This window comes from Pogona vitticeps, chromosome 1 (assembly GCF_051106095.1).
Source record: "Pogona vitticeps strain Pit_001003342236 chromosome 1, PviZW2.1, whole genome shotgun sequence".
Taxonomy (NCBI): Eukaryota; Metazoa; Chordata; class Lepidosauria; order Squamata; family Agamidae; genus Pogona; species Pogona vitticeps.
In genome coordinates this window covers 178485894-178630072 of record NC_135783.1, presented here as the reverse complement: position 1 = coordinate 178630072, position 144179 = coordinate 178485894, and the positions used below count along the sequence as shown (strand labels likewise).

Genomic DNA, 144179 nt, shown 5'->3' with positions numbered 1-144179 from the left:
GAGAGCTGGACGGGACCCTCTTGATCATTGAGTCCAGCCCCTGTCAAGGAGGCCCAGTGGGGAATTGAACTCCCAGCCTCTGGTTCCGCAGCTGGTGGACCTAAACCACTGAGCTATCCAGCAGTTATGTGTTAGTCTTAAAGGTGCCACAGACTTTTTTTTTTTCTGCAACAGACTTAACATGTCTATCCCATCCCTGGAAATTACAGGAATCTTGTGCACTGTGGACAAGCACTGAACTGATGCATCCTCCTTGTTTATTGGCAAAGCAAAGCTCTATGGTTTCTTTATTGCCTCACGCAAAGCCGGGTGCAGCTGATGCTCTGATTTGTTCCCTCCGAAAAGGAGTTCGAGTAGGATCCTCATTTTGCTGTAGGTTTGTTTGTGGATTCTTTCTCTGGTTTGTCCGGAGAGGAGCAGACCAGAGCAGCACCCAGGTTTGCAGAACGTGGTCACATGGTGAGGGAACAAAGTTCTTGGAATGGTTCAGGGCCTCCGAAGAGAAGTGGGAGCAAGTTGGCAGCATGCAGTGGTGCATAACCAATAAGCCAGGGCCTCTTTGATTCCCTGGGTTGTTGCATCTTGTGAACTTGGCTGTCCTTTCTTTCTTACTTAATTGTCCTGAGAGCATGTTTCTCAGTCACAAGGAGGCAAAGCTCAGAGCAGCAACATGTGCAGAAACACAGTGTGCACTCTTTCCTGGGGTCAGAAAAGTCTGCAACATTAGGAATATTTGAACACAGAGGTGGCACAATAAGCGTTTCAAGTAATCCATTCAGGAATTACCTCATTTCTAGTCACGTAGGGTTTTAAACTAATGTCATGATAAACTAGTCCAACTTTCAGGCCTGTTAATTAAATAATTAAGAGCAGTAAGTTTTTGCCTCATAACAAAAATGTCATCCTACATGATCTGAAGCTTAGTGTGTTTGACAGGATTCAGGACTTGCACCCAATACCCCACCTTAAAATCATGGTGCTTTACTTTTACATCCCCCACCCCCCGGCCTGAACATCATGCACCAATTGGCTACACCACTGGAACACCACCTACAGACATGCTTCCTGTCTTTGCAGTAAATGTGTCAAAACTAGCCCATTTGAATCATTCCGGCTTGAAAAAAGTAGAAGCCCCCTCACACACACACAGCAGCAGAAACAAAAAACTGCTTTGAGAGCAAAAAAGGCTGGGGTGATCTGAACTGGCCTTTGTGTCATGCTGTCAGTAAAAAAAATACTAACACTCACCTGCTTTATAAGCAGACAACAGAATTTAATCATGTAGTCCCACTCTGACTTTTTATTTATCCTGCCTCAGATACTGGATGAGTAAAAATTATATTTATCTGAATTTCCATAGGAGCCCATTTTACAGGAGAATAACTGAGCCGTGACTTGCTCAGGGCCACCTATCAAAAGCACGCTTAGAGACGCACAGGTCTTGTGGAATGTGGCTGAGTTCCTTCACTATATATGGAGCTATCTGGATTCTCCAACAGACTCTAATTGTGCAATGCAGCCTCACCGAAAAATGTGCCTTGTTTCTCAGTTTGTACAGATTTTTAAAATGTCCCTCCAAAAACTCCACTACATGGCACACCTTGATGCAAAGCCAACCTTACAAAAGCTGTCCTGATTCTGTACCAACAATGGTGTTACTTTAAAAAAAAAAGGGGGGGGAAATGCCACTCCTAATTCACCTCCAGTGTGTAAACAGCTTGAGAAAGGCTTAATGCTACATCAATCTGCTTTTTATAAACATGCTGTCTATTATGCTTGGAGGCTGGCTTAAAGCAGCCTGAATAAGAGAGAAGGAACACATCAGGTTAGTGAAGTGGAAAGGTTAAAGTACTGTATAACCTATTAACCTTTCAACATGTGCCTTTGTCCTTCGCAGTCTGTTCTAAGAATGTTAACTCTTTCCCTGTTTCCCACCTCGCTGTTGAAATGTCACTTGTCTTAGATGTAAATTATTTGTTTTTGGCTGGCTTGCACATGTGCAGCTGTTCTCGTCTACAATGGAACCAGAACATCTCCAATGGGAGACAGCATTTATGTCTTTATTGTTCATTTAGTCGTTTATCCTCTGCAAAGTTCTACCCATCCATTTGACAATGGCAGGATGGTAATCCTGGGCGCTTGATGGATATACAGAGTGCAAGATCTGGCATGATCCTGCCAAGCTTGAAAGGCTTTCAGAACAGTATAATCTCAGCTGCAGACTGCCTGCCTGCTGTCTGAAGAGCAGCCTAGCTAAGTAAAGCGAGGCTCCTTGCCAGAAGGTCAGCCACCAGGTGAGCAAGTGGCCACACCAGCTATCGCCACAGCAGCACAGATTAACTGCCGTCTCCATTGGTGGGGGTGGTGGGATTACTCACTCTGCTAAAATCATGGATCTTTAAGGTAGTTATTTCTATTTAACAGCCGGCAGGATGCCTACAGTTTACGACACACGACATTTTATTTCACTCCAATTAACTTCAGACAAACAAAAAACTTGCAGGACAGGTTATCACGGCCTCTTTTTCTTCCCCCTAGTGAATTCTGCTTGTCGCATCATTGCCAAACTCGCAAAAGTCCAGCCAGAACAATGTTGTGGTTATTCTCATTTTGTTGGAGAGCGAATGCTGGAGAACCTGAAAACGGCTGTCCTAAAACCTTGGACAAGTTGGAGGAAAGTAGGAAAGAGCAACCCTAAAACACTTAAGTCAAGATGCATAGTACCTAAAACCAGCTAAGTAATTTTGGTGTGTGGGGCAGAAAGCTTTACAAGCACTTTTTTCTAGGAATGTCAATAGAATTAATTTGTTATCCTTTTATAATGCCTAACATTGGGTACTTCTGCCTCACTTTCCCCAGTGGGATTCCTATGCCTGGGTCCTTGGTTCAGCGCTAAATGTGTGCTAAGTGCCATCAAGCCGGAACCAACACTAATACAGCTTTCAAGTTAAGCCAGATCTTTAAGGAGTGGTTTTACCAGGGCTGACCTTCCAGGGAGTTTCTATGACCGAGCAGAGACTCAAACACAGGTCTCCAGAGTCCTAGTCTGTCATTCGATCCACGTTTCCACAAAACTGAAAATTGTGTGTTTACATGAGATCACAGGAAGAGCTCAGAAGATGAGAAGTCCATCTAGTGCAACACAGTGGCCAGCCAGTTAGGTGCATCTGGAAAGTCCAGCAAGGGTAGATGGTAGCCACAACCTCCGTCTGTTATTTTCATGACAAGAATGTTTAAAATGTTTCTATTTTTGAAAAAAAAACATAAAAGCAAAAACATACAAACCTAAAATATTGAATGACACAAAACAACAAAAACCACTAAGCTATACAGCAGTTCATACAAATCGTCCCCCCTGCCCCCTGGTCCATTTGGAGGTATAAACAATTTTCCCTCCCTTTATGGAGTCCCATTCCCCTTCCAAAATTGCAGACTCTTGCAAAGGCGAACATTCCTTTCCATTCATTAATGCAATATCAACACATTCTCCTGAAATATCTATAAAAATAAAATTTCTTATCAACTCCTTCTTTACTTGAATACACTGCCCCGCTTCCCACTCAACAGCTAAGTGGGGAGACTCATAAATCTCCCCCCCACACACACACTTCGGTGTCGCCAGTGGAGCAGGGAGGCATGGCAGCGCCAGCCAGGTTACTGCCACAATACCATTTCCAAACTAATTTATAACATTTAACATTTATTCTGACAGACATAGATTTCAGTATTCTTATATCTCATATATATTTTCAAACCTCAATAGTTAATTCTTCCTCAAAATCATATTCCCATAACATTTTAAGCAAATCCTGTTGGTCCTCTGCTTCCAATAAAATTTTATAATTTTTACTTATTATTCTTTTAATTACTCTATTCCACATCTGAATTTTCATTTTGTAATCTCATCTCTTAAAATCTCCTGAAATCCTTACATTTACCATTTATTTTTACCCAATCTTATGTTCACTACTCTAACTGGATAAGATTAAACCAGAAAAATCTTTCCATTCTTAATATTTGCTCTTTATTCCCCACTTTTTCTAACAAATCTTTTGTCTGAATAACTTATTTCTTAATAGATTCTCAGTATTTTATTTCAAATTTCCTGGGAATTTCTTCAACTCTATTACTGCATGTAATGGAGGAATTGATGGGAAATATATTTTTCTATACTTGTTCTAAATTAAAACTGTGTTTTTAAGAAAGGGATTTTCAATATTTTTTACAAGACTCTTATCATGTTGTATAAAAATATTCTCAGAGTTTCAGTGCAATTCTTGTGATTCCATATTCAACCATATTAATTTATTGGACTGAGATATGACATCAAGCGTATATTTTAATTGATTGGCTATTTAGTGTAACCTTAAATTAGAATGTCCCAAACCCTCCTATTTTTTAACATTATATCATCTCTTCTTATTAATTATTTCCATTACAAAGTTTATTAATCATATTTTGCCAGTCCTTTAACTTTTAGTTATCTTTATCAGTAACATCATAAATAAAAATATTATCTTACATACATTCTTAATGTTTCATACTGCTATTCTATCAAACCATGAAAGTCCAACTTTCCTAAAGTTACCTAATTTATTTATTTCTAGCTTCAACTTTTAAAAAAAATCCTCCTTCAATTTTTCAAATTTCATTGGAATATTTATACCTTAAACACTTAATAGACTTTTTAAAATTACCATTATATGTTTTTCTAATTATCTCTTTTTTGTCATTATAAACATAATCATCTCTGTTTATTCCAATTTTCTGTAATCTTCTTATCTCTCCAAATTCTTTCAAATGTGATTTTACTCTATCCATAGCCGTGAATGAGTTTTCTATTGTTAATAAAGTATCATCAGCTAATAAACTAATATCAACTCTGTCTTTAGTAATATGCCACAGATTAATTTATCATCTCTAATGGCATTTGCCAATAGTTTTATAACTAAAGCAAACAATATCAGAGAAAGGGAACATCTTTGTCTTAATGCCATGGCTTAGGGATATTTGTTCTGTTATGCCATCATTTACTAGAAATTATGAAGATAGAAATAATAGGTTTTTGTGAAGTATTTAACTTTTCTTTCTTTTTGCTTAAATTCACCTTTTAGATATAATATAGTTTGTCAACAAAGTTGCAATGGTTAAACCGCTGTACTGCAGCCAAAACTGTGCTCACGACCTGGGGTTCAATCCCAGGTAGCCGGCTCAAGGTTGACTCAGCCTTCTATCCTTCCGAGGTCGGTAAAATGAGTACCCATCTCGCTGGGGGGGGGGGGAAATGTGTAGCCTGCATAATTAACTTGTAAACGGCCCAGAGAGTGCTTGAAGCACTATGGGGCGGTATATAAGCAGCACGCTTTGCTTTTGCTTTTTTGTAAGGAATAGTTTTAAGGTACATATAGTATGAATGGTGATTGGCCTTATAAGATGTGATAGATAAGTATGAGCGGTTGTTAACCTGAGGAACTGATTGGGAGTAAAGACGCATATATTAGTAAATCCAAAGGAGAAAGATAGTAAAAGGGAAATAGATGCAGAAGAGATGTGAACTGGTAAGTGAAAGTTCTTTTAAGTTATAGAGTCAACACATAAAGGAAAAAATGTGAAATGTAAGGGAACATTGTTGGTTTTTTCCCCCTCCCCCTTTGGATAAAGCTTCTTAATTAATGGAGAGGAGAAGAAGGTACATGGGAGTTAGAATTAATTATGATTTTAGTAGATTACCCTAACTGGACTATTACAGTTTTTATTAAGCAAAGTTTTTTTTTATCAATGAAGAGAATAAGAATGCACATGACACTAATATGGAGGGATCATTTAAATAGACTGGAGCAGAAGGCGATAGAATGAGGAATGTTAGTTAGGGGAGACCTATTATTTGAATATGAGGGGATAAAAGTTAAGTTGTTAAATCCATCTGGATGCTGAAGTAGGGCTTATAAGAAATAAAGATGGTAGATCTGTGGGCTGGCTGTGGGTTAGCTGCTGGCTCATGGATGATGGGTAGTTACTTTCCGTTCCCCTCCCAGGGTTTGGGAGTAAAGTATGGTCAGGGTATCAAAACCCTGTTGGGTTACTTGGGGAAAATATTGATGTGTTGGGGTGCTGAGGTGGGGGGGAACTGTTTAATTTGGTGAGGGATGGGGTGATGTTTGTGATTTTGTTAATATTTGGGGGGATTTTCAAATTGTGGGACCAGAAGGGAGAAATTGTGATAGATAAATATGGTTAAAAGTTTAAGAATTTCAGCATTGAGTGTAAAAGGCCTGAGGAGTGTTCTAAAAAAGAAAATAATAGATGCATCGTTAAAATATAAAGCAGATGTAAGGATAAAGCAGATATATTTTTACTAGACACTCATCAATCAAAAGAAGGTGTAAATGAACTTAAATAGGTCCAGTATTTATGAAAAAGTTTGTGGAAATTCAAGTCAAGAGGAGATGTAACTATGATCTCTAAGAAATGTGAAATTAAAGTGAACAAAACAAAAAAGTTAATAAAGGTGGGTATGTAAAGCTACAAGGTACAACAGGAGGAGAAGGATATACTTTAATTAATGCTTACTTTCCAAATGAAAAGTTGTTTTCTTCTTCCTCAAGGAAGTGTTTAAAGAATTGGAAGACGCACAGAAGGGGCCTCTGACTTGTCTTCCTGCCTGGACAGCCAGAGAAACATAATACAGTACTGTAGTAGCTTCAGACTTCAAGCCAGTTCCTTGAGAACTGGAAGGCTTACTCGTGAACAATTGTAGTCTGCTCTCTTCAGATTTTAATTTAATTCCAACTGCTGGGGGTTGAATTTGGGTTTCTTTTTTGCTTCTGACATATACAGGGGGGTTCAGCTGAGCTCTGAGGTTCACCAAACATTCACTCCGTCCTGCCGTCCTTGTGAATCTTTCCTGGCATGGTCCCTCTACCCTACTCAGGGAACTAGCCTATATCTTTAGAGATCAAGTTCCCCCTTCTTTTGCTCATTTCTTTGCCTTGTACAGTACATATATTCAAAGACAAACATCTTACTCTCTCAGTGAAAGACCTGTTGTTTTTTATGTGGCTGATATACTTTATTGTTCTTCTCTTTTGTTACAAAGACTATGATTTAATTTATTTGTTTAAAATATTTTACCTTGCCTTTCTCCCCAAAAGGACCCAAATTACAACTTAAGCTCAAATGGTTGTGTGAACTACCCATGCATCAGCTTACAGTGTGCACACCAGCCCCCTGATAGAGCATTTAGTCTCATCTGTGTTGTCACATGTACGTTTATTTATTTTATACAAGCATTCATAAACTATTTCCGCTTCAAAATATATAAGTGTAAAAGGCAAAAGATTTATATATATTCTGAAGGAAAACCAGTTGTGGTGTTTGGGAACCGTCATCAGGCAGGCTGCCACTGTATCCTACTTCCAAAAAAAGGAGCTGAGGTTGTGGGGGGAAGGGAGAAGCAAGAATTGGCATCTGGGATGTCTCAGTCCTTCCAGCTTCTCAAAGCTGCCCACCCCCAACAAGCATCTGCACCCAGACTGCCTGACCCCATGCATCATCCCTCTCCATCCTGCCCCTCCCCTGAATTTGTGGTGGCAGACCTGGCACAACTTTTTTCCCAATGGAAAGTGAATTCAAGGCACACGTTCTGAGAAAATACAAACCTTTGGGTGTAGAACAATGATAAAACATATATATACAAGTGGGTAATACAATACGGACAATAAATACACACATTGTATCAGTTTCATTTGCTACTTTGCATGCTGTCTATATTGTGAATTACTAGGAAGGACTTTATTTATTTATTTATTTTGTTTATTTATTTATATCCCACCTATCTGGTCGGGTCAGGACCACTCTAGGAGGACCACTCTGGGCTGGGCCGATTACCCAGTCTTTGAATTCAAAGAGAGCCTTGTCTCTTTGTTGAGTGTTCTTTCCCTCTATTTAGTCTAAATAGAGGCAAAATCCGGAGCCAGAGTCCCGGAGGCATTTTCTTTCATTCTGCCAACTCCTGCGACGTTGCTGGAACCAGTTGTATTGGCTCTTGCCTTTCCACTGGACCATTTCAGCGACGTGGAGAGGGGGAATTTGCTGCTTGGGTAACAGCCTATCCTCCATATTATTTTACCCAGGCTTCGTGCTCTGGAGAGGACACTCCAGCTTCGCATACAGCGACGAAACAACACGGGAAGTAGCAGTTAAAGGTTATAAGTCTCTGCTCAATTGGCGTAGAGCAGGACGCCAGGGGCTACTTCTGACGGTGGGAGAGGTCATTGCACCTCACTAGGTAGATACCGCCCGCCTTAAGCTGGGCAGCCCCCAGCCAGTAAGGTGCTACCTCGCCACGGTCTGTTAACCTCATGGGGTGCGTGGGGTTTAGGGTGAAACCCGACAAGCAGATCGACAACCGTGCACCATGCAACAATCATAAGAAAACTTCTGCCCTAAAGCTGGGCACCTGGAATGTACGGACAATGACCCCTGGCTTTCCTGACTACGGCTTTCCTAACGACCTGCAAGAAATAGACGATGTGCGCAAGACAGCTGTCATTGACATGGAACTGAGTAGACTGCAGATGGACATTGTTGCCCTGCAAGAGACAAGACTGCCAGACTCGGGATCTGTCAAAGAAAAAAACTTCTCATTCTTCTGGCAGGGAAAACCATCGAATGAGACCAGGGAATATGGTGTTGGCTTTGCAGTCAGAAACACCCTTCTGAGATGCATTGTTCCACCCACTGTGGGGAGTGAAAGAATCCTGTCTCTGCAGATCCACTCATCAGCAGGACCAGTAACCCTCATTAGTGCATATGCACCAACACCGTCATCCACTACAGAAGTGAAAGACAAATTCTACGACGATCTGGCAGCTACTATCAAAAAAGTCCCTGAAAGAGAGTCACTGTTCATTCTTGGAGACTTTAATGCTAGAGTTGGTGCTGATCACAATTCTTGGCCCACTTGTCTAGGCCGTTTTGGCATTGGAAAGATGAACGAAAATGGCCAATGCTTACTGGAGTTTTGCTGTTATTATGGTCTCTGTGTCAGCAACACATTCTTTAATACGAAGCTGCAACACCACTGGGAAACCACTGGGCCACTCAGGTATAATCTAAACCAAATCCCTTATGAATACACAGTGGAAGTAAAGAACAGATTTAAGGAACTAGATTTGGTGGACAGAGTGCCTGAAGAACTTTGGATAGAGGCTCGTAACATTGTCCAGGAGGCAGCAACGAAAACCATCCCAAAGAAAAGGAAATGCAAGAAAGCAAAGTGGCTGTCCAACGAGGCCTTAGAAATAGCAGAGAGGAGAAGGGAAGCAAAATGCAAGGGAGATAGGGAAAGTTACAGAAACTTGAATTCAGACTTCCAAAGAATAGCAAGGAGAGACAAGAGAGCCTTCTTAAATGAACAATGCAAAGAAATAGAGGAAGATAACAGAAAAGGAAAGACCAGAGATCTGTTCAGGAAAATTGGACATACTAGAGGAACATTTTGCGCAAAGATGAACATGATAAAAGACAAAAATGGGAGGGACCTAACAGAAGCAGAAGACGTCAAGAAGAGGTGGCAAGAATACACAGAGGAATTATATCAGAAAGATGTGGATATCCCGGACAACCCAGACAATGTAGTTGCTGACCTTGAGCCAGACATCCTGGAGAGCGAAGTCAAGTGGGCCTTAGAAAGCCTGGCTAACAACAAGGCCAGTGGAGGTGATGGCATTCCAGTTGAACTATTTAAAATCTTGAAAGATGATGCTGTTAAGGTGCTACATTCAATATGCCAGCAAGTTTGGAAAACTCAACAGTGGCCAGAGGATTGGAAAAGATCAGTCTACATCCCAATCCCAAAGAAAGGCAGTGCCAAAGAATGCTCCAACTACCGTACAATTGCACTCATTTCGCACGCTAGCAAGGTTATGCTCAAAATCCTACAAGGTAGGTTTCAGCAGTATGTGGACCGAGAACTCCCAGAAGTACAAGCTGGATTCCGAAGAGGCAGAGGAACTCGAGACCAAATTGCTAACTTGCGCTGGATTATGGAGAAAGCCAGAGAGTTCCAGAAAAATATCTACTTCTGCTTCATTGACTATGCGAAAGCCTTTGACTGTGTGGACCACAGCAAACTATGGCAAGTTCTTAAAGAAATGGGAGTGCCTGACCACTTTATCTATCTCCTGAGAAACCTATATGTGGGACAGGAAGCAACAGTTAGAACTGGTCATGGAACAACTGAGTGGTTCAAAATTGGGAAAGGAGTACGGCAAGGCTGTATATTGTCCCCCAGCTTATTTAACTTATATGCAGAATACATCATGCGGAAGGCTGGACTGGAAGAAACCCAAGCCGGAACTAAGATTGCCGGAAGAAATATCAACAGCCTCCGATATGCAGATGATACCACTCTGATGGCAGAAAGTGAGGAGGAATTAAAGAACCTTGTAACGAGAGTGAAAGAGGAGAGTGCAAAAAACGGTCTGAAACTCAACATCAAAAAAACTAAGATCATGGCCACTGGTCCCATCACCTCCTGGGAAATAGAAGGGGAAGATATGGAGGCAGTGTCAAATTTTATCTTCCTGGGCTCCATGATCACTGCAGATGGAGACAGCAGCCCTGAAATTAAAAGGCGCCTTCTTCTTGGGAGAAAAGCGATGACAAATCTGGACAGCATCTTGAAAAGCAGAGACATCACCTTGCCAACAAAAGTCCGAATAGTCAAAGCTATGGTTTTTCCTGTTGTGATGTATGGAAGTGAGAGCTGGACCATAAAGAAAGCAGACCGCCGAAGAATTGATGCCTTTGAATTGTGGTGCTGGAGGAGGCTCTTGAGAATCCCCTGGACTGCAAGGAGAACAAACCTATCAGTTCTAAAGGAAATCAACCCTGAGTGCTCACTGGAAGGACAGATCCTGAAGCTGAGGCTCCAGTACTTTGGCCATCTAATGAGAAGAAAAGACTCCCTGGAAAAGACCCTGATGTTGGGAAAGTGTGATGGCAAGAGGAGAAGGGGACGACCGAGGATGAGATGGCTGGACAGTGTCTGCGAAGCAACCAACATGAACCTGACACAACTCCGGGAGGCAGTAGAAGACAGGAGGGCCTGGCGTGCTCTGGTCCATGGGGTCACGAAGAGTCGGACACGACTAAACGACTAAACACACGCAACACAGAGTTTCCTGGAGACATCCAAGATCCAAGCATTGGCATCAGCCTCACTAGACGTTCTAGCCTTCCTAGTGTTACGATCACACGCAGCTACCAGAGTGCTGATTGCGATACTGATCACTCCCTGGTGTGTAGTAGAGTAAAACTGCGAACAAAGAAATTGTATCACACAAAAAAGGAAGGAAGACCACATATTGACATCAACAAGACTCGTGATCAAAGAAAAGTGAAGGAATTTGCCCAAGCACTCGAGGAAACCCTTCCAGGTCCAGCTAATGTAAATGCACCTGAACGATGGGAACACTTCAAGAACACTGTCTACAACACCGCCTTGTCCACCTTTGGCAAGAAGACCAGAAAGATGGCTGACTGGTTCGAAGCCCATTCGGAGGAGTTAATGCCAGTCATTGAGGATAAGAGAAGAGCTCTAACAGCATACAAAACCTGTCCTAGCGAGTACAACCTGCAGGCTCTTCGAGCCGCTCGTAGCCAAGTCCAACAGGCTGCCAGGAGATGCTCCAATGACTATTGGCTTCAGCTCTGCTCTCAGATACAGATAGCAGCGGACACAGGTAACATCAAAGGAATGTATGATGGTATCAAGCAGGCCTTAGGTCCATTACAGAAGAAATCTGCTCCCTTGAAGTCTGCTACAGGTGTGATCATCCAGGACCGAGCACAGCAGATGGAACGCTGGGTGCAGCACTACTCCGAGCTATATTCCAGAAAGAATGTAGTAACCGAAGAAGCATTAAATAACATTGAGTGCTTGCCTGTCTTGGAAGAGCTGGACAGCGAACCAACCCTAGCAGAAATAAATGCAGCCTTGGATTCCCTCACCTCCGGCAAGGCACCTGGAAGGGACAACATCCCTGCTGAAGTGCTGAAATGTGGTGAGATCATCATCACCGAACTGTATGAAATCTTTTGTCTCTGCTGGAGGGAAGGTGGAGTACCACAGGACATGAAGGATGCAAACATTGTCACATTGTACAAGAACAAAGGTGACAGGGGTGACTGCAATAACGACCGTGGTATCTCTCTTCTTAGCGTTGTAGGGAAGCTGCTTGCCCGTGTTGTGCTGAAGAGGCTCCAGGTGCTTGCAGACAGAGTCTATCCAGAATCACAGTGTGGATTTCGAGCTAATAGATCCACCACTGACATGGTATTCTCCCTCCGACAGTTGCAGGAGAAATGCAGGGAACAACAACAACCACTCTTAGTGGCCTTCATAGACCTTACAAAAGCATTTGACTTGGTTAGCAGGGATGGCCTTTTCAAAATACTTCCCAAGATTGGATGTCCACCTCATCTCCTTAACATCATCAGGTCCTTCCACGATGGAATGAAAGGCACTGTAGTTTTTGACGGCTCAACATCAGATCCCTTTGACATCCGAAGTGGAGTGAAAGAGGGCTCTGTCCTCACACCAACACTTTTTGGGATCTTTTTTGCTGTCGTGCTGAAGCATGCCTTTGGAACTGCAACAGAAGGTGTCTATCTCCGGACTAGATCAGATGGAAAGCTCTTTAATCTCTCTAGATTGAGAGCGAAGACCAAAGTTCAACTGAAATGCATGCGGGACTTCCTCTTTGCAGACGATGCAGCCATTGTTGCCCACTCTGCTGAAGACCTCCAACAACTCATGAATCGTTTCAGCAAGGCCTGCCAAGACTTTGGGCTAACAATCAGCCTGAAGAAAACACAAGTCATGGGCCAGGGTGTGGACTCACCTCCCTCTATTACCATCTCCACACAAGAATTGGAGGTTGTTCATGACTTTGTGTACCTTGGCTCAACCATCTCTGACACCCTCTCTCTAGATGTCGAGCTGGATAAACGCATTGGGAAAGCAGCTACCATGTTCTCTAGACTCACAAAGAGAGAATGGCTCAATAAGAAACTGACAGCACATACCAAGATCCAGGTCTATAGAGCCTGTGTCCTGAGCACACTCCTGTACTGCAGTGAGTCCTGGACACTTTGTGCCCGGCAGGAGAGGAAGCTGAACACCTTCCATATGCGTTGCCTCCGACAGATTTTTGGTATCACCTGGCAGGACAGAGTTCCAAATAGAGTAGTCCTAGAACGAGCTGGAATTTTCAGCATGCATACATTACCGAAACAGCGACCTCTACGCTGGCTTGGGCACGTTGTGAGAATGGCTGATGGTTGGATTCCAAAGGATCTCCTATATGGAGAATTAGTGCAGGGAAATCGCCCCAGAGGGAGACCACAGTTGCGATACAAGGATATCTGCAAGCGGGATCTGAAGGCCTTAGGAATAGACCTCAACAGATGGGAAACTCTGACATCTGATCGTTCAGCCTGGAGGCAGGCGGTACATCACGGCCTCTCCCAATTTGAAGAGACCCTTGTCCAGCAGGCTGAGGCAAAGAGGAAGTCACAAAGGAAGCAAAACCAGGGAGCTGGACAGGGGACAGATTGGATTTGTCTTCAGTGTGGAAGAGATTGTAACTCTCGAATTGGCCTCCTCAGCCACACTAGACGCTGTTCCAAGTCCTCCATACAGAGCACGCTACCATAGTCTTTCGAGACTGAAGGATGCCTACAGTCTAATTGTTTGTGTGCTGTTTTTCTGTACAGTTAGTTGATAAGTATGTGTGCAGTAAAGAAAACAGCATGTACGAGTCTGTAATTATAAGCAACTGTAAGTAAATAAATGTTTTTATTCTTTCTTCTACAAATGTCTCAGAGTGAATTATTAAGATTATATGTGCCATTTAATGAGGAGTGGATTCTGGGGAATTATTTAGCTATTCTCCTCTATGAGTCTCTATATGTCTGCTGCACAGCAAAAGGAATTTTATCAGATATACAAAACTCTGGAACACACATTAAAGGTGTGTTGCCTATATACTGCCTCATAGCTCTTAAAGCACTCGCTGAGGGTTTGCAATGTAATTATGCAGACTACATATTATCACCCCAGTGACCTCTGAAGGATGGAAGGCTGAGTCAACTTTGACCCATCTACTTTAACTCACTGCAATCAAACTCAGGTTGTGAGCAGAGTCTTGGTTCATGAACATAGGTGGGAAACAGGTGGTGCTTTGTCCAAAGTGATAAAGCTTCTATAAATTCTTAGAACAACATAGAACTTCAAAGGTTCCCCCTCCCATTTTGTTGGATTTCTTGTACACTTTCAGACTATCAGATTTGACTTACTGTATTTAAAAATGAATCCATGGATTTGTTTGATTAAGCAGAGGTTTTTTTCCTAAGGAGTAAAGTGAAATTTCGTTGGGGAAACAGTTGTGATAAATTATCCTGGGTCAGGCAGTCATCTAATATTTGTTGGCCAATATGTATTTATTATAAGTAACTTTTCTCTACCCACCTACTTATACAACAAAATCTAAACAAGTCCTTCAAGTCAATCAAGGCCTGTTGTGTTAGATATTAATTTGCATTTTTAATATGCTTTATGGAACATGAATTATTTAACAAAAATAAGCAGATATTGAAAAGGTTCTGTGCTAGAATATTTGCCATTCAGAACTGCAGTTAGACTGTAGGCTCTTCGAGAAGGAGTACTTCTTCTCCATGTTACACCTGGATCATCGCTGATATTATAAATAGATGTCAAGCCTTTCTTGGTTCCAACAGTAACAAAATCTGAGACTTTCTGGGCTTTCTCGCCCTTCTCTGAGGAAGGAGGATAAGTGGTCCTCATCTGTTTTAACCCGTCCCTCCCTGGAACTACTGCTTGAGAGGTTATCATATATCCAGTAGTTTCCAGAGCTGGTTGACCACACGAGGTTTGCTTTTGGACAAATGAACATGGCCTTAAAGACTTGCAGAGTGCTTATCTGCTTTTATCAGCTCAACCTATATTGTTAGAAATAGACTAGTACTACAGAAACATCTCTGAATATTCTCAGTACATGACCCAACCTTTCCTAAGTCTGCTCTCATGTGGGAAGAGAATATGAAACAACTGCAAAATATATTGAAATACAGGATATAGGGGTTCTCTTCCCTGTGCAGCGCAGCAAGAAGTATCTTGTTACAGTCAACAGAGGGTGATTTCATAAATGTTTCCCCTACTCTGCCAGGCTCCCACTTGCATGCCCAGAGCCTTCCATGTTACACAGTCACTCCTTGGTATTTTATCAAGGCAGGATGCCTCTTTGAAATTCATGTTCCTATTTTGAAGCAGTTGTATCTTTTGTGACGGGTCCCTCTGGAATGGAGAAACAGAAGCTCAAGGGCTTCTCCATTATTAGGGCTGCCATATTCCAGTTCTCCCAGTCCAAGCACCCCAATTTACCTTGCAGTCTCAATTATATATTGTCTGAATTAATGGGAAATTTTCTTCTTTTTTTTTTGCAAATGAAGCATATTAATTGTTACATAGTTTTTCTACCAGTACAGTATGTATCAGCATTGGCATCATTTTATAGTAACCATGTCTTTGAGAGAACTAGCATAGTGCAGTTTTTAGAGCAGTGGTTCTTAACCTCTGTTACTCAGGTGTTTTTGAACTGCAACTCCCAGAAACCTCAGCCAGCACAGCTGATGGTGAAGGCTTCTGGGAGTTGCAGTACAAAAACATCTGAGTAACAAAGGTTAAGAACCAATGGTTTAGATTAGTTGTTCCCACCAACCTTGGATCCCCAGATGTTCTTGGGCTACAACTCCCAGAAACCCTGGCCAGCAGAGCTAGTGAAGGCTTCTGGGAGATGTAGTCCAAGAATATCTGGGGATACAAAGTTAGGAACCACTAGCTTAAAGTGTAAGACCTGGAAAAGAGAGGCTCAAGTTCACATTCCTACTTAAACATAAAACCTACTTGCAAACTGTGGAGCAGTTAGTATTCCCCCATGAAACATACATCTTAAGGTCAACAGAGGCCGCTTGTATTTTACCACAAGTTGTTACTGATGGCAAAAACAGCTACAGAACCATAAGAATACCACAGAATTCTCCCCACATAAGACAGAGTCATAATTGCAGGGGGGGAAATGCTGAGGGGAAACTGATGGCCAAAGGTAGACATGAAGACGTCATTCCCTTCAGAGATCCAGATTGAATATACTGTATTATCATGTATTATTATAACTAAAAAATATTCTTTGTGTAACTTTATTTGCCATGCTTGACCTTTCATACACACAAAGGCACATATAGACATACACTACTCAGCAGCGTCTTTCCTTCTTAATACCCCCACCCTCAGTTGCTGTTCTGTTTCACTAATATGGGCTACACTGTAGTAGGGAATGCCATTCATAGCAGAGGATGAACTTTTCCTTTTTGGACAACACCATCTGCAATCCCTGAGCCAGAAAAATCACTGCCTGGTTACTTGGAAGATTCTGGGAGTTGTAGTCCAGAAATGTAAGATTCATAGCAACCACACGCTTAACAAAAATGGAAATAATAAGAATCTTCTCGTCATTTACATGCTTCCTCCTCTTCCTCTCTTGTTTATACAAACACTTCCTTTTCTCCGGGCAGCACCTAGCTAACCTCCTAGAAGCCTGTAGAAGATAAAATGGACGTTGCTGTTTCTAAAAACCCAGTAGAATCATAGACTGATAAAGTCACAGTAGAGTTGGAAGGGACCCTAAGAGCTATCAAGTTGATACTGTCAATGCAGGAATAGAGATGAGCAGTGACAACTATAAAATAAACTGAGTTAGCCAAATGATTTTGTGTTTTGCATAACAGAAAAGTTAACTCAGTTTAATTTTTTTTTTAATTATACATTAACTGGTAGAAACAAGTTGGAGCTAAAACTGATTTATTTTACCCCAACTTGAGAAGCAGCATGGATGGCTGCACAGTTCCTCCTCCTGCAGTCTTCTCTGACAACTCACTTTACCTCATGCTTCTGCTGAAAGCAGCAGAGTGTGAGAAACAAAGGTTGCAGGCAGATTTACTCTCCTCCCGCTCCTCAGCAGTTTGCGAGGAGAGGGCAAAGAAATCAGATGCGCTCCAGCTCTGGCCTTGGCAAGGGTGGGAAGCGTTTGAATCAGACAACTCAGAATTTATCAGTAGGCCAGAGAACTGCCTAATAGGGGTATCCGGATGGTAGAGTAAGCTGTCACTGCCCTTTCACCGGGGCCTGTTGCTCCAAGAGACCGTTTCCTTCTTTCCACCTCAGTTCTTTCCTCTCCTGCAAGCTTTTAGTTTCTCTCTTAAGGGTGGGCCATGCCCCCCTTCTTCTCCCAACAAGGTCCTCCCATCCTGGCACCAGGTTGGCTATCTAGTTTATGACAGGTTTCCCTATCAAAGGTATTTTCTAAATAAATCTTAAATTCTGCTTTACTTTAAACTTGGCCTCTGCCTGATTTACTGCATTGGGGAATAGGCAGAATAAGGCGGGCTTAAATGCCTACCGGAAACATGCTGCTGCCTCAATCTGCTAAACAAAGGGCTCTCCTTGACACAGCAGCCCCTCATATAATTTTGAATCTGAAAACAGTAATCCTGAGTCAGTTCAATGCTTTGTTCAGGGATACAAACCATGCTGGGAAAATTAGATAATGGACCTGAGTTTTCTACTTTTTAAAAAATGTAATCACTTGAGCCTCGTTGCGGGTGTGGTGCTTAAGTTTAAGCTTAAGTGGCAATTTAGCATCAACCCTGAAATTCAAACTTAAATTGGATTAAATTTGGGGGCTCATTAGCAGTTAATGAAATTGTTAATTCTTTTCAATTAACTTTTCCATTTCTGAGCAGGAAACACAGTGAAGTGCAATATCAGTTTGTTTGTTTTTTAAACTAGAGCTCCCATAACCCACCCCCCAGCCAGCACTAACTACTCTGGCTTCATTGTTCTTTATATATTGCATGCAAGCCACTCTGCAAATGTATTTTGGCTGTCTGCAAACCACCTTGTGACTTACAAAGCATTCCCACACCTGTGACGTTTATTCCTTTAGTGTGCCACCCTGTCAAATTGTGTATGGCTTCACCCATTGGCTGATCACAAAGATTGCTTCTCAGACTTGGCCAGAGCAATGACTTTGTATGCTGCCTCATTTGTCCAGTTCTATAAGGGTGAGAGACTTAAAAGAAAAGAAAAAGCTCAGAATCCAGTCCAGCTAAAAGGGCACCTGGTGGTATATTCTAAAATCTAGGCAAAATCTGGCTTACTGTGCAATATGTTACATACAGCACTGATGGTACCTGTCTGTCATGGGTTTGGAGGGAAAGTTCCATCCTATGGGGAGTGGAAGGCGGGACATCAGGGGGAGGAGCTGTACTGTATATATATTTGGAGCTTGTGTGGAGAAGTTTAGAAGAAGCTGGAGTGGGAGTCTGTGTGTCAGACTGAGTACAACTGTGTGTCAGTTGGTACATACCTGATAGGTTCAGGTTTCTTTATAGGTAGCCAGAACTGATAGGTTCAGGGTCTGTGCTTTACTTTAAAGGGTTCTGTGTGAACCAAACTGTTATATGTGTGTGATTGGGGTTATGCCACGTTACAGTATCTTATTTACTTGATCTTTTTATTTACCCTGTTTGTCATTTAAATAAACCTTGTTCTTTTATTTGTTAAAATCCATTCCTGGTCTGTGTGACTCCTTATAGGGAATGGTTGGTGGCAGCATAATTAGAGTGTGGTATACTCCAGTAGGTCTGGGGTTGTCACATATGGCAACCCTATTTATTAGTGGGTGCGAACACATGCGCGGGGGTGTGTGTCTTTGGAATGGCTTCACTCGTGTGGAGGGTTCACAGTGTTCGTTGGGGGTGGTGCTGGAGTCATGAGTGGCCTTCAGCTCGGCGCTCCTGGTCCTCGTGCATTCAACAGGTGAAGCCAGGCTCTGCCTGTCGAATGGCTGCACGAGCAGCTGGGGAAAACGGCTCACCCACTTCAGCGCCAGAGATGGAGCCAGTCTGGGTATAGAGGAGGGGGGGTAGCCACTAGTAGTGGTGAGTGGTTTTACCCTGCCATGGAGAAGCAAATGCGGGTAAGGGGGCTTGGCATGCTGGATAAAGGAGTTGCTTGCGAGGAAGAGGAGTGAGCTGTCTATGGCTTAGCCTCTGGACCTCTATGTGTGGCTCATGGTGTCAGGAGCAATCTGCCTGCTAAGCAGCACACTGGTGGCATTAGTCAAAACCTAAATGATATGGGGGGGCTGTTGTTTTTAAAAGCTTGGCCTGGTGCTGGAAAAAAACACCAGGTAACCTTTTCTGAGAGGGAGCAGGGGGGAGCCATTCTCACCGAAAGACTCTTTTCACCTCCTACCTACCCATCTCTCCTCTTCTGACAGGAGGGCACTTGGAGAAAGGAGGTGGCTTCGATGGTGGCTGCCGCATCTTGGTTGGTTAATGCCAGCATTGACAGCTCAGATTACATTTATGTTATGAGTCTTGTAAATAGTATCACTCGTAATATGGGAAGTTGTTGCATTTAGATATACGGTAGCATATTTATTTCACAAAGAGTTTCTGCAGGGATACAAAACATCTTGTAAATATAGACAGGTGCCATGAAGTATTTGACCATGCAGTGCTGTCCTAGAGACCGTCTGTTTCTAGTATAAAAAGATGGTGGATCAGGTTGTGGCTTCTCAGTTCCTTGGATTCCTGGATGAGATGAATTATCGAGATCCATTTCAGTCTGGCTTCAAACCTGATTATGTGACAGGGACTGCTTTGGTCTTCTTGGGGAATGACCTGCTCTGGGAAGTGGTCAGGGGAGCGGATCCCTGTTGGTTCTTCTGGACATCTTTGCAGGTTTCAATACCATTAACCAGGACAACGTTCTGGACTTGTCTCTCTGGGATGGGATTTAGAGGCACTGTTTTACAGTGGCTCTAGTCCTTCTTGGAGGGGACAGTCCAGGCCCATTATGAGCCTGCCTAGGTGCTAAGATCACCAAGGAAGGCTTTACTCTCAGTCCCATGACCCTCACAAGTGAAGGTCATGGTGAGGACACAGGAGAGGGGCTTCTCTGTCACTGCCCCCCGACTGGAAGCCTCTCCCAAAGGAGGCCAAGCTGGCTCCATATTTGCTGTCTTTCTGCAAGCAGACAAAAGACCTTGTTTTTCAGGCAGACTTTCCATTAATAATCGGTCTGAGAGGAGCTATTAAATGGGTTGTAGTGCCTTATTGCTTTTAAATGTGTTTTTAGTATTTATTATCTTTAATTTAATACTTGTTTAACTCTTTTTAAAATTTTGTGTACCTACTGTTTTTAGCTTTTAAATATTGTAATTTTTGTGGCTATATCCACTGATGGAAAAGGCTTCAGGAGTTAACCTCGAGGCAAAAATTCGGAGCTGGAGTCCCGGAGGCAGTTCGTGTCGTTTTGCCAACTCCTGCGACGTTGCTGGAACCAGTTGTATTGGCTCTTGCCTTTCCATTGGACCATTTCAGCAACTTGGAGAGGGGGGATCTGATGCTTGGGTAACAGCCTATCCTCCATATTACTTTACCCAGGCTTCATGCTCTGGAGAGGACACTCCTTGATTCAGAGCATGTTACCATAGTCTCTCTAGACTGAAGGATGCCTATAATGATTTATTATTAAGCCCTCCAGATGAAACTGGATTGATAAGGGATACCAATGCTGGAGTTGATGATGACACCATCTGGGCAAAGAGCAAAGTTGACCAGCGTATTTCTTAATCACACTATTCTAGAAAATGCCTATGCCTTCTGCTGCTTTTTAAACCCCAAGTCATAACTAAAAACAAACAAGGAACACAGTCCCCTCAAAGGTAAGCATTGATGAAAGCCACTGATTTCAATGGGAGAGGGCTGGGAATGCGCTGGTTTACTATCCCTCCAGAGCAAGAAAAACTGAAAAGTTATCCCAGATTGTGCAGTGTGAGAGTTACCTTGGACAAACACGGTGTTTGGACTGCTGCTGCAAAAAGGGGCAAAGGGCCTTTTCCTTTTAAAAATTCCTGATGAAACAAGAAAAATTTCAACTTCCCAAAACTGGACCCACATGTCACAATCTGGCTGGGCACTCCATTCACATAATTGGCCACAAGCTTTAGGAGAGAAAAGGGATGTGGTGGCGCTGCAGGTTAAACCGCAGAAGCCTCTGTGCTGCAAGGTCAGAAGACCAGCTGTCATAAGATCGAATCCACGTGATGGAGTGAGTTCCCGGCACTTGTCCCAGCTCCTTGCCAACCTAGCAGTTCGAAAGCATGTAAAAAATGCAAGTAAATAGGTACCATCTCAGTGGGAAGGTAACGGCGTTCTGTGTCTAGTCGTGCTGGCCACGTGACCACGGAAACGGACTACGGACAAACGCTGGCTCTGTGGCTTGCAGATGGGCATGATCACTGTGCCCTAGAGTCGGACACGACTGGACTAAATGTCAAGGGGAACCTTTACATTTGGGAGAGAACAAAATCCAATTTACCTGCCCATCCACCCCCACACACAGGAGACAGGCTGAATAGCTCATTGCAAAATAGAGCAGGGAAGGGAGTCCGACAGCTTTCCAGACCCTGTTTCATTTCTTTTCCCTCTTCACCCTCCAGCGCCCGCGTCCTCCCTGCATGCCACTCCCCCCCTCCTTTTTTCTACCAGAGCAAGGAGGGGGAAGAAAAGTTGGAACAATCTGCTAAAGGGGCACAATGTTCTTTGCACAGTTAGCCCACTAATTACTATTAAGCTCTAGTTCCCTTTTGTGTTCCAATGGGGAGCCTTCAATGAGAGCCTGCCTCTTGGGGCCTTTCATGAGGTCGGCCTAACCCTTCAATAGCAGACTTCTCCCCCAATTCTTTTCCCATATTACTTGTTCACCCCCCCTTCTTCCCCCACCCTCCTTCCCTGCCTACCACCATCCCCCCCCCCATTTTCTTCAGATGCTTCATTGCCCCCCCTTCTTTCTTTACTTTTCTGGTAGCATTTTTTTCTTGGTCCATGTTGTGCAAGGCCCTAAATGAATCTTGACTGCCCCCACAGCCGACTGGAGAAGCACAAAAGCCGCCCATTCCCCCAGCTACAGCTCCATTGTGCCCCCTAACAATGCACTAATTGGCGGTGACAATCCTGCTGATGGGGAGGAAAGGCTGGGCTGGGGTGGGGGGCTTGGATCTTTTCTTAATCAGCAAGCCCACTAAAGAAGAAGAAAAAAATGTTAGAGAGAGCTAGAGTGAGTGCAAGGGAGGGCAAGGTTGGGACTGGAGGCAGAGCCACAGAGAAAGGAACACTCCGCAAGCCCTGGAGTCATGGCCGGAGGTGCGTGTGTGAACCTCAGGCAGTTTCCAGAATATTCATAACAAAAATAAAATGTAGGGTAGCATTACATATTGCAGTATGGCGGGCGGGGGGGGGGGGAGGAAGACACACAGAGCTGCCCTCAAGGTCTCCACAGATGAGGAGTGCATGTGAGGATGTGCGTGGGGAAAGGATTCATATACATATAAGGGGTCATCTTTGCCCTAGCACCCCATTGCTTTAACAGCACTGAATGCAAAAGCCTTCCAAACCCACTCTTTTCCACACAGGAGCGTCAATCTCTTGAGAGACTTAAGCAGCCAGGACTGGAGGAAAACTCTGGCATAGGCAGGTGTTGAGAGCCACCATACTCTTTGGCTGCTTCTCGCATGAATCTCCGCCACAGGTTTATTCATTTGCCAGACTACGTGAGGGAAACCATAACATGCGCAGCCATGTATCTGAATCTCATACTCTAATACTTGCAAGAGTGCATAGAAGCAGTCCTCAAGCAATTCATGGGGATTCTCAGCTTTGAAGACAGTGGAGGCCTGTGCAATCAGCACCCACAACGGTCCCCAACCCTCATGCATGTACTGTTGTGGCAGATAGTTTGCAAACCACAATGCAAAGCAAAAGGTACACATGGAAAGCTTGAGTGTGTGCTTAGTTCTGCATTAGCAGCAGTGTGCAAACCTGCGTAACTTTGCCTGAAATGTGTGCAAACATTTGGTCTATTGGCTGAACTTCATTTTTGCAGGTATCATGTAAAATAATTTCCTGGCTGCTAATTAAAAGTTAACAGGTAAGTGGCTCTTAATATTATGCAATTTGCTGGGCACGTGATGTATAATGTTCATTTTATTACTTCTTTCCCATTTTCTCCTACACAGAGTGAAATTCAGGATAAGGTTTACCGTATCACCTTTTTTTCCTTCAATATTTAGGGTACCTTTTTAATAACTGCTCTGTTAATTTATCAGTGTGTTGCTTGACCTAGCATTGCATGTGTGTGAAGTGCTGCTGCTGAAGCAACTTCTTGTTGCCTCTCAATAAAGCCAAAATAGTTCCCCAAAACTATTTTCAGATGGACATAACTTCCAGGGAGGTAGATTGTTGTTTTGACTTACACAGTGCCCCATAGTGCTGGCTCACTCTCTGAGCAGTTTCCAACATAATTATGCAAGGAACATTTTGTCCCCCCCCCAAAAAAAAACTCGAAAGGATGGAAGGCTGAGTCAGCGTTGAGCTGGCTACCTGAACTAACGGGAATCAAACTTGAGCAGAGGCTTGACTGCAGTACTGCAGTTTAGCCATTGTGCCACAGAGCTCAGAGAGATATGTTCCAGTTGGCTTGGGGCAAATAAATTTGTTTTACTCCTATAGATCAATGCAGTCTCAGATCTTTTGGGGATGAAGTGTTTGTTTTGAATTCTGACCCATTTTCCAGACCATCAATTACTCCACTAGGCTGCAGGTTCCAATATGATGAAAACTGAAAGAAAGACACTTTCCTGTTCCCTGCCCTCCTCCATCGTGAGCTGTAACATTTACAGCACGGGCCCTCCTGTCTGCCCTCAGTATGATGGGAGATTACTGTGCTTCCAAATCAAGAGCAGCCCCAAAGACTCTTGTTCCCAATTTCAGGCAGCCGGAGTAAGGTTTCTGCTTATGCTTCCTGATTGCTTGACATTTATATCATAACAAAATGGTCACGGTTGATCTCACAAAAAACAACAGATAGCTTAATAGGTAGATTCTTGAGGAAGACCATTCTTTTCCTTCAATCTCTTCATTTCAATTTTTATATATATAAAACAGGTGAAGGAGATAATTTAGGGGAGCAGACTCCCCTCCAGCTGCTAAAGCATGAAAATATCTTTGATATAAGAATCTTTTTGAATAATTGATCATACTTTCCCTTAGCCATGGAAATTCCTGCATAAGCTCAGCTAGCTGCTCTGCTATTATTACTAGAAATGTGTTATTATTTACACAAGCAGATTTACAGATTCCTGCTCTTAATTTTCTGACAATCTGTGAAATTTCTGAAGACCATTATCATGGCACTTCCTGCACTAATGATTTTTGCTATTCTGAAGCTGTCTTATAAAAATGAACCAGTTTTACAACTTTTAATCTGCCACAAATCTTTTCCTCCTGGCAAATTCTAGGCATTGTCGTTTAGTGAAATGTTAAGAATTCTGTTCTAAGGTTCTCACCCCTCCTGCCATCAGAAAAAACAACAACAACCCACCAGCCCATCCTTGGAGAAAAATAACTATTAAACTAGTTCAAATCTGTAGAGTAAATATGCTGAGAGTAACATACCTTTGGCTTGTTTGTACATGAAGGTATTTGTTCTGATAACTCCTGCTTTCTCAGCCACAACAAAATCTCCAGGGACTGGACAAACTCATCCTAGAATATGTCTCCAGTTCAATGCACAACACAGATGATATTTTGGAAGTGCTGTTAAATCTTCTGCAGCTGCACAGAATCCAGGGCTGCTCAAAATCCCATCATATTGGCTTCTTGTTTAATAGAAGCTGTTCTGAACTGGCCCTGCTACAGCATTGTGGACAGCCTAAAACATTATAGCCAGCATTTCTTCCTTGTCCCATCTAAGAGCAGGTGCATTGAATCAGCTGCTGAATAGTCAGTTAACACTTACCTAAATCCTGTTGAGTCAATAGGGCAATTCAGGCTGGAATAGCCATAAGATACTGGCCAATATTTTAAAGGAGCAGAATCATGCATTAGGCGTTCTGTTCTGAAGCCAACACCAAGTTCTTGGGGCTGGACAAGGAGTAATTCAAATTCAGCATCCTGCTTAGCCATAATGCAGTTCCATAATGCAGACAGGGGAACTTCTGTGTAAATTTCTGAGGATTCAGCTGTGAGGTGATGTTGCACCTTACAGCTGAATCCTCATAAATTTAAACAGAAGTTATCCTGTCTGCATTATGACTTATCCCAAGTACATTTGTGTAGACTTTGGATCTCATTTCTAACCTATTTAAAAAAGCCATGTCTATAAGGGTAAAAGAAAATTGTTATAAGGTAGCATGGAGATAGTACTTTGCCCATTAAGACTGAATATAATACTGTAAATAAAAATGTACAATTTCAGTGCTGGAGATGTAAAAAGGGGAAAGGGACCTATATACATATGTGGTGGACTTGTGAAATAAGAAAGAATGGCCACTGTTTTTTAAAGAAATTAGAGAAATTATTGAATATAATATTCAAATATCACTAATTATTGCCCTCCTAAATATAATTAAGAATGACTATCTTGAAAAATTACAGAAAGAGCTAATTGTTATAATGGTCACAGTAGCAAGATTAATGCTTGCAAAGAACTGGAAAAGTGACAAATTGATCTTGAAGACTGGTACAAAGAAATGTGGATTTTAATTTCAAAATTTCAAATTTCAAATAAATTTTATTATCATTGTAAGTTTATACATAGTATAAACATACAATGCAATTTTAGCAATCAATTATAAGTTAACATGGGAAATGAAAATAAGAAGGGGAATGACAATGTTTAATGATTTTAGAGATGCATGGAATTTATATTTGGAATACTGTAGAAGTTTTTGAAAGGGAAAGGTCAAAAGCCTGCAGAAGTATCAGTGCATTTTTGGAGTGGAATGGTGAAAAGTTTTAAAAGGATACCTTTGGTTATTTAGTCCCAAGGATGAAAGTGGCACAGGTGGGGAAAGCTAACTTGTGTTGTGTAAGATCATGTACTTTATGTTAGCTTTGTTACTGTTATTTTCTTTAATTTTAAATAATAATTTTAAAAAGCCACGAGAATAAAGAAGGCAAAGTTTCTCAGGCAAGATTTAAATGGCAAGATGATGGATCAGTCTATATAACCATTATCCTAAGGTACTAACTAGCCTTTCCTCAACGTAGTCAAAGAGTACATCTTAAAATGTGTTGAACTGCCTCCAATGTATTGCTGTATTTGTCTTAGGATATGTGTCTAAAGAATGCAGTAATCCAGTTGAGTCTTGCACCATGTTAACTGTACTATTCCAGCTTGGGTTGGCTAGTGCTGTTAACGTGATGTGTTGGATACAGCACTTCTTTTTATGTATTTTGGGAATGCCTCTTTCTAACTTCTGCCCCCTCTTGCTCATCTTTGGAAGAGAGCATTCTATTGATACATTAAAGTGGAGCCAGGAATGGAAGGGGTGGGAGGAAATGAAGGCTTTTGTGCCATATTCAAGACCTCTTTGTTGGCTGAAATGCAGTAGTAAGTCACAACTAGAGTAGGCCCACTGGATCAGTGGAATTTAGATTGAAACTGATTCACCAAGCCCCCAATGATTCAACAGGCCAACTCTAGTCGTGACTTGCTACTGGATTCTAGCTATTATGTCACAACCTTTCATAGACTGCAGCTCACATTGGCATCTGTACATGCAGCTAATTTGGTTATAGATGTGCACTGGACGGGGATTCAGGTGTCTAAAGTCAATTTGCTTCATGCAAAGCCATCACTGCCATAACTTGACATGTAACTAGAGGATCTGGGGTCCATTTCTAATTATTGTGAAGAACTGGACCTGAATCATGGCCTTTACTGATGTGAATCAAGTAATGTTGGTCTTGACTGACTGAGGTGCCCCTGTGACCAGGACTGAGCCTGGAATATCATATGTGTTCCAGCCTTAGCCTATTGTAACTATAGAAACCATCTGTGATTTTACTAAATGCAGTTCCTGCACTCTGTGCAGTGGGAAGCTACGAGCTGTCAATGTTTCCAGTCCTACAGACCTCTATATTTTGTGTTCAACTCAATGTAGTTAGAGTTCCTTAGCAGCCGTTCTCCAGAAACAGGGGTTGGGATAAGGATGGAGATGCAGGAGCAAATAATGTGTCTCCGACTCCTTCTACTTGAGATAGAAGTTGGGCACCAAAACGGGGCCTGTGTTCACAGAGCACTAAGTCTGTCCCCAAAGAATTTACATCAAAACCGACAGAAATGTTGTAACTGATTTCTTAACACATTACACTGGTGAAAAACGTCTGTTAACATTATTAAGGAAAGAAATATCTCTGAAAACACATACATGTACACACGAAGAGATGCCTCTGCCCAATAATTTGTAAAAGGAACACAAAGGCACAGTGATGTATAAAAACGTGCACAAAATATCATTACCATGCCAGAGAGGCAGTAATGGAAATCACTTCAGTCCAGTCTAGGATCGCCAGATTCTTAAGGAAGTGCCACACCTCTCTGGCTTTCCAGGTAGGGAGATAAGTTGTCAAGTAAGCCGTGATGGGGAAAGAGATATTGACTTTCGTGTCAGAAAATGCTTGACATCCTGGAGGCTGAGCCCCTGCCCACGCCACGTGATTCACTTTGAGCCAATGAAATACTGAAACAATTCAATTAAATACCACTCCTTGAGAACTTATTCCGGGGTTGGGAAACACTGCTAACGTTACATGCTCCTGCATGAAATGCCTAATTTGGCGGTGAGATTCTGTGATACCACGTGAAACACCTGTTTCAGTACGATGGTTCACACACATTTGATTTGTTTTAGTCAAAACACATTGGGGGATTTCTTTTAACATCACTTTTTGGAAAGCAAGCAGTTCATGCAATTTATCTCCAGTACAGAGATGCTCATCTTGTGTCAGACACACCACTTTGCCTCTCAGCCAACTCCATGATGTAGGGCTGCCGACCTTAACCTTTGTAAGTCACTGGTTGTGATCAGTTTCCAGGAACTGCTTTCTGCGAAGCGGACTATTTATCTGAACAACAGCAGCAACAGGAGAGGTAGCATGTCTATTTGAAGAGGAGACATGAAGCTGGACATTTCATCTGGAAGTCATTTTGATTCATTCTAGAGCCATAATTCTCTTCCCAACAACAGTCTCAAAAGCAAGACTCAGAGGCAGCAGTGCTTTGGGCTGCACTGGAAAACAATGACAGGGTGTCTCCAAACACTGAAGTCCACTTCTCATAACTAACATGACTGATAAACTTCTCTTCCACAATTGTGTTTAATCTTAACTTTTTAGTGGCCACCTTAAGCTATTATGGCATTTTGTAGTCGTATAATGGATTCTGTTGATAATCATACATTTTATGAGGACACTTTAACTGGTGTCAACTAATTCTGCTCTGGGTTTTAACTCCAAATCAAATTATTGTGATTGAGTAATGGAAGAAGGAAGGGGAATTGTTGCAACATAAAAGGTTGTCTGAGTAAAGCAAATAAGCAGTTAAGAACGCATGGATATCACTCATGACTCATTCTGCTCTAGTTAAACATTAACACACTTCTTTCTTATCAAGTCCCATTTCCTCACTGAAATGTAATTCCCTCAGTGCTAGCTTTAGTACGGAGGGTGAAAGACAGTGGTAGACTGAAAATTCTATGTTGAAAAAAAAAGTGTTTTCCATTATAATACAGTTGCAACGACTTTTGCCAGGTAAGATTATCATACAGTAAAACATTTAAGCACTGCATTTGCAACATTCCTGGAACGTATGTTGAAAAGTGCTAACATTAAAAAATAGCACTGCAACTTTTTAAAAAGAACTATGCAAAATATAAATTTAGCGGGTGCCTTTGAGAAGCTGGATTTTTAATAATGTTGTTGATTCCAGTAGTAGGAGAAAGGTAGGATATTTATTTTATTTATTTAGGATATAGGGAAAGGAAAGCTCTGTTCTTACCCTTGCAAATATTAAACAATGAAGTGGCAACACTTTAATCCTACTTTCCTAAAAAGGTTAGGTCAGGTTAGATTCTGTACCTTTAACTTCCTGTAACCCTAAACCATCTGCCCACATCTGAGTAGAGGAGTTTCCCAAGAAATAAAAAACAGCCAGTAGACGTCTTTAGGACGTGTCTAATATCTCACGCTCCAGGTATCTTTTTCTCCATTGCTGTTTTATGGAAAGCTAAATGGCAAGTTTTCGTATTTTCCTTTTCTTAAGCTATGTACATAGATGGAATGCATAATTTTAGTTGGCCACATTCTTTGTATGAGAACGTTTCTGCTTTAATCTTACCCACTGACAGTTTGCCAGGCAATCCAGAGCTGAAACAAATTTGCACGAAGGGTTTAGCCACAATTATGAGTTGGCATATTGCTAGGAAAGGCAATAGATAGCCACAATGTGTAGCCTTGCCTGGCCTGGCAAGTGAAGGTTTTGTTGAAGTTTTCTGGATCAGAGGCTAGCTGATTTCATGCTCCTGTTTTGCTCCCATAATTTGACTTCAAAGACTCTATAAGCTGCAGATCCACCAACTGCAAGGAAAAACCTTTGGCAGAGAGAGAGATGATGATCATGATGATGATGATGTTGCAGTCAGAATGGCAAAAGCTTCCAAAAGTTGGTGGAACTGTGCCTGTGTAGGAAGAGGTGCATATTTTTCCTATCAGTGCAAAATCCTGCAGTTGGCAAATCCTTTAAGCCTTCGAAAAACCTCAGCTGCTGCAAACAATGGGTTCATTTAATGCCAATTGTAATGGGATTTTTATTAGGAACCAGAACAAAACCAGGACTTCCTTTCACAGTAGGATCAATCAACACTCATCAGGTGGTAGGAATTTTAGACTGTACCAAGTACCAACTAAGATCGCATTGGGAAGAATTCCAGAAACAACTATTTCAAGGCCCACTGGCCCCTCTATCCTTCCATTCATCCCATCTTTTCTTAGTAATCCTTAAAATGAAGCACGAATGTTAAGAAGCCCATAAAAATCTGTCTTTTCCTCAGTTTGAAATGGTAGATCATCTAGACACTAAAAAAAGAGTTCACCATCAAAAATGTTAAAGCACCAAATTTACTTTAATGGTGTTTAGTGTAAAATATAAGAAATATCATGCCTTCAGACTCACACTGTAATTTACATGATACAGAAAGAAACATAAATGGTCAGGAAAGGGAAAGCAAGCACCCACTTTTCCCTTTCCTGCACCTATGACTTCCTGGGAGGCAGGGCAGGCAGTTTGCTGGCGGCCCCTCATTCCTCTCTCTGATGGCAGGGATGCTCCCTTTTAGCTCTGCAGTCCCAGGGTAATCATCGGGAGGACAAGCAAGCTCTAAAGTCTGGTCCTTTTTCAATTGATGGGTGGCATTCCACATTTCTATTGCATGTTAAATTTCAGAATTTTCAACTATGTCTCATTCATTAATTCTAATTGGGAGCCAGTCAAAGAGGAAGAAATAAACATGGATCCCGCCGCTGATGATAACTAGCTGAGAGAGGAACCCGAGATGTTTTGAACAATGTGATGAAGTTTACGTGACACCTCGCCACTATGGCAAACATAAATGAAATAAATTATGAAGAATTTGCTACCTTTAAGTAACACCCGGATAAGGCTCATGAGTTATCTAGTCAGCTTCATATCTGAGTGTTGATTTGCCCCTGTGTGTTTTTGGTCAGATTCCAAAATCTATGGAATCATATTTTGGAATCAGACTAACAACACACAGGTACGAATCTACACTGAACCTTGTTCAGGCATTACAGTACTTGCATGCTTAGAAATGCCACATTGAGAAGACAGGATCTAGTGCCCCTTCTCACCATAAATATTTTCTATATTATGTAGAAAGTGGTATGTCTGCAGAGAAGAGGTTCCTGCTCACAGGCAGGCTCTCTTCATGAAAAACCCTAATTTTTTACCTGCATGTACAGCCTATGTCCAAGCAGACGCCTCTCCTCTGCTGATGTGTCAGTTTTTACACATGGAACGCAATGGAAGAGAAGGGAGAGGCTAGGCAGTCCCTTCTTAGTAGTAGTAAACCCAACTGTGAAAATAATATCTGAACAGGGCTCATGTGCTCCCCTGTAAGTGTTGTGATCTTGTCCACAACGCTTATGAACAGCTTGAATGATTACACAGGGCTGTAATGTTTAGAAAATAATTTGAAGGCTTGAAGTTTTCTGGTCTCTATGGAAGAAGAATACTGTAGAATTAAAAGTGCAAAAGAGAAACAAGTTTATCCCCAAACCTATTGACTAATGTAGGGCCATCTCATCCAGCCTAATGGCCAGGTTGGCCTCGCATGGGCATATCAGAGTAAACAGCACATTATTTACTCAGCCTTGTACTTTTCAGATTAACTTCTCAGAATATATTTCAACCAAGCTAGAATCAAAGCCATGGGTTAAACAATCTGTATAGGTTCAATACTTTTAAAAGGATTTCAGAGACATGAAGGAATCAGCATTAGAGTTTGAGGGCGTGAAATGTAGTTAATATGGAAAATTGTCTATGTTATAATCCCTCACTCCCAAATTACAATACATCCTAGCATGAAAATCTATCTCCACTCTTCCATGCCAGTCACATGAAAATGTTGAGAGAGTAATCTAGGGGCACAAATGCCATTCGTTTCAGAACTGCTGCATATATACTGTACCTCCGTTCTTCAAAATGGGGGGGGGGATTCTATGTGGGGTAATATCCCAGTTCCCACTCTGTGAAATTTTCCTTCTCAGTCTGTGTATGCCTCACCTGCCACAGAACCCATGAACTCCCAGTATTAAGATAATCATTCTTCATTGAGACTAAAAAGGCCAAGAACATTACACTGTTAAAATCCGGTGCTTGGGTCCTCTATCATGCCATATTCTGGTATCCTCCATTGTTGCAGCGCATGGGAGCCATGCTGTTATCATTCAGCAACATAAAAGCAATGGGTGTTTCCTTTGCTTCTGCCTGCTTCCACCTCAACTATCCTCATTAAAACTTTTGGTCAGCATGAGTGCCTCATGCTCCCCCTTGTTGGTGTGATTCTACCTGAGTCAGTGAGCCAATGGTAGGCCATGAAAATGTTTCCTCTTATGCCACGAGTGGACCCAAACTGTTATTTTGCTCTCCCACCCCAACTCTATCTTCAAAATCTCTGCCCTGTATACTGAACTGTATTTCAGTGGCCTGTATTGTGCTGTGTTGTACGGTACTATGAAAATGTTCCTGTTTGTACTGCTCCTGTTGTTTTCTATAATGTGAAAAGCTGGTAGACGGTTCCCACCATGGCATTTTAGTGCCTGTTCTTTCTGGTGACTCAAACTGGTGTAGTTGGATCTTTTCTTCATGGAAAAATAACTTTATGGAAAAATAACTGGCATGAATCAAACAAGCTAATAGGATGTGAGGTAAATGAATTTGAAAGGTGGCATGAAAACAATTCAGCAAAGAAGGTTCCACTGCATCCAAGTCACTGTTTACTGGACGAATGAAGCCAGTTTGAAAAATTACACTGGAACTAAATTATTGTCCCTCAGAGAGCTTCTACCAGCAGGCTAAACTGTGTTCAGGAAAGGTAAACACAAGGCTTGAACCAATTACTTGGGTCACGATTCGTGGAAAATTAAGCTCTTTGAAATCCCATTGATTAAGAAAGGAAAACAGTTACTAAGATCTCTCAATTAAAATCATTGGGACTTCAAAATCCTTAACTAGGATCATAGCCTTTTTTACACAACACTCTCTTATGATAGTGTTTCAATCAATAGTATTCCAGAGGTGACATGTTTGTATTATGCTATTTATTGAATTACATTTTATACAGTAGGGACCAGTGGTTCTTAGCTACATGTCCTGGATAACTTAGGCTTCTATCTGATACTGAATATAGGTAAGATACTTATTTACCTAAGAGTAAGCCCTTTGAACTGAATGGGACTTACTTCTGAACAGACACATACAGCGTTGTACAGTAAGGGAATCAGATTCAGATAAACTGTCAATGTATCCTAACTTATTTGAGTGCCACTATTAATACAGAATGTATTACTAATATTAACAAACTTAGAACATTGATTGGGTAGCAAACAATTTAAACATACAGTTTAAAACAACAAAATGTGTAATAATAAATTAAAGATACTGGCTCAACATATGCATGACAAAGTAAAACAAGCAAAATTGAAACTGCTTCCCCAAATACATAAATACATTTATCATCAGATTCAGTTCAGCTCCTAAGAAGAATGCTTGATGATGAATCTTTTCTATGTACAAACATGGAATGAAAGCTTGGGTAAAGATATTAGGCAGGAGCTGACTTATGCAAAGCAAAAAAGGCACATGCTCACACTTCTACATAATATACGCGTGAGACAACTTCAAGTTTGAATTGCTTCATTTTAAATGAACACTTCTAATTTATCTTTAAATACAGTAACACCCCCCCCCCAAAATATTCAAGATGGCTCCTTCATATGCCCAGCTTTGCAAACAGGGCTAAATTATTTTGATAATTTGTTGATCCTCTGATTTTGATGGTTGTTAGTTCTATTCTTTGGATTGGATTGGCTAACAAATATAACTACTGACTAATTCCTAAATACACTCATCAAGATCAACAACCATAAAATACATTACCATCATCTAACAATATAATCACTACTTAATCTCCAATAGTCATCCCCACATCTTGCAGTAGCAAATCCCAGGAATGAATGGTGCATGGTGTAAAAACTCCTAGTATTAAGGTGATCCTGCTTTCCAGTGAGTTTAGTTGTCAACTTCTATTATTGCAAGAGATGTGAAGGGACAGCTATATACTCAACACTATGACAATGTTCCTTCCACTAAAAACAAACAGGTGAGATCACAAGGATTTTGTGATTTAGAGATTTACACCAATGCATCCTGGATCACACCACTACTCTTACCTTCAAAAAACAATAAATGTATAAGCTGGCTCTACAGTACAATTGCCATTCTTTTTTTTCTTTCTTTTTTTTAAGAAAAGGCCTTTGCTCTTGGCAAAGAAGGGGTAAACAAACAAAAATGAGGTGATTAATGGACTCTGGCAGGTGATTGAGATTACACCAGGCAGTGTTCATTATCTCTCAAGCAAGAGCATATTTTTTGCATTTTCTAGCTGGTAAGTCTTGCTGGGGCTAGTCCAGGAAATCAGCCAAAGAATGCATCCTTCACATCTCCCATCACAGGATACTAAAAAAAAAAAAAAATCTTTATATAATCATGGTGGCTGGAAATGAAACCATTCACATTTCTTGAAAAGAGTATTGAAAGAAGATCTATTTTGTTGGTCCTCCAAACAAAGCTACCACCTAATTACAGTAGGTTGATCCATTCAGCTTGCTAGTGTCTCCAAAATTTCAAACATTTCCCATTCTTCTTTACCCAAGTCTTCACCTGGAAGACCGAAATGGAGACGTTAATATTAAAACACTGGTGTCTTCCACACTGAACAACGATGCACGAAAAAAATTACAGTTCAGTGATAGGCATATACATTAAATGCAAAAAATCCTGGGTTCAATTGCTGTCATTTACTACACTGGCAAAAGACTCCGGACTGAGACTCTGGAGGGCCACAGCTCATTAGGGTAGCAACTATTCCATGACAAGGTCTGACTTGATATAAGAAAGCTTATCAGCTTGATTATACTCCTAAGAGAGTGTGCACTGAATAAGAATCAGATCTTGTTGACATGCAGTCCATTGTATCTTGAGTAGTGGCAAAGGATCTGTTTGTCAGGTGAAGGTATCAAATGGTACCAGAGAGACCTAAGGGAAGCTTGATGGCTTACAAGCTAAATGCTAAACTCATCAAATCAGTAAATCCCATTAAGATTCACCCACCACAAATGTTTCTTGCATTCACATCATATAGTTCAGCGGTGCTTAATTAATAATATACTGCCTATTCAAATCTAAATTATGCCAATCATTTCCAGAGATGCCTAGGCGTAGAGTCCTTAGGAGTGTTTAGCATTCCCTTCTTCTGGAGGTGCTCTGGGCCATGTAGCATGAGGAACAGCTACAAAGCACAATATAGAACTGAATTTCTGACCCCTGGCTTCACAGCCATGTACTCCAACCCACAGAGCTACCCAGCCAGCCATATCTGTGGTTTCAAGTCAGCCTAGTTTATTCCCAGGTAATTTCCCTGGGGTCAAAAGACCTCACGGCAAATTAGTAAAAAGACAGAGTAAAAATGCAATTAGTCTTCACTGTAAAAAAAGAGTGAAAAATCTACAGGAGAAAACCAGAAGACAACTTAGAAAGGCTTTAATAGAACTTACAGGTTCTGTGTGTATCATCAGATTTGAAAAAGCAAGTTACTGAAGAAGTAACTGTTACTTATTTTTCTCCAAGTGCACCATTTCAAGCCATATGTTTAAACTGACTCCCACCTTCAATTACACGGGAACATATCATGTTGGGGAAATGGCTACCCAAATCTTTCTCCCCCAAACTATTTTTCCACGTTAAGGGCAAGGTAGTTTTTGTTCTCAGACTGAAGAATACATAAACATTAAATACTGGAACAGAAGTGGTAACAGCACAGGAGACATTTACCACTTGATTCTCCTGAAGAGTGCTACTGGACAACAGTGTGGTCAGGATTCAGGACTGAAAGTTCATCCAGATTTTTTTCTTGTGGTACTGTTTACCCATAGCTAATGTTGAAAATCCTTTATTGCTCCACAGGCTGATTACAAGTAGAGGCTGCTACACATCCATGCTTTAGGAATTTGCTCTGGGAAAACTCTGTGGACAGACTGGGGTTTCTAAATGCAGAAAAACGTTCCTAAATAGGAGGCTTCTAGCTGTTATACAAGCAACAAAATAAATAATAACCATACCAATTAAATATGGTAGAAAGGATAAGAAAGATATAAGCTTTTCACAGGTTAACGAGAGATGTTAGTAACTGTTGCTCAATACTGCTCAGTCAGCATTTACTGATTAACTGCAAGCTACAAGTGTTCTCTCAGAAAAGGCTAATACAGTGGTGCCTCACACAACGATGTTAATTGGTTCCAAAAAAATCAACGTTGTGTGAAACATCGTTCTGTGAAACACCATTTCCCATAGGAATGCATTGAAAACCAGTTAATCCATTCCAATTGGAACGGATTGCCATCGCTGAGTGAAAATCCCCATAGGAAACATCGCTGTGTGAAACAATGTTTCCTTCATTGCAATGTATTGAAGCCGACTCAATATATTTCAATGGCTTTGCGAAGTCCTTGTTCGCTCCTGTAAAAGTGTCTTACAATGTTTGGAAGCTGTTTTAAATGATTGCAATGGTTAGTCCACCTCCTGAAACTTATGCAAACTGATTTTGGTGTTGTTCTGACACTTCGTTAATTTATGATGATTTTTTGTTTTTTCCATTGGAAACCATTAGACAGACCATCCAATGGTTTCCAATGGAGAAAATTCAAAAAATCTTCATAAATTAACGAAGTGTCAGAACAACACCAAAATCAGTTTGCATAGGTTTCAGGAGGTGGACTAACCATTGCAATCATTTAAAACAGCTTCCAAACATTGTAAGACACTTTTACAGGAGCGAAAAGGGAGATCGTTGTGTGAAAATCCCCCATAGGAAACATCGCTGTGTGAGGCAGGAAATTTAACAGAAAAAGGCGTCGTTGTGTGAATTCATCGTTGTGTGAGGCACTCGTTGTGCGAGGCACCACTGTAATTCTGTTTACCACAGGACAAAGTAAACAAAAAGAAGAAAACACCTTTGCAATATTTCTGTTTTTGTATAATAATATATGCAAATATATTCAGTGATTGTTACATCAGTTTCATTTGCCTTCAATTTGCTATTGCTACAGCAATGATTAACATTCATGGAACTGAGTCAGACTGAAACCTTCCCTCAGAAATGCTGTCTCCCACATTATTCTGAGGTGATTCTAACTTTGAATTCTTGTTGCAAGGATTTGTGTAGCAGACAGGATATGGCATCACAGCCATTAAATGGTAGAAAGACACAGAGAGGACTTTGGTGCCAAACAACACTGTCAAAACAAACTTGTTAGGAAATCCTTATTTCTCATACTTGATGACAGCTCTGGTTCTCCCCCCCCCCGCCGCTTCTTCTTCCTCTTTTAATTCAAAGAAGCAAAAAATGCTAAAGCCTAGCAACAAAATGATACCGCTGGAGTTGGAACACAGTTGATTAAAGTAGACGACACCATTGTCCGGGGGGGGGGGTCGTATTGTACATCACCTTTCAAGTAGCTGATCAGGATTATGCAACGTTGTGGTTATAATTTCCCACTGGTTTTCTCATGTGAGAAAACAGCAGATTCCTTTTCCTTAGAATCTGATGGGAGTAGAGAGAAGTAACGTCAGGTACACAGAATGGACATGGCAAACACTGGGCTGTATTGACTGGAAAAGAGGGAAACTTCTTCTGACCAGAAAGTAATTTTGTGGGCTTCTCCACTCTACAGTCACGTAGCATTTCCAAAGAGTCACGTGGTCTTCCAGTTTTCTTTACTATGCAAGGTCCTATACTGTATGTTGTATCATGCAAACCGGTCCCTAGGAGCTATATATAGTACAAGACACGTTGCTTCCCAAGGCTGATGGTAGCCCTTTGAATCCTAGGTAAGGAAGCTGACTTGATGGGCAATTGACTGGATGGACAATAGGCTAGTTTAGGGAGCTCAGGACAAGTCATTCAAGACACACACTTCTATATCCTTCCACAGAAGCAAACATTTAAGACAACTTGGGAGAAATAGTCCAAGGACTGCCACCACTGGCGCCTAGCATCTGCTACCTGAGATCATTGCTTTGCTCTGTTTAATGACAGTGGCAGTTCCGCCAAAGCCACAGTGAAATAAGCACCCCTGCAAAAGATACATCACTTGGGGCCCTGCACCTCTGCAAGTGAATAGCCCATACGCTGTACAGTAAGAACAGTCAGGTCAGCTTCTCAACCTCACCGGCAGCAAAGGAGCGCCTGTTTGTGGGACAGAGGTGGGATTACTAAACAACTCCTAATTGTGCAGGCAATGTGTACTAGTGAAATGCATAAAATGGGATACAGCAAAGAGGGCAGACCTGAATACTCCTCTTCCCCATTTGCCAGGTATAAAATTCAGCTAGCTTCAGCAATGCAAAAAACAACTTCTTATCAGAGAACCTGCAAAGATCAAAAGACAAAAGCAGTGATGGCAATAAACCAATCAGAGAATAAATGTAAAATATCCAAAGTGTTGCCAAATATGCAGGTTGTCTCTTCAGTCTACAGGGGATGTTTGCTTCACAAACATTTTCCTCATTGCAAGGAGATGTCAAACTTCCACGATACATGCTCACTTGGGGCAGATTTTTGAGATGTGTGGAGATAGTTGTTGTTTTTAAGCTGTTTTCTTAACATACAACAGAAGGTCATTCCTGTGACAGGAATTTGTGTGAATTTTCAAATGACTGATACCAGTTTGGAAGGGTTACTTTTTTCAATTGCAAGTCCTCAGCTCCTCAAGACAATGGTAGTCACAAGCTGTGCTGGCTGAGGAGAATTCTGGAAACTGTAACCCAACCAAGTAATTTTTTTCAAGCTCTGACTGCTGCTGTATAACTGTTTTTCACATGCACGTCAATGGGAGCTAAACCCTGTTAATTGAATAAACCCAACAAGGTGTGGTGTTCTCTCTTCTCATGCAGAGATTCAAACTAAGCCAGAACCGTCCTGAAGCAAATAAAGATTGTTCCAGAATCAGAGAGAGATATTTTTCCTGTTGGAAAGAAAGATGTCCCCACCAGTAATGCAGAAATTAAAAAGTACAGGCTTGCACTTTTTAAAAATTATGCAATGTTCCCTTTGCAGTACATGTGATGGCTGCTGCTATCTATTCTTAGTTTCAAAGGATAAGGATATGTCACATACTGTGGAAAAAATATTAGGGAACAAACAAAATTCTGCTCTCTGGCATGTAGAAAGAAAGCACCCAGGAATAAATTCCACAAAAAGCAGATCAAAATCTAAGTCAACAAGTTGCTATTTCCTGCTTCCATGATGAAAGAGAAGAAGGAAATAGCAACAGTGTGTAAATAAAAATAGCAAATTCCACCTCAGTTGTGGTTTTCAGGTGTCTCAGCCTGGCCCTGCCCCCCCCCCCACTGCCCCAAGCCAATGGCATATGTTATATTACCTTCTCCAACTAGATGTTTCAGATGTGACAATTTTCAAGTATCATACACCTCTACCTGAATCCATGTATGGAGTTCCTGAATCACTGAGTAAAACACACAATGTAATCCGTTACAAGGTTGTGAATGGTGACCATTTAAATATAACTTCACAATCTGATGGTCTGTCATGAAACAAGTTTCCTAGATTACACATTCATACATATATATTCATACAGTACGTGTATATGCAGACACAAGAGTGACTGATGGAAATACAACACGATCAAGAACACCCCTATCCTGCCATTCTTTTCTTGAAAGAAATAGAGAAATATTTCAGCATGTGCAATTTCAAATATCGTCTTTATCCTTTGTATGTGTTATATATTTGCCTTCCCCCATCTCTAGTCTGCAACATTTGAGTTTTAGATTTTAAAAAATTACCTTCATGTTTAACAGGCACATTGAGGTTTGTTTTAGTCAGGATCTTCCATTTTAAATATATTTGTTGTGTTAAACGCAATTACAATCTAACACATTGGCATCAGACCGCCATGCAGAGAGGGAAGGGTGGCAGCAGAGCAAACCTACATGGGTTAACAGACAGGTATACATGCAGATACTCATTATTTTTACATCACTACATAGTGGCTTCCTGTAAATGGGTAACCAAGTATTCATCAATTTACACGCTCTTGAGAAACAATAGAAATTATAAAGATATTGAATGAAAAAATCCCAGAGACTTGCTGCATTTGGATATAGCAATATTATAGGGACAATGTCACCATCCTTCCTCATCCCCTTCACCTCCATTAGTAGCTACTTCCTTTTTGGATTAACTACACCAGTGCTCTGGGACTGCAGCTCCCAGAAACCCTGGCCAGCACAACTAGTGATGAAGGCTTCTGGGAGTTGCAGTCCAAGAACTGGGGTTAGGGTTTGGTGTTTACCAGTTTGGGGAAGTACTGAGCTACACCATTTAGCATTATGCCCTAACTCTAAATGTGGTAAATGTTAACTATGGTCTATTGACCCAAACCAGCTTCAAAAACAAAGCTGGCTTGTTTCAGTATGCCATAGTTAAGACAAATGTGTGTTTGAGTTTGGTTGCTAAACTGTGATAGATCAAAAAAGAAAGTGAAAACTCTTAGCCTCCCCCTCCTCACCATGTGGGAATGGAGGGTGTGTGTGACTAAGGCTTGTGTAGGCTCATTCCCACAATTTAGCCTTATGGCCAAGTGTAACCTATGAATAATTTTTAAAAAATAGGTGCACAAAACTCCACAGGGAACGTCTATAATTTTCATTAAATCTACTGTATATTTGTGCTTAGGCAGTGCCCCTGACCCTCCAACTACTTAAAAACATGAAAGGCCCTCTTTCTTCTGTAACTTTTCTGTTTTAGTAGAGAGAGTCTAATAAAGGCGAAGACTGGAACTTTCCACTGATCTGATGGGGAAAGCCTGTATAAGAGCACAACATTGCTTTGGATCAGGACAAATAATTATAACAAATGTCTCTGCTCTTAGGTATCCAAAAGAGACTACTGAATGGGGCATGGGACTGGGCTGAAGATAGGGGCATCAAAATGAAACATATTTCTATGGTAAATGCCACTGAGGAACACATTGTCAGGGAAACATTCATGTCCAATCTGCAGTCATCAGAGCGCTGAGCTTCTTTTCCTAATCCAGAATGGGGAAATGCACAAGAAATCCCAGTTCCTGCAACATGTTCAGAATACGTCTCTCCTTCAGGCTGCACTGAAGCAGCATTTGTGCTCTGCAGCAACTCAGGCTGCTGTTCTGTGTATCCCTATATATTGTACCTGTTAGTGAGAAACTCAAGGAAAAGAGCAACAGAGATCCACAAACTTCAGCTTTGTGGAAAGCTCAACAGGAAGTAATTCACCCTTTTATCATTGTGGATGAAGATGACAGAAAGAGAAAGGGATGCCTCAACTTATCACCAAGAAAGCAAAAAGCAGTGTACGCTTTTGTTAACAGCAATAGAACTCAGTCTTGAGTCCTTCACCGTATTACATGTGAGAAATCACAGGAATGTGAATTATTGTCTCATTATGAAATTGAAATGTTGTGCAGATGCAAAGCTGCAAACATAGATCACAGAGCCATTTATCCAGAAGTTAGGAACAGTAATGTAAGATTTAACTAACATCTGCTCTATGATTGCTATATATTTATACACTTACTGTATCTAGATGTAGTTCTATAGAGAAGTCAATATTTTGTAAAGCAGGGAATTGTTTCTAAATGCTGTCCAAGCTGTGAAATGCCCTACAAACACCAGGTCATAGGCACCTTGTCCAAAGCAGTCAATGGGTTTTAAATAGCAGTGCCATGTTTGCTAGCTTTACCACTTCTTTCCACTCAAAACCCTAATAATAAACAATACACGCAATCAGACATTTCTCACAATAACTGCAAAGAGAATAGGAAATGTTTCAAGTAAACTACATTTGGCTTAACACCGGCTGGTTCACACAGACTTCTTAGTACCTTTGGCCCCAGGTAATCAAGCCCTGAAAGATGAATACCAGCCCATCTCTGGCAGTGCAGACAGTCCCATGCTGACTTGCAAACATTCACTCCCTATTCAGGGAAGAAACCTCAGCAGGTTTGCTCACTTGCTCCTCCAATTCATGTGTTTTGATAAGACAGTTCAAACATGTTGCAAGCCTCTTCCAGACTCTCATCCATGTTGAGCCTTCTCCAGAAAGACTTCTGCTTCATCTGAAGCTCCCTCCGCACACACCTGGGGCAGGGCACAGCCTTCACCTTGCATTCCGAATGGAAGACAGCACCACAACTCTCACACCTAGAAATACAAAAGCAGATATGTATTGATCTTTTTAAAATTCTTAGCTTCTTGCCTCTCCATCAGGCAACTTAGGTGTTAACTCGAATACATTCCCAGAGTTGGGTTTCCCTATGGCAGCTTTGTCTTGACTCTGGAAAACCAGCCACAGAAAGAGAGGTTTATGCAGAGATAGATGAGCAGGCCCTGTTAAATTCTCATGAGAAGGGGCTGTCAGAAAAAAAGAGAGAGAAAAAAACCAAGCTCTTGTAGTTTATGTCTCCTATAGTAATTCTATCAAAGAACTAGGATCCCACCATGACAGAAACAAAAAGCTCAGATGGACTCTGCTTTGCAGAGGTTCCGTTATTTAGGGCGTTGTTGGGAGGAAACACAAATTAACAAATTAAATGTGATAATTCCATTAGTAATTACAGGCAGGAAGAATTAGGTGAAACACTGAGTGTCCCAAATTATCAACTAGCAATGATTGAAAGATTACAACATGCTGGGGGGGGGGCACAATAATAGAGCACTTTAAAGACAAATGGTTTATTTCAGTGCCAGGTTTCATCAGCCAAAATCCACTTCCCCAGAATCTGAAAAACTGGCATTCTGATCCACAAAAGCTTAGACTTAAATAAAACTGTCAATCTTTAAAGTGCTATTTTGTCTGTTCTTTTTCTTTCCCCCACATGTCAAGACAGAACATAGCTACTTCTTTGGGACTTGCTACAAATGATCACATGTGGATAATCCATGGCAGATGATATGTCACACTTGCAGAAAGAGACAGAAACTGAATGAGACCAAATTCTTAGTCATTGTTACGGAAACCATGCATTCCCACCTAGTCAACGTCTGTGTGTCACTGGTAGATGCCTGTATTGCTGGCTGAGAAGCACTGGGTCCATCTCATAGAGTTCAGCAGGACAGCATTCAAGCTGCAGTCTGGCATGTGATTATTGAAGTGGATGGGATTTAAACAGTCTAACAGTATGCAGGATTGCAGCTGTTACCACTTGCTTAATCTGAAAATCTCTCACAGATTTTACACGCTTAGCTTAAACACGTTATCCATTCTTTACTAGTTTGGGACACATGTGGGCAACTCCAGAGAGAGCTGAGATGACAGCCAAAGAAAACAGTGGTGCTTAAAATTTTTAAATCATCCACATCTGACACTAATGCTAACTTTATCAAGCTAATTCCCCTTTCGTTAGTGATTTACAATTCCTTGGGAATTGCTGGGACTAATGATTGATGAGAATGTCATTTTGCATTCATTCATGGCCTCTCCCTTTCCCCTCTTTTGATCACTCCTCTCAGTCAACTGGAGAATGTAAAAGCTTATCAGGAATTTCTGTTGAAATGGAAGCCTGCAGGATTATGGAAAAGTGAAACACACCTGCCACTGCTAACCAGATGCTTTAAATCAGGGGGCTGTATGGGGTGGGATAAGAGTAATGATTTTAAAATTAAGAATAAATACACCAAACAATTTGCAAAAGAATAACCATCGAAAAAGCCCCTCCGCTGTATCATCAGTAATCAATTCATTTCTTGATAAAAGGAGGAGAAAAAAGGATGATTACGACTATGTGATTGTTATTGTTGAGGCTGTTTCTAAGTGTTGTATATTGTTTTAATTATACTTTATATTTTATCACTTAATGTTTTTTTAACCATGTGGACTACTTTGGATATAACAATGGGAATCCATTAAATGGGGCTTAGAAATACCTTCCGTTCTGGACAATTTTAAAAGAGAACTTATAAGGGGGAAGACTCTCAACAGCCACTAGCCCTCATGCCTGCGTATTCCCGCCAATAGCAGCAGCAACGCATGAGTTGTGCCAAAATTGGTTAAGTGTGCTAAGCCAACAGTAAAGCAGTTGGTGGCGAACATGAGCAGGAAGGTGCTACAGTCATCATGTCCTGAAGTGGCACCTAGATGGCTGGCGCAGGAAAAGAAGGGTGGATTAGACACACCTTAGGTTTTATTCAGCAAAGCTTTATGGTCTTGCCATCTCAAAGCAATCTTCATTTTCCTCATCCCTGACCCTAAAAGTTACAACTGCTAAAGAGGCTCGGAAACAGGAATTTCAGCACTTTGTTAACGGCATGTTGTAGACTTCATTTATAGCCCAAAGGTAATAAAGAGGAGAATGAAAGATGAACTTGAGTGACACTCTCCAAACTTGAAGCTTCTTACTGCAGCCAAGAAGTCCTACTCAGTCTTCCCCAGAAGCTCTATTCAGGCGTTACTAAGTGGGCGGTGGGAACAAGGGGAAGCAGATATGCATTGCCCCTTATGTCTCCACCCCACCCAGAAGTTGGGAAGACCTTTGCATGCTTAATGTTTAATGCAAAAGAGGAACCTATAAGTGTCAAATGCCCTTACAGGATTCTTTGCAGACCTTCCTGTTAAACCTAGGAAGATCTCAGATATTTCGTGTGTTTGTGTGCAGATAGAAGGATGGGGCTTATGTTTACAGCCCCATTTCACCATCCATTTAGCTCTACAAAGATTCAGGTATAACAACTAAATAGGACTGGAGTGTCACACAAAGCTGTGTGGTCTTACTTTGGCTACAACAATCACTCAGCCTTTCAACCAAAGGATCAAACACCCTCTTCTTGTCTGCCCACTCTGTCTTGCGCTAGCCAACTCTCTAACATGTGATGGCGAAGAGAAACACCTGCGTTGGAAAAATGGGTGTCCCTCAGGCCCATCTGTTATGATACTTATTTACAAAGGAGGTTCATTATTAATGTACCTTTATCCTCCTCTTCTCAGATCCTTTTGTGTACAAATACAATGGCATTGTGAAGACAACACTGGTTGCTTTGAAGATGACAGAGGACAAGACTTTCAGAGAAGCAGCTATGGTCTCATACACATACTCAGTTTTGTCTACAGCTGGTCATGTTTGGCTTCCCAGGATTGCAGCTGCAGTTGCAAGAAGGTGGAGACTAGTGCTCAACTTATTCATATGATGCTAGTCCATGGAGCAATTCAACTGGCAAGGTAGGGGGAAAAGTGCTCCCCAATATTTTGTCCTCTGTCCTTGCCTTGAAACAGCTTCCCCCACTTCCAGTATTTCTATGAAGAAGCTAGCCCACATTTCCAGAGAGACAGTTCCTTGTCTCCCTTCCTGGTTGGAACACCTTGACAGAGTTCTGCCTTGTACAGCCAGCTAGAACTTCATCTCCTGGTGAAATAGTATGGCTTTCCAGCTAGCCTCCATTTGTGCCAAAGCTTGTTACTTTTTAATTAACTACATGCCATCAGACAGATACCAACTGATGGCAACCCTGCCCAGAGGATTTTAGGTATAAAGTATTTTTGAGTACTGGTGGCTTGCTCAAGGCTGCCAGGTTGGCTCTTCTCCCAGGGGGCACACTGGGGATTCAAACTCCTGGCTCTGTAGCCAGGTGCTCCAACTCACTAAGGCAGTGGTTCCCAACCTTGGGTCCCCAGAAGTTCTTGGACTACAGCTTCCAGAAATCCTGGCCAGCACGGGTAGTGATGAACCCTTCTGGGTGTTTTAGTACAAGAAAATCGGGGACCTAAGATTGGGAACCACTGCACTAAACAATAAGCTAAGAGCAAAAATGCCCCCCCCGGTGGGAAGATGTGATTTGCAGGATGCAGTGTCATATGAGTTTTTTATTCTGGCCCAGTTACTTATATATTTGCTGGACATATTTGCCGCACACAGATTTCCCAGGGTTTTTGAGTGAAGACTTGCCATTTCCTGGACAATCTCCCTGCTCCTTAAACTCTGAAAGCATATTTCTGTCTTGTCTCTGTTGTTGTTGTTGTTTAGTCGTTAACTCGTGTCTGACTCTACGTGACCCCATGGACCAGAGCACGCCAGGCCCTCCTGTCTTTCACTGCCTCCCGGAGTTTGGTCAAATTCAAATTTTAGGAAGTTGGCATAGTAACCAAACAATTTGCTTCTTCTATAAAATATATTGTGGTTAAAAAAAAACTTGTTTGGTTCACTATGGGCCATTGTTCTGGAGCTAATTACTTCCATTTGTTCACATACATTTTGTGGTGAACTTAGACCAGTTGCTGTGTCTATGCCGCGTTTCTTTAAAAAGTCCTTCCAGTTCTGGGTTCATCAAATGCACAAGTGAGCTTGGATATATGTGAATAAAGATTATTGGCTGAAATTTACTCAGGATGGTACTCAATGAACCACATCAACAGATTATTTCATTTTCCATGTGGTCTGAATTCATGAATGTGCAATAGAGTTGTTTTTAAAATATATTAACCATGAAACACACATTTCTCTGTGACATCCCACACACATGAGATTATGATTTTAATGTTTGTGTGGAAAGTGTCTGTTACACAAGGAGCAAAATGCCATTAAGTTGGAGGCTGGTGCAAGGAGCATCTCTTTCTTTCTCTCACTTGTAACTAATACAGTTGTTTTTCATTCTGCACTGGAGTTTGGGTCCTCTTCTTTCTCATATTTCTAAAGTGGCAGCCAATAAGAAGATGGATGGCCCATTGCAGTCCAAATAGACAAAGATCCAGAGACAAAGCAGGTGAAGGGCAGGAGCTCCATCTGGCAGGTTCTTTTCGAAATAGCTGAAGAAACAGCAGCCTCCAAAAAAAGAAAGAGCAGTTGCTGGCGCCAAACTTTATAGGACCAGGGGCACTAGAGGTGCAACGTCATCAGCTGGTGGAGTTTCCAAAACTACTTAGCTGGTGCCTCTGAATAAGACAGAAAGACTGCCTAGAGAAGATGAATCAGGTAAGGGGCTGGATCTTGTTGGCCAGTTCAAAATCCACACCATCTTCTTGCCTTGCAGATGTCCTACTAGCAAATGGAAGAAAGCAAATCCTCAAGAATCTGGCAACAGAAGGTCTCCCAAGGTTGACTAGTAGCACAGATGGGCATTTCCTCTTCCTAAACACTTCTCTACATCTACACTACCAAGGAAAAGCTGTTCTCTGAGAAAACCTTCACTTCAAAAGGTGAAGATTTCATTGACAAGTCTTGGTCCTGAAACTTGTGCAAAACTACAATGTCATCCATTTCAGGATGTGCAGAGTGCTGTTCCTCCACATTATTAGCACGTGATCCATAATTTCAGGAATTTGGGGTGGGTGGGTGGCACAGCAGAAGGCATTGGCAAGACAGATGCCACTATTATCACCCTGCATGTATCTTTTCTTCTTCACTAGCCTGAGAAAAGGTACTGCCCTAATATAAATTTCAGAAATCAACCCATTTACTATGTGCACGTTACTCTTTCTTACATTGTTAGACTTTGTACCAAATTACTCAAAGACCCAGTCCCAGGAAATTGAAAGAAGAATACCTCAACAACAAGAAAAACATGAAATCAAACAAACAGAAAAGGCAAGAATTTGCAAGCATTCTATACCAGTGTTAAGACAGCAAACTTGGGGGTCAGGGTATTGTTGGACAGGATGTAAGGAGCCTGCCAGGCACAGCCCACAAACCCTGGCTAATTAAGTGAAATGATTGTGTTTGTTTTGGAACCATTTGGCCAACAAAGGAATGTGTCACGCTGATTAGCAAGAAAAGGGTATGTAATATATGTGTATTCAGAGCTAGATGAGTGCATTATCCAGGTATTTGCTCTGTTTGCTCAAGGACTGACAAAAAAATGAATGCTAAGCAAACAGGCGAGTGCAAATGGAAACTCCAGCTCTTTAAGGAGGGCTCCAGTCCCCCAGCTCCCGGAAGATTTATCTGTCTCAGAGTGGCAGACAGACAGGTCTTGAGAAATTGCATCTGGACGCAGACCCAGAGAAAACCCTTTTTCTCCTAGCAGAAATTGTCCACTTTGCTAGCCTCTGTGAGGGATTTCATGATATCAGAGGAAGTTAAAAAAGTTTTTTTTTTTAAAAAAAAAGTAAAAATATATTAAAAATCCAATCCAGGCATGCCTTACCAAGGATCACCTGACTCACTGCTTTGCACGTTCTTCTAAAAAAGCAAGGGGAGTGCCTCTTTGGTAAGCAGAAAGTTCAGGGCAGTGGCCCACAAGTGACAGAACACACAAACCAAGGAGGCAGCTCTGCTCAGATTTCTAGTAATCCAAGAATTCCGTGAATGGGTTGGGGATGAGGAGATCTTTAGCATCGTATAAACAAGGCCTCATCAGTGCATTTTATTGTTGGGAAGCTTTGCTTTTTAAAATACCTTTTCATATGGTTAAATTCTATCAGGAATTTAAACTTGTGCTGATTTAACCACAAATAAAGCACCATTTATTTATTTTTCATGTTTAGCATCGCGGAATGCATTCATGTGGATGGGCGGTAACAAATCCAGTATGGTACCAGCAAAGTATACAATACAGTGAGGTGAGGTAATATTTATTCCCATCTTAATTCAGGGGTAAAGTCTTAGAAAATTAATATTTTCATGGGCTATTCACTAGAGTCAGAAGAGTTACAGAGTTGGAAGAGACCACTGAGGCCATTCAGTCCAACCCCCTGCCATGCGTCCCCCATCAAAGTACTCCCGACATATGGCCATCCCGCCTCTGAATAAAAATCTCCAAAGAAGGAGACTCCACCACCCTTTGTGGCAGCCTATTCCACTGCCAGACAGTTCTGACCGTCAGGAAGTTCTTCCTAATGTTCAGATGGAATCTCTTTTCCTATACATTCTCTTTTCCACTACATTCACAAAACTGTATATATGTGTGTACACCCTCCCCTCAAGATCACACATACATATAAATTAAACCAGCTGGGAATTTCAGACTTAAGAAGCCTATCCTTCTCTCCTACAAGGAATATATTAAAAATGAAATAGTAATGAAAGCTGTTTAGTGATAACAAAATCTCATTCTCCAAAACCATGTCTGGTTGAAGGAGTTTGGAAGCAAAACGCCAACAGAAACTCGGTTTGCTAGTCTTCAAAGTGGCACACAAGACAATTTACAGACTTTCCTATTACAGCTGACTAATGGAACTACTTCTCTGGAAGCCTGACATCCATTTATCCATCCATCAAATTTATACTCCACCCGTCTGCTCAACAGGGTCCTGGGCAGCTGATCTACCCTTGTGTTTGCAAAAACTGCCCTTTTTAGGCAGCTGCAAAATAACTGGGAAGGAAGCCATTATGAGGTGTTCCTATCCTACCTGCTCAGAGGCAGACATGCAAAAACAGGCACCAATGCCACAATCTGGCTAAAAATTCCGGGTATAATATTGAGCTAGATAAACTGGAATAGAAACTGTAAAATAACAATGGCGACATTATATAAAGAGAATCCATATAAAGTGTTCTACAGATGGCATTTATCACCTGCTAGATTAGCAAAAATGTTTCCTAATATGTCTAGTAAATGTTGGAAATGTGATCAAAAACTGGGCACCTATGGTGGACTTGTGAAAAAGCTAAAATATTTTGGACCAAAATATACATATGGCTGGTTAAAATGCTTAGAAAACATACAGCCTTTAAACCAGAATTGTTCTTATTAGGTATTTTGCCAGAGAACTTTGATAGACAAAAATGTATATCTAACACTGCACATTTTGACAGCAGCTAGGATTATATTTGCACAATACTGGAAAAATGAAGAAGTACCAAGAGAAGAAAATATAACCAAGAATATTTTAGAGTGCGCAGAAGTGGACAGACTCACACTGAAGATGAAAAAGAAAGAAGATTCAGAATAGTTGTTGTGGGCTTTTCAGGCTCTTTGGCTGTGTTTATAGAACAAATTCCACGTTTTAAAGATTCAGAATACTTTAAACGTGGAATTTGTTCTATAATTGGCTAGAAGCACGGAGAAGAGATTAAGGCACAGGACAGAATAACAGATAATTATAAGCAAAACCCACGTAACCGAATGTTTATTAAGCATGAATCAAATGTAGTAGTATATAAAAGAAAGAAAAAAATCTTGTCCAATTGGCAATCTTAACTTTGGAGCCCATTTTAAAAAGAAGGGTTAAAATCAGTTCAGGGACAATCTGTTGCTGCTCCTTCCCCATTCCACTTAGCAAAGGAAGAAAATGTTATACATGCGTTTTAATAATAAATCTTATGAGTTGCCCAGGGTGTCAGAAGAAGGATAAGATAGTAATCAAATAAAATCATAAAGACACAAAATGTTCCTGGATGCCACCATGAACACCAAAAAATGCAATTATTTTCAGGCATAAGTTGAAGCACTACAATTTTTCTGAAGATAGTTAAGATTTTAGGAAAAATCTTATGTCCCTTTTAGAAGTTTTACTATTGGTTGTATTATTGGTAGGTTCTGCAAATTGCAATGTTTTATTATTGCACAGAAAACAATGTGTGTTGAAATTATATCTTCTGCACAAACTATTGTAAATAATTTTTTAAAAGATTCTAGGATTCTCCACTGCTTAGCATATGAATTTCAATACAGTGGTGCCTCGCTAGACAGTGATAATCCGTTCCACTGAAATTGCTGTTTAGCAAAATCATTGTCTAGTGAAAAGCATTTGCCCATTGGAATGCATTGAAACCTGTTTAATGTGTTCCAATGGGGAAGAATCATCGTTGTCTAGCGAAGATCGGCCATAGGAAAGCTGCTTTGCGAACCGCTGATCAGCTGTTTAAATTGCTGTCTTGCGAAGCTTAGGTCCCGAAAACACCTATTTTGCGAGCGCGGAGGGAGCTGTCAAAATCGTCGTCTAGCAAAAATCGGTTTGCGAAGCAGGGACCAAACATTGTCCAGCAAAATTCACCCATAGGAATCACTGTTTTGCGAATCACTATAGCGATCGCAAAAAGTCAATGTCTAGCGAAAAACTGTCGTGCAGGGTAACTGTCTAGCGAGGCACCACTGTACACAGTAAACACCAGAGTAACTATTTAAATATTCTGCAGACAAGCTACACAAACACATTACTAGGAAGAAGTAAGGAGTAGTGCTGCTAAGCAATTTAACAGTTTGCTCTCTGCTCTTTTGATGGAAATGTATATTATGCAGATATGCTAAGCCACTGTACTTGTATGGAGGATGAGGGTGAGTGGGCTTACACGCACTCTGTCCTAAGATACAGCCCAGGTAGTCCAACTGCTGTCTACCACCAATAATTTTGCTCTTTTTGTTATCCTTAGCCACTCTTGTGGATCTTTTTGTTCCATGTAGCCTTAATCATAGTTTTGGTCTCTTTTCATTCAGCTTCCCATGAAAGAAGTTGCTGTTTCTGCAAATTATTGGGCTGCTTTCTTATGTAGCATTAATGCACATGTGCTGGATGAATCTCATTTAATCTAATTGCTGGGCTTTGGTTTCAGCTTAAAACAAAACAAACCCAGGGGGAGGATACAGAAAACAACAGCACAAAAAACGTATCTCCCAGAAATTTTGGGCTTGGCCACACCGACATAGCTATCCTCTCCTGGCTGTGTAGAAAACAGTTCTCAACCAAGTAAACTAACAAAATAATCCTGGCCATCTCCCAGCCAGTGTGTGTGTGGAAACAACAATAACAATGTTGTATAACAACTACTATTTCTGGTAGGATGGGATTTTTCCTCAGTTCAAAGATGGTCACATCAGATCTAGGCCCTCAGAAGAGGATGCAGTAGGGAAGGAAGTAGTGCTGGTTATATTTGCATCCCTTCTGTTAGTTTCCTGACAGAACGTAACGGTAATGCATGCATGACTGTTCTTTACCTGCCTGTAGAAATGTCCTCAAATGGGTAGAGGATCTCACCGTTGTTACAGATCTCACAGATAAATCCTTTTTGACTACAAAGGCTGCAGCTGTATACGTGAGAGGTGGCAAATTTGATGACCTTCCCAAGGAATGGGGCCAGCTTCCCTTCAATAACCTGGAAGATGTTGGGGAAAAAAGGTAAAACCACAAAGGATCATCAATAGAATTGACAGGATAGTAGCAGGCTTCCTTAATAATTGAAATAAGTACTCCATGTTCAGTTGCAGCAAATCTTAATTATTGATGAGAGTCAAGGGAAGCAGATGCATAATATTCGGGGATACCAAATTAGCCACTAAAACCTACTTATAAGCAATGAGATCATAGGATGCAGACGTATTTCACATTCCTGAAGATGGGTTCAAAGGAGATCATATAACTGCCTGAGCCAATTTAATCACTTCATTTCCAATGTTTAGTAAACTCTTGTCTTTTACTGAAATACAGTTTCGTAGTTCTTTTTCAATGGTTTAACTTCATTCCCCCCTGCACCATGTCTTGATTTAATAAGGTTCATTTTATAGCATACACACAAGCTATGTTTATTCAGCACCACAACCTGCTGAAACAAAAGATGAAGTATCTGAAGATGGGGATGGGGCTTGGTCAGCAGAGCTACGGTGTGCTAAGTCACCGCAAGAGATGTCTAGCCCATGATTCATGGTGCTCCTCCGTTACTGACACTGGTCTCATGAGCCATGGAAGACAAAGAGCACTGCAGGCATAAGGACACCAAAGCAGACGCGTTCAAGCTAGAACTGGAAGACCTTACTGAAGAGCTACTTTTCGGGCTCTCTTTAACACAATACCAAGGAACACCTGGCTGCCACGTCTGATTCCTCACTTTACCTCCTGGGAGAAGAGCCAGCCTCTGTGGCCTCAGGCAAGTGATATGGTCCCAGCTTGCCCACAGAATAAGGGACAGGTGAGGTATCTCGGCACGCTTGATAACTAGAAAACCCTAAGAAGGACTGTCATAAGTTGGAACTGAATTCACCCACCAAACAATTCCTTCATTACATAAATATGTCACTACCTATCTCAAATTATTCCCTCACCCATCGCAAACACTCAGCACTGGTGTTATACTTATTTCAAGTGATAAGCTACCGTATAGTTCAAGCATCCCAAAATCAAAATGACAATTCAACTTCATACCTCATAGTCACAGTATCAGGCATAATTTTAGGACTTGTCTATTTCTTCCCCCCATCCACTTGACTTTTCTGCATCACCCCTAATTTGAGGAAGCATTCTGGACAACACAAAACCTTGTACTGTACTGTCTTCTGTTTGTCCTAATAAAGGTATTGCCCAACTGTGAACATGGTTTTGTTTTTTGTTTTCCTCACAGGCCAATACACTGCCTTGCCGTGTGCTTGTTTTTAAGATATTTCAATATGTTTAGAGTAAACCTCAAAACCAAACTGGGCAACGTGAGTTCCATTAGAATATTTACCTCAGTTAACTCTACAGATATTTGTAAAGCCTATAGTCTAAACTACTACGCAGATGTGTGATGGAAAAATATAGGCAGGAAAGAACGCTCACAAGAATTGCTTGGGTTACTGCCACAGAATGGAAATGCTGAGAAGCGTCCATACTTTTATGACCATCTGTGGCAGCAGGAAGCAGAAATGTTATTGCTAGCTGTGCAAATTGGACATCTGTTTGCCCTGCAGGGAAAGGTGAGTCTCCCATTGTGTCCCCCTATAGCAAGATTCCCTCGTGGTGAACCTTAATTCAGAAAGGTCACTTCATGAAGGTGGAGCTGGAAGCCAGGACTCAGCTACTGTTGTAACAGAACTGTTCTAGTCAGCACTGTGAGAAGTTTTCAAAACCATTTTCTTTAATTAATGTTGGAAATGAGGGTCAAAAGTCGAAGCTGATTCAAAAGGAAATGATGTTTGACCAAATGAGGAAAAACGAGAAACAGCCAATACATTAGGCATGGGACATATACTTTCAGATTCATATAAACAAAGATATCAAGGCTCGATCCAAGGATACTGGAACTACATGCCAGAAACGGTTATGTCTGCCGCGGAATCCTTCAGGCTCAGATTTTCTGTGCAGCCCACTAGGTCACAGTGATCATAGCAGCAGGATTCTCTTGCAGAGCTCTTCAAGTGCAGCAGGAATGACACCACCACTAACAACAACAACTGCAAAATGCTGCTAATTAATGGGTTCCTCTTTTTGATCTTGGAGTGCTTGTGACTTTGTGTGCGAGTGAGGCACAACCCAAAATAAAAAAAGGAACTCTTTAATTAGCAACAATATGCTGCTGTCAGTAACAGCATTCCTGATACTTCAGTGGACGCCTGCAAGAGGATATTGTTAGTTCTGTTATACATCTATATTCCCCTTTTCCTCCAGGGAGCTTAAGGAGGTGAACTTGATTCCATTTCTTTCTCCATTCAACTCAAAGCCTACAAGGTAGATTGGACTGAGCAAGACAAGCCCAAGTCACACAATGAGTTCTCTGGCATAATGAGGGCTTGACCTTGTTCCTTGTGCAATATTCTAATCAGGACACCAGGCCAAATCTTGCTGGCCTCAGAATAAAAAGTTTTAAAAATAATAAGATATAAGCAGCATTATTTCCACAAACACACACTATCTGCATATTTGAAAGAGGACACATTATTTAAGGCTTTGCAATTTCTAGATTAGTTTGGAAAGGAAGATTGGCAGAAGGAAGAAAGACAAATGGCAGCAGGGTTGTGTAGTTAAGAGGCCAAGGCTCCAGGATCGGAGGGAGGGACTGGATTACAAACACCTTACAGAAATTATAAGGGGAAAGAACAGCCAGCACATATACCGTATTTGCTGGCGTACAAGGCAACTGGCCGTATAAGACGACCCCCCAACATTTCCACTCAAAATATAGAGTGGACAGCTCTGCTCCGGCGCCGGCGCCGGCTGCCTGGGGCTCTGCCCGGGCCCGCCCTGGAAGTTCATGGCCAGTGGGGAGGAGGGCGAGGAAGAGGGGAAGAGGCTGCATGGGCAGCGGCAGGAGGAGGAGGAAGAGGGGAAGCGGGTGGGTGGCGGGCGAGCGCGTGCAGTTGGCTCAGCAGCGAGAGGGCGAGGAAGAGGGGAAGAGGCTGCGTGGGCGGCGGCAGGAGGAGGAGGAGGAGGAACAGGGGAAGCGGGCAGGTGAAGGGCAAGCGAACATGCAGCTGGCTCAGCGGCGCGGGGCGGTGGGCAGCCCGGCGGCAGGCTCTGGCCATTCAGGCATGGCCGTCTCTGCTTCCCTCCCTCCATCTGGACCAACTGCCTGCCTGCCCGCCTGCCTTCCTCCCTGGCCAGCGCGGCCCCACGTCATTCACTCAATGGCGGTGGCGGCTCCTTCCTGGCCCAAATGAAGTGCACCTGGCGTACAAGACGACCTCCCCACTTGGAGGCATGTTTTTTGGGCCAAAAAGTCATCTTGTACGCCGGCAAATACAGTATGTTTGCGGCCAATGGCCTTTAAACTAGAGGTGGCTCGCTGGCCACTTGTCACTGAAACCAAGTGGCCTCACGATTACAGAGCTACTGACAGCATCATCACTTCCGTTCTTTCAGATGCAGACAGAAGAACTCATGGCCCAAGTGAAACACACCGGGAAGATTCAGAAAGGTCCCGTCAATTCATCCCTGTCTCTATATTTAAACACGTGCATCTCTGTGTTTAGGAAGAGACAATGTGGAGTATTTCGACAGTTACAGTGACACACTCTATATAAGGAGGATGGACAATATACTCTACATAAGGACAACTGGGAGGGGAGGATATGTATGTCCAGTTACTGCAGGTTGTCAGGACTAACAAAAAAAAACCCCACTGAAGGTAAAAGGTCTATGCTGATAACATCACTTACCTATGTTTGAAAGTACGACACACAAACTTTCTTACTTCATGGAAATATTTTATTAAGGGATTGATTGATTTATATAAAACAAAACAAACTAGCTGCAATGTTTACATAATAAGATCTTTTAAGATTATAATTGCAAGATGCAATCCAATCTTACTAGAGAGTATACCCTATTAACTCAGAGGAACTTAATTTTCAGAAAAGACACATAGCATGAATAGTTAAACAGTCTATGGCTTTGTAATCATATCGTTACTTACCTGGACACATACTACATTGCGTTCTATGAGCCTTACTGCTCATGTGTATAGGGCTGCACTATTTGTCTTATTGAAGTCTAAAACCATAGTACAAACATTTTAATATTTCTGACTTTTAACAAATGTATTTTTGCACAGTGCCCTGCCCTCACATGCATTGTGTGGAATTTCCTTGCCTACCAGTTACCACAACAAACTGCAATCAGCTGAGCAGAGACTTTAACTTCTGTAGGGTAGTGTTAAGGTAATATTTGATGCTCACAAACATTTACACCTTAAAAGCCTGTTTACAAAATAGTGCCCTGAAAAAAAAAGTTGAGAACAAGTAGCACTTTTAGAAAGGTTCTTAGGGAAGTCTCACTGAAAACTTTACAATGCAAAGAATGTGATGTCTGAATTTTCCCAAGGGGCTAGGCATGGCCCTAACACAGTCAAAGTACAACTAGGACTGAATCATAGATGGCAAAAACATCAAGGGGAAAAACAATAATGTAGCAGTGACGGGTTGAAGCTACAGGCTTGCCACATATAACTATGGACAAAATGCATCTGAAATAAGCTTATTAACCTACCAGCCTTCTTAACAACAACAACAACAACAACAACAGCAACAACAACAACGAGAAGAAGAAAAAGAAGTATTCAGAATATGCAAAGCAGTTACTCTCACTGTATTAATAGCTGCATGGCCAGCTGACATGGTATAACTACCGTATGCACGGAAGTAAAAGTGGTTTCACACTGTGAGAGGTCTGCACAGGGACTTTATCACCAGAAAGCCTCTCTGTAGCAGACAAAACAGCCCCAGCTGTATGTAAAGGCTTGGCACCAGTACCAGCAGTCACCAGGGATGTGTGTGGATCTCAAGAGAGATGCTCTTTGTGGACAGAGAGAAAGAGTGTGTGTGTCTCTCTCTCTCTCTCTCTCTCTGTGACAACAGGCAACTGATGTGGTAATTGGTTTCTGAATATTAGGCCACCGTGTGGAGTCACTTCCTTGCAATGGCCTCTGCATGGAATCTTTCCATGTCATTTTACACTCAAATGGCTTTTGTTTGAAAAACAGGAAAACAGGCTCTAAAGTTAAAATTAAAAAGGAGCACAAAGCTATAAAATACATGCGTTGTTATTGTTGTTTAGTCATTTAGTCGTGTCCGACTCTTCATGACCCCATGGACCAGAGCATGCCAGGCCCTCCTGTCTTTCACTGCTTCCCGGAGTTGGGTCAAATTCATGTTGGTTGCTTTGGTGACACTGTCCAACCATCTCATCCTCTGTCGTCCCCTTCTCCTCATGCCTTCACTCTTTCCCAACACCGGGGTCTTTTCCAGGGAGTTTTCTCATGAAATGGCCAAAGTATTGGAGCCTCAGGTTCAGGATCTGTCTTTCCAGCGAGCACTTGGGGTCAATTTCCGTCAGAATGGACAGATTTGTTCTCCTTGCAGTCCTGGGGACTCTTAAGAGTCTCCTCCAGAACCACAATTCAAAAGCATCAATTCTTTGGTGGTCACCCTTCTTTATGGTCCTGCTTTCACTTTCATACATTGCTACTGGAAAAACCATAGCTTTGACTATGCAGACCTTTGTTGGCAAGGGGATGTCATTGCTTTTCAAGATGCTGTCTAGGTTTGTCATCGCTTTCCTCCATAGAAGCAGGTGTCTTTTAATTTTGGGGCTGCTGTCACCATCTGCAGTGATCATGGAGCCCAGGAAAGTAAAATCTGTCACTGCCTCCATATCTTCCCCTTCTATTTGCCAGGAGGTGATTGGACCAGTGGCCATGATCTTAGATTTTTTGATGTAGAGCTTCAGACCATTTTTGCACTCTCCTCTTTCACCCTCATTACACTACATTGCACAGCAAACCTTAAATCCTGGCCACTCAAGAGATGCTCTGGTCTAGCCATAAGTTGACTACTCCCTCCCTCTTTGTGCCCCATCCTCCACCACTAGACCTGGCTAAAGAGCAGAAGCTTTAAAATGCTTCAGAGAGGTAGCCCTTTCAAGGCCTGCTGTTTAAAAGTAACTGTGCAGCCACAAATAAGCAGAATTTAATATACGTAGAGTGCTGGGCTGCAGAAATCCTTGGTTCTTTGATTTGCTGGCCCATGGATCTATTTGTCTTTACTAATCATTTCCCCTCAAAGAAGCTAACCTTGAGGTAGGTATCTCCAGGTTCAACAGGCAGAGGTTAAGCCTGCACTTACCCCATTTAATTTTAAGGAGGCTGCACCATAATGTGTGGCATTGCAGGTTGAAGTTAATAATTGAAGCTGAAGAGGTGACCCGGGCAGGTGACAAGGTCTACATACCAAGTTGCTATTGCCACTGGAAAGACTGTGTGAACCTATACATCCATGAAACAGCTAGTGACCCCACCCTAGTAAATCAGTGTGTTAATCATTATCATCATATTGATGATAAGACTCTTTACGAGTCAACAGAGAGAGACTATAATTCCAACCGTCCATTCACAATCTGAATTATTTCCTTAAAGATAACATTTCTTAAGCAACAAGTTCCAAGGAATACTGGCTTACTTGTTAAATTCTTTTTATGTCAAGAATGCACCAGATCTGGAAACAGCTTTCACAGTAGCCCTACACAGGTGTTTGTCTGATCATGCAAGGCTTAAAAATGTGTAGGGGAGAGGGATTCATAAAAACTCTAGCCCCTGCTCCCTAAGCATACTCTTTGCATATTTAGTACTAAGGTTTGAAGGGAATTTGCAAACTTTCCCACAGTCAGCAATCTGTTATGACAAGAATCCCAAACATGGGCTGGTTTGTAAATCCATTCAGCCAAATGTTCATACAACACTGACAACGCCCCCCTCCCCCCAAAAATTCCACACCAAAATCTTCGGGGAAGCCCATCAACATTCCTAGAAGTAGACTGTATGCACACATCCAACCCACAGCTTCAACCAAAATGTGGAAATATTGTTACCAAAGCCAAAGAATGTATCTCAATTTTTAAAAAGCCTATTTGTTACATGTTACAAGTAAATATTATTACTTATGAGTAATTTGTTAGCACTTTAAATATTTAAGGAAAACATTAAAAAACACAAAATTGGTGAAAATAATCCACAGTTCCCTCAAATGATCTCCCAAACAAACATTTTAGGTAATGAATAAATATTACACATTACACACAAAAAAACTATTGCATTTAAAACATCAATGTAGTCCCCATTACCCTCCCCCAATAATGTCTTACAAATAATTACAAATATCCTGTAATGTAACAATTCCAGTAATGTAGCAATTTCCAAATAAACATCCTCGCAAAATCCTTTTCAATTCCCTTTTGATCAACTTGCACTACAACACTGTTCTTTGTAATGCATCATTTTCAAGCTCTTCTTTCAAACATGAGCAGAATTAACGCCAGCAGAGAGCTAGGTTTTTTGTTGCACCAGTGAACAGAGTTACTCCTGGGCTGGCATGAAGACACAGAGTTAGCATTCTGCTATACCAAGGAGGAAAAGAAGCATGGATCATGGTAGATTGCCCAGCTTCCTAGGATGTAACTATGGAGAATGGCAAAAAGAGACCCTACAGAGCAGTGGATGTAAAGTTGAGCAGCAAAAGAAATGGAGGCTTTGTCGGTATACGGAACATGATGAAGAGGGATGATGGAGGGTCAGGACCAACGTTCCCTCTAAGATGTACACGTGTGCAGAACTCCATCGGGGCTGCTCATGGGCAGCCAGTTTGTTTACTTCCTGTTTTGGATGAAGTCCCGCACACAGGGCAAGGCCCCTACACAGCGGGAATAAAAATCAGAGGGAACATTGATCAGGACTGACCCAGGATGTCCCTAGACTGATGGGTGACATCGAGACTGAAAATCATTTGACAAAAACATTGAAATGATGGCAACACTAATGTTTCCAATGACACTGCTGTCTGTCTTACAACACCTGGGCACAAATCATGGCTCTGGATACGGGAGACACAGCTTCACAATTCCATCTCAACTACTGTACATAGCTCTCCTATTAGTCTTGGACTAAGTTACCCTAGTTCTCCCCCGCCTTCCCTAAAAGGAGTTGTTGCAAAGATAAAACAAGATAAGGAATGTGTGACTCCTAGTACACTGCAAAGTGCTAAATGGACCATATTTATGCAAACTGTCCATGTGCTCACAAATGAACAATGGGCCCAAGATGTGAGAAGAAAGACTGATTGCTTTCTTGGTGTTATGCCTTCTCATAGTATTCACCTTATGCTATTCATACTGACTTTTTCAAAAGGATTGAGGTCTGAACTAAATGTTAACGATCTCTCCATTAAAAAGACACCATGTTTACATATTATTGGGACTCACACTGTGTGGTGGTGCTTTTTCCTGCCTGGTTTCTCTGCCTCACCCTCTTAGGTTTTTGCCTAAGATATGGAGCAGCCTCACTAGGACGTAAGGGCTTCTCCTTTTCCTCTGTCTTTGCTCTGCTACATGTGCTAAGGAAAAAAGACAGTTTCATCCTCTCTCTTCATCTTCTTACAGATGAACCATATCCCACATTAAATGTACTAATATTATTGCATTTTAGAAGCTAAGCAGGGTCTAGACCAGGCTAGATGAGGGACCACCAAGGAATAGCAACGATCTCCTTGTAGACCTAGGAAGGACTTGTGCCTGAAACACTGAAGAGCCACTGTAGATGAGCACTGACAATACTGAATTAGGTAGATGAATAGCCTGACACAGTATAAGGCAGTGCTATGTTCCTAAAGTGGACAGGCGTTTGAAACTTTTGGGAGGCTTCCTGAGCCTGCAGTTCTGGCAGTGGAGTCACGACAGCTTCCAGTGTCTCCCTCTGAAGATATCCTGTTATGTCTCTTTGGAGCTCCTGGTAGCTCCAACTGTCTCTTGTTTGGCCAAGCAAAGGATATTAGTGAAGGATGAGTTCTCAGAACTAAACACTGATAGCTACAGAAATGGCACCCAAATAATATTTTGCTTTCTTAAAACCAAATATGTAACCACAAACACAAAATACGTGCCTGAAGATACTAAAACCTTCCAGGTTTGGGTGCAGATCACGTTTGAAAACTGTCATGGGCCAAGAAATCTTTGACAGACTCAGCTGTTCATTTATGGAGAGAAATGTCAAACCTGCATGGGGAGCCTGAAGTGGCATTCATCCCCACAAGTCACTTCAAAACTTCAAGCAAAAGACTGCTTATTTTTTACTAGAATCTACCAGAATTTATAGAGTTGGAGTCTATGTTTTTTTTAAAAAACATCTTCTTAACAAACCAAAGGGAGGAACATAGTATTTTAAGGGAAGAAAACTTTAGTCAGCAACCTAACAATTAACAAGTCTTTCCTGCGGTGATATAGATTCTTCTAGTGCCACGACAGCCCTACTGAAGTGTTGCTCACATCATTTTCTTCAGCATACAAGCAGGAGAGCACTGAGACTCACCCCTCCCAACACTGTTGGCTTCATCACGAACAGAGTAATACTGCATGGAGAGCAGAGGTTCATATGGAAAAAATAAATGAGCAAGAACCAATATTTCCCAGCATGGTTGTTGTAGGTTTTTTGGGCTGTTTGGCCATGTTCTGAGGGTTTTTCTTCCTAACATTTTGCCAGTCTCTGTGGCTGTAAAGTTTGCTGACCTTTTGCAGGCTGATCACCCAAGAACTATACCCATCCACAAGGACCGATGATCACTGCACACAAAAGACCAGCTAACGACACCCATCAATCACAGTGACCGATCATCTCTCCCCCTTATCACAACAATACACTTACAACAACAAAAAAAACAAATGCTGGTAATCACCCAATCTCCTGACAAGGACAAAAGCTGATCCCACAGCTATAAATACTCAACTACCCATCAACTGCACCAGAGCACAGACAGAGTTTTGATTCCTGTCCTCTGAAGATGCCAGCCACAGAGACTGGCAAAACGTTAGGAAGAAAAACCCTCAGAACATGGCCAAACAGCCCAAAAAACCTACAACAAGCATCGGATCCCGGCTGTGAAAGCCTTTGAGAAAACATTTCCCAGCACCCTTGCCCATGCAAAGAGCTTCCATGCAAATAGAAACCTCTTCTATTCAAATGCCTCTCTCTCCCCATGAAGAAAGTAACAATGGAGCAGGTGAGTCTAGGCACGCCCTTGCCTGAACATTGCTTATGTACTTTGTGTGATCACTAAACTTAATCCACCCCTGGTCATATTGTTGCTCACACAATCTAATACCTCAAGGCAAAAAAGAAGCAAAAGAAAAGCCCTTCAATAACTTGGGGCATTTCAGTTCTGCTGCAACCTTTGCCAGGCTAAATGTCATGTTTTGAAATATTTGGTGAAAGAAGGTACAGGCAGGCTGATTAAACATGACCATCTACACGCCTTTGCCACACTCCGTAAAGATCCACTTCTTATTTGCTTCAAACACTGCTCAACAGAATCTTTTCTAAGTGCACAACACATTTTGTTGTGTCTCTCAATTCAGAGGCATTTTTATCTAGAATGCCGGCTACCACAGGAACCAAAATACTCTTGTGTCTGAAACTCAACACCGCTTTGGGAATTTGGGGGGTGGGGTTCCCATCCTGACACGAAAAAGCCAGCTCCTCCTTTGTAATTTGAAAGTCTGTGGTAAAATGGGGAGAAAAAATTGAAGGGATCCTAAGCAGCCTTCTCCAATATCGACAGAGAATTCAGGTGAGCTTGAAGGTCAATTGAAAACCCACCAGAGGCCTCCCCCTTTCAGCCTAAGCTCAGCATAAACAATGTGGCTTGAAGGGTGGATGCCAGCAACCTCACAATGCAATTACTGGGCCAAAGCCTGTGCCATCTCATTCACTGCTTCATTCCTCCATGGCTCCCTCCCTTCTTTCTCTCAAGTTTCTGAGGCTCACGCTGGCAGCTTGATGCATAATTTTTGTCATTCTCTGGTGTGTTCCAGACTTGTCAGAAGGGAGAATCAAGAGATTTTTCTAAAGACATTTATGAAAATGGCAAGGGAATAAGGTCAAAGGTTGTATTAGTCAAACAAATTTCAAAAAAAAAAATGGTACAATCCTTCATGGCAGAAAAAAAGAAGACAACTCCTTAGTCTTAGAAGTATTTGAAATATGCACACCAGGGCTGAACCTAGGTTTGTCATCCATTAACTGTAAGTTTGGATATGCCCTGCTATTATGGCTAGCACTGCTGGGAGTTAAAGTCCAACAACAACCAGAGGGCTAAACTTAACTCATTTCTGATCTATATTCTGATGCAAGTGCACAGACATGCTATGCAAGATTATTTTAATCAAAGTTCTGCAATGTTTTAAAAACCCACCAATGAGAAGAACAAGCAAGTCAAAATAGTGATCTAACACAGTATGAAAGCCCTATGCAGTTTTTTAACCTCTGGATGGGCCAACTGTGCCCTCTCCATCATCACTCTGCACATATGAAACAATGTCTGTAGTGGGGAGGATTCATAAATACACACAGGCAAACCAGAACACAGGGCACTCAAGGTTCTGGCTCACCTATAGAACCTTCATGAACTGACAAGTCTCCTTGCTTCAGAACTGTTGCTTTGTATGAGCAAATGAGGAGGGAGAGGGCAGACCAAGGTAACTCTTCCTTCCTACATGTTTAGCCAACTGAAGACTGAACAACTAAACAGGGCCGCTGTGTAACAGCGTAGTCCTAGACTTGTCAGCTCAAGAATCAGACCCACTAAGTGCAATAGGTCCTATTCCCGGTTATGTGAGATTAGAATTTCATTCTAAAACTGAATTAGGCAGCAAAACACTGCAATTTCTACGTACAAAAATGTATACAGTGGTGTCTCGACTTACGAACTTAATTGGTTCCGGAACTCCGGTCGTAACTCGAAATGGTTGTAAGTCGAAGCACCATTTCCCATAGGAATGCACTGAAATGCAATTAATTCATTCCGGCCGAAGAAAAAAATATCACCCCCCCCCCAAAAAAAAACTGCAAGACCCATCAGAAACGCAATTAATCCATTCTGCCTGAAAGGGGGGGGAGAAAAGCAAACAAACTGTGCAAGACCCTTTGGAAATGCAACAGGTTTGTGACAAAAGTACCTGTGGGTGAGTTTATTGGTGAGGGTAAAGGCAAAAGCAGTAAGATTCCAAGGAAGAACACAGTCATAGCTGTTCGGAAGGAGTGGAAAAAACTGCCTACCCTTTCCCCAGTTGAGAAAGTGAAGCCACTAGTTGAAAAGAAAATGGACTTCACCTGGAAAAGGCAAGCCAAGGACATCCAGTGGACGTCAGAGTGCCAGGTGGCTTTCGATCATCTGAAGAGGGCACGAACTTCAGGACCTGTCCTTGTTTCACCAGACTTCAACCAGGAGTTCATCATCTGCACGGATACGTCGAAGGTGGGACTGGGAGCTGTGCTGTGCCAAGCGGATGACAGTGGGGGTCTACACTCAGTGACTTTCATCAGCAGGAGACTCCAACCTGATGAGAGACATTTGTCTGGCATTGAGAGGGCATGCCTATCTATCGTATGGACACTGCAAAAGCTGAAGCCCTACATTTGGGGAAAGAAATTAATCCTCTGCACTGACCATTACGTTTGGTGTGGCTATGAACTATGAATTCCAATAACAGCAAACTTGCAAGATTGGCCCTGATCTTGCAAGACTTTGACTTTGAGATCCGCAGCATAAAGGGGACTCAGAATGTGGATGCTGACGCCTTGTCTCGAAGACCAAATGACTAATGGGTGTTTTAAAAGCTTGTAATATTGTATTAAATGTTCTGTTTGTGTAATGGTTATGGAATATGATTAAAGTGCAGAGTTTGTTTGGATGTTGAGGAACTGAGAGGTGTATAGTGAAGATAAAAATAATGGTGAGCATCCTTGTTAATGCAAAGGTAATGTAATATAATTTGTATTCATGAGAGTAATGCGAAAGGTGAATATGTCTTTGTTGATGTAAGAGTAATGTGATATATCCTTAGTGATATAAATAACATAAGAGGTTGATATTTGTATTATTTCATAAACCTTCATTTGTTTATGAGGGCAAACTGTTAAGTTTCCCCTCCTAAAACAAACTTATTAAGGGGGGGAGGAATGTTGTGTTCTGCCCAGGTCATGAATATTCATATGCTATCTGCATAGACCAAAGGGAGTGCTGGAGGGGCGGAGTCACGAGGTATAAGAGACTCAGCAGCAGGAGGAGGAGTTTAGACAGACATAGATAGAGTTTTGAGATGGAGAATTAGAGGGTTAGTTAGAGAGTTGAGAGTGTTTTGGAGTTTGGGTGGGAGAATGGTGGTTGAGGGTGGATAAAGAAGAATGTTTGTTTAAGAGTTAACAACATTGCTTGTTCTGTCAACACCTGTATCAATAAACAATTTCTATTTGGTTTTTTTAAAATGACATATGGCCTGGACATCTATCATTCATAATAGGTATTGTTGATGAAATCAACTGGTGGCAGCTCAGGGGCACGTAGTGTGAGCTCCTAGTTTGGTGAAACAATCAGGGACCATGTAGAATCGTGACAAGGAGTAATGCCCTTCTTCACATTTAATCACCTTTATTTGATTTAACTACCTGGTGTTCTTTCACAGCTAGGTGCACCTTATTCAGGCTGTGTTGAACACTCAAACCCATATCTCTCAGTGATGGGTCAAGTAATCTAAACTAAATGGTAATTCATTGTATCTGCATTAAAAAGTCATTTAGCAGGTCTCCTGTGATGAGAAAAAATGTCCTCAGATTAGATGTGGAAAGTTTAACAATTTACAGGAAGTATCTTTACTTTCAGACAAAAGAACACTTACATAGATACGTAGATAGTGGTGCCTCGACTTGCGAACGTCCCGACATAAGACCATTTCGAGTTACAACAAGCTCCGGCCGCAAAATTTTGCTTCAACTTGCTTCCAGTTACAAACTAGCTTCCAGTTACAAACACAAAAAGGTGGGAAATTCAAATTGCTAACTGTTGGTGGTGAAGAGGCTGCTTCTTCGTAGCTCTTTCGCCCCAGCAGTTAAGAGTGTGTGTGATTGGGGGAGGCTTCGGACTGCCTGGTAAGGTAAGGTACTGCTTTCTGCTTTTTAAAAACCTTTCTGGGTGGGTTTTGCAGTGCGGTTTTGGTCTGGGTGGTGGAATTATGTTTCTTTTTGCTTTGCTTTCTTGCATTTCCGATGGATCTTGCATGGTTGCCTTGCTTTTTGCTTTGTTTTCTTTGCATTTCCGATGTGCTCTGCTAGCTTCGCTTGCTTTTTGCTTTGTTTTCTTTGCATTTCCAATGGGTCTTGCATGCTTGATTGCTCCCCCCCCCCCGCCCATTGGCCGGAAGAGATTAATCACGTTTCCAATGTCTCTTGCAGTGATTTTTTTGTTATTTTTTTCCTTCGGCCAGAACGGATTAATTGCATTTCAATGCATTTCAATGGGAAATGGTTCTTCGACTTACGACCATTTTGAGTTACGACCAGAGTTCCGGAACCAATTAAGTTCGTAAGTCAAGGCACCACTGTATATGTAAGTCAGCAAGAAGGTAAGTAAAAGGTTTTGTGGGCAAATAACATTGGTGAATTTATTTATAAGAATATACTGCTCTGTTTTTTAAAAAAGCACTCATATCTCTTCCTGTGTGGCAATTAGAATATTTTAATTTGCTGAAAATAATATTCAGGGTTACAGCACTTACTTCCTTTATTCGAATGATAGGGCTTTCTTAGTTTCCGTTTCAGAGGATACTGAAGTAGGTTGAGGACGTAAAGCATGTGGACATGCTGGAATTGTAACACAATACTTGTTTCTTGGCCCTCTACACTCAGGTCTTATGAAATAAGTGAAAATGAGGGTGGACATCTTTGTGACTAGCACTTGCCATGCCTTGCTTTTCTGCTCATTAAATGTGAATGTTCTTAATTTATCTCGTCTACCAATGCCTATATGAACAAATAAGGATTGCAATAACAGCGACAGTGGGGGAAAAGCCTATGCATTAGTCATGCAGTGACTACTCGTACAACTGGACCAACTGTAAACCTGGCTGCATTCATTAGGTGGATGAGAAAACTTGTTTCATATTGTTTTCCACAGCACTGTGATCATGTGACTGGATTCATGGGAGACCTACTAGCTGCTTCTTTGGATAAAGCTCTGACCTGCTGAGGCATTCTTATTTTCACTCAGGGTGCTTTCTCCATCATGAGAGGAAGGGCTCGTATTAGCAGTCATTGGGCAGCTTTGCCAAAATTAAGTCCCTCTTGCTTCACATCTTCTCCTTTGTACAACACTATTCTCCTCCTAGAGCACAGGAGCATTAAAGGCTATTATGTAGTGAATTGACTTTGGATTGTCCTATAATTACACGGCAAAAACCACCACCTAAGGCAAAACACCTGTTCGTTCAGCAGCTTTTAAATTTACTTTGTATACAGCATTCACACGATTTCACTAATATAAGGAAAGTTGGTTTTCTGGGTAGTAAAACAGAGCAAATGTGTGACACACCTAACTATACAGTAGAAAGGTTTACTGAAATGCATGTTCAAACCTACAGGAAGTGAGAGTTACAAAATGAGAATCCACCACTAATTGATTAATTAGTAGCACTGCAAACCGATACAATGCCTCCTCAGAAGTGTCTTGCTGAATTCAGTGGGGTTTTCTTTTATATTCAACAACAAGGCCCAGATATTTTCCTACCCTCAGGATCTCTTTGATTTCTTCTCCATTTACACTGCTAAAAAAGCAACTTTAGAAATCTGTTGGCTTCTATATTTAACAGGAGGGAGAAATACACGAAAGCTTGGATATGTTATCATTTTCCCATCTCTCTCAGCTGGCAGGGATTTCTACTTTAAAATGTGAATGTAAATCCCAATTACTGTTATTCTGTAATACACTAATTGTCATACTTTCTGAATTTTCTATAGGAAATAATAGATTAACATCGGTAACTACTGAACACTTTTCACAAATATGATAGAAAATGTTATTTCCAAAAATTGAGAGATGCATCTGTGCCACATATTTAAGTACTATTCTGGAATGGAAAGATCCCCCACCTTAAAAAAATGATAGAGAAAGAGGTAATTAATATATTGCTTGAAATGCTTACTGAAGTGGCCATCCAGAATTTGCCACTCTTTTGGCCCTGGAGCACCTGTTGTGATGACATTTCAAGGGGAAAATACAACTCCCTCATCTCCTGCTCTTTTTTTAACCTAAATTCATTTTAGGTTAAAAGAAGAAAAAATTATTCCCCTTGTGGTAGAGGACGGATTAACCGGTTTTGCATTCGTTCCTATGGGAACAAATGCTTCGACTTTACAAACCGTGCCTCGACATAAGAACAAAAAACAACTGGAACGGATTAATCGGATTTTAATGCATTCCTATGGGAAATGTTGATATGACTTACGAATGTTTTGACTTACGAACATCTTCTGGGATGGATTAGGTTCGTAAATCAAGGCACCACTGTACAAACCTAGAGTACTGGAACTGGGACTGGGGAGATCTTGGGGAAGTCACAGCTGCTCTATCTGACCCACCTCAGGGTTGTTTGGGGGATGAAGTGGGAAGAAAAGGAGGAGGATCCCACTTTGAGCTCATTAGAATATAAATGCAACAAACAAACTAATAACAGACTATAATTTCTGCAGCATATTTGAAGTGGAACCATATATGGTTCGTCCTCTTCAAAGCATGTGAAGCCTAAATGAAAACATACTGGTACAGAAATTGGCAAATACACCTTTAGAATGTGTTTTGCCTTTAATTTAGAAAAAAGTCCCAGGTTGATGCAACTTATCAACTAGCTGAGAATACATGAACAGCAGCTAAAATATTGGTAGCCTCCAAACAAAAGCCAATGAACTTTCCCCCTAAACAATAATGGCTCAATCCGCAAAAGTCTACAGGTAAACTGGTTCAATTAACACAATTACATAAAAGAGAGAAAAAGAAGAAATGATCTGTACAGCATCATCTAGCCAGTTACTAGATACACTGTCACAATTTAAAGGTTATCAAGGCAGCCCAGCCTGGGGAGCATACGTCAGGTGGGCAAGAGGGAGCGGGGAAAGACTTCTTTACATCAAAAAGCACTTGTCAGACTTCTACTCCAGAAATTTTGTTTGAACCCTGCTGTGCTGGGTTGTTACCCACTAGTCTCTAATACTCAATTTCTGGGCAAGGTAGTAGAGCATGACCTGGCTTCAGGCTCAGACATACTTGGATGAGACAGATTATCTCAGTCCATTTCAATCTGGCTTCAGGCCTGGAGATGGCTTTCATTGCCTTGTGAATGACCAACACCAGAAAACTCTCCATGGCTGTTGATATCATTAACCATGATATTCTTCCGAGTTCCTTCTCTGGCATGAGATCTGGAGGTACTGTTTTATTGTGGCTCTGGGTCCTTCTTGGAGGGGTGAGTTCAGAAAGTGGTGCTGTATGGGGATCCATGGGCTCCTGTTTAATACCCTGACCCTTAGTAACCCATTGATATAGAGAACCAAGACCAAATGAAACACATATCTCAACAGCAGAGAGCTCTGGTTTGAGGAGCATAAACATAATATGAGCTAAGGAAGGCAAGAGAGAGAATAATTCTCCAAAAGCACTCATACAAATCAGGATCTGAAACCAGTAATACTGATTTCTACATCCAACCAAAATTGATGAGACACTTTAATGACTTTGTGTCCCAATGGTTTTTTTTAATATGATTTAAGTATGACTAACATCCATATATGTGATGAAAAAGGCTAGGTCCATTGTGTTGACTAAATTTCTCATCTTGTTTGGGAAGGTAAGTACAAAAAAACCAGCAACACATTTTTGTCAGTACTATATAAGTATTTACAATTTACACTGACAATATGGCATCCTATCATGTTTCTGGTAGCAATGGTATTTTTCAAAAGACAGTCACCCACGGCAATATCCCATAGTCCCCTGTCCTTCTGACTCAGGCAGGCCTTGCTGAGCCCTTCCCCCACTTTCATGGCTTCTTACCCCACTTCCTTCAAAACTGTTCCCTAAAGAAGAAACAGTTTCAAATTTTACAAACACAATAAAGTCTGTTCTTCTTGCCTGATTTCCTTGACTCTTTCTTATCAATTAACATTTTATGAAATGGATCCATTTACTCAAATGGATAGTAGAAGTCCAGACTTCCTGAAAAGGATTTTTGTTAGGGGCATCAGGGGTTCTAATCTTGTTTTTTCAACCCTATCACTCATTTCTAATACATCTTCATTTTGACAGAGAGCAGGCAATCTGATTTCAAACTTAATGAAATGAGATTGGAGGGGTGGTGGTAGAGTGAAGACTGATAATCAGGCTCTGGCGAGATTAAAAACAAAATCCAATTTACCCTCACCCCAGCAGCAACAACTGTAATTGAATTATATGATGAAAGGTTTGGGGTGCAGAGAGGAAGAAAAATAATATAAATGTATAACAACAGCAAGAAACCTGTCCAAGGAGCAGTTAAATAAATGAATGCAGTATGCTTTCTTGCAAAATGTTATGTGTATTTATTTTATAGATACACACACACACAAACACGTGTTTATGTGCGCACAGTTGTATTTAGACAAATTGAAGCCACTTACCTGCTGCAGATCTGCTAAAGAATAAAGATGGATCTGCTGAAGAAGATACTCTCTAGGGAATATTCTTGAAAAAGAAAAAGAAAAAAAAAGAATCAATATTTGCATAGCTAAAAGCACACCTTATTAGAAAACGTTCTGTGAGATTTTCCATAGGTCTTGCTGTATTAATTTGTTGCTTGAGACAAATGTCATCTTCTGGCATCTTAAAGACAAACAAATTTTATTATAATACGAATCTCTGAGGAAGGCGGCCCAGTTCATCAGATGTGTAAATGTTACCTCAGATGGCAAATTAGTATACCTGTGTAACATGATAAGTCAAGGATACCTCACAAAAGTTGTCTACAGTGAGGTGTGAATGGCTGGGGGCTCTGAAATGCAAAAGCAGGAAGAGTGTACCATTCAGCCACTGATTCAATGGCTAGATTAGCAAATATATTTAGGCCTCTATATTCTCAGTTGAAACTGTTTTTTAAAATAATGTTATAAAGTGTCTTGAGTGCTAGTGCTGTGGTATTAATTAACTGATTAATTAATTAAATTAAACAAACAGAGACAGACAGAGAGACAGACAGATAGATGGCTAGTTGGTTAGTTAAAAAGTATATGGCTGAGATAAACTTTAAACCATAAACGTGCACCTTTCAAGTGTATTGCAAAATAGAATGATATTAGAGCTGAAGACATGAAGTACTCTACAGTCTATACCACTTCCATAATATATTTTTTTCAAAACCCATTTTGTCCCAAAACATACATTAAAGAACGTATTTTATGTTTTTGTTTTCTGAGCTGGAAAATGCATTGGAAAAATTCAGAAAGTGCAAAGATCAGAGAACAACTAGTGACCAACGTATAGGTCAGTGTCCAAGGTCAGACCATGCAATGCTCAGAGAAATTGCAAAAAACCAAGAGTTACATCTCAGACTCTACAGGCCTCAGTTTGCAGATTAAATGTTAAGGTTCATGACAGCACAATTTGAAAAAGACTGGACAAGTATGATTTGTTTAGAAGGGTTGCCTGCAGAAAGTCTTTTCTCTCTAAAAAGAAAATGGCAGCATGGCTTCGGTTTGCAAAGTTGCATCTGGACAAACCACTAGACTTTTGGAACAATGTCCTTTGGGCAGATGAGACCAAAGTGGAGAATGTTTGGCCATAATGCACAGCATCATGTTTGACAAAAAAACAAACACAGCATATCAGCACAGACATCTCATACCAACTGTCAAGCATGGTGGTGAAGGAGTGATGATTTGGGCTTATTTTTAGCCATAGGATCTGGCCACCTTGCAGTCACTGAGTCGACAGTGAACTCCTCTGTATACCAAAGCATTATAGGGTCAAATGTGAGGTCATCTGTCCTGACAGCTAAAGCTTGCCCAAAACTGGGTCATGCAACAGGCCAATGATCCTATGCAAGCCAGGAAATATACAACAGAATGGCTGAAAAAGGAAAGAATCAAGGTGTTGCAATGGCCCAGTCAAAATCCAGACCTCAACCTCATTGAAATGTTGTGATAGGGCCTTAAGAGAGTTGTGCATAAATAAATACCCACAAACCTCAATAAACAGAAGCAACTTTAAATTCTTTAGATTGCAAAGAAGAGTGGGCCCAAATTCCTTCACAACAATATGAGAGACTGACAAAGTCATATACTGTAGAAAATAACTTTAGCAATTATTGCTGGTAAAGGTGGTTATAAAAGCTACTGAATCATATTTGGAAGTTGAGTTAAGACAACTGGATTTCTTTCTTCTTAGGTTGAAATGTTTCACTACTTATCCAAGTAGCTTCTTCAGTCTTGGGTGACTCCTTGGATGAGTAGCGAAATGTTTCAACCTAATAAGAAAGAAGTCCAGTTGCCATTACTTAACTACCAGATAATTTCACCTGGATGACTGAAAATTTTCACAGATATATTGAATCACAAGGTGTACTTAATTTTTCACACGTGGCTTCACCATTTGGGCTTTTAAATAATAAATAAATCATGACATGGTGTAATATGTCATGTGTTGTTGTTCATCTGAGGTTGTATTTACCTAATTTTCAGATCTGCTAATTACCAGATGATTTTTATTATGTCCTTATACGTAAAACCATAGAATTCAAAGAGGGTGTACTTTCTTCTTCATAAAACTGTACGAAGGAACTAGAAACATTCTCAAGTGTAAGGATATGTCACTGGAAACCAGGACAAAGATCATCTACACCAGGGGTCCTTAGCCCCTGTTTCACGGCCCAGTTCTTCAAGCAGGCCTTCCCCCCTTCCATCACTTAGTTTCTTGTGTTTTACCATCTTGACTTTGCACATTTCTCTTTTTTGTTTTGATACTGTTTGTTTTAATTCTTGGTTTTATACTGCTCAGACTGTAAGTCACCCAGAGTAGATTTGTTTAGAAGCTAGATGGGCGGGGTAAAAGCCAAATCAACAAACAAATAAGTAAATAAGTGTAGTGTTTGAGGAGAGCTTTACAGATGCCATGGACCACCAGAAAGACAAATGAGCAGGTGCTAGGTCAAATAAAACCTGCATTCTCTTTAAAAGCAAAAATGTGGGCTTATCAAAAGAAGACAAGACTCACTAGAATGGGTAATAACGCTGGGAAAAGTTAAGCAACAGGAAAAGAGAAAGACAAAAGAACAGGTGGGTTGACTCAAAAATGGATGACACAGCCTTGAGTTTGCAAGAGCTAAGCATATTAATAGTAAGATTTTCCAGAGGTCATTGATTCACAGGATTAGCATTAAGTCAGAAGTGAGTTGACAAGACATAACAACTGATACAAGATCTATATCCAATCATGAAATTCAACAATTTCTATATACAATCATGTTAAACTTCAATGCAGCAGTTCATTTTCCTGTTCTACCATCAGAAATGTTGTGCTCCACTAAAAAAAAAAATCTTCCTTCTATTTCTGTGGAAGGGAAGATTTTGATTCAAGTTAAGGTGAAACTATGTTAAACTGATGAATATTATATTTTGCTTTGAATGTATGATTCCATTTTAGTTTGCAAACTAATATTCTGATAGAAAATTTGCCATGTGTAACCATGGCAAAAACAACTACCACATGTTATTAAGGGGAAAAAACACACCTACATATATATGACTCCTATTCCAGAGTTTGGGAGGCTGAAATAAGTCAGTATACAGTTCTGTAATTCCTTGGGTGCAATGAGAGTGACATCACTGTCGGCAGGAGACTGTTGCTAATTTATGACTTCCTGCTTCGATTTTACGTTGCATGTGACTCATGTGCAATAAGACAAAGTCACACACACAAAGCAGGAATTCTAATTTGCAGCAATCAGCCACTCTTAAGTGATGTTACTCCTGCTGCACTGGCAGAACTATGGAAAATGATACTGGCCAATATGTCTGAACCTACCACTTATATTTCTGTATGGAGAACAGACAACAATAAAGTAAATTTATTGTTAGTTGGTTAACGTCTTTGTTATTTAAGTAGGTGTTATACTGATAATTTGGAATCATGTATCTAATTTTTAACCAATGCGACATCTATTTGAAAATATTATTTAAATCTATCAGTACATACTACTTTACAGTTCCTGGTAATCTGCTAAGAAAGTTGCCTTCCAAATAAGCACTGGCACACTTTGTCAAAGGGTAGTCCAACATTTTCTCCAAATCAGTTCTAAAAGGAAGGCATCTTTCAACAATGGAAAGCAACAAGTACATGTGGTGGCAATAAAGTGCGCAATCAGCAAGCAAGAGTAACAGTAAGAAAAGCATACTTATTCCCATTACCATGGAAACTGGGACAGAGGAAAAATCTTAAAAACTAAGGAAGGTCCATTAAAAAAATGGAATCCCTGTTTACCATGGAGACAGGTCTCTGTTCATTTGTGATGGAAGCCAGCATCAGAAAAGCCGAAGTGTACAACTGACAATAGCACTCCAAGTACATTAAGAAGCTACCATCATCAAAAAAGAGTGCTATGATGATCATAAGCCTAATGGACAGAACCAGATGTATCCAGGAGCAGAGTGCTTCCAAGGCAGAATTATGAACATGGCAAAGGTTAGATAAAGGTCATTTTGGATATGACATTTTAGTTCAATTCAGTATTTTCTGTAAAGTGCACTGGTGATCATTCCGATTTATTCACATAAAAAAATCAGTTAAGATTTTCTGAGCCATTCATTGCAAAAACGGGCTGTTGAACAAGAAATGTGCTGCTGTGTGCTATCAAGTCAGAAGTGACTTACAGTGGCCCAGGTATTTCAAAATGAGTGAGATATTTAAGGAGTGGTTTTACCAGTTCTATACCCTCACAAGTTTCCATCGTTGAGTGGGAAATCTGGACCCAGGCCCCTGAGTCCTCATTCATCCATCTACCCACTATCACACTGGATATCCCGTGTGCCATTACGTCAATTATGACCTGGGGCAACCCTTGCCAGGGTCATACTGCTTTTCTGTGCCAGTATTACAGCTGGCTGGATAGCTCAAGGAATTAGATATCCAGCTGGGAGTTTGATTCCCCACTGTGTGTTCCAGGAGGAGATCCAGCCTGTTAAGTCTTGGACAGGTTGCACAGCCCCAGGACCCCCTCAAAAGTAGGGACGGGTAAACCACTTCTGAGCATTCTCTACCTGGGAAACCCTGAAAAGAGTCGTATAAATCAGAATTGACTTGACATGATGATTATTATGCGTATACAAGATTGCAGTCTAAGCAGTACATCCTCCAACAGGATGAGAATCAGTGTGAAGAAATATTACTAGCAGCAACATTAGATGGTAACACCAACAGACCAAGCACAAGACTAAATACAGTAGGCAAAATCCAATGTACATCACAAAACACTGGTGATTAAAGGTTTCTGAAACATATAAGGGGCCTGCAGGAACATATGAACAAGACAGTCCAGAGGACACATAAGGGACCTTAACCATGACCAAAAGTTCACTGCAAGACAATAAAAATACTACATCTTGCTTTAAAACAAGGAGCATAAAACTCCCAGAAGAATAATTGCCTCTGAGAGAAAGTGCTAAAATCAGTTTTGTGGAAATTGGCATACTTTGACCCTCCCTGCTTTAGGCAATTTATAATCTGTTTTTGTACCTGAAAGATTCCCAAAGTGGGATGCAAATAAAAGAGTAATAAAACATTAAGGATAAAATTTAACAGCCAACATTCAATCAGCACCAGCCAAAAAAAGCTAATCATAAAAAGCCTGTTTAAATCGAGGAAGGCATTGGCAAGCCTCTAAAAAGGGGGATTCTCAATTGAGCATTCAGTTGAGCAAAGTTCCAAATTTTAGGGGTCACCATTAAAATAAATTATCACTAATAGTATCACCAAATGGTTTTTATCCCCAAGTCTTAAACAGTTAAAGGCAGGGTGAGCCTCGATTTAGAAGCCTGCAACTGAGCTGGCAGTAATGGATCTCCCCGCTCTGGTTCTATCCAACAGCCCCTCTATTTTCTCCCCCAATTTCTACACTGAAGATTGGGTGAACTTGATTAATGGGGTGAACAGTGATATGGAACAAGATAGAGAAATCTACAAAAGACAAGAAGGGACACCTTCTGTCCAATTAAGGCAGATCCTGGATCTAACCCTATGCTTGTAGGAAAAGGTGCAAACCTAAAGCATAAAGACATTTAAGAGACGAACACCCAAACACTGAAATTTGCAAGAAAGAGAACAATCACCATTGGGGTGCTCACAAAATGGATTTTATACAGTCTCTACTACTGTTTTAACAGTGTGTGCACCACAACATTCAAATCCATTTTTGCCCAGGATGGGGTGTTAGTGGTAAAATGAGTCAAGATATTAGAATGTGTTCCTGAAGACAACCCCCATTTGATCATCCAAGACTGACTTCCAAAGCAATAAACTGTAACTTCTTCCGTGAAAGATTATGCTAGCCAAAGTAGGCTTTTCCATCCCGCCATCTGTACCATAACTGCCAAAAAGCAGAACAAACAAACAAAAAACAGCTCGGCGTTCTCTGGACTGAACTGCAATTATTCACCCTCAGCTAGTCTGTTACTGACTCCAGATAAGCACCCAGTTCAAATAAAAAGAGAAATGGAGCTAGTTGTCACCGACATATTCAACACACTAAAAAAAAAAATCTTGTTTCTTAGCTGACTTGCTCTGCTGTCCAATATGGATTCCTAAAAATCCTGCTGGATTTAGTGCCTGGACAAGTCCTGTATTTGGTAGAGGTTTCTCAAGAAAACAGTTAACAGTGAGAAGATTCTCATCCTGTTTCAGACTGACTCAAGGCTTCTCACTCATATTGAGAAATTCCCAATATTGCTCAAACACACACACACACACACACACACACACACACACACACACACACACACACACACACACACACACACACACACACACACACACACACACACACACACACACACACACACACACACACAGAGTTTGTGAAGAATTAAGCAAATCCATTTATTTACAGTTTTAATTTTTATTCTCTACTGTCCATGTGTTGATTCTGTTTTTAAAGAAAGCATGATAGTTGAGAATTTGCTGTAATTATAGGTCAAGGCTTGTTTTGTTTTGACTTTTTGATGTTGTTCAACACCTTGAGACTCATATTCATAGATGGAACAGCAAGGCAGGCACTTTAAAAATAAAGAAGAAGAAGACAAGATGAAGCCAGTTCTGGAGGAACCAACTAAAAAATAGCACCAAAATTAGGATTCCTGGATTAGGAATGACCTGGACATACTTAGGTAAAGTGAGAAACATGGTGCTATGTAGACCTAACCTTAGGTTTCCGGGACTATCCAGAAGGGAGACAATTACTTCCAAATCTATAAACTATACTGTAATTTCTTCAGTGAGAGATTATGCCAACCAAAGTAGGATTTTCCATCATGCCATCAATTAGTTTAAAATATAACAGTTATACAAGATAAAACCAGACATCTCATCCATCCTCCCTCTCAGTCTTATCAGGTATGTATCTGCACAAACAAAAGGTTATCGCTTACGTTTCTACTGCAAACAGAACCATAGATTAAGTTATGGTTCTCGTGTTGAGGCAAAGTTACAGGGTTTGTAGCTATGCTCCTTTGTTAGCAATTAATACTCTCTGGAGGCATTTAAGAGATGGTTTGTCACCGGCCCAGAGTAATTTTTCTCCACTGAATTAAACACTTTGACAGCTAGGCTAAAATGCCTGCAAACAGACATGCCTAAGTCCTGTGCTAAAAGCCAAAGTACAAATGAGATAAGCACAAAGTAAATTCTGCCATTCACACTGCAGCTCAAAGAAATCAAGGCAGGTGGGCATTAATCTATCAAGCCAAATAAGGATATATTTTTTTGAAAAATGGAAAATATTTACCGTAAATATGCCTGATCACAGTTTAGACAAGCATACACCTTTCAGGCAACAAACAGCAATGTTCTTCATTCAATTTTTGGTTTTAGAAGTTTCAGGATACAGTAAGTTTAGACTTAGATTTTTTTTAAATCTGATGGACTATCCAGTCCTACAGATTGTTGCCCACAGAGCTGTAAAGTGTGACTTGGTTTCAGTGACTGACAATTAAGACAGAGATGCCTGTGTCCCTCTACTTGCCAGGGAAACCCCTTATACTGCACAAGGAGCACAGCACTGCACTAATAAGTAGCAACCTACGAGAATCAAAAGGTTCTGCAGATGGGAACTCATTCCCTATCCCACCCAGGGACCCTACTTCTTTCTACTTTAAGCAAAGTGGGCACATCATAGATATGCCATACAATTGGATCTTATGTAAAGCACTCTGTGTGTGTGTGTGTGTGTGTGTGTGTGTGTGTGTGTGTGTGTGTGTGTGTGTGTGTGTGTGTGTGTGTGTGTGTAACAAGAGCTAATGAAGATAACAACGGAAGTTACTCTATCCCTCATTTTTTTTCTAAATCCAAAAGTGCTGTTTCCGTTATAGACCAATCTCTAATGGATTAGACCAGGGTGAACAAACTGATGACCAATACAAACAAGACATTAAGTGCTCCTAGTCCATCAAACGGACGATCAGCGAATAGGGATTTAGCCTGTCTTGGACAGGGTTACAGTTCCCTTGAAAGCTCAAGATCACAGCTTGGATATGCTCCAGTGGTGGCCAGGAGGTATTTGCACAGTAAAACTAGTGTGTCAAATGAGTATGTTCCTTCAGATCTCTGATCTGGCTATGGTAACACATGCCTTAGTTACATCCTGCCTGGAGTACTGAAATACTGTACACTGTATGGGGTGTTGCCTTTGAAGACTATTCAAATACTTCAGCTAGCTCAAAACGGGGCAGCCACACTGCTAACCAGTGCTGATTGCATGCATGAAGCACATGCCTCTCCTGTTACAATAACTCCTCTGGCTGCTTATTTCTTTCGAGGTCTAATTCCAAGTGCCAGCTATGATCTACAAAGTTTTACATGGCATGCATCCAGACTATGTCAAGAATCATATATCTCCATATGAGCTGGCTGTGGTTTTCGGATCTTCTGCTGGAGCTCTTTCGCCCGGTCTTTTTACCTTCACAGGCACATTTGGTAAGGAAACAAGAGATAGCCTTCCAGTGACTGCTTCTAGCCTTTCTTGTGGGATGCCCTCCTTGGGAGGCTACGCTGCTCCCCTTCAGATGGGAGTCAAAGACGTTCTCTTTAAGACAGGCTTTTAACAAATGAAGTAAATAAAACATAAGACTGAGCTGCTCTGTTTTGTCCTGGAAGCAGTGACTTTATCCATAAACTGTCCATGTCTGAAATTGTTTCTGTATACAGTATTAATGTTTTAATTTTTTCTGTTTTAATCCCAGAGAGACCATGTATTTTAATACTGCAGCAAACTTAATAATTTATATTCCTTGAGATTTTTATCTAGAATATGACTAATTGCTTCAGAAATACTTATAAATAATCTTCTTTATTTATACCTGGAGAAGAAATATGGGGCAGGAAGCATTTAAACGGTTAACCTCTCCTGTACTTCGAGGTGGCTGCTGTTTTTGCAGGTGCAGTTTTAAAGATTGCCACAAGCATTTTCTAATGTGATAAATGCATAAGGAGAGCCAATTTTTCAAGCAATGCTTTCTGGATGTGAAAACAATTTGAATCTCAGTGGGATTTCCTAAAAGCAATATCTCACTACAGAAAAAAGTTAGCATCTGCCATTTTATAATGTTCAGTATTCTTAAATCTCTTTTCCAAACAATGACCCACCTGCATTGCTTCCATTCGCAACTAACGAAATGCACCAATTTGGTAAGGTTTCTTATATATTAACACAAATATATAACATCTCAGTGTAATTTTTTTAGTGACAGTTCAAATGTAAGCTTTGGAAAGTTGCATTACTTTACTTCCAACGTTACATAGAAGCCTTTCTAAAGTCTTGTGAAATGCAATGCATGCTTTTGTTTCAAACTTGTTGCTTGGAAACCTGATATGACAGATTTTGATGCACAGTTCCTATAAAGTTGAAAATATCCTTTATGGGAAATTTATTCCCTGACTAAGTGGTAAGCTGTGAAACTCCAGATTCGAGTCTCGCAGCTGATGGATTTATAAGGAACCTGGACATCCTACCCACATATTATACATTACTGTCAAATAAGATTAATACAACTGTAAAATGCTAAGCATTCAACAAACATGCTTGTGCAAATGCACGCAAAGGTAATCCAGGTCTTGAAAATGTAAGAAGAAACCAGCCCATAGCCTTTCCATGTATCTTTAGTCTCTTGAAAGTATGCTCTTGGTCTCTGGAAGGAGCAACCTTTTCTTTATTTTTTTGATTCATATTTTTTCATATTCATATATATTTATATTAGCATAGGCATCCTTCAGTCTTGAGAGACTATGGTAACATGCTCTGAATCGAGGAGTGTCCTCTCCAGAGCATGAAGCCCGGGTAAGGTAATATGGAGGATAGGCTGTTACCCAAGCAGCAGATCCCCCCTCTCCACATTGCTGAAATGGTCCAATGGAAAGGCAAGAGCCAATACAACTGGTTCCAGCAATACAACTGGTTCCAGCAACTCCAGCAATGTCGCAGGAGTTGGCAGAACGACACATGCTGCCTTCGGGACTCCAGCTCCGGATTTTGGCTCGAGGTTAACTCCTGAAGCCTTTTCCATGAGTGGATATAGCCACAAGGCAGTGGAGGTTTGAAATTGGAGTTTTCCTTCTCCTGGATGGGCTGCCTTCCATGGCTGATGAGCCCCACCTACCCGGATATTCATATATATATATACCTTCACAGGACATATTGGCTGTACTGAATCCATCCTTTTATATATATATATATATAAGGATGGATTCAGTACAGCCAATATGTCCTCAAGTGCAATAAGTTTATTCATATATATTAGTTGACATAGGTGTCCGGCAGGGATGTGTCTTAGCCCCACTACTTTTTAATTTATTTTTAGCGGACCTGCCTTCCTCTCTTTCTGCTTCTACTAATGCTGCACCCTCTCTTAATGGTTCCCCAATTTCTGTGCTTTTGTACGCGGACGACGCAGTCCTATTATCTTTAACAAAAGCTGGTCTCCGTCGTACCCTATTTAAATTTCAAACTTTTTGTTCAGCTAATGATCTGGTTATAAATGCTGACAAGACTAAAATAATTAACTTTTCCAACTCCGTATCACTATCTTCCTGGACAATCGGAGCACAAACCTTTCAGCAGGTTTTATCCTTTAAATATCTAGGTATCACTCTGCATCATAAACTCAGTTGGCGTCCCCACAAAAAATTGGTTCTATCTTCCTCTAGTCTCCATCTTAATGCCATCTCAAAATTTCACTACTCATCTGGCAATCAATTTGTGCCTGCAGCGTTGCTTATTTTTCGGACTAAATTGCTTTCCCACTTACTATATGGAGCTCCTATTTGGATTGAGGCCATAGACCATGATGTTGACACTTTGGCAGCTGCCTTCTTCAGGAAAATCTTAGGAGTCCCCAACATGATTCGTCTTTCAACTTTAGTTTTGGAATTAGGTACCCATCTCCCTTCTACCCTTGCTTGGTCCACCACATTTAAATATTGGCTTCGTTTACATTTAAACTCCAAGCCCAATTCCTTACTATACGATCTACTCAGAGACAATTTCCTTTCCAAGTGGCTGAAGTTGATTGAGATTAAACTTCAATCCCTTGATTTGAATCTAGAATCCCTAAATGATTTAGGAATTCAACAGGCTCATGCTCTTATTAAATCTAAACTCTGGCAGCATGAGTTTGAGGTTCTTGCAGCCAAACTGAATCCTACCTGTTCCCCGCTCTCTTTTGGTCTTTTCCCTTCACTTGGCTATCATCCAAATTATTTTTCCTCACTTATTAACCCCAGGTCAAGAAGAGCATTTATGTTAGCCCGATTTAACATTTTTCCCTCAGCGTACCATGCCGGTTGATTTGCAAATATTCCTAAAGAGGATCGATTATGTCTGTTCTGCCATTTGGTTCCGGATACACTTGATCATATACTGTTTTCCTGCCCAGTTCATTTTTCCATTCGTAAGGCACTACTAGAACCCTGGTTATCTTCCCTGCCGAACACCCCTGAGATTTTTCTGAATGATTCTTCCTCCCGTATCACTGAAGCTGTCACTATTTTTCTGCTTGAGATTCTTAAATTAACTTCCAAGTTATAACCCGTTGTGTTTATTGTTAGTTATTCCAGCTGTATTTATGCCAATAAAGGTCTGGAGAATGAATGAATATATATATATATATATATATATATATATATATATATATATATATATAAGGATGGATATTCATATATATATATATATATATATGTAAGGATGGATTCAGTACAGCCAATATGTCCTCAAGTGCAATAAGTTTATAAATCTGCAGAGAGTATAATCAAATAAAAAACTCTGCTCTGGTTTCCAGTGTCTCATTATCTACCATCATAGATTTGTCTGTGTTTTCCATCCTAAACAATCATGACTAAAAAGTTTCATTTTTTTGTTTTTCTAACACTGTTTTTAAACTTTTAAACTCTTTTACATTAATTAATGGATTTCAATTGTTATTGTACAATTAATTGTTTTTAATAAGTAGTTTATGTTTTTAGTAGTACTTGTTTTAGCACTGTGAGATGCCTTATGATCCATCACCAGGAGAAAAGCAGCCTACAAATGATGCAACATACATACATACATACATACATACATACATACATACATACATACATACATACATACATACATACATACATACATACATACATACATGCATGCATGCATGCATGCATACAGTGGTGTCTCGCTTAACGGCGAGAATCTGTTCCAGGAAATTTGCCGTTAAGTGAAAACATTGTAAAGCGAAAATAAAAAGCCCATTGAAACGCACTGAAAACCTTTCAATGTGTTCCAATGGGCTTAAAACTCACAGTCCAGTGAAGATCCTCCATACAGCAGCCATTTTCGCTGCCTGTATAGCGAGGAATCTGTCCCTAAGCACAGCGGGGAGCCATTTTATTTACCCGGTGGCCATTTTGAAACCACCGATCAGCTGTTGGAAAATCGTCGTTTTGTGAAGAATCGGTTCCCGAAGCAGGGAACCGATCATCGCAAAGCGAAATTCTCCCATTTAGACCATCGTTTTGCGATCGCAAAAAGATCGTCGTAATGCAGATTTGTCGTAATGCAGGGCAATCGTAAAGCGAGGCACCACTGTGCTTGTTTGTATTCTTAATTAACTATTCATTCATCAGTATTACTAATTTATCCTTCTCCTGTGGTGATAATGGATTGGGACCAAGACACTACTGTGCCTCAATCTAAGGCTGCAATCCTTTCTCCTTAGCTTCATCAATTATATTCCACATGGAAGGAGGCTGTTTTTCACTTCTGCTTTGCACAGGAGGGATGGACAGTCTCTGGCCCTTCAGATATTTTGGGACTACAAAATGGATAGGCCAACAAGATGGATTATCCAAATTGTAGTCAGACAACATGTTGAGAATAGTCTATGTTGTCCAGCATATGGATGACTGACAATATTGCTCACCAATATTGCATGTCTTCACACATTAAGTAGTCAAGAAGCATTACAGATAGCTTACTATGACCATAAGATACCGGCTGAAATCCTATCATTCTTTTCATTCGGGGGAAAGGGATAATATCCATTTGGTTCTAGTTAGCAATTAACAAGTGTGCAGCAAGTTAGCGTGCACATACACTCCTGAGAATCGCAGCAGCAACTCCTTATGAGCCAGCTATAAAAGCAAGTGAATATAATGCCTTATGTCTTTTACCTTCCAACAGACTCTCAGCCACTGAATTCTACACTTTATCTTTTCTAGAAAAGCACTCTTTTCTTCAAGCTTTCTAACTCATCTATTATTTTCAGATTTGGTTAGTGGGGATGACATTTCACACATTTAAGGATAATAGGTTTTAGATTGCCTACTTAAAATATTTGTTAACATTATCTTCTGCTACATATTCAATAATTTCATTACTTTCATGAAGACTAGTAAAATGTTTATTTTTTTAAAAGGAAACTTTCCAATTCTTATATTCATTCATTAAACAAACAAACATTCCTAAGAAGAACTGTAATTTGGGTTGGCTTTCTAAAGCCAGTGGAACATCAATTCCCAAAAGACAAACAGAAAAAAAGGCATGTTTTACTCTAGGTTGAAAGTATTTACCATTCACATCTGACATGCAGACACTGACTCTGAAATGATGTTTGGTAGAATGCTGAAAAGAGCTATCATTGTAACAACATCCCACTGGACCTATATGATTCACAGCCTCTACCTGAGTCCAGCTCAGTCATCAACACACTTGGAGTGGCATGACTAGCTCTTCTCTCTCCATCATCTCTCTCTCTCTCTCTCTCTCCTCTACATGGTAAGTTATATGTCTGAAGAGAAGGAACTCCTGCTTGTGCGTATGTTCTACACATGAGCAAGAAGTAATCATCACCATTTGAGAACTGCAGAGCTGGAAGAGACTCTATAGATTACTGAATCCAGTCCCTGTTAAGGAGGCACAGTGGGGAATCAACCCCCCACGTCCGGCTGCAAAGCCAGAGATCTACACTGCTGGGCTATGCAGCAATTAATATTTTGCACATGTGTAGAGACTACACATAAGCAGGAAGATCTCCTCTTCTGGTCAATTTCCACATGGGCCACTCCTCTCTAACTGTGCTGCTTGCAACCAGGTAAGTGATGACTGAATAGAACTTTAGGAGTCTGAACTATATAATTCTATAGAATACAAAAGAGATGCTGCCTTTGATAAAGGATCGCCAAATACATAATGTTTGTCCAAAAGGACTGATGCAGCTTCCCCTCAAGCCCTGTGCATGGGACACCACAAAACTGAGAAGGCTGCTCTTCTGACCGGGCAATGCAAAGCTCCCTAGCACCATCACTGAGCTCCAGTGTTCATCACCAGACAAGTTAGTGAGCTGAAGGGCAACATATTTTATGTATATACACATGCACACATGTAAATGCACAGGGAAGCTGTTTTAGAAAGTAACTGCAATTTCAACAGAGAGCACGGGAAGCCATTTTGCCATCTTTTCAGAAACACTCTTTTACATTTTTTAAATATGAGTATGGGTGGTGATGAAAATTAGAAGCAAAAAAAACAGTGCACTCTCCTCTTTTCCTCATATCCATACCGTAAAAGCAACAGGGTGCCATCATGATTAATCAGTCTGCTCTTAGTTCTCTTTAGACAGCACTACTAACAGTTTGTTTCAGCTTGTTTATATAATTCTGACAGGACTTCAAGAAGGTGCTCTCAGTACCACTGGCTAGTCACATAATTGAGATGAAGAACAAGCAGGATGAGAAAAGAATTTATTCAAGAAAAAGAGAAGCTTCAAATTACCTCACATTCTTTACAAATGCCAACCACTTTGCAATTTAAGGACCACAAAATGGTAAATAACATAGTGGCTAACTGCAATTATATTTTTATTTGAGGAATGGCAAATGAGCAGTGTGATAAAATCTTGCCTATATGAGCATGCCACCATGGGGTAAAAAAAGAAAGACACAGCAAGGCCAAAAGGTCTGGGGGATATACCATGAAGAGAAGGGTAGGGGGATAAACGGCAACCCTGCAGAGACAGTGTTTATCTTTATGGAGACTGTTAGAAAGTCTTAAAGCACTATTCCTCACATTCAGACCAGGTGTAGCAGCTGAGTTAGTTTTTTTAAGTCTAAGGTTAATTGCAGCTCAGATAATAATGTGAGATAAAATTAAACCCTGCATTGTACCTACACACACACACACCTTTCAGAGGGACTGTTATTTAATCCTTAATTTTTTTTTAAATGCATAATCTGTATCCTTACATTTCTTACAGTTGCACCAACTCATTTCTCCCCAAATTTTACGGTTTAACGTAAGTTTTTACTAAGTTGGAAAACAATTTGATATTTTTAGCTCTCCCCATCCCACCAAATCCACACCCTAACTCTATATTCCCCATCTTCTACACTACACCCACTCGCCTGCTTCTTCAGACTCTAATCCTCCTTTGTTTCGGCCCTTTGTAGTTTCTGATGGTTCCTATTTTCTCAGGTTTGCTTTTGTTCCTGTGCTCCCCTGAATGCCTCTTCACAGCTTCCTCGAGACCCTTTTCTATCACCTTTTCCCATCAGCTCTGGCTCTTCATGCCTCAGCTAGTATCCTCACTTTCCCCCCTTTGCCCCATGTCTTCCAGCCTTGTTGCTTTTCTCTCTTTGTTTCCTTTGATCTCTTTTCGTCTACTCTCATCATTGACTTGGTTTGGCCCTCCCTGCCTCTTTATTTTAATCAGAACATTCTTTCTAGTCTGGTGTTAATCAAAAGCAGTAATTTCTTTCTCTGAAGTCTTTTCTGAACTGTACCCTCCATAAACCATTCTATCCTCAGTTTCATACTAATTGAAGGCGACACTGTTACCAATATTGCCAACAAAGAGTATTCAGAAAAGATAAGGTTGCCTACAGAGGTACGTGCAAGCCAATTATTAGTAAAACACTTGCATGCGCTCTCCCCACAAAGTTGCAGGTCACTCAACCCCCACCTCAACAAATACAAGGGACATGTAAACAGGAATGTAGCTACTAACAGCTAGCAGCTTGCTCACACTAATATCTGTCTCTACTTATTCTTGGCAGTATTCACTGAGTCACTGCCATAGGTTAGCTCAAATAAAGGTGCCAAGGCAAAAACATCCGGGCACCTATTTTTACGCAGTCTTTTCTTCCTTCCCCAACCCAGACACAGTTTGAGGAGGACAAAGGGAGGCACTATAAAGCAAATTCCCAGCACACTGTTCCTCACAGCACACAAAAGAACACCAGTAGGACATACAGGGCCCGTGTCTGACTTGGCCCAATTATTTCCATTGAATCTTAGAGGACAAAGGAGTTCCCAAATATTTTCTTCCCCTTTTTTCAGAAGCTGAGGAAAGGAAAGGGAAGTACAGATGATTTCAAGATGTGGATCTTTCAGTACAATTCCCCAGTGTTGCTACAAATGATCGCTAGATCATCCAATAGGATTTAACATTGAAGCACTGCTTCAGAAACTTTTTTTAGTGGTGGGTCAGACCTTAAGAACATTCTTGCAAATGAGCTCAGTATTTTGTCATAGTTTGTGCTCACAGCATATGCAGGGCATAAAGAAGGTCTCATTCATGGTCAATTCTCAGCATGTGCAGTTTTGGGAGGATCTCAGATAGCAAGAGTGGGAAGGCTTGTAATCTTCATGGAGCAATGCAAGTCAGAATACACAGTGCAGGATTAGCTGCACTGTTGTTCCAACACAGAGTTAAGTCACCTTCATGTCCATGTTTAATTTATTCCAAATTTTGCATATCCTGTGGTTCCACAGATGACTTCATATTTTATACCTTGCAATACACCCTGTACCATCATTCCTCTGGCACATTCACCAGTTTATTTGGGCATCCCAATATGCCTAGAGAAACTTGAACAGATTAAAGACTGCTTAAGGCAGCAAAATATCCCGTTCAACGTATCCAGTTACAACTACTAAGCAGACACACCAAGCAGCACTTTAATTGCCAGGTCATGGGAACCAAGAAGAGGAAGTGAAAGACAGACAAATAGAGCAAGGGAGCCCTAAGGAAGCTGCTTCTTGCTTACTCCCTTTCTTCCTACCTCCTTCGCAGGTCTTCAGCTACTGCTGCTCTGCAGCTGAATAAATAGGCTCGGAGGGATTTCAGCTGCTGTCTCAGACGGACCACTGTTGCCAGTGGCTCAACATGTCTATACAACATTGGGTTTTCCTGCTGGATGTCAATCAGGGGTTCTTCATACACATATTCCAGGAACTCTTTGGCTTGCTTTGATACCTGAAAAGGGAGAAAAATCCATTAAGCTTAGTTCAGCTTCTAATAAAACCTTTAAAGGCTCACGGGCAATCAATACTCTCTGCTTAGCGGCATTACCCTAGTGCGAGGGAAGCGTTCTGAAGTAGTAACACAACTGAATTTATCCAAACTGCTTAAAGGCCACCTTTTTTGCATCTGCATTGATAGATGCTTGGTTAACAGTTGGAATGCTATTTGGAGCTTCAACTGTTACTGATACATAGCATGTGATGCTTTATTGCTTGCACTAATAGGGCTGTATACATAAATCAAATAAATAAATAAAATATTGTGTAGGAATTATAGGGATGCCATAAACTGAATTCAGTTAACTGAGATATTCAAATATGTTTCTAAAAATATCTAAAAAATCCACATTAGGTGTATCTCTCTGCATCTCAGAAGATTTCTAAAACAGGGATCAATCCTATGTAACTTAAAATCATTTCCTCATTTAGAAATAAAAATATACAGAAATAAAGAATGTGATAGGTACTTTCATTGCTCTTCTTGCTCTTAAAAATGAGTTAGGAAAACTGTCCTTTATTCCTAGGACGAATGCGTAAGTGGGCAGAATGATGAACTAGGACTCGGGCGGCTTGGGTTCGAATATCCGCTCAGCCATGGAAACTCATGGGTGGGTGGATGTGGAATGGGTAAAACTATTCCTTAAATAACCCACTTACCTTGAAACCCCCCTGAGGGTAGCTATAAATCAGTTTTGATTTAATAGCACATAACAGTAACAATTTAGGGGAAATTGTCTGATGATGAGAGACATTACTTTTTCTTAAACCAAAGCTACTGCATGTTAGTTTTTTAAAAAAAACAAAAAACAAAAAACAATGGTTACAGAGTCAGCATGAATCTCTATCTCACTTCAGCACACTTCCCTTCATACCCTGAGACAAGACCATCAAAGCCATACAAATGCACACAGCTTCACCCTGGATGCTCTTCAGAAGTGATGTGATACAAGACAAGAAGAAAGGGAAGAGATCTATGCAGTTCAGTGATGTTCAGACTGTGTGGTAAAAACTTAAATCAACACTACCAGCTTTTGGCCTGCGTTCTTGTGCAGTGTTGCACTAGACACGAGTTTCAATGTTTTAAACGCATTATGTATGGCAGGTACGTTTGGTAGAAAATTGCTGTGGATTTTGCCTTTATGTTCCATTCAAAACTTTGGCAAAATTGGCATTGAAGTTGCTATGGCACTTCTCATGCTTACTTTAATCACGCAGCTAATGCATGTGATATTTTAATGGAGTTTCTGGCTCATGAACCTCAGCAACGTCTTGATCTATTAATTCATTACACAGTCCCACCTGTATTTTAAAACATACAGCTGTGTAACTGTAAATATGTGTACCACTGTTAAGTTCTATGCGGCAATTAGTTTACTTAAATAACTATGGATGAACCTTGAAAATACAGTTTCACAAAATGGGTCTCTTCTTATTCACAGTGATATAACAGACAGCATGAGCTGTCTATTATAACAATAACCAAATGCTACAATTTATGCACCCAATAGCACCAATACAGAAACTGCTTGTAAAAATTGCAAAGTCTCAAATGTCCTTTTGAATTCACATTCAGTCAAAAAACCAAGATATCTCCCTTAACTTGGTTGGGTATCCATAGCATAGAAGAATCAGCTCCACATACAAAATCTTCAAAAAAGCACTCTTAAGTGGCAACAGCAGCTCCGGCCTCTTCAGCCTGTCCTATTCTTTCTGATTCAAATCTCTACACACAGCCCAGCTCATCCATGGTCCCATCCCTTTGAGATGAACCAATATTTCACAGAGCATTTCATAGACAGCAAGTCTCTGGCAAGTTTGCCAAGTTTTGATAACTCTGGAGTAATTCTTTGCCCCTTTTTAATGCAGATGTTAAAATGGAAGTCCTTACCAAATCTTCATATCACTCAAGGCACTTGAGTATCCCTTCAATCCTTGGAAATCTTTCTTTACTCTTTCATTTCCCCCCCTTTTTAAAAACCGTTTGGTTTACTAGAGACTTTTAATGGCTGAATTTGACTCAAAATGATTAGATCCGCTTTGGTGAAACTATGGTCGAAATAAGAGCCACCACACTGGGCAAGCTTATAAGGAAGCTGTTATGATTACAGAGGAGTAATGAGGGAGAGAGGCCAAACCTGGGATTCTGAGTCTCACAAGGAATGGTGGCCTTTCAGGAACCAGAGCAGTCACATAGGGGAAAGAGCAGTATAGAACACTGGTTCTATACTGGAGAGGGGGGGAGGCATGTTGTGCTGGGGTGCACAAAGAAACTCCTAAGGGGAAGCCCATTGTGGAATTTTTTATTCTACCTGTCAGCTGGTTTTTTATTTTAATTTTTTTGTTAAAAGGGGGCTTGATCACAAAAAAGAGAGGTGAGAAAGACTAGAATGAACAAAAATCAATTATTAAAAATTCAATTATTTTAAACAGTTTTTCATACCAATATTAAGTGGAAGCACCAATGGATACCTTTTCCTCACGGCTCCACATATAATCATTTTTCATTTACATTAGAGAAGAAGTCTAAGAAAAGGCCAAAAAAGTTGTTTATAGGTACCATGCCATGAGGAAATTGCACTATTTTGGGCACATCAGGAAAGAAATTCCTGTTTAATAGAAAGAACTGAACTCAATTTCAGAACGTACATATGTGCAGTTGAAGCCCTGTGAAAACTTTATGTTAAAATTATTGTTCATTGTGCACACAATGAACAGGTGAGGCTATAAAATCAATGGAAAGCTCCCCCCCCAAAAAAATGGGCTAAGATCCATAAGCTGCAATAAAGACCACACCTTTTGTCAGCTGTTACAATTTTCTTCAAACACCAAAAAAATATAATATTCAAATGTCAAACTCATCTGACACATTGACTGACATTCTGTTGCATACTGTCTTAAGCTGCACTAAAGTAAAGCTACTAAATCAATGGGGGTTTGGTGAATCAACTCTTCTGTACATTCTGTTGATTCAATGGAATTTCAGCAGAGTAAGTCACAAGCAGAATAGGCCCATTTATAGAACAAGACATTGAACATATATACAGTACAGTACAACATAATACTTTATGCATGTGAACTGGACTGGAAGGGAGAATTTTGGCTTAAACCTTAAATTTATGTCACTTAAGGCTGATGACATTCTCAGCCGAGTTGTTGGGGTCCACGGGAGGGGGGAAAGTCTTTCATTTCTGAAGATCACTACCATTGGGATTACTTTATTGCTGGCAGCAATGTTCCCTCTAACTTTCAGCCCTGCAAGGCAGGGCTCTGCCTCCTGTGGGATTCCTTCGTGACTTGGATTAAAGGGGCTGCAAACGATAACTGTTGGTGCATGGAGGAGCAGAAAGGCTGTGTGAAGGGCAGCTGAGTCAGGAACCTTGGAGGGAACCATGGCTGGCAGAGATTTTTGGAAATTAAAAACTCCCCATCCACATCCCATGGTCCCAACAGCTTCCTCACAACAAATGGGATCCCATGGAAAACACAGGACCTTGGGACAGGCTGGAAGTTTTTAATTTCTGAAAAACAGTTGCAGCTGGTGACAATATCAGTTTCACATGGCTTAATTTGTTCATCAGGATATCAGCCTTTTCATGAGACCAGTGGTTCCCAACCTTGGGTCCCCAGATATTCTAGGACTATAATTCCCAGAAATCCTGACCAGCACAGCTAGTGGTGAAGGCTTCTGGAATTTTTAGTCCAGGAACATCTGGGGACCCAAGGTTGAGAACCACAGCATTAGATAATTAAAAGTATTTTCATCTGGATATGATCAGCTGAATGAAAGAGGTGGCTCTAGCAGTGAGGAATCATTAAGCAGAAGCAGGGGTATAATGAAAATCTAGCCAAATAACATCAATCAGACTTCATGGAAAGCCTTTGGCACTCCAATTACAGGTGTTGAAGAAGAAACTGAAGGTTTTATGCAAGTGCTCAGAAACTGACTATATCTTGAAACAGGATGTATTGATTAGAATATAAAACAGGGACACAAAAGAAATAAATAAAACAGAGCGAAACACTCTCAGAGAGTTCATCCTAGGAGTTAAAAATTAAGCAGAAAAGTGACTCACAAAACTCCGTAATGCCAATCATTTGCTGATTACAAAGATATGCCTCAAGGAACTAAATAGATGATTATATGTGTTAACCAACAACAGCAAAGAGCGTAATCAAGCAGAGTATATAATTGGAAGCAGAATATGGAAAAGTTGTAATCTTCTTGCAAAAACAAGACCAGGAGCAGAATGCAGTATGGACCATGAACTGTTACTATCAAAAATTTGAAGAAAGCTGAAAAGAACAGTAAAATAATCCCATCAAACTATAATTTAATAATTATTTTTAATTATTTTTAATTATGATAATGATGCAATTATTGAAAGATTTAAAGACCATGGAAAGAACAGATGTGAATCACTAAGTTCAACTGATCATGAATCAGAAATATAGTTAGAGAAGAATGCAAAAAGACTATTCTTGTAACCAAAAGGAAAAGGAAAGCTTTGACTATACAACTCTTAAAAATTGTTAATGACAGATGGGAAGCAAAAATTAGGTAGCAGAAATATGGTCAGAATTCTAAATGCCATTTTTGGGAGATATGCACATAGGGACAAAGAGATCTATTACAAAAACTACTGCAAAGAAACAGAGATTATAATCATCAAGGAAAAGCATAACATCTCATCCGTAGGGGCTAAGAAATCAAAAGTAAATTTAAACCTACAGTAGACATGCTGAAAGATCAAATAAAGATCAAATGGAAACAATATACTAAAGAATTGTACAGAAAAGATGCAAGATTGACAGATTTGTTCAAAGAAGGATCTTTTGATCAAGAACCTGCAATTTTAGAATGTGAAGTGCAAGATCATCTCAAAAACCTAATTAAATAAGAAATAAATCGACGGGGGTAGATGCAATACAACTGTTCCAACTGACAGAGCCTGAATCTAAAAAGAATGCCAATTAATATGGAAAATACTCAATATTCACTGCAATCCTCAAGAAAAGAGATGTCAAAAAGTGCAGTAACTACTGGACCACTGCATCAATTTTCCATGCAAGCAAAGTGATAATCAAGATTTTATGACATAGATTATATGGAATAGGAAATGCCAGATGTTCAACCAGATTCAGAAAAAGGGCAGGGATGAGAGATTATATTATAAATATGGTGTTTGGACAGTAACGAAGAATTTATGAAGAAATTCAATTTGACATTTAGTGGAAGAAACATCAATAATTTAAGATATGCAGAAGATATCACATTACCTGTAGAAAACAGCAATGACTTGAAACAACTGTTAATGAAGGTGAAAGAAGAAAGTGTAAAAGCAGGATTAGAGTTGCACATTAAAATAAAACTTGCGACAACAAAATTATTGAATTACTTTAATGCCGACAAGTGAAGAAACCAAAAGTTTCTACATCTTTGTTCAATCATCAATCCAAATAGAGATTAGAGACAAGAATTCAAAAGAAGTCTGAGACTTAGAATGGCAGTTATGATGGAATAAGAAAATATCCTTGTTGCTAGAGTCAAAGGCCAACATTATCTGTACTTTATTCCCAGTTACTAAATACAGATGTGAAAGCTGGTCAGTGATGATAGCTGAGATAAGGAAATAAACTGACTGACTTGAAATAAAAGAAAGCTTAACAGATACTGTGGACTGCCAGAAAGCCAAAAACTTGAGTGCTGAATACTTACTAGAAAGTAAAATGGCTAAAACTGAGACTATTGGACTTTAGACATATCATAAGAAGAGAAGATAAAAAGACAACCTGAAAAGACAATAATGCTAGAAAAAGTAGAAGGAAGTAGGAAAAGATAAAAACCGAACATGAGATGGCTTGACTTAATAAAGGCAGCCACAGCCTTGAGTTTGCAAGATCTGAGCAGGACCTTTGGAGGCCATCAAGTTACCTGGCTGGCGTAAGTTGCAACCAACTTGATTTCACATAACAACATTTATCTGGGAAATTAGGCAAGCCCACTTCTAAAGATAGCAAAAAGAGATGTTATACCACATCCCTTGTACACCACCATTCATTAGAGTGCAGATTCATGGGTATGTAACCCAAGGCCACTTAATTTAATCTTATCTGAGGAACAACTAACCTGGATTTTTCTCTGTCTTTTTTCATCATTAAAACAAGCACAATAATGCAAGGGTGGGTGTGGAGGAGACTCACTTTCTATCTATATTACAGAAGCTCGAGTGAAGAATTCAGACTCACTAGATCCGTAGCTAGTCAAAGCAACACCACCCTCACTCAAAATCCTATAGAGCAGCAGAACACATTGAGTCCCTAATCCAGCACCATTCTGAATCACTAGCAGTTTTTTGTATTTTGTTTGATTTAGCCCTGTGGATGTGACTCAGATGTACAGCCAGTGAACACGATGACACATAAAACACAGTTGATACTACACATGCACAGTGAATTCTGAAGGAACAAATGAAAACACATGCCTACTTGTATCAACATTACCAAATAAGGTTTATGCTATGGCACATACATTGACATCTATATACTCAAAATGGCTGGAGAAAAATAACAGGTTCCAATTCCAACCAGAGAGCAGCAGTAAGAATAGGCTCTCACTTGCTCCATTCAATTTAATCCGTGCAGAATAAATTAAACAGTGCCACTGTTATGAAGATTTCTACACTTTGAAATGAAAAAGCACATATAAATATGTCTGAAACACTAGCTCCAGGTTTCCAACAGAGTTCACCAGGAATACACTATGTATATTGTATTTTGGTGCAAAAATTGGAAAGGTCATAATCAACAAACAAAATTCCAGCTGTAAAAATTGTCCAGTGTTGGCTGTTTCTTAATAAGTGGACAACTGACCATTCTGTAGTGCTGCTTGGTGATCTAAGCACAAGGGTCTTTCAGAATGCAACAATATTTTTAATAGATACTGGCTGAAATCTTATTGCTTAACACAGTAAGTTGCACTACAATAGGTCCACTGAATCAATGGGGACTTTGTGAGTCAATGACTCTAGGAGTTCCATTGATTCAAATGGGCCGACTCTAGTTGCAACTTACCAGGCTAAACTACAGGATTTCAGCCATTGTTCAATTCTGATGGCAACTCTTAAGTAGCGACTAGAATAGAAACAACCAAAGGACAAGAGAGTGTATTCCTGCCTGTTACGGTTGGGCCAAAGTATTTAACCTAGACTTTTTTTTCCAGCAGAGGTGGGGACAGCTGACTTCAGGATTAGAACAACCTGTGTAAGGGAAGCAACATCTTGAATATTCAGGTGGGAGTAATTTTAGTTTTGAAGAGGACATGAGTCCTCTTAATTATACATCAAGGGAAAAATGTTACCACTACTTCAAATCACAGCTAGCATTTCATTCTTCCAATCCAGTTTGCAACAAAATGCCCTATAGGAGTGTGTTGTTTCCATGGGACATCATTGCGAGGGGGGGAGGGTGGTATCCCCATTTCTTTTCTACACAGGGTACCTTTTATATCGGTGCTCATCACTAAATCCAAGAAGGGACTGTTGACATCATTGCCATACATTTAAACTATACCTTGTACTTTGAAGTATCCCAGTTATGAACCAGCCGTGCAGGAATCAGAAAGGTGTCATCCACATGACAGACGCTGCAGTAGTACCATCCACTGTAGCTGCACACCTTTGCCTTCCCGTTGGCTAGGCCTATAGAGCGCTGACAACCTGCCAAGAGAGAAAAAAGAGCTGCTTTCAGAAGCTATATCTTAGAATCTGAGTATTTGGAAAATATTACAAAATATTTATTTTTCCTTGAAAGGAAAAACTGTTTAGTTCTAAAAGAAAAACATTCTAGCTCTAAATAAAGAAAGCTGGAGTAAGAGTCTGAATAGTCTGAATAGTCTTGTTGGTTGCTATCCTGGAGGCCCTAGGAGACATATCTGGGAAACCTAAGGCAAGTCCGAATAGTCAAAGCTATGGTTTTTCCTGTCGTGATGTATGGAAGTGAGAGCTGGACCATAAAGAAAGCAGACCGCCGAAGAATTGATGCCTTTGAATTTTGGTGCTGGAGGAGACTCTTGAGAGTCCCCTGGACTGCAAGCAGAACAAACCTGTCAATTCTAAAGGAAATCAACCCTGAGTGCTCACTGGAAGGACAGATCCTGAAGCTGAGGCTCCAGTACTTTGGCCATCTCATGAGAAGAGAAGACTCCTTGGAAAAGACCTTGATGTTAGGAAAGTGTGATGGCAAGAGGAGAAGGGGACGACAGAAGATGAGATGGCTGGACAGTGTCTGCGAAGCAACCAACATGAAATTGACACAACTACGGGAAGCAGTGGAAGATAGGAGGGCCTGGCGTGCTCTGGTCCATGGGGTCACGAAGAGTCGGACACGACTGAGCGACTAAACGACAACGACGACGGAGTAAGAGCATTACATGATTTTAATAACTGACTGTATGACACTTTATTCTATTCTATTACAAATATGCATGTCACTGCAGAATAAAGCTAGACTAATGTCATATGTTCAAACACTGATTAGCAATCGGGGACCCTAAGCCAAACACCAGAAACTCACGTGGTTGCTATCCTGAAGGCCCTAGGAGACATATCTGGGAAACCTAAGGCAATACAATTTGCATGTCAGTCTGGTTTGCAGAATAGATAAGCATGGCAGGAAAGAGGTCTAGTTCACCACATTCCATCTGCTCAAAAGACGTGCAAAACTAGTCTCTAAGAATACAAGATATATTTTTAAATCTACCTTCTTTTTATTTTTAATTCTATCAAGATATATTTTTAATTCTACCAATACGCTGATGACACGCAGCTCTACATCTCCTTTCCACCTACTTCAGTGGATGCTGTTCTGTCTCTTCAGCATTGTCTGGAGGCTGTACTGCAATGGATGCAGTCGAATGGGTTGAGGCTGAACCCGGACAAGACGGAGGTCTTGAGGGTGGGTGGCCCTTCCATTGGTGGCTTGGGAAACTCCCTCTCCTTCGGGGGTGTGTGTGTGACTCTCACCACAAAGAGTGAGGTTCGCAGCTTGGGAGTACATCTGGATCCGGCGCTCACCGTGGAAACCCAGGTGGCGTCAGTGGTCCACTCAGCCTATTTCCATCTGTGGCGGACTGCCCAGCTTGATGGCAGGGCCCTCACCACTCTGGTCCATGCGCTTGCAATCTCGAGATTAGACCACTGTAATGTGCTCTACGTGGGGCTACCTTTGAGCTTGATGTGGAAGCTTCAGATGGTGCAGAATGTGGCAGCCAGATTACTTAGTGGAACGAGAAAACACCAGCATATCTCTCCCACTCTGGCTACCTTGCATTGGCTGCCCACTCGTTTCCGCATTGATTTCAAAGTGTTAATGATGACATATAAAGCCCTAAACCGTTTAGGACCTTGATACTTGGCAGAACGCCTTCTCCCACCTAGATTTACTCGAGTCACTCGCTATAACCAGGAAAGATGGCTGCAGGGCCTAATGCCGAGAGAGGCCTGTAAAGAAAGAACAAGAAAGAAATTGGGCCTTCTCGGCAGTGGCCCCTCGGCTTTGGAACAGCTTGCCATCAGAGATCTGCCTGGCACCCTCGCTGGCTGTTTTTAAGAGCTAATTAAAGACTCGGCTCTTTAGGCAGGCTTTTCCTCCTGTCAATACTTGACTCTTACTTTTACTTAGTCTTTTGTTCTATTTTCCATCTTGATCAATACTAACATTGTTGATTTAATTCATGGTTTTAATTGTTTTATGAATAATTTTATTGTGAGCCGCCCTGAGTAGACATAGTCTAGAAGGGCGGGATGAAAATCTAATAAACTAACAAACATATAAATTCTCTTTCTGAATTCCAGTTCATTTCTTGGTTTGAGATGCTCTAGCCCCACAGACTGAAAAAGCTAAACTGAAGCTATCATACTCTGGATGTATCATAAGAAGACAAGAAAAGACCCTTTGGAAGTCAACAGCTCATGGGGCTATCATAAACTGCAAACAACTTGATGGCACATGATGATAGCTTCACTATGATCATGAAAGGCAGATTTTATTGGAAGCAAAGCATAATACATACAGTACTTTGCATTGTGCTTGGCAATCTGGATATTTTCCGTAAGGAATTCCTTCTAAGTATGGACCGATGGAAAGAGAGGGATTTGAACTGAGGGTCACAATGTATCTTTCTTACACCTTCACTGTCCTAGTCTCTCAGCCTTGTTTCCCCATCTGCACATGGTGATCAATAGTGTACTGCCCTACAAATACAATTGTAAAACAGTTCTGTGTTAAAATCTAGCCATATCAAGAGATCCAAAATCCAGAACATTCCATTATTTATTTATTTATTTATTTATTTATTTATTTATTTATTTATTTATTTATTTATTTATTTATTTTGCAGCTGTGTGGCTTCTATGTGAGCAGATCTACTCCAACAAAGATATCTCTTTTGCTCTATGGATCGCCAATAAGACTGGTTACCTTATAAGGTCATCACCATGTTAGAAATCCACAAATCCCTTAAAAAGCTGTTTCTTATTTACTTTCCTCTCTGGTGATCCTTCTTCACACATATCCTTTCTTGTTAACTTGGGTGTGGTTCTTACTCTCCTAGCTATACATGGGCTACTGATATACATGAAGAAAGCATACGCAGTCTTAGAAAAGCATAGGCAGTTTAGATTAGGCATCCTTCAGTCTCGAAAGACTATGGTAATGTGTTCTGAATGGAGGACTTGGAACAGCGTCTAGTGTGGCTGAGGAGGCCGATTCGAGAGTGACAATCCCTTCCACTCTGAAGACAAATCCAATCTGTCCCCTGTCCAGCTCCCTGGTTTTGCTGCTTTCCGGACTGGCTCTTTGCCTCGGCTTGCTGGACAAGGGTCTCTTCAAAATGGGAGAGGCCATGATGCACCGCCTGCCTCCAGATAGTAGTTTGCTCTAAAACTGTTTTAGAAACCTAATTGGAGCAACCCCTCCTGCCAAATAATACGGTGAGGACTGAGCATACTCAAATGTCCATCAAATGAGTGTTTGTTGGAAAAAAATAAATGGAAAAGGTGGAATGCCCTGCTTCATCCTGTTATTGCATATATTCTGGAAAAGGCCTTCAACAAAAAAAAAGTTATTCAGAATCAGGAACCACTGAATACTTTGTTGCATATCACATTTGTCCTCACTCATGTTAGAATCCTGGCTTTGTTCTGAGAGGAACCATGCTCAACCTGATACATGTTTGGATTACTTCTGTTTTGTATTTTTTGATGTGTGGATGATTACCTATTTCCTCTACAATATAAGGCTTCATGGAATCCCTGAATATTTTTCGGATGCACAGATTTTGCTCACCTGTGGAGTCTTGGTAAGTCTATTAAAATGAGACTGAAATGTAACAGATGAAAAGTACAGCACATGCTAAGGTTCTTGGTAGAAGGTTCCAGGTGGCATCTCCAGAAAGGTCAAGGAAAGATGCATGTCTAATCCATTAACATTGCTCACTATGCCCACATCAGATCATTCAGAGTTAAAATAGTTACTTTGTGGAAAGCAACAGTATTACTCCTTGTTACTTGATTTTACTCATAATGCACTATTTTGCTCATTATACCAAGCTCTGTGCTGGAGACCTGCTGCCATTCACTACAGAAAACACCGAGTTAGAAAGACCAACGGTGTAATTTGATATAAGGCAGGGCCTTATCTTAACATATAAATAATCTGTGAGGAGTGAACTGGCTCTCTTTAGAACGTACTGTATTCAAACCCATTAATTTCTGCTCTGATGGCGTTTATGTCCCAGGAGTCCAGCCTTAAGGAAGATTCTTGTCTCCAGAACAAATAAAGTCAGCTGCATACCTGCTCCTTTGATCACTATAAATACTTTGAGGGGAGTCTTTTACTCTGCAGTAACTCTGCCTCATGGTTAGAAATGGTATGGGCCACAACAAACAAGTAGCTTCTACTTGCAACTCTCCTGTCTTTTCCATCTATCTCTTCCTTTTTCTGTCCATTCAAAAAACCCAATAAGGGAAAAAAAAGATGCAGAATGGCTTTCAACTGCTAGTAGCCATCCACCTATAAGCAGAATCCAAATGCTTGATTCCAAGGCCCGTTCTTGAGTTCCTGCCAACTGCTGTTACTGGGGCTGCAGCAAAGTTTCAAAGTACAAGGAAGAGGAAGATGATGTCACAAGGAGAGGAACTAGAGTGGTCGGAAGACCAGATCGGCGGGGTATAAATAAAATAAATAAATAAACTTGACTAGAGAGGTTGCAAAAAAAAGGGAGGACACAGAAGTTTCTCACAAAGAAACTGTTTCCAGATGTAATGACTAAAAGCAAGTTTCAGTCCACAATTATTTGCTAGGTCCCATGCAGAGCATTCAAGATATTTAATAATCACAAAGAAGGCAAGCTGCTCTGATGTTTCCTTCTTCAGGTCCATATCCTCCTCTCTCCCTCTTCTTATGCAGTATAGACATTTGCTGCCCCCTTGATTTGTACTTGCCCTCTATTTCCTTGACAACACATTTTTTACCTCGACCACTTAGGATAATGTGCCAAAATATCTGTGCAGTTGAGCAAATCACAGAACAACAAATGTAAAAAGAGACGGAGAAGCACAACACAGTGCAGTATCTTCTGCCTGCAGACATGTTTATTATGTTGGCTGTGTTGCCATGTTGAACCTTTAAATACCACCCCTCAGCTTTTGCCTTGTTCCGGTTGCATGTTTTATTCTACACGGATGGTTATTTCTACAACCCCTTCACATCAAGTTATGAGTGCAGGTGACTCCTTTGATGTTATGAGGTTCAAAGGAATACACTGTGACAAATGTATCTCAGCAGCAGACACCAATTAAGCTATTTGTAAAAAAAAAGAAAGGACAAGAAAGAGGCAGCAGTGGTACAACATGAAATTGAGTAGCTCTGTAGAAGAAGAGAGCCTGGATTCTGAGTGTTTTACAGTTCTACTCCTAGTTTCTTTACACCATTATATTTAATGGAATGGAGATACCTTTTCTTCATTACAGGGCTTAGGGCGGTGAGTGGTACGTGTGAATTTGCAAATGGTCAGACTTGATTTTCATTTAGCACAAGATTTTCACTTGGGAATCAACATTTGGATTAAATCCTAAAAGGAAGTGATCTGTGATCTTCTTCACCCCTTCGCCACGACAAGGCAGCAATCCGTGAAGGTGTTAGTCTTTATTTAAGAGGTCTGTTTCATGGCCATACCTCCTGAATCAGGACTCTTTTTTTGTCAGATTGCCTCCTACAAGCAAAGAAGTAGGTAGGATGACAGATAAACAGAAAAATATGAGGAGCACGGGAGAAGTTTTTAATCCAGCAATAGTCCTAACAAAAAATAAGAGCAATGGAAGTCCAATGTGGTTATACATAGAGTATGTTGCACTCTATGTACGCAAATTCCTCTGTTCATCAAGAGCATGTCTGTCCATGACCTATGTGCCATCTTGCTAGCTCATCCCCTTTGCAGGCTTTACATGATGAACCACTGGCAGGCTCAAATCTTTTGCATAGGACTCCAGCAACCAGTTTGCATCAAGACTGGGGAGGGGTGCGGGAGGGGTCTGGACCAGTGTCAGAGAAGGCACAAGCTGGATATATTTCTTCTTACAAGAAAACCAATGCTCATTTCACAGCAAGCATTGTTTTGCTGATAGTGTAGCAGCAGTGAAGGGAGGCACGATGTACAGCAAACAAATCAAAAGCCTGCACTTGGTATGTTTGTTAATCTCAAAATCCAAGCAAATAAAACCTGAGCAAAATACTACACCTACTTATCTCCCAGAGGTGAATATGCCGCAGGAGAAACCTTCACCTTTGAAAGTGCCTAGCTTTTTATTGCTTGGATTTCACAACACCTAGGTTGCAAAACCAAGAAGGACAAAACCACACACATACACACACACGCTCCCACATGCACACATCAAGAAACATGACTTACTCAGAGTGCTAATAGAGACAAAGGTAAGCCCAGGTGAGGACAGATACTTATCAAAGCCAATCGGGCTACTCATTTGTTATTTGGGAAGGAATAGGTAAAGGGGGGGATGAGAGGAGTTTCGTCCATTAACACATGGCCTGGGGTGGAAGAGACATGATATCAAGATGGCAAAACTCCATGTCAATACAATATGCCAAGCTGTATGGTTCTAAATCGAAAAGCTAAGGTTCAACACTGTCATCTCCTTACTCATGAATCTTTTATTTTTCTTCCACAGTCACTTTCTTTCCTGCTGGTTCTTTCCTAAAGCAGCATGTGTATGGGAAAGGGAAGTTTACAGGATGCTAATTCAGCTATCCAAACACTTAAGGTTTAAGAACACCTATATAAAAATAGTATTTGAATAGTATAACAATTGAGCTCATAGGGTGACTTTTGATGAACAGAACTAAAGGACAATGTGGATGGGCATCCTTTGTTTATAGAAGTATAATGAGGCCCTATCCTGGGCTAAGTAATTACTCATTTCATACTGAGTTAGTCTGCAATTCTATAGCTACCTGAAAGTAAATTCTATTGAATACAGTGGAGTAAAAATGAGCAGGATCAGACTGTCAGGCAAGCTTGTTCTTGTTGTTGTTTAGCTGTTTAGTTGTGTCCGACTCTTCATGACCCCATGGACCAGAGCATGCCAGGCCCTCCTATCTTCCACTGCCTCCCGGAGTTGGGTCAAACTCATGCTGGTAGTTTCGATGACACTGTCCAACCATCTTGTTCTCTGTCATCCCCTTCTCCTCTTGCCTTCACACTTTCCCAGCATCGGGGTCTTTTCCAGGGAGTCTTCTCTTCTCATGAGATGGTTAAAGTATTGGAGCCTCAGCTTCAGGATCTGTCCTTCCATTGAGCACTCAGGGTTGACAGGCAAGCTTACTAGGGAATACAGTAAATCTATCTGAAGTCAATGGAATTCTTTCTGAATAAAATTTTAGGACCAGACTGCACATCATAATGGCAGCTTCATCACTAACATTATTGAGCTGCAGTGTTAATCCTTTACACTTTAACCTAAAAGTTAATCCTTTTCACTTTTTACAATAGCATTTCTGCAATGTACAGTACATACTTTATATATGTCTGAGGATGCAATCAGATGCCAATAAAGAAGTGTGTCTGATCTAACTGGAAAGAACAGATTTACTGGGAGCAACGTCTCTTAAAGCAACCATTCCATTCCTACTGGAATTGCTCTAGCCAGGCCAATAATACGTTCAGAATAAAGTTTTAGGACCAGACTGCACGTCATAATGACAGCTTCATCACTAACATTATTGAGCTGCAGTATTCATGCAACTACACAGGCTTTACAGAAAGATTTGACTTCATTCCCTTAAATGATCATATATTTTTTTTAAATGAAAAAAATTATTTTTGACCCAGTTATTAAGCAGCAGCTGTAGTCACCTTCTAACTATTCCTCCTGAGTTTCCAAGCTCTTCCTCTTTGTTAGGCCCTCCAAATTTCTCTGCTGGCCTCAAGTGCGGGCAGGACATTCATCCATCACTGGTGTCAAGGTGAAACTGGACTACCTGGATTGGGCAAGAGGTATCTTATTCTTGTTTCAGCCATCAAAATATTTTGGGAGGACCCTTGTTTTACAGGATACTGTGCCCCTTTCCCTCCAAAAAAAGTTAAGGAAGTAAAGTGGCTGCCAACTTGATCTCCTATTGAAGGCTGGATGTCAATGGCGATAGTGCATCTTATTTGTAGCTCTGAACAACAATGTTGCACCTTTTTCAGTCAATACATTTTCTCCTTCCCATACCCCCCCATTTACCTCACCTTGAGCGATCAGCTGTATTTTTCATTTCTCATTATGCAATGTATTATATACAAAGCATTTTAGCTGTCTATATTTAATGTATTCCCGAAGGCTTTCACGACCGGGATCTAATGGTTGTTGTGGGTTTTTCGGGTTCTTTGGCCTTGTTCTGAAGGTTGTTCTTCCTGATGTTTCGCCAGTCTCTGTGGCCGGCATCTTCAGAGGACTGGAGTAGGAACTCTGTCTCCAGTCCTCTGAAGATGCCGGCCACAGAGACTGGCGAAGCGTTAGGAAGAACAACCTTCAGAACACGGCCAAAGAGCCCTAAAAACCCACAACAACCATTGTCTATATTTACATGCCTAGTAATTATCACCATCATCACGATCTTCATCTTAGAGCTGCAGGGCTAGAAGGCACTCTGATTTCTTGGTCTTTAGTCATTCAATTCAGTATTTCTTCATTAGCTGCCCTCAAAAATTCTTAGCATACTGTTAGCATGCTGTTATCTTTTTATAACAGCCTATGTTTAGGCCTTCAATGTCACATCATACAAGAGAACCAAGTACAGTGGTGCCTCGCTAGACGATGATAATCTGTTCCATAGAAATCGCTGTCTGTGAAAACATCATCTAGCGAAAAGCGTTTCCCCATTGGAATGCACTGAAACCCATTTAATGCGTTTGAATGGGGGGAAATAGTCATTGTCCAGAGAAAATCGCCCATAGGGAAGCCATTTTGTGAAGCGCCGATCAGCTGTTTAAATCGCTGTCTTGAGATGCATCGGTCCCGAAAACACCCGTTTTGCGAAGATTGCTCATAGGGAAGCCATTTTGCGAAGCCGCCGATCAGCTGTAAAAATCGTCGTCTTGCAAAAAAAACGGTCTGCGAAGCACAGAGCAAATCATCCTCCAGCGAAATCCCCCATAGGAAAAACCATTTGCGAATCGCTATAGTGATTGCAAAAAGTTAATGTCTAGCGAAAAAACCGTTTTGCAGGGTAATTGTCTTGTGAGGTACCACTGCAGATAGCACCACAAAATGCACATTATCAAAGCCAAACTTACATTTTGTCATATATTACATTCTTCATCTCACAGGAGCTGTTCTAGTTAGAGGCTGCTCTGCCTACAAAAATACATTTTTCTTTGGTTTCTCTAATTTTGTTCCTAGTCTGTATTTTCCAGCAAAATCTCCTCAAACTCAGTTCCTTACTTCAACATTAAAACTCTCCATTACTAATTTCAGGTGTTGCTTTTTTTCTATTTGTTATTGCACTTTTCACTCGGACAACCACTATCCAATCCGAGTATGGAACAAAGTTCATATACTAAAGTCTTTTGTTACTGTGATTGCAGCTGCACAAAAGTGCTATGCGTCATTGCTACCTTAATAAAACACAGCATGGCTACTATCTATTTGTATTTGGTTGGATTCTGGCCAGCAAACAACACTTACTCTAAGGAGCTAAAGGTTAATCCTTTTCACTTTTTACAATAGCATTCCTGCAATGTACATACTTTATACATGTCTGAGGATGCAATCAAGTGCCTATAAAGAAGTGTGTCTGATCTAACTGGAAAGAATATCTTCACTGGGAGCAGCATCCCTTAAAGCAACATTTTCGTTCCTACAGGAATTGCTCTAGCTGGGCCAAGAAAGCAGTAGCCCAGCCGCTGAATGAAAAAGGTCCGGCTAGGGCACCAAGTAGGGTGAGCTGGTTTGTGATCTCCTTGTACACCATCTGATTGACGGGAAATAGCTTGAATGGAACCATGCCACAAGTGGTCCAAAATGTAAGCTGTTTCTCTATCTGATCATACCCTAATTTTCGTGCCAGAGATTCTTCACACTCTCTCGCCATCTAAAGATTGGCTGGGACTGAGGGCAAGACGAGTGTACCTGGCAGATATAACACTGATTTCCCACTGATTTCCAGATCTCAGGGCTATGTGATGGCTATGATCATGCCCAGCATTTTCCATATTTAAGTCTGATTGGTATTTGCGTCTTTGGCTTCCAGTTAGTACTGCCACTGTTGCTGCCAAAGATGAGGTGGGATTTATTGCTGATTTAGTTCCTTAAGGCTGCACAGGAGTCCTGGTCAAACTCCTCCATCTTAAGTAGTTTCACTTTTCCAGAGGAAACCACTGCCTAACACTTGGTGCAGCTGAGGTTAAGTCCAGAGTTTATTCCATTGGCTGTCAACGCTATGACTGAATTCATCAGAAGAGCTCAGTTTAAGGAAGACAAGATTACAATCAGCTGATCATCCAAATAAGACTGAAGGTAATAACCATACGGAATAAGTCCTTGAAGCTTCTGAACTACCTGAATCTGGTCACTGATGCAAAGCAGACACTGGATTTTTAAAACTACCCAAGGCAAAATAAACCATGGGGGAAAGAGGGGAATGCAAACAGACCGATACTAGAATATTATGTATGTCTACTCAGAAGCAGGCCTCACTGACTTTCGCCCAGAGAAATATATACAGAACTGCAGCTTGAGGAAAACTTCTTCTGTTCTCAGGCCCACAATTTTTTTCCTGAAGGATTTTTGTTTCTTTTTAAATAATCCTTCTGACCCTGATACACCAACAAACAATTTTCCTTCCTGACTTTCCTCTCTTTCCTTGGCCACATCTCTAGGCCTTACAGAAGCTGCCCTAGCTTCTATACGTGGTTGGAAAATGCTAGCTGGCGCCCAAGATAAACTTGTCTAAAGCTACATTCTTCTTACCCACTTCTGAATGTCAGCTGTTTGTCTGGAAGCTTTTGCTGCAAAAGCTTTCTAAAAGGAGGATAAGAAGGGGGGGGAAGTAGAGTGCAATCAAACAAAACTAGCCCCCCTCCACCGCCAAATCCTGACAGAGGGAAAAGCAAAGAAAGAAACAGGGGAAGGGGGAAAAAACCCTCTGTCCCCATCAAATCCTTCCAACAAACTCCTCTATCAGAGGTTCATTGTCAATCAATTAGCCAAAGCAGTAGGGGTCTGGGGGTGGGGGGTAGGTGGAGAGACAATGGGTCACTCTGTTGTATTACTATTTAATCACTTTTACTAAATAAATAAAGCAGCCCTCAGGTGCTGTCATGTCAAGGGAATTTACAACAAAACAAAACAAAAAAAACCCAAATGGGAAAAAATACCCACCCTCTTTTCTTTTTCCTCCCCTTTACTTTTTTTCCTCCCCTGAAGAACAAGAGAGGGTTATTACTGTAGCCTTAAGTCTCATCTTTGTGCAGCTCCTCTTTGATTCCCACTCAGACCCTGCCACTTTCTGGCACTAATTTGTCAGGCTGAACAAAGGAGGGATTTGTACCTCCTGTAAGGTCTCAATTAGGAAAGGCTTCTCCTGCATTATGTGCCATTCAGACAGGACACAATGATGGTAATTACAGGAATTTGCACTAAATGGCTGAAGAATTCACAGCAAAACTTTTTTCCCCTCTCCCTCCACAAAGCTTACCCCTCTTTTGCAGCTGTAGGAGTGGGGTGAGGGTATGGGGAAAAGCAAAATGGGAGGGGGCACCTAATGCCTAGAAGATGCAATTACCAGCAGTAGTCCTGTGAGGTTAAACAGCCACCCTGAGAAGTTAAGACAGCAGACATCTTTCAACATGGTAGAAAACAAATGCAGACCTTCAGCAGCCGCTGCTGACATGCCCAGTTTTCTTAGCATGGGCTTCCTGTTCCTTAGCTTCAAAACAATCACCGTGTACTGAGGAGGAAGGCATCATTTTTAATGTATGTCACTCATCCCCTAAGGCACATTTGTTTGCATGAGGCTACAAGACAGCTTTGCATCAAGATGTGTAGAATGACATGCCTTAGCACAGTCTTCACTGACCTGGCCTTCACATTTCCATGAGAACCATTCACAGAGTTGTGTGCTTTAGTAAGGAAAGGATATCAAGAGTTTACAAAGCAGACACCAGCCTTTTATGGTAGTGTTTTGAGATCCCAGTTGGGAAACAGCTCCTGTAGAAATGCCTATGAGCATACTACACAGGAATTACCAATTTACCTCTGGGTAGAACATGCCCACGTAGGAGAAGAGAGGTTAGATATCTTACATCTATCCCCTCTTCTAGTTCTGCCGCCCAGTCAGATGGTATCAGGGGACCATATCAGCCACGGTGCTGTTGATGAACGCCAGGTCACTACAAAATAAGACTGCCCTCATCCATGATGTAATTCTGGCGTGCATTACCGAGACCTGGATGGGAGAGGAGGGTGGTGTTCCCCTCTCCCAGCTGTGTCTGCCTGGGTACTCGGTCCAGCACCAATGTCCCTCGGTGGGTCAGGGAGGGGAAGTTGCAATAGTCTATAAGTGTTCTATCTCTTTGACCAGGCTTCGTATCCCTTTGAGAGGAGGTCTTGAGGGCCTGTGTTGTGTGTTGGGCTTACGAGACAGACTGCGGATTCTGCCAGTGTATCACCCACCCTGCTGCGTACCAACAGTCTCCCTGCCTGAGCTGATGGAGGTAGTCTCGGACCTGGTGTTGAGGACTCCCAGGCTGTTGGTGCTGGGGGACCTCAACATCCATGCTGAGGCTGCCTTGACTGGGGTGGCTCAAGACTTCATGGCCGTCATGACAACCATGGGGCTGTCTCAATATGCCATTGGCCCGACACATGAGAAAACCTTGGACCTGGTTTTCTCAACAGGACTGGAAGATGGTGGTTTGGATGTGGAGGGGCTGGTTGTGACCCCATTGTCATGGTCAGACCACTTCCTGGTCAAGTTTAATCTATTAGCTTTTTCTCCCCTCTGCAAGGGTGGGGGATCTATTAAGATGATCCACCCTCGGAGACTAATGGATCCAGATGGATTCCTGAATGCTCTGGGGGATTATCCATCTAATATGGTTGCCGCTCCTGTCGAAGCTCAGGTCTCCCTATGGAATAGGGAGATGACCCGGGTGGTTGACACGATTGCGCCTAAGCGCCCTCTCCCTGCATGCAGAGCCCAGATAGCTCCTTGGTATACTTCTGAACTGCGGCAATGAAGTGAGAGGGGAGATGGCTGGAGCGCAGGTGGAGGAAGTCCCACTGGGAGTCCAATTAAATACGACTTAGAGACCATTATTGGGCCTATTTTGTGGCAATATGGCTGGTGAAACAGCAATATTTCTCCAGCTGTATTGCTTCCTCAGAATGTTGTCCAGCAGAGCTGTTTCGGGTGGTCAGGGATCTTCTTCAACCGAGAAATCCGGTGGAGGTCCCGGATTGCTCATCAGCTTGCTATGATGAGTTTGCTATTCATTTTGAGGGGGAAATCACTCAGATTCACACTGGGTTGGACTCCACTATTACTGCAGAATCAGAGGATGTGTCCAGTGTAGAGTGCTTAGGTCAAGTATTAATAGATGAGTTTCAATTACTGAGACCTGAAGATGTGGACAGGGTGCTTGGATCTGTCCGTTCTACCACCACTCCACTCGATCCTTGCCCATCTTGGCTAATTGGAAGATCAACTAGGGGGGTTCGCACCTGGGTCCAGGAGGCTGTGAACACCTCTTTGAGAGAGGGAGTGGTCCCTACCACCTTGAAAGAGGCGGTAATTCAGCCGCTCTTTAAAAAGCCTAACCTGGACCCAAGGCTGGTGGTGAACTACTGACCAGTGGCGAACCTCCCTTATTTGGGCAAAGTGTTGGAGTGGGTTGTGGCCGGGCAACTCCAGGTGCTGCTGGATGAAATGTATTTTCTGGATCCAATTCAATCGGGTTTCAGGCCGGGTTTTGGTACGGAGACTACCTTTGCTGGGAAAGAGACTGGGGGAGTGTGACCCTGTTGATACTCATGGACTTCTCAGTGGCTTTTGACACCATCGACCATAGTGTCCTTCTGGATAGGCTGGCTGGGTTGGGAGTTGGGGGCACCGCTTTACAATGGTTCCACTCCTTCCTGGCTGACCGTGTCCAGAAAGTGGTGCTGGGGGACAGTTGCTCTGTCCCATGGCGTTTATGTCACGGAGTTCCTCAGGGCTCGATACTGTCCCCCATGCTTTTTAACATCTACATGGAACCGCTGGAAGAGGTATTCAGGAGATTTGGGCTGAGGAGTCAGCAATATGTTGACGACACTCAGCTCTACCTCTCGTTTTCCACCAATCCAGGTGAGGCGGTTTCTGTGCTGAACTCGTGTCTGGACCTGATAATGGACTGGATGAGGGTTAATAAATTGAAACTCAATCCAGACAAGACGGAAGTGCTGTTAGTGGATACTTTGCCGGACAGGCTGGAGGGCCATTTCCCTGCCCTGAATGGGGTTACACTCCCTCTAAGGGACAGGGTCTGCAGCTTGGGGATGCTCCTGGACCCCAATCTAACTCTGGAAGCCCAGGTGTACTCGGTGGCCAGAGACGCCTTCCTTCAGCTGCAGAAATTATACCAGCTACGGCCCTATCTAGACGAAAAAAGTCTCATGACAGTTCACACATGCACTGGTAACATCTCATATAGATTAAGCAGCGCTCTATGTGGAGCTGCCTTTGAAGACGGTCCAGCAACTGCAACTGGTTCAGAATCGAGCTGCGTGGCTGGTGAGTGGAGGGGCCACTAGGGGACACATCAAGCTGATTCTGTTTAAATTACATTGACTACCAGTTGCTGCCCCAGCCCATTTCAAAGTGCTTGTTTTGATATATAAAGCCCTAAACGGCTTGGGCCCTGGATACCTGAAGGACCACCTTCTTCGATATGAACCTACCTGGCAGTTAAGATCTAGCCAGGGGACCCTTTTGAAAGAGCCATCCCTCAAGGAGGTAAGAGGGACGGCTTGTAGATAAAGGGCCTTTTCGGCAGCTGCCCCCAGACTATGGAATGCCCTCCCGACTGAAATTCATCTGGCGCCAGGTCTAAAGTTTCCTGTTTCAGAAGGCTTTTAATTGAAATAATATCGACTGTGGGTCCTGATGGCAATTTTTTGAGTATATATTTTAATTGTATTTTAATTGTTTTATCTTTTTTACTATATTTTAATTGTTGTAAGCCGCCCAGAGACCTTTGGGCAGTGTGGGCAGCATATAAGTTAAATAAATAAATAAATAAATAAATAAATAAATAAATAAATAAATAAATAAATAAATAAATAAACAAACAAACAAACAAACAAACAAACAAACAAACAAACAAACAAACAAACAAACTGTAATGGCAGTGTGGTGCAGCAAAGAGAAAAGTTGTTCTGAATACAAGAGGTTCAGGTTCAAAACCCTGTCCAGCAATAAAGTTTACTGGACTGCCCTGGGCTATCAACTGAATCTCAAACCTTATATACGACACAAGATGTAATCAGTACATGTCGCACTCTGGTTTGGAGTATGTCAAATACCTATGAGGCCAACAGGATAAGTGCCCATCTCTAATGGCAATAAGGTAGTTCAATGAGGAACTCAAATTAAAGTGCCTTCTAAAATGGCTGATTATCTTTTGATTATCACTCTTCTGTTGGAACTGTGGATAGAAAAAGAAACCCAGAATGCCAGGAAGAAGAAATCATTTCCTCCACCAAAGCCTTCCCATAAAGAAGGGAAAGAAATATATTGGATTTATATTTCCATAGATAAACACATATTTTTGCATCTCCTTGGTTTGCTAACATAAAGAAAAGTTTATAACCTTATAAATTCAGACAGTTGCAAGGCTTGTGTTGCATTCTGGAGAGTAGAAATGGGCACAAAAATATGTAGAAGTATGTTTTTCCCCATAGGTGGACAACGGTGGTTGTACACATTACTACCCTGTAATTCCCATCAACTCTAACCAGGACAACCTATGAGCAAGGACTACGGAGATTGCAGTCCAAAGATATCTAAACAGCTGCAGTTCCTCATCATTACTTTAGTAAATTAAAACAAAAAATGGCTATAAATTTCTGTGCTTGGAGGAAAACCTAACTCTTTTGCAACGTGGTCCAGAAACAGGACAGGACAGGAATGTCAGTGGAAAACCTAGAAACTAAGGCCTTCACATTCCTACATGTAGCATTTAAAACTTACTTTTGAATTAAAAGTAGTAAGAGTTTGTTGTTTTTGTGAGCTTTGAACATAATCTTACTGATTATGCCAAGTGCATCTTTCACACTGATGAAATGATCAAAACGAAAGGGAAGTTAAATAATTGGTTGGATTTTTCAAAAGAAATAAAAGTTAAAATCTGAAACAATTTACTGACACTGCCCCCTGCTGGAACTGTTAATGTTGTATGCTTGCACACCAGCAAGCAGGTGCATTACAAGTACACTGATTCCATTCTAAATTTCTTTCCACCAGTCTATCTCAAGTCCCCAGTTCATGCTTCTTCCAATGTTGCTTTAATCAAGTCAAGCAATTAAAGAAATGCATGAATAGCCCTTCCCGCTAGAATCCTCTGTGACAAACCCAGACCTACTGGGATCTGCCACACGTTAACTAAGCTGCCACCAACCATTCCCTATAAGAAGTCACACAGACCAGGGATGGATTTTCAACAAATAAAAGAATAAGGTTTATTTAAAACAACACACAGGGAAAATAAAATGATCAAGTGAATAAGATATAGTAACGTGGCTTAGTCTCATTCATACATGCATACAGTTTGGTTCACACAGAACACTTAACTTGAAGCACAGACCCTGAACCTATCAGTTCTGGCTAACCATACAGACACCTGAACCTATCAGGTTGGTACTGACTGACACACAGTAGTACCCTGTCTGACACACAGACTCCCACACCAGCTTCTTCTTCCCAGCTGCTGCTTCGTCTCCCTCTCCTTCACACACGCTTCACATATATATACAGTACAGCCCCTCCTCCTGATGTCCCGCCTTCCACTCCCCATAGGATGGAACTTTCCCTCCAAACCCATGACAGACAGGTAACATCAGTGCTGTATGTAACACCTCCCCTCTTTATAAGTTGTTTTGTAGGGGGAAATCTAAGGTGCTTTTTCCCAAAAAACAACCTGGATAAAACACACAACAACAGTTATACATACAATATCATACTTACTTATACTTACATTCTAAGTTAACCATATCAATTAGGCATTTAAACATTTTACCATATACATTACATCAAGTTACCTTTATTCATACAAACCAAGTTCAAAAAACAGGTACATTTAACTTTTTGTCATCAATATATATACATAGTCCATGTTTCTTTCGCCGTCTTCATTCTTCAGGTCTTCTTGACAAGGCGTCAGCAACACAGTTCACTGACCCTCTGACCACCTTCACTTCAAAGTCATAGTCTTGCAGATTTAAAGCCCACCTCATAAGTTTACTATTGTGGGTTTTCATTGTCTTTAACCATTGCAGTGGTGAATGGTCAGTGCACAGAGTAAAATGTCTTCCCCAGATGTAAGGCTTGGCCTTCCGGATCGCGTAGACTATGGCCAGACACTCCTTCTCCACAGTTGCCAAATGTCTCTCACCTTTCTGGAGTTTCCTACTCAGGTAGGACACTGGATGCTGGTCACCATTCTCATCCTCCTGGCAAAGAACTGCTCCTACCCCGCTGTTAGACGCATCGGTGTAGATGATGAACTCCCGGTCGAAGTCTGGAGCACGCAGCACTGGATACTGGACGAGCGCCTCCTTCAACCTCTGGAACGCCGCCTCACAGTCGCTGGTCCACGGGATGCGGTCATCAGCCTTCTTCCTCGTCAGATCGGTCAGCGGAGCCGCAATCTCGCTAAACCTCGGGATGAACTTTCTGTAGTAGCCCACCAACCCAAGAAATGATTTGACTTTTTTCTTGGTGTTGGGTCTGGGCCAATCACGAACTGCTTCTATCTTGGCCTCGAGGGGTTTTATCACTCCTCCCCCTACTATGTGACCCAAGTATTTTATTTCTGGGTTACCCAGCTGCAGTTTGCTCTCTTTGCAGGGCCTGGGCCAAAGCACTCCCTCCCCTGGGTTAAAGTGCCTCTCCCTGCCTTCCTGGTCATCCCAAGCTTTCTTTCTGACCTTTTGAGCTTGCAGGGTCTCTGCTGCTAGCTCTAGGTTTCTCTTCAGGTCATTCATCAAGGTGTCTATGTATGTCACAACGTCTTGTGGGTCATCCTGGGTGATCTGCTCCCAATTTTGTTTGATCAAATCAAGGGGCCCTTTCACCCTTCTCCCAAATAAAAGTTCAAATGGACTGAACCCGGTACTGGCTTGTGGCACCGATCAATAAGCAAACAAAAGGGATTGCAGCTTCTGGTCCCAATTGTTTGGATTCTCTGCCAAGTAAGCCCTAATCATGCGCATTAGAGTCCCATTGAACTTCTCAGTTAACCCATTACTTTCAGGGTGATAGGCAGTGGTTTCCTTGTGCTTAATTCCACAGATTTGCCATAAGCGTTTCATGAGCTTCGATGTAAATGATGCTCCCAAATCTGTGATTATTTCTGAGGCAAATCCCATCCTGGACATATACCCCACCAAGGCATCTGCCACTGTGTTAGTTTCAATGTTAGTCAAGGGTATGGCTTCAGGGTACCTCGTGGCATGGTCCACAATGGTGAGAATGAACCTGTTCCCCCTCTTTGTGGCCTTGGGCAAAGGTCCCACAATATCCACCCCTATGCATTTGAACGGAGTGTCAATCACAGGCAAAGGGCACAACTTTGCTTTGGTCCTGTCGCGGCTATTCCCCTGCCTTTGACACACATCACATTGTTTACAGAACTCCCTGATCTGCTTCCCTATGTCAGGCCAGTAAAAATTCTGTGTGATTCTCTGCTGTGTTTTGTTCACCCCTAAGTGCGCAGCAAACATGTCAGAGTGCCCCCTTTGTAAGATCATGGGGCGATACTTTTCAGGCACCACTAGCTGACTTCGGATCCCATCTCCCCCTTTTGAGATATTCCTCAGGGTCTCTCTATACAAAATCCCCTTTTTCTCTAGAAATCTCACTGGGGTTTCAGGTGTTAGCTGGGCGTCAGTCACCTGTTCAAAACACTTTTGGAGAGTGGCGTCTGCCTTTTGCTCTTGGCCAAATCGGCTGTCTGTGGTTAAGGTTTCCACCACAGCTTCTGAACTCCCCTCTGCTCCCGTCTCTGGCTCATCATTACCCCCCTGAACTGTCCCCGTGGTGGCTTGTGAACGTGTAATCACTAGCACCCGTTTCACATGTTCAGCCAGGTCATTTCCCACGAGCACGGCTGCTGGCAGAGTCGATGAAATCGCTAGCCGCCAAACTCCCCTCCAGCCTTGAAAGTTCACAGGTACCTCCACTACTGGCAGTGAGATCACCTGCCCCTCAATCCCTGCCACCTTCATGCTCTCATTTGGGATTATATATTCCCTAGGAATAATATCTGGATGGCACAGGGTCACCTGGGAACAAGTGTCCCTCAGCCCCCGATACTGATGGTCAAGTATTCCTACGTCCACCCCTGCTGTTTCAAACAACTGAGAATCTGTTCTCACGAGCAAGCAGCGCTTGACCTCCACAAGAGGACCATTTTCCTCAGCCTGATCAGCAGATGTAACTGTTCCAGATTGAGTAGCCATGGCAACAGGCTCCCTCAGTGACAAGGAGCTTTGCTCTTTCTGGACACAGAACACAGCTTTTGGCTTGGTTCCACTCGAATCCTGAGGCACAATTCCTTTTAGCTGCTTTAATTTCTCACACTCTGAGATTAGATGGCCCTTTCCCTGACAGAAATAACATTTTCTGCTATATTTTGAGTCTTTCTCATCTTGTTTTGGTTTTCCCTCCAAAATCTGAGGTCTTGGTTTCATGTCTGAGGGCTTCCCTTCACCATGGGCCCCTCCCCCTTGCTGGCTTTTCCCTGGTCCCTGAGAGTACTTGCTGTAGGTTTCTTTGGGTTTTCCTACAGATTTCTCCTCACCTAAGGGCTTTCTTATTTGGGAAATAAAATCTGCGATCTCGGCTGCTTCTGCCACAGATTTCGGTTTCCTTTCCCTCACCTGGAATTTCAGTTCCCCATGCAGGACTGAATAGAACTGTTCCAGCGCTATCAAGTCTTTGAGCTGCTGAAAGGTCTCTGTCCCCTCCTGAGATAGCCATTTCTCTAGCAGCCTCACCAATTGGGCCCCCACTTGGGTAAAAGTCTGCTCTGGTTTCTTGGTGATTGACCTGAATCTTTGCCTCAGCTGTTCCGCATTTATCCCATGTCTGGCAAACACCAGTTTTTTAAACTCTGCAGAATCTTTCATCAGTTCCTCTGGCATCTCTGCATAGACTTCTGCAAGGCTGCCACTGATTAAAGATCGCATGATGGTCATCTTCTCAGTTTCCCTTACTGAGAAGTCCACAAACGCTCTTTCCACTAGGGAAAAGAACACTTCAGGACAATCTCCCTTGTGGTACACAGGGAATTTCTTCAGGTCAGCTTTAGACAATTGGCCTCCCTCAGAATCCCTATTGTTATTATTGTTCTGATTCATCAGTTCCAATTTTCTTAACTCAAACGCCATTCTTTCTTTTTCCAGAGCAATTTTCTCTCTCTCCCTCTCCATTCTTTCTTCTCTTTCCATTTTCTCTATTTCAAATTGCCTTTGTTTCTCTCTTTCCCTTTCCTCCATTTTTTCTCTCTCTAATCTTTCCTCCATTTCAAATTGCCTCATCCTCAGTTCATGCTGTTGGGCTATGAGCATTTTCCTGAGTTCTGGGTTCTGTTCTCCCGTGCTGTCATCCTTCACTGAGCCAAATTCATCCTCAGAACCTTGGTCAACCTGGGGGTCTTTCACTTCACCCATTTCTGCCATTTGGCTTCGAGTCAAGGGCATAATCCCCCCCAGAACAGGCTGCTTTCAAAAGTCAAGCCTCAAAATAAAGCGACCACTTTTTTTTTTTTCTCTTTGGCCTCAGAACCAGCCTTCTTATAGATTGCTGCTGTTCTTCAGCACTGACTTGCAACAGTTGCGAGCCAGAGTCAACCCCCCTCTGCTAGGCCTCGCAGCAGGCAGGCTAAATCACTGCTACTTCACAGTTTTGCCTCAGCTTTTTTCCCGCCAAAACAGGCTGCCTCAGAGCTCCCTAATCTAGTCCCCAATCTGAGGTTACACGTTCTTCTACTAGCGCACCTCCCCGTGAGGTACACCTAGAAGATTACCTACGTGCTCTCAGATTGTCCCTGACTAGACCCCCCTTGCTCTGGGCACACTTGCCAAGGCTTTGCTGTACCACTGGACAACTGGACCAGTCGTATCCCACACGCTGGACACCAATCAATGTGACAAACCCAGACCTACTGGGATCTGCCACACGTTAACTAAGCTGCCACCAACCATTCCCTATAAGAAGTCACACAGACCAGGGATGGATTTTCAACAAATAAAAGAATAAGGTTTATTTAAAACAACACACAGGGAAAATAAAATGATCAAGTGAATAAGATATAGTAACGTGGCTTAGTCTCATTCATACATGCATACAGTTTGGTTCACACAGAACACTTAACTTGAAGCACAGACCCTGAACCTATCAGTTCTGGCTAACCATACAGACACCTGAACCTATCAGGTTGGTACTGACTGACACACAGTAGTACCCTGTCTGACACACAGACTCCCACACCAGCTTCTTCTTCCCAGCTGCTGCTTCGTCTCCCTCTCCTTCACACACGCTTCACATATATATACAGTACAGCCCCTCCTCCTGATGTCCCGCCTTCCACTCCCCATAGGATGGAACTTTCCCTCCAAACCCATGACAGACAGGTAACATCAGTGCTGTATGTAACATCCTCCACTTCTCATACGGGTGACTAGCAAGTTGGGAGCCCATCCAAACCATAATAAAAAGAGAACTGTTAGTTTGCCTGAGCAATCTTCACCCTGCACTATAGTTACAAAATCAACTAAAAGAGCAAACTTTTCTCTTTTTCATGGCTGACATCACATAGCTTTCTCCCAAAGTGGTGCCTCACTTAGCGATGTAAATCCATGCAGGAAAAAATGCTGCTAAGCGATTTCATCGCTAAATGGATTTAAAAAGCCCATAGAAACACATTAAAACAACATTAATGCATTCCTATGAGCTTCAGAACTAACCTTAAGCAAAAATCCTCCACGGGGCGGCCATTTTCGGTGCCTCTAAAGCGAGGCAACACAGCAGGCGGTCATTTTGTTTTTCCGGTGGCCATTTTGAAACCGCTGATCAGCTGGCCGAAAATGGGGGCTTTGCGATGATTGCTTCCCGGCAATCATCGCAAAGTGAATTTTCCCCATAGGGACTATCGCTAAGCGACCGCTTTTGCGATCGCTTAAACTCCATCGCTAAGCGATTTCATCGCTCAATGGAGTGCTCGCTAAGCGAGGCACTACTGTATACTTTCTTCAGTCACCTGCTATTTCGTGTTTCACTTGGTGGATTCATAAGAGGCTACAGTAAAACTAAATCATAACACAATTTCCCATCCCTACTCCAAAACATAAATGGCACGTGCATTCATGAATCAGTTCAAGACAACAAGGACATGCAGAGATGTATGGCCGGATCTCAGCAAGTGAAACAGGCAGCAATGCAAGAGAGATGCAAGTGGCAGAGAAAGCCAGAAGTGGTAAGGGAAGCCACATTACATCTTCAGTTTATTTACTTACCTGCACACTTAAAACTCTGGGCAGTCAGTCCTCTTTCCAAAGACAAGGTGGTTAAGATGCTGAGAAAACTAGTGGTGACAGACTGGCGCTTGACCTTCCTATGCTCTTTTCCATGAGACAAACCTTGGATTTTGTTTCTGAGTGTCACTTGCAGGTTTTGACCAAGGCCAGCTGCCCTGGCAGCAGTTTTCAAGGCATCCATCCATTCCTGAGCCCTTTGACGTGTTTCTGCCCGCAGACGGAGCACATCTTGAGGGAAGATAACCTGAAAGCAAGAGTCACAGTCATCCAGGGTATCAGTCTCTACCGAGAGGCACACTTCAATATTGTAGCTACACAAAGGGTCTTCATCAAGCCTGCTGGTCTGAAACGCCATGAGGAGAGGAGGGCTGAGCACAAAATGGAATGCTTTCCAGTTGTTCTGAAGTGTCAGCCTGTAAAGAGTCCCTGATTTAAGAACATCTTGTAAGTCCTTGATATTTGGGGTCAAAGATGTTGACTGCAAAAATTTGGAAGGTTCCTTTTGAAAGACATGGTTTTGAGTGATGCCACTATCCTCATTATCAAGCTTCTGTGTGTTCTGCAAGTCTCCTGGTGGCCTCAGGAAAGATGGTACCGAAGAATGCACAGCTTCCCGAAGCTTCTGCCCCCAGTCTAAGGCTTCCCAGGGGCATTCCGCTTTGAGCTGTAGATGTGAGTTATTGAACAGAACTGCATCCACTACACTAGTTTCCACAGTGATACTCTGGAAATGCAGGAGCAGATAGACAGTGGGAAGGGTCTGGTTACCGCTGTTGTCCAGCCAATATAGGTACAGTTCATACGGCAAGAGCTCAGCATAACAAGTCTGCCAGTAGGTATCATGGTTGCTCTTAATTTCCAAATACCCTTTCTTTAAGATATTTGAGAACGTTGGCTTGTGCTCTAGAAAAGAGTTCAAAGAAATATATTTTAAAAAGAAATATATTTTAAAGATCAAATTGCTCTCCCTCCTTCATGCTTGCTCTGGCAGAAGGGATATTGGCTGACACCAGTCTCACCATAGTTCGAGCCCTTCTGATCAGCCTGAAGTGTTCTCCCACATCCACCCCTGCTTGGATTTTAAGATAATCTTTGGAGTGCCTTTTCTGGGTGTTCTCGCCTCATTACAGTGGGTGGCTTCTAGAGCCAGAGTGCACAACCTCCAACTCTTGGCTGCTCCCTCTACAGCTGCTGGATGGCTTCATAATCAGCTACAATCTCATTATGGAGGAACACCACTTACTTTCTTCTACAAGTTGAAAAGTTTCCCATCTCTCTGTACTAAAAGTGGAGCGTGCCTGTCCTTCCTTTTGCATAGTACAATCCCATGCCATGGGGGTCAGAGGCATAGGAGGATTCAAACCCTTGCCTATAAGGATGGCTAAGAACTCCACTGGCATATGTACATGGTCACTGCTGGCGATGGCCCCAGGGCTGACAGAATGGAAGCACCAAGGTATCATCTTACACACTGTGTGTGGCGATGCATGGGTGTCTGTTGTGGATGAGCTCCCACTGTCAAAAGTTCAGCAGCTCCCTGTGAGAATGGATTGGTGGGGATAGATGGAGGGGTGTGTGTCATTTTATATGTTTCTTCTCCAAGATCAAACAGATGCTGGATAGAGTGGCTCTCCCACTGGCATGGGAAGCTTCATGTCACTCATCCTCCAGACATAACATGAATGTCATTGCTCCACCCAAAATTTATCTTACAAAAAAAGAGAGGTTTAATTCAAATAAATTGTAGGGTGGGGGAGGTAATTAAACTGAATCCAAAACAGAAGAAAGAAAAAAAATGGAAGGAAAAAAGGAAGGAAGGAAGGAAGAAAAAAGGGTTTTTTGATGAGACAAAAGAGTATAAGAAGAAACCAATTTTATTTGCCTTCCATCTCTGGCCCTGACATTCATTAGGATTTCAGAGCTAACTCAAAAGCCATTAATTTCTTTGAAAACCACACTAATCCCTTTGTAGTGCAGATAATGGGTAGACATTCTACAGTCATCTTCCCTTTCTGTTAATCCAATAAGGGAAACAGCACAGCGACTGCAGAACCCCCTGCAACTTCACTCCCTTGCCTTCATTTCCATAAAGCGCAGATGACACTTCAAGCTTCTCCACTTTTTATACCACATCCACCATGGCTTCCCCCCCTCCTCAGCTACCACAGAGCTTTGCTTGTCTTTTGATGAATGGGAGAGAAAAGCTGTCTCTCCTCCCCATCTTTCACAGCCAGGCGGTCTCTCTGCCAGCCCGTCCGTCTCAGGCTCCTGTGAACTGTCTATATCCGCTCCCACTTCAACTGGGACAATGGCAGCGCTGAGTATGATTAACATCGAAACATGGCCCTGCTGTTCAGGTCGGAGCGGTGGTTGCTGGCACGGACTGGCTGAATCGCAGCTCCTGTCCTTGGGCCAGCCATCTCCCTCCCACCACCTCACCTGCCTGATGTAAAAAAACAAAACACCAAACAACATTCCGCACCCTCCTCTGCCGTCCATCCACCAACATGAAAACAGTGCTTCCCTTCACTTTGGCCAAACAAGGAAATTAAATTGAGGCACAGCAAATCCAAGCCCATCATAGTAAATAGAAGATAATCACACCAAATAGCCTACATCTGGGGTGGCCTCTTTTTTTCTGAACTGTAATTTCTCCAGAAATAAGGGCGAAAAGAAGAGCAAAGCTGAGAAAACACCAGCTGGGAGCAGTGGCTGATTTCTTTACCTGCAGATTACATCCCTTATCTTCTTGTATTACATCTCATTATATGTGTGTGCGTGCATCACATTTTGAAAACAGTTGCTAAGAGCAGCTAAAGTTCCCCTCTTGTTGTGTCCAAACAGTCTCTCTAGGCACTGGAGAAGACTCAATTGGAAAGTGCTCTAAGCAAAGCCTGGATCACCTTTATCATGGCCAGCATTTTTCTTGTGTTTGCTTGCAAATAACCCAAGCATTTCCCTGCTGAGTGAGACTGGAGGTTCATCTCATTCAGCACCCACTTTGCACAGGACCAGCTGGATGCCTTCAGGCAGAGTGGACAACCTAGGGCCACCCAGATGCTATTGGACTACAATTCCCATCAGCCCTACTTAGCCAACACAATGAATGATGAGCGATGATGTAAATGCAATCCAACAGCATTTAGAAGGCCATGTTGCCTGCTTCTGCCTTAAGGAAAACTATATCCGTTTCATGAAAGTAACAGCATTTCCCCATTGTTAGTTATCAGAATACTATCAAAATATAAAGCAAAAGGTTTCTGCAAGGTACAATATTTTTTGAAAGCTATTTGGAACCAGTTGGGTATGCAACCACAAACGTTAAGAACAAGAGCCTCGGTTCTAAGCTGTTCTGCAGGTGAATATGCCAGCCTGGTTTGATGTAGTTCAGCAGATGCATAACAGGAAGTGTTAATGATGGTTCTTGGAGAATAGTGATGGCTCCCTGTCATCTTGGCAAATAGTCCAGTTGAAATTCCACTTCTGCAAAAGTGAAATGGCCAGAGAAGTGAACAGGACTGCCCCTAAGTGTCCTCTCCCACTTGCAGAACTTGCCCACTGGAACTAGTGATGTTGAAACAAGTTGGACAGAGATGAAAGTGTCCATGGCAGAAAATGAGGAGCAGGGCTGACCAAACATGGCCTAAAGCCTACTGCAAAGCTTATTGTGTAGGAGTGAAGAACTCCCTCATTTATGTCAGTGGTTCTTAACCTTGGGTTATGCAGGTGTTTTTGAACTGCAACTCCCAGAAATCTCAGCCAGCACAGCTGGTGGTGAAGGCTTCTGGGAGTTGCAGTCCAAAAACACCTGAGTAACCCAAGGTTAAAAACCACTGATTTATGCCATCATTGCCTCTGTAGAGTCATCCAGCAGAGGTGTTTCAAACGGTCAAGGACCTATTGCACTGTGGCTAACAATCAGAGAATATGAACCACTCATCAGTCCATTATGAAGAATCTGTTTGACGCGTTGCTGATAAAACTGCTGAGATTTACTCTTGACTAGAATGATGTTGTTGACACAGGTTGTGGGAACTTTGGCCTCTTCTTGTCCTCTAACAGACTAATTTCAAGTTTGTGAAGCCTGAGAATCTGGACAGGATCCTTGGAGAGGGGAAAAGCCACCATGTGTGTATTAGATCCTTGCCCATTCCAGCTTTAAAAAAAAAGTCAAGAGGAAGGACTGGCTGAACTGGCAAGGGAATTAGTGAATACTTCTTTAGAACAAGACAGGATCCCAGTCTGCCTGAAAGACAGTGACAACACCTCTATTGAAAAACCCTTCCCTGAGTCGCACTATACTACAGTGGTACCTCTGTTTACGAACACCTTGGTTAATGTAATGTTCAGTTTACGAATGAAAATCCATTGAAAATAATGCCTCGGTTTACAATTTTTTTCACAATACGAAGCCAGCTTCCCCAGTTTGCTATGTTTTAAAAGTTGATGTGTGATGCTTTAAAAGTTGAATTTTGAAATATTATTGCTTGATTAAGTATGTCTCTGTGCAGTATTTATGCCTTTAAAGCGCACTTTATAAAGAGTTTTGAACAGATAAAATCCTTTTTAAAAAAACTTTTTTCTGACCTTCGGAACAGATTAATTGGTGTTCAATGTATTCGTATGGGAAACCGTATTTCGGTTTACAAATTTTTCGCAACACAAAATGTCCCAGAGAAAGCATTAAATTCGTAAACCGAAGTACCACTGTAGATCATTACCAGCCAGTCCCGAACACCTATTCTGGGGCAAGGTTCTGGAGCATGTGGCAGCTTTTCAGTTCTAGGAGTTCCCAGATTAGACAAACTATTTAGATCTATTCCAATCTGGCTTCAGGCAGGGTTATGGGACAGTAACAAATCTGGACAGTGGGTCCCTGTTGGTTTTACTGGATCTCTCAACAGTTTTTTTATATGATCGACCAGGATATCCTTGTGGTAATCTCCCCAGAATGTGATTTGGAGACATTGTGTCCTTTCTGGAGGGGTAAACTTGGTGCCAAAGGATATTCCTGCTTGACACCCTGGCCATCAGCCATTTGCCTCTGGGCTCCTAAAGATTCTGTTCCATTCCCCACCAGTATACAGATTACACCCAACTCTTATTTCTGCTTCCCATCAAATTCAAGATAAGCTATTTTGATTTTAACCCAGTGTCTGCCATCAGTAACGGACTGGATGAGATCAAACAAGCTGAATCTAAATATAGACAAGAAGACATGGTCCTGGTCAGTCAAAAGGCAGATCAGGAAATAGAGATACAACCTGTACTGGACAGGCTAAACCTCTCCTTGTAACTCAGGTTCGCAACTTGGAAATGCTCCTGGATTCAACCCTCAGCCTTAATTTCCAGGTCTCAGCAGTGGCCAGGAGTGTGTGCACAGATCAAAACTACTACAGCAGATCAGGCGCCCATTCCTTAAGATGCCTGATCTGGCTGTAGTGAGATACACCTTAGTTCTATCCCATTTGGATTACCGCACAGAACTTTATGTGGTGTTGCATTTGGAAGTGATTAAAAATGTTACCAGGTCCTTTCCATGAGAAACCACGCTGGCTCTTCTTGTGCTCTTTCTCCATCAGCAGTCAAAGATATTTCTTTTTAAACAGACTTTTAGTTAATTACTGGCTGCTAAAGGAAGGGTTTTAATGGGGGAGCTTATGTGTAATGCTTAGAGATGCACACAAACCACAATTTGGCAGTGCACCCACATAGGTGTTATGTGGATGCCACACCCTCCCCTCCCCTGCATGCTTGCCCATTCCCCAGGAGATGCACGCTTCCGCCACCGCCTTCTCAGCAGGACTGCCCATTCACAGATTACAGCATGCACTTCCCTCCTCTGCCTCCACTGGTAACTGCCCACTCAGACAAGGTGGTGGGGCGGGGAAGCCTACAGCATTGTCTTTGAGTGGGCAGCCGCTGGAGGAGGTGGTGAAGCACATGGTGTGATCTGTGAGTGGGCAGTTACACTGAGGGGGCAGGAGGTGCGCATCACTCGGGGAATGGGGAAGCACGCAGGAGAGGCTGGAAAGAGGAGCGCATGGTGCCCACAAAACCTATGTGGACACAGCACCAAACTGGGTCAAACTGCCAAACTGCAGTTTGTGTCCAACTCTAGTTATGCTCTTAAATATGCTTTTAAACTGTAATGTGTTTAGATCCTTAAATGGCTTTCTATTTTTTTAAAAAAAGGTCAATCTTCTATGACATACTGTATTTACCCCACTGTAACACCATCCATGTAAATTTCAGTAGTGAAAGGTCATAAGTTAAGAAGTCGATGTAAACACTTGCTGTTGTGCCCAACTCCTGTGACCAGTCAAACATTCTCTGGCCAGTGATCAAGAATGCCCAAAAATGACAGTTTCTCGTCTTCATTGCTTCATTGAATCATCTGAAAGCCTTGCTCTCCAGTTTTGCAAAATAAGAATGACAACCCTCTGATCTGAAAGTAGGTGCCTTTTGCCTTGCTGTTCTGTCCTGAGAAAGCATTCAAATTTCTGGCAGCCAACTGCTCCCCCCCCCCGCCAATTAATTTGCACAGCCTTGCTGTTACTACTAGCAACATGCTGTAATTCACAAGAGACAACATAAAACAAGCACTCATACGCTAACATTATACTTCAACATTCATGAATCTAGCTTTGTTACAGCTATTTTACTGTTTCTGCACCTTGGTAAGATCAGAATTCTGTTTTACCCACTTGGCCATGCAACAAAACTGGAGAGTGGAGAGAAAATAGCAAGGATAATAATACAGTATTTTTGCTGTGAACACAGAAACTGGTGAAAGAAATCTAAACAGAAGCACTAAAGTGTTAGCTGCATTTTACTATGCACTGCAAAGACATGCACTTCACCCTGTGATTGTAAACTTCTGAAAGTAGCTCTGGGGTCCAGTTGCAAAGGGACAGCAGAGGCTGGTCATATTGGGACACAAACCAATTAAGCTTTATCTGTATGGACAAAAATAGCTGGTTAAGGAGACCTACATAGACTCACATTGAGTTAGTTGATCTCAGTTCCCAATGAAATTAATAGATCAGGGGTCAGGGAACTTTTTTATCTTTTACCCCTTTAAAAAATTATATACACTGACATTACCCCCTTGATTTGAAAGGAAGGATCTCGGTCATGTGTGGCCAGTGGAGCACTGCGCCCACAGCCTTGCCACCCACACCTGGGCCTCCTCCTCCTCCTCCTCCTCTGCCTGGCGGGGCAGCACTCAGTCCTTGGCCCTGCGGGGGTGGCTTCCTTTATCTGCTGGCGGGTGGCTCCTGGGTGGCTGTCGAAGAGCAGCAGGTAGCTCGTGCACCAGGGGCGCCCAACGCCGCTTCCCACTCCGGCACCGGCTCTGGCGGCTGCTCGCTGGGGCAGCCGCGTCAGGGCTCCGCAGGCCTTGCTGTCGAAGTGCTGCGACAGCTACCACAAGGAGGGCGAGAGGCTCCGCCGGGCCCAGTCAGCCGGCATGGAGGCAGCAACAAAGGAAACCGTGCGGGCAGGCGAGTGCCGCTGCCACCCAACGGGTTCCTCTGGAAATGGGGTATGGGGCAGTGGCGGCTGAGCCTGGCCTGGGCCACTGTCATGGCCGCACCCGCCCCCCCTCCGCCACAGTCCACCTCTCCAGGCACTGGAAGGAGAGGCTCCTCCAGGCTGGAGCACTCTGACCACTCGCCCGGCCTCGTCCTCTGCCATGGCTGGCCCTACCACCACTGCCTTGGCTGCCATATGCCACCAACTGGGGCCCACCGCTGGCCGCCATCCACCATGGTTCAGTTGCAGCCGGGCTGGAGAAGGAGGCAAAAAGGGGATGATCAGGCAGCCGGGGACCCCCCTCCGGGCAGAAGAGGAGGAGGAGGAGGAGGAGGAGGAGGGGAGGGGATTAGGGTCATGTCCTAATTACCCCCAGGATTTTCATTTTTACCCCATTTGGGGTAATTTACCCCTGTTCCCTGACCACTGATCTAATGCTAAGTCAAGACTAATTTTTCCTTTTGATTTCCAGCAGACCGAGATTCAACAATGATGTCTTGGATTCATCCCATAATCTTTATCAAATACAACATCATTCAGATTTTCTTACATACTCCCATATGAAGAACTTTCACACATGGTGCAGAACTGGGCTCCTTTCCTGCCAAATCTATCATAGTTTGACCAACCTTCTCTCATGCTGCACTTCCATATAACAATAATCACAACCATAACTTTTCAAAGGATGTTTCTTTCCCAAGACTATGAGGTGGACAACTTCCCTACAGCCACCTTCTGAATCCATGTGGGACTGGTAACTGAAGCTGGACTTGCAGCTCCTTCACTGGCTCTTTGAACAAGTCCTTTTCTTTCTCAAGGAGCAAGAAAGCAGGGGGAGCAGTAAGTTGCAGTAAAACATCAGAACTTACGTGTGTTCCCTTGAATATCTTCTCCCTTTTTGAACCCAGCTGGTGCAAATGAAATTTTTGGACATTGTTTACTCTGGTTAGATAGCTGCTGTGGAGGAGCACCAGTTATGATGACACCCCAGTCTACACGGCTGATATCTGAGCGTGACCGGTTATGGCCTGGTTTGAAAGTGGCAGCTTCCTCACTCTGTACTGTAATATCATTCACAGAACGGGGTCGAACCCTCCTCCGGCAGATATTAAGGATGTTAAAAGTGGACGCCTCCCTTTGCTCCATCCAGGACAGGTTGTCTGGAACTGTTCCCTTTTGCACTCCAAACCGTTCTTTGGCAGGAAATGCAGTCTGCGCTTTGGTTTCTGAGAGCCCATTCTTGCAGTGTTCCCAAGCAAGATTGTTCTTCCCCAAAGAAGGGATGTTCCTCAAGTCCCCACAATTATTGAAGACTTCATGTCCGAGCAGTTCAGGAACTTCCTGAATCCCATAAACCTCTGGTGGCTGCACATTTTCTAGCTTAGCATCAAAAGTAGCGAAGAAATCCTCAGTCACTTCCAAGGCAGGACTGATGTCATCAACTTCTAAGGCCTCCATTTTGTCTGGAGTCAGAAGAGCTGAAACTTTGGGGCTATTTTGCCAAAACGCCACATGAATGCTGAGGCACAAGAGAGGAAGCGGCCTCTGGGGAAAATGTTGATCCTGGTTTGGCCTGGACCCAACATAGTCACTATTGCCACAGGCATCTGACTTCAATTAGATTTATGCTTGTTTACCTTCCTAAACATCCCAACTGCATAGGAAGGTGTTAATCGTTCAACAACTGTTTTGTTCATCCACAGTATCAGAATTTTCCTGTAAAACAAAGCACAACATGGTTTTGTTACTTTGTCCTCCCATTGAAGTTTGTTGGGGAAATAGTCAGAATCATGCTGGTGGGACACATACTGCTTTCCAAATCTTAATGGTAAAAAAAACAAGAACCATGAAAGGTCAGGGTTTTTCCGAGTACGGATTGGAACTACATCAAAATTATTGAAGTGGAAAAGTGAAATTAGAAGCTCCTGGATCCGGTGGGCCCAGACACCTCAGGTTGTACATGGCAGCAAACTGTATGGAGGCCTGCTTTTTCCTATACTGTATAAACTTTTTCACCAACTGAGAACATCATCTGAGGTCCTATTCTATGAATTAACAGAGAGGGGGAGTGTTATGTTCTGGCACCCTATCCACAGAATTCCCCCTCCTGGCATCTTTGTCTAATGTCACAATTATTTTATTTTGGACAACAGGCCTAGACTGCCTTATTTATCCAATTTTTAACCACAAATGTCACTGCATGAGTTTGCTTCTTCAGCTCTTATTGTAATGTGATCTTAAGTTTAAAAAACAAACTGCTACCATTTTTTTAGATCTTGCACTTCCATCAACAAATTTATTACAGATCTCTACCTGGTGGGTTTTAAACTTACTGGTACTCAAAGTCTCTTTAGGGGAAGGGGACAATTAAGCAGGTCTTCCCCCTTCCTCCCAAAGGCTAATGAATGTCATCCATTTCCAAAGGCTTTTCTGGAGTCTACCAAAATACTGACTGATCTTCTAGACAGGGAAAGGCTCTCTACAGTTGATACAATCACTCTTAAGCACTCACACACCCTTGAACAGAGTGAAAAAGACTCCTGGGTTTTCCAGGGAGCTGCAGGCGATGAAGTGAGTAAGAAGGCAACCGGAGCAACACGCACAGACTGGGTAGGATTCAACTGAGACTAAAGAGCATTTGATAGATACTCTAAATCAGGGGTGTCCAAACTTTCACTTTCCCCGGGCCACATTAGAAGATGAAAATTTGGTTTGGGCCACACATAAAATAACAGTAACGATACCTGACCTTCCAAAAAACCATAGAAAACATAGTTAACATATTAAACTTATTTAGAAATGAAGTTAGTGAGATGTTTGACATTGTTTCTCAGGGAGTGAAACACACTAGCTTTTACTGACATTCTCGACATCGTTAATTTTCCCCATGGAGATGATCAAACATAAGCCCACAAGGACTTGCTTTCAACCAACATAATCTCTTTCCTGCACTTCTTTTCATGTTAAAGTTTGTGACATTTAATATGCCAGTTTAAGGGGAGGTCTACTGCCAAAAGAAAGTCAAATCTAACTTTTCTGAGTTGATTAGTGGTCTATTTCCAAAAAGGTCCAGCAGCTAGCAAGGACCCGGCATTTCTGTTGAGCTGCTTTCCCCTTCTCAGCAACCATACACGCCAACCAGTCTCGTGAGGTACAGAAGACACAACCACAGATGGAAGACACAGTCGACTCCTTTCAAGAGGGTTTTTTGACTCTTGAGTGTCCCGTGGACTGCAAGGAGATCAAACCTATCCATTTTGAAGGAAATCAACCCTGAGTGCTCACTGGAAGGACAGATCCTGAAGCTGAGGCTCCAGTACTTTGGCCATCTCATGAGAACACTCCCTGGAAAAGATGCTGATATTAGGAAAGTGTGAAGGCAGGAAGAGAAGGAGACGACAGAGAATGAGATGAATGGATAGTGTCACCGAAGCTACCAACATGACTTTGACCAAACTCCGGGAGGCAGTGGAAGACAGGAGGGCCTGGTGTGCTCTTGTCCATGGGGTCACCAAGAGTCGGACACGAAGAGCTCCAGAGCTTATTTTTGGGGTAGAGCTTACATTACAAGCATCCTGAAAAATCGTACTAGGGCTTATTTTCAGGTTAGGTCTTATTTTCAGGGAAACGGTATTTAAAATATTTCCTGGTTTGCTTCACCTATGGCGTTGCTCTGTATTTCTAAGATGCACTACAATCCTAGTCATGCAGGCTGAGAAACAAGCTGCACTGACTCCACGGGAGCATGCATATACAGTGGTGCCTTGCTTAACGGCGATAATCCGTTCCAGGAAAATCGCCGTTAAGCAAAAACATTGTAAAGCAAAAAAACAACACTGAAACGCATTGAATTCCCTTCAATGCGTTCCAATGGGGTCAAAACTCACTGTCCAGCGAAGATCCTCCATAGGGCAGCCATTTTTGCTGCCTGTCTTGTGAGGAATCCATCCCAGAAAACAGTGGGGAGCCATTTTGTTAACGCGGTGGCCATTTTGAAACCGCCGATCAGCTGTTTTAAAATTGTCGTTTTGTGAAGAATCGGTTCCCGAAGCAGGGAACTGATCATCGCAAAGCGAAAAAACCCATTTAGACCGCATTAGATCTTTGTAATGCGGTTTCATCATACTGCGGGGCAATCGTAAAGCGAGGCACGACTGTATATACTTTTATTTTATTTACTTGTTCCACTTCTGTTTTGCCTTTTTCCCTAATATGTGTGCTTAGAATTTATTTCCAATCCTAGGCGTCCAAAAAGGGCCGAAGGAGGGGGGAGGACATACATCAGGACACAGCAGGTGCCCCTCCAATTCAAACCGCCCCTCACAGCAAGGGAGGGAACTGGCGGAGGAAAATGAAGGTCCGGGTTCCTGGGTGCAGTTCTGCAGATTCCCCCGGACCGCCCACCCTCCTTTCCACAGACAGCTGCATTGAGGCACTTTACTTTCCCCTCCCCCAAGAGTGACAGTCGGAAGTCACCCCTCAGTCTCTCCGCTCCGCTCAGCCTCAGCTGGCTTCCATCTTACCGTTGGTCAGCTCCCGGCCAGACAGATTCAACTGGCCGCTCTTTCGGGCTGCCCGAATCAGTCCGAGGGACCGTCGCACTGGCAATCGCCTCGCCATTGCCCCGCCTGAAGCCTGCGCAGGAAGGTGCCACCGCCCACCTTCGCACGCCAGATATGGCTGGCCACCGCTGACAGCCAGCCCCATTTTTTCCCCAGGACGTCTTTGTGGCCCACCTTGGTGAGCGCGGGGAGGCGTCTGAGGCAGCCGAACAGGCCGCCTCCTTAGTGCAAGGAGGGAGGTGTAAGAAGCAGCGGCCTGCATCCTCCCTAAAGCAGGTGGCTGGTGCCGCTCTGAAGCGGGGGCTTGAGGGTAAGGCGGCAAGACGGCCAAAGACTACGGAAGAAAAAGAACAGACCTTACACGAAAGCAAGCGGGTCAGAGTAGGAGGGGTTTAGGCTTTTAGGGTCTTTGGATAAACGTGGAACTGTCACTGTTTCTCTACCTGGCGGGGTTGTTGTGACTTTTGAGGAGCAAATGAGTAGGAAAGTTTGTATGTTCTCTGAGGAAGGCAGCCGCCCGCGCCTTTTGTTGTTTTTCTCCCAGTGGGGAGGGAAGAGGAGGGGACAGGAGGCAGCGATGACTCAGAAGCGCCCTTGTGGTTGCGTTGCACTGGGCCGCATTACGAGCCGACCCGGGCCGCATGCGGCCCACGGAATGTGGGTTGGACAAGCCTGTTCTAAGTGGTAAAAAGGAGTTGCTTTTCTGTCGCCATTGCATCAGCACAGAATTATCCAACAGAAATGTTCTGGATAGTCTCAGACCTTTTATATTCTGGTCTAGATGAAGAATCTGATGACTACTCAATAGTATTTTCATTTCTTTACTGGATCAATAACACCAGTACATTAATGACACCTGACTCTACCCTTCCTTTCTATCTAAATCCAACAAAGCTGCTCTAATTCCAAACCAGTATCTGATGTCGGTAATCAAGTGGAGGGGGGGCAGAGAGAGAATAAATTCTCAAAAAGACAGATGCTCCTGGTCAGCAACAACAGCAACAACAAAAAAGGTAAATCAGAAATAGGGACTTGACTGTCTGGCTGTATCACATTCCCCTTGAAAGATTCAGATTCCAAGCATGGAAGTACTCCCAGGTGACTCCTATGTGTGGGGAAGAGCCCTATTTGTTTCTATATTTTAACTGATTAGCCTTTTCAGTAATGTTTTAATAAAAACTTTGTTTCTAATGCTGTCATTTTTTTATATAATTTACCAAAAATATCTCTTAAACACTGGGGCTAGCAGCCTTCTGCTTAGCTGAAAGTCCTGCATAATAAAATGGGAGTAATCTCATCTGCTCAAGTAACACCACCTTTCTTTCTCTCTTCCCCTCCTTATCTGTGTAAGGGTTCTGTGGAAGATGCTACTAAGGAGATGGAAAGCCCTGCTAAAAAACGTTATCTAAAGCACAGGTTCCCAACCTGTGACATGACTCCCAAGGGGGTCAACAAAGTGTTTTTTTGGGGGGGAGTCACCACAGTATTCAGAGGAGGGCAACACATTACCCTCGGCTAGTACCTTCCCTCCCCGGTTCCCTTCAGCATGCACCCTGTCCCCTCCCCTGATTGTCCCCATCCAAGCTAAGCTCTTTTCACTTCCCACTGTGGGGCTTTCTGGCACCTGGGCCTCCTGACCACTCACTCTGGTGCTGGCAGTCCTCCTCAGCTCTGGTGGCAAGGGACTAGAACAGGGAGGAGAGGTGGGCCCCAGTCCCAGCTCCTGTGAGCCAGGCCGGCTGCAGCAGGGTTTGAGAAGTGAGGAGGCGGCTGCAGACTGGAGAGGAAGTGGGAAAAGTGGCAATGGAGGAGGAAAGAGCTACTGCCACTGAAGCAATTTTGCCACCTCCTCACCTCAGCTGGACACCACCATCACCCTCTTAGGGAAGATGGCTGAGGAGGCAGTGGTGGTGGAGCCACCGCTTTAAGGGAGGACCAAAAAAAGCAACAGTTCCCCTCATGAAGGTTAACTCACCCTTTGCACTATATATTTGGTTAGAATTAAATTCTGAAAAATCTACCCCATTAAAAATGCTTTTTTATGCAAATATGGTGTGGAGGTGACAAGTTAATGGTTATTATAAAAGTGAGTCATAACTTGAAAAGGGTCAGGAAACACTTCTCTAAAGCATAATTGATCAGATGCTTTTCTTGCTTACTTTAATTATTCTGTGAAGGATGGGTTTCCCCACAGAGATCACCATTCAGACAACAGTGCCTCACAAACAGCATGATCCCAGCTTGCTGTGTTGGTGTGACTTTTCACTTGGCAAAAGCTCAGTTTGGTGGGTTAAGCTTTAACCAACTTGTACCCTTAAAATGCAATCCTATAAATGTCTACTCAGAATTGAGTCTACGTGATGTAAATCCCAAGTCAGTATAGGATTGCAGTCTCAGTGATTAAGTTATGTGCTTCATTGACACAATCTTATTAAAAATCTATTACTTTTTAAAAAAACTGCCGTATCATAAATGTACATTTAAAACTCCTATCCAAACATACACATTTTGATTGTGAATCATACGGCTGTGATGGGAAGATGTGACTCAGCAGCATTATAAAATAGCGGCATGATTTCCAGTGAGCTGTCATAAGAGAAAGTGATTCCCAGAATTTGTTTATTTTCTTTCGAAGAAAACATAAGGCTGACACCCACACCCACATGAATGTAAATAACCGTATGTACAATTGTTTTTATTATGATTACAAACATCTGTCTGTCATTACGATGGGTAAAATGATAGACTGCATACAGTATACACTATAACACACAGGGAATTCTATCAGTCCATGCAAGGCCACCCAGTGTTACTTACTGCTGGACAACTTATTTTCCCCTTACTTCAATAAGATTCCCAGATGGAGCACTATTCTCCTTTGCTATGCCAAGTGTTCACTCAATAACAATTCAACACAGTGATTCTATTCTGGGTTTCCTTTCAGGGTTGGGCAGTAAAAGGCATTGTTTAAAGCAGTTCAGAATCTTGGAGGCTGGCACAAATAGATTAGTGTGGGTAGGATCACTCCATTTTGGTTCGGTTCTAACAGTTCTAGTTTTTAACAAAAGCAGACACACATAAACACGCATGCATGTTAACACTTTGTCATTTTGCTTAATTGGGTTGCTGTAGGATCTAACCTCTGTGCAGGGAGAAGCTAAAGGGATGTCACTTATTAATAAATTTATAACAAGATCCAGCTTTCGCCCACCACAAGGAGGAGATAGAATAGGAAGTGGAATGCGGTGTGTTTTTTTTCTCCCTTTAAAATCCAGTGCTAAATCACTTGAGTGGCATGCCAGTTAACATTCTTTCCATGGTATCTTCCCTTCACTAGGGATGGGATTTTTGGAATTAAACTTTCAGGCCCGTAATTCAGGATTGGGAACCAGCAAATCAGCAGAAGGCAGAGTTGTCCTCTTTCCTCCATGCTGTTGCTGCCCTGCTTCTTCAAACTGTTAGGAAAATGCCTGGCTATACAGTGGAAGTCGCAAGGATGTCTTGCAACTTGCAATGGTGGATGGGAGGACAAGTTCTGATGAAAGATATCTCCATAAAGCAGTCCTTGTTTAATCACAATGTCCACTTTGCAACTACTTCAGCGGACTTGGACTTGTAGAAAGCACAAGTGGTCCAGTGGTGAGACAAAGCAAACCCCTGCTTCACCAAGAAAATTATATGATGCAATCGCCTTTTGAAAGCGCTATATGTGTCATCAGTCAGACTGAATACTTACTCTGCAGATAGTCCTGGCTTTCCACCTACTGCACAATACTCTCAGGAAATCAGATAAATTCCTGAAAACTCCTGTCTTTCTTCATATGTATTATTTACTGAAAATGATGCTAGTTTTAGTGCAATCTTCCACACTCACCACCAGCACTCTTTTGCTAATTATTACCAAGCAAGAACCATCACCTGGGGTATGAAAGACTGGGCGGAACGGTTGTTGGCCTTTTCAGGATGGCAGGGACCTGCAATTTGACAACTTATGAGAGGCATATATTCTGAAAGCTTGAAAAAGTTAGAGCTGCATCGCCAGGAATTCAGTGGGCGTGCCGGGTAAGGGATTTTGGAAAAATATGGGTAAAAATCAATGACTTAAAAAAATCAAGTTGATTTAAAATCACAATTTCAAAAAATGTTTTCAAAATTTAAATCATGATTTAAATTTTGAAAATATTTCTATTTAAATCATCAAAAAATCCAGTTTAAATCAAACCCACCCTGTTTTGACCACTACCACCCACCACAGAGAGCTGTAAAAATAGTGATAATTTTAAATACTATTATGAAATTTTAATTACAGTGGTACCTCGCTAGACGACAACCTCGTAAAACGATGAATCCGCATGACGATGAGGTTTTGCAATCGCTACAGTGATTCACAAAACAGTGATTCCAGTGGGGGATTTTCACGGATGATGATTTGGTCCATGCTTCGCGGACTGTTTTTTCACAAGACGACATTTTTTTACAGCTGATCGGTGGTTTCTCCAAATGGCTTCCCTGTGTTTTCGGGACCCATGGTACGCAGGACAGCTGATTGGAGCTCGCAAAATGACTTCCCTATGGGCAATCTTTGCAGGACGACGATGTAGTTTCCCCACTGGAATGCATTAAATGGGTTTCAATGCATTTCAATGGGGAAACGGTTTTCATATGATGATGATTTCGCTAACCAGCGATTTCTATGGAACAGATTACCATTGTCATGCAGGGCACCACCGTATTATTTTTAAAAGGGCAAAAGAAAAAGGAGGGGGGGAAGAGACATAGTGAGAAAAACATTACGGGCTAGGGCTGTCAGACATATCATTGGCTAGACCAACTGCAAGTAGAATTCTCAGGGAGGGTGGTGGTTAGAAGTCCATGAATTTCACAGGCCTGGATGAACAGAACATTAGGAGCTCATCCAACACCCCATTTCCTGCCTGAAGCAAAAGAAAACACATAGAAGTACAGATGGATGGTGGTGTAAAATGCACCCCTCCTCACCGAGCAAATGCCCTACTTCCTTCGGCCTTAAGGTAAGGTAAAAGTTTCCCTTGACATTTAGTCCAGTCCTGTTAGACTCTAGGGCATGGTGCTCATCCCCGTTTCCAAGCCATAGAGCCAGCATTTGTTCGTAGACAGTTTCCGTGGTCACGTGGCCAGCGTGACTAGACACAGAACTGTTTCCTTCCCGCAGTGGTGGTACCTATTTATCTACTCACATTTACATGCTTTCGAACTGCTAGGTTGGCAGCATCTGGGACAAGCAACGAGAGCTCAATCCGTCGCACAGATTCGATCTTACGACTGCTGGTCTTCTGACCTTGCAGCACAGAGGCTTCTGCGGTTTAACCCACAGCGCCACCACGTCCCTTCTTTTGGCCTTACTGTTCCTCAAAAGCTCAGTGATTATACTTAGTGATGCATGAAAAAAATGACAGTCTGGTGGGGGGGGGGTTCCCCCAGCAAGCTACATAGTCAGTTCTAGATTATATATCATGTTTCAGTCTCAAATACACTACATGCCCTTGGTGAATGCAGAGATGCACTGACCTTGGGATTCAACAGCAGCCATTCCAAAACAAAATCTTACATTTTCTTCTTTCTAAAGGCAACTCTCGAGCATCACTGCAGCTCAGCACAAAAGCGAGTCATACCTATCTCTAGAGATGAGGTCATTAAGCTGGAGGAGATGGCTGTGAGTAACCACACTCAATTTTTAAAAAAGACTTTCAGTTGGACGGTTCTTGTAACTGAACTATGAAGCAAGAAATGTAGGCTGTGGTGAGGTGAAGAATTCATGTTACATTTTATCACTTGGCAGAAGAATCTATTGGATCAATAATTATGAAAGAGAATGCAGCACTGTCTTTTAGTTGCTAGAAGCATAATGACATGGGTTTAGGCAGAAATATCTTATTACACTCAGCAGAGCTAAGCCCCCAGAAGAATAATTCATAGTTAATATTATAGCCTACAATGGAGATGGTTTTAAATATTTGACAACATAATGTAAAAAAAATAAAAGACATTTGTTATTTTTGCCAATAAGATATACAAGAAGGCCAAATTTCCAAGGCAGTCTAAGATGGTTAGTTTTTGGTAGAATAATCATGTGCAATTAGAGCTGCCACTTATATATGTTCAAAAGGGAGGACAAATGAGGACACTGATTTGCATAAAACTGCAAGTGATGTTACACTCAGACACAGAGAGACACAGATGCAAAATCAGAAATGATCTTTACAATTTAAACATAATTAGAGTGCATCACTGTAACTGATTTGAATAAAAACCCTGTTGTATACTGGAGTGAAGTGGGACAATTCTGAACAGGCTAAAGTACATCAAAAAAATCTAGAATGAGTTTATAAGTGTTGCTAGCCCACAAAACCTTTTACAAGGCCAGCTGACTCATCCTTTCATATCTGTGTCCCAGGCACACTTGAACTCAGTTTCTAGCATTAGAAAATATGCAGATATCTATTTTCACATTTACATAGCAGAAGAGTTTATTTTTTTATTTACAATTAGATTATACGAGTGCACTTCCTATCTACTCAAGATAATAACAGCCTAGGTGTCAAATTTTTATATATTATGTTATGCCACTCTGGAATTACAGCCCTAAACAATTGCTTCCTGACGCCATATGTAATTTTTAAAATTACATTCCCTGAAGTTGACTCAAACTTTCAGCATATGGTAGGTTTACATACTTAGAAGCGATTTATCATTCTTCTGAAGGTGCTCTGGGACTATGAACTTGTCCAAAGCTACACAGGCTGTCTTTTCTCACAAGAGGAACAGTGGGGAATCAAATTCCCAACAGCTGGCACCACATTATAATTAGATACCTAATTCACTAAACAGTCCAATCACCTCACATAGAACTACCCATTTCTTAACAGCTGTACATTAAAATGTGGGCATAAATATAATTATTACTAGGACTGATAACAGCAAACTGAATTTTTCTCAACACTTTGCCTTCTGTAGTTAAAATAGATATACAGTAGTACCTCAGTTTACGAAATTAATGCATTCTACGGGACATTACATAAGGTGAAAAAAATTGTAAAGCGAAGCGCAGATTGCCATAGGAACAGGGGTGGCACTATAAACCTCCAGGCACAATGCACCTGGGGAAACTTTCTTTGTAAACCAAAACAAACAAAATGTAAACCGAGGCATTATTTTATGTGGATTTCCGTTTGTAAACCAAAAATTATGTTAACCAAGGCGTCTGTAAACCAAGGTACTACTGTATGTTCTTTAAAAGAACTCGAGTCTTTGTGGTACACTCAGGAATTCCACCAAGTACACATATTTTAAATTATATTTTGCTTTTTTAATCAAAGAAAAAAATAAAGCATTTCAATGCCTTGTGACTCAAAAATTTAAACATTGAGGTGGAAATACAGCTATGATACACATACCATGCGCTGCAGCACCACTGGCATACAACTGCAACACTGTCTGATAAAACAAAGGAGTTCTGAGTTCAAATCCCCATTCTACCACAAATTTCATTGAAGAATCTTAATCACTATCTTTCAGACTTAATCTACTTCACAGTGTTGGGAGGATAAGAGCAAGAGCTCTCAGATTAGGAAAGCCTTGTATATCATACTTTGAGAAAGGATATGGTAACAATTACCACAGAAAAAACATTAACCTGCACTAGTCACCAAGTTAACTCTATGACAAATATGCAGTTTATATATAATTTTTAATCGGTACTATTTCTGTATAAAAGCTGACCACATACAGTAGCTTCATGTAGCTTTTGCTATTGTCACAGTTCTTTTGTTAGAGAGGCACAAAGCAGAACTGCCTACATAACAAGATGACCTCATCTTGCATAATTGGGAGAGGCCAAAAATAAATAAGTAAATAAAAGAATTGAAAACACCGGGGCACAGAATAAATGGCTTGACTTGACGCCAACGTGTGTATCAGAGTAGAAATTGACGTGTATTTTTTGGGGAGTACCCAGGTAAAAGGATGCGAAATAAAAAGTAAAGAGGTTAGGAGCTGTAAGCACAATATACAGATGTACACATTGACAGCTGCCACACCTGTAGACGCCTCAAGGATATATAGAAGGTGATGTAAATATACCGACAGATCTGCATTTTTCAGATCTACCGGTATATTCGGATAAACCCAACCGCAGATCTAGAGATTAAACATACAGGGAAGGCGTACCTGACTCCTAGGACCTCCACAGACGCAAAACGTTCCGCATTTCTCCCCCGGTGATCTTTCTTTTAATCTCACCTCCTCTCTCCTCTTTTCTCCATGAGCCGCAATACAGACCGGCTGCGCTATTCAGCCCTCTTGGACTTCTCTGTTTACAATCCATCCCAGTTCACACCTCAAATTCCTCCCTACGGCAGCTGGGGAAACGGAAGCCGGTCAGGAAGGTTCCGGTCTGCAGTCTCTCGCGCCGCTCCTCCAGCCAATGAACGGCGGCCTCTGAGGCCCTAAAACTATGAGCAATAATTTCAACATCTTTTGAGAGTTGTTTTTTTTTAAAGCAACTCGCGAGCAGGTCCACTTGTTCCGCCTCATCTCCTGTCTAGCTAACTTATTTTTTTCTAATCATTTTTTAATAACAAAGCATGGCTCTTATTTCAGTGAAACAAACAGCGAAGCGTACAATTAAGACTTGTGCACAGTTACCGGGGAGTAAGCATTAGACACAATGAGTTGCTTCGAGAACCGTACTAAAGCAAGCTAATATTTTAAGCTGGGTTAAGTTTAAGATGACACACAGCATCATGCCCAAAATATGTATCATTCTAACCAATAGCCAAGTGTTTTTCTCCGGGGATACTTTATTTAGAGGGCTCTTCATAATCTGAGGATCTAAAGTATAGCTTCATTTAATTGTGCATGAATCTCACTGGCTGCCCTTGATAGCTATGATTGGGCAGAGCTTGGAATAAATACTTTGTGGTTGTTGCACTACAGCTGCCAGAATCGTCCAGTATAGACATAATGGCTGCATACTTTGGAAATTGCGTTCTTTCCCTCTGTTCCGTCCACAAGAATTGTCCAAAAAAATTAGGACACTGTCATCCTCTTCAGTTGCAACTTTGATTACCTCTGCCTGATTTTACAGTATATAGCCCTAAATACATCCAGAAGTTTTATTACTCATATAGATTAGACCTAAAGTGAGTATACTAAAAAGTCCTGGAATTCTAGTGTAAGACCTGTTCCTGTGAATTACTAAACATGTATTTTCTCTCTTTCTGGATGTGTTGCTTTGAGAGCTCTGAACAGAGCTCTCAAATTCTTGCTTCACAAACCTTTTAGAATTCTTTGAAAAGGTCAACACGCACATGGATGCAGGCAAACCAGTGGATATTGTCTATCTGGATTTTCAGAAGGCGTTTGACATGCTCCCACACCAAAGGCTGCTGAGAAAACGCCAGTCCTCTTATGGACTGAGAATTGGTTGAGAACCAGGAAACAGAGAGTAGGTGTCAATGGGCAATTTTCACAATGGAGAGAGGTGAAGAGCGGTGTGCCCAGGGATCTCTCCTGGGACCGGTGTTTTTCAACCTGTTCATAAATGACCTGGAGACAGGGATAAGCAGTGAGGTGGCCAAGTTTGCAGATGACACCAAACTTTTCTGTGTGGTGCAGACCAGAAGGGATTGTGAAGAGCTCCAGAAGGATCTCTCCAAACTGGGAGAATGGGCGGCAAAATGGCAAATGCGTTTCAATAGAAGAAAATGTAAAGCAATGCACATTGGGGCAAAAAAAAAATCTAAACTTTATTTATCACTTAATGGGTTCTGAGCTGTTCATGACAGATCAGGAAAGGGATCTTGGTGTGCTGGTGGACAGCTTGATGAAAGTGTCAATCCAGTGTGTGGTGGCAGTGAAGAAGGACAATGCCGCACTAGGTGTCATTTAAAAGATTGAAAATAAAACAGCTAATATTATAATGCCATTGTACAAAACGCTGGTAAGGTTGCACCTGGAGTATTGGGTACAGTTATGGTCGCCGCACCTCATAAAAGACATAATGGAACTGGAAAAGGTGCAGAAGAGAGCAACTAAAATGATGACTGGGCTGGGGCACCTCGCTTATGAGGAAAGGCTACAGCGTTTGGGACTGTTTGGTCCAGAGAAAAGGTGTCTGGGGGGGGGGACATGATTCAGATGTATAAAATTATGCAGTGGATGGATAAATTGGATAGAGGGAAGCTCTTTTCCCTCTCAATCAAGACTAGAACTAGGGGACATCTACTCAAATTGAGTGTTGGGAAAGTGAGAACAGACAAAAGAAAATATTTCTTTACCCACTGTGGTGTTAGTCTGTGGAACTCCTTGCCACAGCACGTGGCAATGGCATGTGGCCTAGATGCCTTTAAAAGGGGATTGGACAGATTCCTGGAGGAAAAGTCCATCGCAGGTTACAAGCCATGATGGGGATGTATAATCCAGGCTTAAAAGGAAGGTACCTCAAAATGCCAGATGCAAGGGAGGGGTATCAGGAGACAAGTATCTAGTCTTGTATGCTGCCAGAGGCATGGGGTGGGGCTACTGTGAGATACAGGGAGCTGGACTAGATGGGCCCCTGGCCTGATCCAGCAGGGCTCTTCTTATGTTCTTATGGAACAGGAGCAATATATAACACTTTCTTCCATAATGCAGAAGAGCAGGAGGAAAAAAAAGTAGTTCTCACTGTATCAGTGCTGCACCTTCAGATATATTTCCTATGGTAGCTCTTTGAAATGAAATTCTCATTGGTTTCATAAGGTATCTATATCGTCATGATGCACTTATTAAAATATGTGATATCCCAGATACATAAGATCAGTCATAGGCACATTGGCAGTAGAGAATACTCCATGTGAAGGGGAAATGGCCCCTTGAAAATCATGCTTGCTGTCTCCAATTTATGTGAGTATTTATATGTTTCAAAATTAACGTTTTTTTCTTAATGTGTTGATCAATTAATAGGGGATCCTTTTGTATCACATTACTAATACAGTCCCATTGAATTAAGTAGAATTTATTTCCTGGAAGCTCCGTTTAACATACAAGAAAGTATTTTCATTTGTGCATAGTTCCTAACTACATTGTTGAGTGCTCCATAAGGAATAATCCAAGGGGGTGGTTCATTGCTTACCAGATACAGTACAAAGTGACTGCTCAGAGTTGAGGTTAGAAGAAGAGATGGCCGATGCACAGCACTGAGGGGGTTATCCAGCTTTGTTCATTTTGTGATATCTTGCTTTACTGGAGGACTGACTCCAATTAGATGTCTTTCTTTCGTGGATGGGGGCATTTTAAACAATGCAAGTACAAAATACTGCACTGAGATCAGAATAGGGAAAATGGTGTGGGAAATGCAGTTGGGTTTTTGCATTAAAGATCCATGAATAGAAGCCAGCAGGAATCCTGGCTCTTTCTTGCTAAATCATATTTCTTCAGACATCCATTTTGCTTTCGGCTTTTATTTTCCACAGGAATCACTTCAAAGCACTTCAGCGGAGGAAAAAATCCTGGAACTGGCCCTTGGAAGCAGAGGAAAAGCTGCCCACTGGAATTCTACATGCCAGCAATTACCTTTTCTTTAACATTCAATATGAGCTATGTTTTATTTCTCCTTTTCATTAAATTGTCCCCCATCCGCAGCCCCTTATGCCAGCAGGCTACATCTTTCCCAAGCCACTTACGTAGCTCCGGTCCTTTTAAACATGAAGATTGTTTTTGAACAAGCCTTTCCTGGCACTGCTTTGTCGTATCCGAGCGAGCGATCAGGCAGTGGGCATAGTTCATTCCCACTGCAAGGCCGCCACCACCACCACAAACAAACATCCACCTCCATAGAAAGAGGTCTGCTATTCTTCTGCTAATGGGATTGGCACCATTTAGAGCAGTCTGCTAGGACATTGTCTGCAACCACAGCAAGAGAAACATTATTCAAAGGCCATTCAGACCCCCAAAAGAAGCGGCAGAGCTGAGTAATTATCGGAGGCTCTCCATTAACGAGGGCATCTCTGCTCTTTGTCTGTGTTGCTTTAATAAAGCTCGCTAATAGGGTTGTTGTGGGGGAGGGGCCCACTAATGGCTCCAAAGAAAATTCTTTTTTTTTTTTTTGCTCCCCACCCCCACCCCGTCTCCACCTTGTTAGAAGAAGTGGCTTTATGAAAACTGACAGCAAAGCCATAAGTTACCATACTGCATCATGACCTTTAGGAAAACTTTGCGTGAACCCGAAAGCGTTCAAGCCCCAACTCTTCAGTGCCACTGAAAAATTTCCCCACTCCCACCCCTTAACACTGAGGTCTTTCACAGCTCTTTTCTCCTGTCTAAGGAGACCTTAAAATACGTGGTAGCAAGTGAATCAAAGAGAAATGGGAAGAGGGAAGCTTATTGGGGTCTCACCTAGTGCACATAAGTCAAAAAGGTTCAATGGATCAGCCGCTTGCTTTCACTCTTCTCCTGTTCTGGACAGAAGGGCAAAGAACTGACAGGGAAATAAATGGGCGGTGCTGGATTTCTATACACAGATCCTTATCATGATGATGCTTACCTTCATGGTAGTAGTTGCATCTTGTAGAAGCAATTCTGTGTGAGGATATGGATACTAGCTGAATATGGAGGGGGGGAGGACACTCTGTACGTGACCACATTTATTATTATCTCATACACTCATCATTGAAGCACACCATAGACCAGTGATTCGCAACCTTGGATCCCCAGATGTTCTTGGCCTAAAAATCCCAGAAGCCTTCACCACTAGCTGTGCTGGCCAGGATTACTGAGTGTTGTAGTCCAAGAACTACAAGAGATCCACTACCACAAACCAAGAAAGTAATACCCAATTCTGGGGCTATCCCTTACGTTTCTCCCTCCACCCCCTACGACTTTTCCTTCGAAAGGCTAGAGGTGGGCTTGGTGAGGACCTGGTGAGTTGTGTAACTGTACCCTTTAGCCATGCCGAGTATTGGATGGTAGTTAATTTACCAAACACCTGGAAAGTGCGGCAGCTTTGGCTGACTAGGAGGCTGGTTGAGCCTTGAAAAATTATATCCCCTCAAAACCTCACCTGACTTTCAGCAGTTGCAGTGTCCTTGAGAGCTAAGTGGAGCCACATGGCAAAGGAGATTTGGTGTGAGAAACTGTTGCTTGATGGGAGCCAACACTGAAAGTCATTGGAAGCCAATAGGAAACCACTACATTGTCCAGGTACACTCATCTTGGCCAGACAAGGAAAGAGTTTATTGGGAAATACAGACTAGAACTACAGAAACAATGTGGAGGAGAAAAGGTACAGTTTTGTGAAGAAGGGCTTTAAGCCATCAATACCATGTTCAAATTTATTTATTTGATATCCCATCTTTGAATTAAAAAACAGACAAGGTATAGAAACACAATAAATTACTGTATTAAAACTGCATGGAATTAACATAATTTAAAACCCCATAAGAAACAAAGCAAAAAGCAAAGTGTGCTGCTTGTATACCACCCCATAGTGCTTCAAGTACTCTCTGGGCAATTTACAAGTTAATTACGGAGACTACACATTGACCCCCCACCCGCAACAATCTGGGTACTCATTTCATGGACCTCAGAAGTATAGAAGGCTGAGTCAACCTTGAGCTGGCTACCTGGGATTTGAACCCCAGGTTGTGAGCACAGTTTGGGCTGCAGTATAGTAGATTAACCACTGTGCCAAAAGAAGCAACATGAACAAATGTCATACCCACTTTCCTCATTCTTGCTTTCTTTATACTGCAAAAAATATA

At 41.8% G+C, this 144179-nt stretch overlaps 1 protein-coding gene and 1 long non-coding RNA gene across 4 annotated transcripts; one reads left to right on the top strand and one right to left on the bottom strand.

Annotated features, from left to right (window-relative positions):
- Nucleotides 1–32878: 32878 nt before the first annotated feature.
- PLEKHM3 (pleckstrin homology domain containing M3) lies at nucleotides 32879–142170 on the bottom strand. 3 transcript variants are annotated; one of them, XR_002299387.3, is made up of 9 exons: nucleotides 138610–142170; nucleotides 126712–127558; nucleotides 118286–119209; nucleotides 95520–95665; nucleotides 87710–87903; nucleotides 70540–70603; nucleotides 51773–51930; nucleotides 35687–42115; nucleotides 32879–34516 (listed from the first exon to the last, which is right to left on the bottom strand). XR_002299387.3 is itself a non-coding variant. In XM_020780722.3 (8 exons), exons 2-8 carry the CDS (start codon nucleotides 127298–127300, stop codon nucleotides 41938–41940), a joined length of 2253 nt encoding a protein of 750 aa, XP_020636381.2. In that variant the 5' UTR covers nucleotides 127301–127558; nucleotides 138610–142170; the 3' UTR covers nucleotides 32879–41937. The 3 variants fall into 3 exon arrangements, 1 of the variants encoding a protein (XP_020636381.2); XR_012080606.2 differs by having other exon boundaries at nucleotides 37359–42115; XM_020780722.3 differs by having other exon boundaries at nucleotides 32879–42115.
- On the top strand, nucleotides 42945–54116 carry LOC144584098 (uncharacterized). The gene is made up of 2 exons (XR_013538147.1): nucleotides 42945–45125; nucleotides 46931–54116. It is a non-coding gene; the product is annotated as an uncharacterized LOC144584098 (long non-coding RNA).
- Nucleotides 142171–144179: the final 2009 nt, after the last annotated feature.

Bases quoted from the DNA above. Each gene is read 5' to 3' on its own strand.
- PLEKHM3 (XM_020780722.3), bottom strand. From the start codon at position 127,300: ATGGAGGCCTTAGAAGTTGATGACATCAGTCCTGCCTTGGAAGTGACT. The intron at 87,904-95,519 runs GTATAGTTTAAA...CTCCCTTTTCAG, and splicing joins GGGATACTTCAAAGTACAAG to GTATCAAAGCAAGCCAAAGA. The intron at 51,931-70,539 runs GTAAGTGGCTTC...AACATCTTCCAG, and splicing joins CTTTAGCAGATCTGCAGCAG to GTTATTGAAGGGAAGCTGGC.